Source organism: Chenopodium album, chromosome 14 (genome assembly GCF_948465745.1).
Source record: "Chenopodium album chromosome 14, dcCheAlbu1.1, whole genome shotgun sequence".
NCBI classification, from domain to species: Eukaryota; Viridiplantae; Streptophyta; class Magnoliopsida; order Caryophyllales; family Amaranthaceae; genus Chenopodium; species Chenopodium album.
In genome coordinates, this window is record NC_137847.1 from 7,163,476 (window position 1) to 7,307,346 (window position 143,871).

The 143,871-nt window shown below is 34.3% G+C and overlaps 9 protein-coding genes, 1 long non-coding RNA gene, 1 other non-coding gene and 5 pseudogenes across 15 annotated transcripts in view; 8 read left to right on the plus strand and 8 right to left on the minus strand.

Moving 5' to 3' along the window:
* Nucleotides 1–241: 241 nt before the first annotated feature.
* On the plus strand, nt 242–6,489 carry LOC145579978 (AUGMIN subunit 8-like). The gene is made up of 7 exons (XM_081637292.1): nt 242–745; nt 871–2,326; nt 2,804–2,923; nt 3,338–3,454; nt 3,569–3,658; nt 4,727–4,834; nt 6,236–6,489. The coding sequence occupies exons 2-7, from the start codon at nt 1,010–1,012 to the stop codon at nt 6,320–6,322; spliced, it is 1,839 nt and encodes a 612-aa protein (XP_081493418.1). The 5' UTR covers nt 242–745; nt 871–1,009; the 3' UTR covers nt 6,323–6,489.
* Nucleotides 6,490–8,497: 2,008 nt separating this feature from the next.
* LOC145579980 (pentatricopeptide repeat-containing protein At4g30700 pseudogene) lies at nt 8,498–16,865 on the plus strand (annotated as a pseudogene). Of its 2 annotated transcripts, none has more exons than XR_014099253.1 (3): nt 8,498–11,068; nt 12,481–12,557; nt 16,203–16,865. The product of XR_014099253.1 is annotated as a pentatricopeptide repeat-containing protein At4g30700 pseudogene, transcript variant X2 (transcript). The 2 variants fall into 2 exon arrangements; XR_014099252.1 differs by having other exon boundaries at nt 8,499–11,068; nt 12,476–12,557.
* Nucleotides 12,500–18,297, minus strand: LOC145579979 (cellulose synthase A catalytic subunit 7 [UDP-forming]-like). The gene is made up of 13 exons (XM_081637293.1): nt 18,169–18,297; nt 17,572–17,767; nt 17,214–17,413; nt 17,038–17,128; nt 16,587–16,695; nt 16,213–16,479; nt 15,720–16,065; nt 15,361–15,624; nt 14,865–15,077; nt 14,556–14,769; nt 14,268–14,464; nt 13,695–14,048; nt 12,500–13,499 (listed from the first exon to the last, which is right to left on the minus strand). Exons 1-13 carry the CDS (start codon nt 18,241–18,243, stop codon nt 12,915–12,917), a joined length of 3,111 nt encoding a protein of 1,036 aa, XP_081493419.1. The 5' UTR covers nt 18,244–18,297; the 3' UTR covers nt 12,500–12,914.
* Nucleotides 18,298–19,199: 902 nt separating this feature from the next.
* On the minus strand, nt 19,200–24,148 carry LOC145579981 (translation initiation factor IF3-4, chloroplastic-like). Its single transcript, XM_081637294.1, has 9 exons — nt 23,744–24,148; nt 23,618–23,657; nt 23,474–23,533; nt 21,041–21,093; nt 20,704–20,759; nt 20,581–20,614; nt 20,387–20,459; nt 20,196–20,288; nt 19,200–19,888 (listed from the first exon to the last, which is right to left on the minus strand). Exons 1-9 carry the CDS (start codon nt 24,001–24,003, stop codon nt 19,658–19,660), a joined length of 900 nt encoding a protein of 299 aa, XP_081493420.1. The 5' UTR covers nt 24,004–24,148; the 3' UTR covers nt 19,200–19,657.
* Nucleotides 24,149–30,043: 5,895 nt separating this feature from the next.
* On the plus strand, nt 30,044–32,169 carry LOC145577687 (glutamate--tRNA ligase, cytoplasmic pseudogene; annotated as a pseudogene).
* LOC145578774 (heat shock 70 kDa protein-like) lies at nt 32,169–35,862 on the minus strand. The gene is made up of 3 exons (XM_081636078.1): nt 35,389–35,862; nt 33,477–34,142; nt 32,169–33,354 (listed from the first exon to the last, which is right to left on the minus strand). Exons 1-3 carry the CDS (start codon nt 35,851–35,853, stop codon nt 32,542–32,544), a joined length of 1,944 nt encoding a protein of 647 aa, XP_081492204.1. The 5' UTR covers nt 35,854–35,862; the 3' UTR covers nt 32,169–32,541.
* Nucleotides 35,863–36,905: 1,043 nt separating this feature from the next.
* LOC145578776 (uncharacterized) lies at nt 36,906–42,641 on the minus strand. The gene is made up of 2 exons (XR_014098917.1): nt 42,360–42,641; nt 36,906–37,258 (listed from the first exon to the last, which is right to left on the minus strand). It is a non-coding gene; the product is annotated as an uncharacterized LOC145578776 (long non-coding RNA).
* Nucleotides 42,642–48,727: 6,086 nt separating this feature from the next.
* Nucleotides 48,728–54,582, plus strand: LOC145579982 (eukaryotic translation initiation factor-like). Its single transcript, XM_081637295.1, has 9 exons — nt 48,728–49,169; nt 49,908–49,979; nt 50,430–50,525; nt 50,703–50,906; nt 51,610–51,704; nt 52,153–52,240; nt 52,316–52,666; nt 52,755–52,997; nt 53,096–54,582. The coding sequence occupies exons 1-9, from the start codon at nt 48,999–49,001 to the stop codon at nt 54,122–54,124; spliced, it is 2,349 nt and encodes a 782-aa protein (XP_081493421.1). The 5' UTR covers nt 48,728–48,998; the 3' UTR covers nt 54,125–54,582.
* Nucleotides 49,493–49,599, plus strand: LOC145580531 (small nucleolar RNA snoR103). The gene has a single exon (XR_014099553.1). It is a non-coding gene; the product is annotated as a small nucleolar RNA snoR103 (small nucleolar RNA).
* A 1,137-nt stretch (nt 54,583–55,719) lies between the features above and the next one.
* Nucleotides 55,720–58,430, minus strand: LOC145577688 (uncharacterized). Its single transcript, XM_081635161.1, has 7 exons — nt 58,220–58,430; nt 57,873–58,116; nt 57,047–57,244; nt 56,268–56,937; nt 56,064–56,167; nt 55,902–55,961; nt 55,720–55,813 (listed from the first exon to the last, which is right to left on the minus strand). The coding sequence occupies exons 1-7, from the start codon at nt 58,424–58,426 to the stop codon at nt 55,776–55,778; spliced, it is 1,521 nt and encodes a 506-aa protein (XP_081491287.1). The 5' UTR covers nt 58,427–58,430; the 3' UTR covers nt 55,720–55,775.
* A 1,042-nt stretch (nt 58,431–59,472) lies between these two features.
* Nucleotides 59,473–63,222, plus strand: LOC145578777 (protein MULTIPOLAR SPINDLE 1-like). Its single transcript, XM_081636079.1, has 10 exons — nt 59,473–59,628; nt 59,702–59,759; nt 59,860–60,006; nt 60,113–60,175; nt 60,400–60,479; nt 60,586–60,631; nt 61,180–61,299; nt 61,913–62,105; nt 62,655–62,725; nt 62,989–63,222. Exons 1-10 carry the CDS (start codon nt 59,473–59,475, stop codon nt 63,171–63,173), a joined length of 1,119 nt encoding a protein of 372 aa, XP_081492205.1. The 3' UTR covers nt 63,174–63,222.
* A 4,563-nt stretch (nt 63,223–67,785) lies between these two features.
* On the minus strand, nt 67,786–71,477 carry LOC145578778 (molybdopterin synthase sulfur carrier subunit pseudogene; annotated as a pseudogene). Of its 2 annotated transcripts, none has more exons than XR_014098918.1 (2): nt 71,258–71,477; nt 67,786–68,359 (listed from the first exon to the last, which is right to left on the minus strand). The product of XR_014098918.1 is annotated as a molybdopterin synthase sulfur carrier subunit pseudogene, transcript variant X1 (transcript). The 2 variants fall into 2 exon arrangements; XR_014098919.1 differs by lacking the exon at nt 71,258–71,477 and adding an exon at nt 68,468–68,789.
* A 1,613-nt stretch (nt 71,478–73,090) lies between these two features.
* On the minus strand, nt 73,091–74,080 carry LOC145577689 (putative F-box/LRR-repeat protein 19 pseudogene; annotated as a pseudogene).
* A 6,496-nt stretch (nt 74,081–80,576) lies between these two features.
* On the plus strand, nt 80,577–85,330 carry LOC145577690 (serine decarboxylase-like). Its single transcript, XM_081635162.1, has 5 exons — nt 80,577–80,850; nt 82,655–82,886; nt 83,412–83,605; nt 83,891–84,027; nt 84,764–85,330. The coding sequence occupies exons 1-5, from the start codon at nt 80,577–80,579 to the stop codon at nt 85,328–85,330; spliced, it is 1,404 nt and encodes a 467-aa protein (XP_081491288.1).
* A 1,236-nt stretch (nt 85,331–86,566) lies between these two features.
* Nucleotides 86,567–88,334, minus strand: LOC145577691 (F-box protein SKIP1 pseudogene; annotated as a pseudogene).
* Nucleotides 88,335–139,126: 50,792 nt separating this feature from the next.
* LOC145579984 (uncharacterized) overlaps nt 139,127–143,871 on the plus strand; it is a 5,276-nt gene continuing 531 nt past the window's right edge. Inside the window, exons 1-3 of the mRNA XM_081637296.1 lie at nt 139,127–139,422; nt 139,530–140,005; nt 143,171–143,871. The exon at nt 143,171–143,871 is cut by the window's right edge and continues 531 nt beyond it. Of these exons, the coding sequence (XP_081493422.1) occupies nt 139,305–139,422; nt 139,530–140,005; nt 143,171–143,871 (1,295 nt within the window). The 5' untranslated portion in view covers nt 139,127–139,304. The remainder of the gene's footprint in view (nt 139,423–139,529; nt 140,006–143,170) is intronic.

A 143,871-nucleotide genomic window follows, 5' to 3' on the forward strand; every position in this document is an offset into this window, starting at 1 on the left:
ACTTGTATCTGATCTTAACACTTTGACATGGGTTTTTGACAATGACGCTCCATTGGGTTTTTTTTTTTTTTTACTCAAATCTGTCACTTGGACACATACTCATGTCGGACAAATGTATCAGGGGTCTGAGTAACATAGATCCCCACCCGGATTATAATATTAATACCCACAAAGAAGTCCTTGATAACAAACAAGCTGTAATTGCTGCATTTGGAAGTTTAATCTCATTATCAATGAATTCCCTTTCATAAAATTTGGAGGGAAGGGAGACAGGAGCAGGACAGGGTAGATTTGTAAGTTGCAAGAAGAAGGAGGAGAGAGAAAGAATCCTAAATAGGCCAGCCTACCCGACCATGGCACTCCCGTGAGAGTGACAAAAGCCATTGCCCCCTCTAGTGTGGTCACTCCATCAGCAAGAAAAAGGGTAAATCAACACTTGTCTTATCCTACGCACCTCACCCGTGTTAACCTACACCACACCACTCTTTCTAGCTTCACTCCATCACCCTTCTTCCTCTCTTCTTTACGGTCCCCCCCTCACCCTTTCTCTCTCCTAGCTATCCCTCTAATTGTAGGGATACCCTTAAAGCAGATGACCGTTAATGCCCAAAAATTCTTCAATATCAATAATCTGCCCTGTAATTTAAAGACACCCCTTTAATTTACAGGGTCCTTTGATCATCCTCACATGGTCTGATCTGTACAATTCATAATCAAATAGATCTGGGTTTCTACCAATAAAGATGTAATCTTTTTGATAAATTTCTTATTATTCTTATTTTGTTATTCATCATCCTATCTGTTTAGAATCTTGCTTTAATCTTATTTTTTTTCTGGGTTTTTTTTTTTGTTCTTCTGAATTTATGGCAGATTTTGACACCCCAGAAAGGATCTTCTTCTTATGGTTGGAGCGTGAATGTGGGATTATATATATGAAAGCCTGCAATATATTATTATTATGTACATTTGATGAAAAGTTCACCAATGTCGTCTAATTTGGGTTGTTTGGATGGATGTATTTGACGCCGTGCGAGAATTTCGTAAAGATTTAGCTGTGGATACCGCAAGAAGACCACTGGTTCCGGCTGAAAAGTACAATGGAATTGCCACCGGTACCGCGACACGCCGGTCCCGGACCAGAGAAGTTAGCTCAAGATACAAATCACCAACGAATTCGAGGCGATGTCCATCACCAAACCTTGCTAGGAATGCCAATGCATCATTGCAATCACCCCAGTTGGGGGGTGGTTCTAAGAGAGCTGTGTCTGCTGAGAGGAAAAGGTCATCCACCCCTACATCAGTGTCTCGGCCTTCGACTCCGGTTTCGGATACATCAGCAGAATCACAGATATCTGCTAAAAAGATGATAAGCAGTAGGTTGCCAGAGGTGTTATGGCCTTCCACAATGCGTAGTCTTAGTGTTTCGTTTCAATCTGATATCATTTCAATACCTGTTAGTAAGAAGGAGAAAGAGAAACCTGTTACACATGCCCTTTCAGATCGTACTTTGAAATCATCTTCCAATGTAGTACAGAGGCAGGCTGAGGCAGCTGCTTCGCCGAGGAAAGGGACACCAGAGAGGAAGAGGAGTCCATTGAAAGGGAAGAATTCATCTCATCAATCTGAGAATTCGAGACCTGTTGATGGTTCACAATCGCGGTTGATTGATCAACATAGGTGGCCTAGTAGAACAGGTGGGAAAATGTCTTCTAGTTCTAATATAATTACAAGAAGTGTGGATCTCACTGATAGAATTGCTAAACTTCCGACTTCTTCGATTCCTGGTATTGGTACACCTTCATTAAGGAGACTGTCAGCTGATGGTATTCCTAGGCCGTTACATAAATCTTCAAGTGATGCTTCAGAGCAGTCAGAATTTGATGATCATATTGGGTCACTGGGGTTACGGATGAAGTCAGTGGATGATAGTTTACTGAGGATGTCTGCACGACAAAAAGCCAATGGTTTGAATTCGTCAGAAAAGGCGATATCAGCTGCTTCTTCAGTCAGATCTGGGTCACGTCTCCCATCACCTAGTAGGACCTCCATTTCCAAAGTCACTCCGAGTCCATCCAAAACGAGACCGTCAACTCCTACACAGTCTAGAGGAGCAAGTCCGTCGAGGATTAGACCATCTAGCCCCACCAGACAACCCAGTAGTACAACTTCAGTGCTCACTTTTGTTGCTGATATTAAGAAAGGCAAGAAAACTAACCAATTAGAAGAGGCTCATCAGCTGCGCTTGTTTTATAATAGACATTTGCAGTGGAGATTTGCTAATGCTCGAGCTGAGGCTGCTCTGTATATACAGAAAATTACTGCAGAGGTAGAATTTAAATATTTATTATTTACCCAAAACTATGTTAAACTTGTTCTCCTATTTAAAACATTAGTTAGTAGTTTTTTGAAAATGGAATGATTAGTTTATCACTCGTTTAATAGATCTTCATTAGGCAATTTAAATGATTTTTTTTTTTTTTTGAAACACATAGTTGGGCTATAGGATGAATGGTTAGTTCGATAACAAGTAGGATATTAGTGATTGGCTGCTCTGTAAGATGTGTGATTAGTGACCGTTGCAAAATACAGGAGATTGAGATTAATGGTTCGTAATATCTAGTTAATCGGGGAAGAATTTAATGGTGATTGTTTTGATGCAACAGAGTCCTAAATATAGTATCTGCATTCTTTCTCTAAATTGTAAAATTTTCGGAGTACCTTCTCTGAAAATGATGCAACCCTGTACAATGTTTGTTATGCTTGCATTTCGCTTTCATTGTACTAAATAATTTTGGTACTGCAGCAAACACTCTATAATGTCTGGGAAACAAATTTGGAACTGTGGGATTCCGTCATAAAGAAGCGTATTGATCTTCAACAGCTGAATCTGGAGCTGAAGCTGAATTCGGTGCTGAGCGAGCAAGTGAGACTTAAATTTAATTTAGCAAATTCATTCCTCCTTTCTCTTTGCAACTTGATCAGATGGATTTTACTCCCTTCATGTTCTGTGGTCCATGAGTGATTTATTGATGCATTGAATCACTTGGCTTACTCTACTTAAAATTTTAAGCTACACCTATAAAATAATAAGTGAAATAAAAATTACATTTCGATAAGCTCAGGAAATTTTCCAAGGGAACTATGTTCTTTTAAACGAAATCTGTATGTAGAACAACTCTGATTTTTGACCTACCCTTGTACTTTCACAGCTTAATTTTAACCATTAGTTCTCAATAGATAATAGAGCGGATATATTTTGTTTGTAAATTTCTGTTTCTATCTGGCTCACGATGATGCTTACTTCTCCTTTCAAATCGTTGCAACAAATAAATTTCAGATGGCGTATCTAGAAGATTGGGCTTTAGTTGAGAGAGACCATTCTACTTCTTTAAATGGAGCAATCAAAGATCTCGAGTCTTGCACTCTTCGGCTTCCAGTTACTGGAGGGGCAAAAGTAAGGCAGCTTTAAGAGTTTTGGATAAACATTACAAATAAATGAAAAAAAAAAGACTCTTTGCTTTTGTTGTATCATGAGTTCGGGTGATAATTAAAATTTGTAATTCTGCAGGCTGATATTGATTCTTTGAAGTCTTCAATCAGCTCTGCTGTTGATGTGATGCAGGCAATGGGTTCCTCTGTCTGTTCTGTTCTGTCAAAGGTAAGACAAGGGGCCGATTCAAGTTTCTTGTCTTATGTAGTGCGCTCTTTAAATTTTATTTGAAATTGCATATTCTGGATGCTGATCATTTACTCCATCCAGTTTCTATTACAAATGCAGCAAAATGTGGGATGTAATCTTGCATAAATTATTTAATCTTGTTATGGCTAAGGAAAACTTTCTTTCATGGTATTTGTTTCTGGTTTAACTGTCTTTCTTTGTTAGTTCTTTGCTGTGTTATATGCTTCAGCTTACGCATGCTTGCCCTATAGGCCATCATAGCAGAAATATAATTTCCTTGAAGAAAAGTCTATATTTTTGGTTCACTAAGCTCCACCTACTTCCCAAGATCAACTCTTACATGAATACTGTTTTCCTCATAAATTTAATGGTTTAAAAATGTCCTGGTGATTCATACTGTCTCTTTGCATGCACTTCTGTGAAAGCTATATGATTAAATAGAAATTTTCAATTCAATTTTCACAAAATCATTCTTCTTTTTTTGAAGTAACAAAATCATTCTTCTAATGGATATTCACTTAAGGAAGTTGTACTTGTTGCATTCAACATGAAATAATTGAAATTTTAGCTGGTTGGTTTTTTCTGTAGTAGATATGTGTTTTGGTTGAGGACTTCAGGACTTTATTTCCTGTCATTCAAATTAATTTTCCCGAGGGAGTATTTTTTTTTTTGGCAATTCATCTGGAAAGCTTATGTGTGCATCCGTCTAGTTCTAATAACTACACAAGTAACCTACTTTTGCCCCTGCCTTGCATATCTCAGCTTACCTAATGAGTAATAGAACTATAAAAGTGTCGCTTTTTTGTATCTTCTTTCAACATGCTACAGATCTAATGTCTTCATGGTAAGTTTTGCAAATGGCTGGAATATATGTAAATGCCTGTATAATGTGTTTGCTACTTCACTGCCAAGAATTTTATGCGAACTGGAGGTTGTACTGTTTAAATTAGTCCTTTCTTCCTTTTGCGTAAATTTTTCCAGCCTACAACTTTGGATTGCCTCCCCACTAGAATGCTGATTAACTGCTTTGCTCTTCATATAATGTAGGTTGAAGGAATCAATAGCTTGGTTTCTGAGCTCTCTGACATTGCAGGACAGGGGAGGGCCATGCTTAATGAGTGTGAGGCTTTATCAGCTTCAACGTCCTCCATGCAGGTGAGGATGATGCATAGTAATGATATTCTGTTGTTAATGATTTGCAACATCTTAATAAAAATATTTATTGTACATGCACTTTCCAATGAAAAAGTGAAAACTATTGCTACATATCTTTTCTGCTCACATGCATGTAATTATGCTGAAATTTACTAGATTTATTATTAAATTCTTGGATGATTTCTTTTCATCTTGAAACAAGTACCTTAACTCTGCCAAGTCCAGGTCGATCCTTTGGCATATGTGTTATCTGTGGCCATTAAGGTTATTAAGTGTCTGTTGATTTGTTCTGGTGGGTCCTCTTGTTTTTATGAGGTGCTGTGGTTCAGTGGATGTTTCAGTTTCTCAGTAGTGCCTCTCACTAATCCAACAATTGCCTGGTATTTATGATGATACAATTTTGACAATGATTATGCAGTTGCATGGTTTATTAAGGGAATTAAGTTATGTAGAAACAATTAAACAGCTCTCAACATACCCGACCTTTAAATGACAAGGACTGAATACAATCTTGATTGCCTGGCATTCTTTTGCGTGTAGGAATTGTATCTTTTGTAGTGAGACTATGAAAGATTTACTTGATCTTATTATGTATAGCTGGTTGAGCTACTTAATGGATTTTTATTTTGAATTAACCAAGATTAACGACTTGTTTGATATGCAATTATTAATATTGGTGATGATAGTGAGCTTGTATATTATTTGCATCATGCGGCCATGCCAATGTCTATGGTTCCGATTTTATCTCCAAGTTATCTCAAAGTACATGTTTTCTTTATAAATTTTGATTACCACTCATGACTACGTATTTTAGAGGTGGTTTTGATTGGTATAATTGGAGAAGCATTACCATGAACGTTGACTTTTCTTGCAAGATTACATATAAACTTATAATCATGACTGCTTCTTAAACAGACTGTAACTGTCATGCTAAATAGCGCTAAAGTGATACACTAGAATTTTTTTGGCTGATGGGTGTTGGTCCACTCTCGCCAGTCATGTTAGTTGCAGTAACAACCTATAAACTTTCTATAGAATATCTTTATGTACTTTGTTCATTTTTATGTAAAGATCTATCTGTAAATCAAAGTGGCTGGCTGTCAAAATTAAGATTTTAGAAGATAGTCAAAGTGGAGGGACTGATCATCAAACCCACCGAAAGAACCCAAAAAAGGGGTCATACTTAACTATTATACAGTAGCTTTGATGATTAGATATGCTACACATTGGTCTGGTCTTTGTTGCAACTTTTACAATATGTTAATCATGCTTCTTGCATTAGCAGCCTCCATTAGTCGTCATCATCATCCCCATTGTCGTCGCTTTTTAACTTTCAAGATCTTTCTTTACTTTCTAATGATGGACCGGTACCTGATGTTTACATCTGCTGCTGTAAAACAGGTGAAAGAATACAGTCTGATGACGCAGCTAATACAGTCGCAACAAGAACTAAAGAAGACAAGGGAGCCATTATTATGGACATCCTGAACATATTTTTTGGTTACTGCTGTGGTGCTGAAGCTAACAGTTTTCCTACTTTGCCATATTCTCAGGTCTCAAAAGTATGTAAATTTTTTTTAGGTCCCTATATTAGGTTTTTTTTTTCCTTAATTTATTTTTTTCCTATTTATCTAGTGAGAATCATAATTTTTTTACTTAATTTTCCTTTTTTTTTTGGAAATGAGCTGTTGAGCTCGCTTTACGCCCTGCATGTAATTTTGTATCACTCGAAAAAAAGAAAAAAATAGAAGAAAAAAAAAAGGCAAAGAAAATTGCTGAGAGAAGAAAATTAACTTAAAAATGAAAGGAATATAGAAAAGTACATGCACAGCGTGTTTCCGAATGCATGAGATTTGGAGCATATAATTATTATTCAAAGCTGAAGTGTACATTTTACTCACTTTAAAAAACTATTTCATTCTTTATTGTTTCCGTATGTTTATACTCAAGGGTATAGAGTGAATTGAATCGACTCGACAAACTTTATGGCGGATTTGTTTTTGCTTTCAAACATTCTCTTTGGCTTTATTTTCTAAGGGCATATATAGTACATTCATATTCGGTATAGCCATGAAAGACTATTGCAATCGAGATTTGATCTAAGGCTTTGAGTATCGCCCACAAACTTACTAAGCTCGCATTTGTCATTAAGAATTTGATGTCTAAATAGAGCAAGGAAACTTCATGACAAATTGACAATATAGATTGAAAATTATATATGCTAAAATGACAAATTATGATGTGCATGTGCCCTTGGAATATGACATTTCACATCAGGGAGGTGGGTCGAACGCGGAAATATACTGTCCAATATATATTTGTACGTGGATCATGTACAAATTTGGAGGTACATGATTAACGGAATAAGTAGGTCCATAAGTCATGTGATACATCACTTCAGTGATACTCCATATTAGAGATTCAGAGGTGTCAAATTCAAATTAGATGTACGGATAGGGTTTGAGTTTGGCGAGGTCAGATCGAGATTAATTTTAAATTAAAGTCATGTTAAATTATTGTGTCAATGTGAGTAGGCAAAATATTTCTTAAAGTTTTTTTAGGAATTTTTTTTTTCTTGAGAAAATCTTGTAATGAGCAGTCAAATCAAGTGTGCAGATCAAGTTTAACCAGGGTTGTTTTTTTAAAAATCATGCTAGATTTGGCTACTCATATGTAGGTTTGCGTATCTTTGGTTCACATTTAATTAGAGGTGATCATGGACCAAGCGGGGTTGTCCAAATTTTGGATTAAACTGGGTCAAACTTTTGATTTAGATCTAACAAATACATCATAATTGAATCAAATAAAAATATTCCGTAAGCAAAGCTACGATCGTTGTTGCAAATTGTACATTCTACATACCCCATTTTATATCGTTGTGATTTACAACCTTTTTCGGCGAGGAAGTCTGTAGCCGTGCAGAAAATTTCCGTCTCATTCGTTAGATTGTAATCGAAATATTAACCTCTTTTTCAATCCTGCACAAAATTTTATCCATGAAACAACTCTATAGCAATCCATGAAATTAAAAAGAAAATCCTCCCTCAAAAGAGAGAAGAAAAAACTCATTTTTTTTCGAAGGAGCTAAATCCTCCTAAAGAAGAAGAAAAACCCTATTTTTCGAGACAGAAATGTTCCTCCTAGAAAAGGAAGAGTTATTATAAACCTAAAACAAGAGAAAAAACACACAATTGAGGCTTTTCACCGGTAAAAACCGATGAAAGTCCCTCCAAAGTTCAACTATGGAGGCTAGGGTTTTAGAGAGAGGAGAGAGCGGCTAGGTTTTTTTTTTATTCTATTGTAACACTAGATTTTATTCACATTTAAACAATAACAAGCTATGTAAATATGTAATTCCTTTGCATTTTTATTTAAAAAAAAAAAACCACCCTTAAAATCCCATAACTAGTTTTCCAAAACTTTTACACAAAAATAATAATCAATGCATTAGCTAATAAAATAATCTATTTAAGCACCCATCAAATAAGCTATCAATTACGGGTAATGTGCAACAAATACCAAGCAGGGCAAAAATCATTTTTTTACTTCGTAGTTTATGATAAATCTATAATCTTGTGAAAACATGTAAAATTGGACATGAAAGATCGGATTTGGGTCACAAATTTTCAATCATACCATCCAAGCCATAGGTGATTTCCAAACCATTATAATTTACAAGTTTGGGGTAATTGTTTATGAATGGAGTTAGTTTTTAACTGCTCTATATTGCGAAATTTCCCGCCATGTAATTGCTTACTTCGTACTATATGAGCAAAATCCTTAAAATAAGATCCCTTCAAATCTCCAAATGTTGAACAGAGCCGTAGTCTCTGCAACACCAATACCAGAGAGAAACTTCTTCCTCAACCTCATCTCCAAATCAACAACTTTCGCAAAACTCAAACAAATCCACGCTCAAATCATTCTCAACGCTTTCAATTCCGACGTCATTACAATCACTAAGCTCACTCAAAAACTCTGCGACATTGGATCCATTCACCATGCTAATCTTCTTGTTTCTTCATCTCCAACCCCAGATCTTTTCCTCTTCAATGTCCTCATTCGTGGGTTTTCTCTCAATCATTTGCCATCTTCTTCTGTTTCTGTTTATACCCAGTTGCGTCGAAACTCGATTCTTAGGCCTGATAATTTTACCTACGCTTTCGCTGTTTCGGCTTCTGGATCACTTGGGGATCAAAGGGTTGGTATGTTGCTTCATGCTCACTCGATTATTGATGGGTTTGGTGCTGATTTGTTTGTTGGGTCGGCTGTTTTGGGAATGTATCTTAATTTTTCCAAGATTGGGTATGCATATAAGGTGTTTGATAAAATGTCTAAGAGAGATACGGTTTTGTGGAATACTATGATTTCTGGGTTGGTTAAGAATTGTTGTTATGTTGATTCACTTCGGGTTTTTCGTGATATGGTTGGTAGTGATGCTCGATTTGATTCCTCTACTTTGTCTGTCATTCTTCCTGCTGTTGCGGAGTTGCATGATTTGAATGCAGGGAAGGGAATTCAGTGTTTAGCTTTCAAAGCAGGTTTGAATTCTCATGGTTATGTTATAACTGGGCTTGTTTCTATGTATTCAAAATGCGGGGATGTGTGTACTGCCAGATTGCTGTTTAATGAGATGAGGAAACCAGATTTGGTGTGCTATAATGCATTGATTTCCGGGTACACATGTAATGGCGAAACAGATTCTGCAGTAAGTCTTTTTAAAGAACTGCTGATTTCTGGAGTAAAGGTGAACACTAGCACAATTGTAGGACTTATACCAGTTGGGTATCCTTTTGGCCATCTAAGTTTGACTACGTCCATTCATTGTTTCTGTGTCAAAACCGGGATGACAGGAAATTCGTCTGTGTCAACTGCAATAACTACAGTATATAGTAGGCTAAATGAAATTGATAGGGCTAGACAATTGTTTGATGAGTCCTTTGAGAAAAGTTTGGCAGCTTGGAACGCCATGATATCAGGTTATACCCAGAATGGCTTGACTGAAATGGCAATTTCATTATTTCAGCAAATGCAAAAGTGCAATGTTCGTCCAAATCCTGTTACAGTCACTAGTATCCTATCAGCATGTGCGCAGTTGGGAGCAGTAAGTTTAGGAAAGTGGGTTCATGAACTGATTAATGAGGAAAAGTTAGAATCAAATGTATACATATCAACTGCTTTGATTGATATGTATGCTAAGTGTGGAAGCTTAACCACAGCTCGGGAATTATTTGATGCCATGCCTGAGAAAAATGTGGTGTCCTGGAATGCAATGATTTCTGGCTATGGCCTTCATGGACTTGGACATGAAGCAGTGAGTCTCTTTTATGAAATGTTGGAGTCAGAAATTCCTCCCAGTGGAGTAACTTTCCTTTGTGTTTTGTATGCTTGTAGTCATGCTGGACTAATTAGTGAAGGAAATACAATTTTTCATTCTATGGTTCATGATCATCATTGTAAACCAGTAGCTGAGCATTATGCCTGCATGGTTGATCTTTTTGGCCGAGCTGGACAACTAGATAAGGCTTTAAACTTTATCGAGAGTATGCCTATTAAAACCAGTTCTGTTGAGTGGGGAGCATTACTTGGTGCGTGCATGACTCACAAGAATACATACATGGCACGCATTGCTTCTGACAACTTGCTCAAGTTAGACCCTGAAAATGTGGGGTACTATGTATTACTTTCCAACATATATTCAGCTGATCGCAACTATTGTCACGCTGCTTCTGTTCGACAAGTAGCCAAGAAGAGAAGGCTGGCAAAGACACCTGGGTGCACCTTAATAGAGCTAGGTGACACTCCTCATGTCTTCACATGTGGTGATCGCTCCCACCCACAGACAACTGCAATATATGCGAAGTTGGAAGAGTTAATGGCAAGAATGAAGGAGGCTGGGTATCAGCATGAGACTCTAACAGCGTTGCATGATGTTGAGGAGGAAGAGAAGGAGCTCATGGTTAATGTTCATAGTGAGAAGCTAGCTATAGCTTTTGGGCTTATCTCAACTAAGTCAGGAACTGAAATCAGGATCTTCAAGAACCTCAGGGTCTGTTTAGACTGTCATACTGCAACTAAGTTCATCTCCAAGCTCACTGATAGAGTAATTATAGTTAGAGATGCTAACAGGTTCCACCATTTTAAAGATGGCGTCTGTTCTTGTGGAGACTATTGGTAAATTTGATGCGGCTGTTTGTATTGTGGCAATTGAGCTGTGTGGCTTACTCTAAATAGGTGAGATACTTCTAGCCTCATGCCAGGGAAAAAAAAGTAGTTTTTATACCATACCATGAAGTCATTTTTATTTCAATAGTAGCTAGATTAATTATTAGGCATGATATTGCATTTATTTTTCCTTAACCTAGCTGTGTATGATTGGATATGTAATGGATTTTGGTATTCTTCTTAGAATTTAGTTGGCAATCAATTGTGGCTTGTCTAATTAGTAGCTAATATTAGTTTTTGTTTGGGTTGTTTGAGTCATCTGGCAACATACTACCTCCGTTTCTTATTATGTGCAACAAATGGGTAATATTTGTGAGACATAAATATTCTCTTGAAGCACATAGTAAGAAACAGAGGTAGTGTAACTTTAATATAAAAAGGTTTGGTAAAATCAGGGTTTGGTAAAATCAGTCATTGGTTGTTAATTGATAATTAATTGTTGGCTGTTAGTATACAAATTGACTAGATGTGGGCTATATAGTCAATTACTTTTGGAAATGCGGACAAGCAATCAAAAGCTACTCCAATCAACATCTTCAATTTTAATTGGAAAGCCTTATGGTACATATTTTTTGATTGTTTGATCGCATTAACAAGTCAAAAGCCAACCATAAATCTGGCTAAAACAAGCCTAGAAATACTTTTTTCTGCTTGGCCAATATGGCTATCACTAGAGTTTATGACAGCTTCAATGCTTATGAAAACTAATTTTGTCCTTAGACATTGCCCTGACCTACTCTTATTTCAAAAGGGTTGTTGTGATAATTCAGGTCAACATTATCTATTTATTATATTTGTGTTAATATATTTGGTTGCATTTCATTACTTGTTTAGAAATTATGAATAGTATCAACTTTTTTTCAGTGTAAAATCTTGAACACTATAAAGACCTTTTTTTATTTTGCATACTGATTCTTTCTTATTAATGCTTAGATAAATATCTTAATTTGATCCACAAGGCTGTAATTACTGAATGTTAGGACTTCTAAATGTGATACTGTGATGTTGCAATTCTAAACATTGAGTAAGTGGAAAGGAATCTACTACTTTTCACTTCACTTTTAAGGACTCCATTGCTCTTCTTCTCAAACTAGAAGCTCTTTGAACTTTGGACATACAGTATTTATTTTTATTTATACTATTATTGAAGACATTGTAAGGTTTTCACGCTCTCAAGAAAAGATTTGCAACATCAATGAATGTAGCACAAACTTTGTCTTGTTTCCACTTTGCTTTAGTTTAAGATAGATTTTTTTTTTTTTCAATTTATCTATATGCACTGTGGCTCACATACATATGACTGTAATTCTGTTTGCACCATTACTTTCTTATATTATCTTCCTTTCTGAGAATTTGAGGCTCCTCCCCCCCGGGGCGGTTTTTTTAAGTAATTTAACTTACTGCCCTCCTTGACAGCTCAGGTAGAATAAATCCAGAATTGCGGTCATCATCATTTTGCATGTTAGAGGAACTCCTAGACTTCTACCAGTACATCCTGGTAAGTTTATATTATATCTGCTAATATTATGGAATGAAATAAACAATTCTGCTTCTTAACTTGGTCTGCTAGGGTTTCTACTTTTTTTGGCCCCAGTTTGCTATTTCTGTTTCTTAGTTTGAGTAATGTAGATCATGGAATGAGTAGATATGCTATAAAATTTCATGATGTGCAAATCAGTAAGCTGATCAATTATCAATCATGTTGGATGAACCTGTGAATCTGTGACACAGTTTTTACATCATTGCAAAACTTACAATCCTTTTTTCTGACAAAAATCTTTAGTGCTACATAAGCCAATTGATACACTATCACCATTGTTTTTTTGGGGCAATGGCTGTTTCAGAAACTACAACCTTAGCAATTCAGTCCACATGCCTTGGTATCAGGACCCTTTGTTTTTATCACAAATGGGTCAATCCTCACCCAGAGTAAGGAGAAGATAGACGCCAATAGAACTGACCAAATAATAACAATGGTTGGTGTCCTGTTCTGCCGTCCCATGAGACCCTTCAGGAACGGGTAAAGATGGACAATTACCCAAAAGGAAAAGAAAAGCTTTCCAAAGAGAGGCCCCCATGATTCGTAGCCATTATTTATGGCATCAGAGACTCCAGCAACCACACCTACTAAGTTGATGACTAAGATTGTGGTTGGAGGAATAAGAAGGGTCGTCCACTTAAAGGCATATAGCTCAGAAAACTCATCCTCGTCATCAACTGTCTTAGATGTGACAGTAAAGTTTGTATCAATGCCTGCCAAAATCTTGAGAAGCCCCTGTATCACCGCGAAGAGATGTGCTGACACTCCACCAATGACCCAAAACTGCTCATTTCTCCACCATTCTTCGATGCTAACTCCACTCCACTTGAGCTCAAGGATACCAGTGGCAAAGATTGATAGAAAGAGCCCAAGGTAGAAAAGACTTGCAAAAGTGCTTATCTGCATCAACACAATTTCTTATTTGGATTAGTACTGTGTGGTCACTTGTGGAGTGTCAAAGCATTTATTCTGGACTACATGACAAGTTTCTTGTATCTTTTTACATGCAATCTGAAAGATAATGGAAATTTATTTTGAATGTGGCATTCTAGTATTATATTGAACTCTTCTAGTATAGGGAGAAGTTGTCCTTACCGTTGGCATAATGAATTTTCCAGTGAGTAGACAGACAGCTGGGAGTATACAATAGGCGAGCAGTGGTAAGGAGGTGAATGGGTAAATAGTAGTGTTGATGTATGCGAAACGCTCCAGAAACTTCAATTTGCCTCCTTTGTGCCCATACCATAAAGGGCTGTGCCGACTGAAGAAGATTTCAACAGAACCAAGGGCCCAACGAAGCACCTGGTTCAGTCGATCAGAGAGATTGATAGGAGCAGACCCTTTAAATGCGGGTCTCTTGGGCATGCAATATATAGACCTCCAACCACGACAGTGCATCTTGAATCCTGTTAGGATATCCTCGGTAATTGATCCGTAGATCCAACCCAACTGTACATTCAAATAGGAAGAAATTAAAAATTTTGAAGCTTTTACTGATTGCTATTGTTTGCAGTATAATTATGTGGTGGATTGTGTATTTCGATGTCACGTCAATAGTCCTATAATAATGTGGTGGCTATATAGCAGAATTAGAAGCTCAAGACTGAGATTTATTGGTCCATGCAAAGAGCTACTAGTCATAGATTTTTGATGAATCAGTTAGATTACCTCAATACCCCATTCTGTTTTATCTTCATAGCCACAGCTGATGACATGAATGGCTTCCTTCAGCAGTGCTGCAGGACTTGATGAAGGAGGAACACCGCCATCAACCATCAATGTCGAAGTCACAAAAATTGCTGACTGTCCAAATTTCTTTTCAAAATTCATTTGGGACATCAAGAGCTCTTGATCATCCTCATAACCTACAGTGGTAAACATTTGTTAGATCTGTTGAAAGTCAAATGAGGGATTAAGATTTAATAAGCTAGTGGCTATGGAGAATATGTACTAAACCTTGAAGGTCTACATTAGCATCTCCTTTGGCACCATGTTTAGACTTTTGATGCTTCTTGCGGCGACCAAAACATGGGCAGCAGTCACAGCTTACCATCTTTGGCCGTTTAGGACGCTTAGGTGGTTCATACCCATACAAGGCTTGCCTTTTGAAGACACATCCAGTGCCCACATATACAGGACCTTGAATTCCATCTAGCCCTTTCATGTTAATCTGAAAAGTAAGGGCAAACAGCCTTAAGAATATAAATATATAATGTTGGTGAATTCTTTAGTGTTGAAAATTTCAGTCTTTGATCAGGAGCTTACATCAAAAAATACTGTGTTTCTGTTGGCATATCGATCGTGCTGGTCTATTCCATCAAACCTTTGAGGAAATTGGACAAAGCAAACTTTCTTTCCAATTTGTGGATCCATCAGGAAACACATTGCTTCTCTAACTGCCTTACTGTTGTTTAGATAGTGGTCACAATCCAAATTTAACATGAAAGGTGCGTTTGTTAGAACTGCAGAGACGCGCACCTGGGAGTTTGAAGGTACGTTAATGTTCCATTAAGTTGCCAAATTTATAGTGCCAGTCCTACTTTTTTTCAGGTGTGTGTGTGTGTTTGAATTTGTTAATTTTTGTATGCCAACTTCATCATGATTGATATTTATAATCAAAGAATAAAACGACCTGCATCCTGGTCTTAATTTTCAAAGGCATCCAAACTTAAAATGACCAGATCTTCATCCTGTTTCTTTCTTTTCATTTTCACCACTTTCTCAGAGAAAGTTACTTTCACCAATTGCTTTTGAAACTTACCAGGGCATTCATTGCACCAGCTTTCTTGTGATGCTGGAATCCAGGCCTCTTCTCACGAGAGACATAAACCAAACGAGGAAGTTCGTTTCCTTCGGTGTCGTGTCCTCCACTGTGGCCGAGAAATACTTGAATCATACCTGGGTGATCCTTTGTATTATTTCCTGGCCATGGTGTTCCATCTTGCATGATCCAACCTTCTGGAGGAACTTTTGAAGCTTTTGCCACCATTGCATTTATCCGAACCTTAAATTCTTCATAGGCTCTCTGAGAATTATGATTACCAAAACATACAGCTTAGTAATCCTACGGCTACATAGTCCATAGAGAATACATGCTTGTATAAAGTTTTGTAATAATACCTTCATAGAACGCCTCTCCTTCACAAATGTTGGTTGGACCTTGTCCTTGAGATAATCGATTTTCTGGGAAAAATAAAATTCTGGAGCTCTAGGTTCTATGGAAAATTTCTTGCAGAAAGGAACCCATTGTCTAGCAAATTCTGCAGTTTCTGAGAGTGATTCAAAGGAAAGCATTGAAGCTCCGTCATCAGAAATGTAGCATGAAATCTTCTCAACTGGATAATCCATTGCTAGTATAGACAGCACAGTGTTGGCTGTAACAAGAGGAGGCTCTTTCATCGGATCCACTGTACTGACAAAGACATCAATGGGTGCCAGCATATTTGGTTCTCCTTCTTTCTCATATCTGCACAAAATGTTTGAGAGTCAAGACATTCAATTGGCCTTATTTGTGTTTATGTTCCATAGTATATTTGATGTTGCTTTTTTGAATTTCTAAATATGCCTGTGAAATCTAACAATTTTAGCTGATGCTGTTGGCAGAGTGCTTTACCTGAGAGAGAGGCGATCCAAGTATGTTTCTCGATCAATGGGGAACCATTTGGGGAACTGATCAAGGATCCATGAGACGGCAAACCATATCTCACAAATCACAGATGTCAGCCAGAGCCCAATGGCATCATGGACAGGATTAAGGATACGATAGCGGAGGAACACAGCCAAAATAAAAAGCCTTAAAACGATGAGCATGCGGTAGGGATTGATCTTGCTGGATGCAATGGGTACTTTTCGGGAGAGTGGCTGCCTTGCTTCGTCAATCCTGCATAAGCTCTCACATCAGTCAGCTTTTAGCTCAAGCTAACATTTTATTTTACAGTTATTCTGAAAAGGAAGGGAAAAGGAAGAAAAAACGGAAACAGTATTTACATGGCATTTTCTAGGTCATTATAATCTTCATGATCAGGCCCCAGATTCCCCTGCTGCAGTTTCCATTCATTCCATCCTCCATCTTTTCTATCCTCCCATCTTGCGCTTCCTGTATCCAGTTACAGTTACAAAAATATAGTTAGATATCTTCAAACACCAGTTTATCTACTTGTACTAATAATGTTTTGCCTGTTATATTTCTCAAATATGGTAAAAGCTTTTCTAGGAAGTATAAGTTTCTTGTCTCTGTTGGTATTTGAATTTATTGTCGTTATTCATTTGGATATTCATATTCTTGTTCCTGAATATAGGTTTTAACTCTTGCTACTTTGATCATTGATTCATGTAACTAGAAGAACTGTATGTTTACTGTGTTTTGATCAGTCCGTAGACTTCTATCAGTTATTTAAACTTTTGACAAGTGAGCTCTGACATTAATTTTAAAACCAACCTGGTTCAGACGAAGGATATGGATGCACACGCTTATGCAGCGAAGGCATCTGCTCTGCACCATGGCTAGAGATTGGAAACTCTCCACTCACCTACATATATGCATCGGTATGAGATTAGACAATCGCCTATTGTACCAAAGAAGCTGTACATAAAAGGTTTTAATGTTAAACTCACATGTCGAGAACGAAGACCGGATATAACAGGTGGAAAATGAGCATTTTCTTCATCATCATGGCCTCGTCCGTAGCTCATTTTCCCTTGAAGCAATGCCTCAGCAACCTGGTTGTTTTTGTTATGCTCATCATCTATGTTGAACTCATGCTCTATGTCATCAATGTCTTCTTCATCGTCGTCTCCCTCCACCCTGGGGCTCCCTGTTTACACAAGCATTACCCGTCTTAAACATTTTCTGCAGCAATTTTTTTTTGGTTTTTAAGAGATTTATCTGCAGTTTTACCTATCTACTATATTTGAACATGATACTATGAATAAAAATCTGAATTTTAGTAACTAGTCATATTTAATGCTGTACCTTTGAGCCTCTTGTATCTGGTCTTGCACTGAGGACAGTTTTGGCTGCCCTCTCTTCTTTCGTACTCATAGCAAGGGCGACACACCGGAAAACCACACTCGTTGCAAGCAACAAACAAGTCTCCATCAACGGTAAGTCCGATCTCATCTCCACATATCTCACATACCTGTCCACTCAGATCCTTCAACGGTTTATGCTGCATATACACAAAGCACCAATAAGAGATCAAGATCACGCCATAACTTACATAAACTTAAACTGGTTCCAATGTATATGTTCCGTTGTTTTCACCTTGACTATTCTAATTGATCAAACTCTCATATGATGATGAACGTTAAAAATTACCAATAATTATACACTGTAGTGTTATTAATATTTGCATGAACATTTCTAACTTAAGCATGTTGGAGGATCATGTGTAACGTTTCTAAATTATTAATCCCAAAAGTAATAACCCAACATGATTAAAAAGTGTAAGCTACTAAGGAATTTTTTTTAACAAGTTTTGGGGTATCTTGAGATGAATTCCCCTATAATGAATATGCTTAGAAGTAGTGTATGTAATGTAATTTGTATGTGTAAAAGTGTAAACGTTACCTCTTCATGGCCTTGAATGACAACAAGCTCATTCCGGTTATGGGAACCGGCAACAAGACCGGCGCTTGCTTCCATCACGAGGAGGACGACGAGCAGAGAGACGGGTGAAGAAGTAAGAGTGAGGTGAGGGAGGTGAGGGGAGGCTTTCTAATTTATGAAGAAAGAAAGGTAGGACATAAAGCTTAGTCTCTCACCTAATGGTGGTGTGGTGTGGTGTATTATTTGGTATATAGTTTGTTGTGGAGTCCCCTTTGCTCATTGCCTTGAAGTAAAGTTACCTATTAGCTAGTTATATTCTGAACTGTCCAACTCAACTAACTTTGCATTTCTATACTCTTATTTATTTTGTACCAACGACTTATTTGAGTATGAATACTTTTCCTTCTTTTACTCTTCTTAAAATGTATTTTAGGGATTTTTGCATGAGATTCAAGAAATGATCTATATGGTGTCAATTGACAAATTAGTAGAAGGTTGGGAGTGTTTATTTTAATATTTTATGGTGTAAAGTGAGCTACAATTCTGCAAATGACAGTGATGTAGATGAGATTTGATCTCAAGTCTTGGATACCACTCTTAAGACTTTAATCAACTAAACTAGTTGACATCCATTAGGTGAGAGTGTTTACACCAATGCAACACAAAGCCTAGAATTATTTACATAAATACCCATACATTTGTTCTCAAGTGCAACCGGCTTCGACCAATTTGCAGAAGAATACGTGCAAAAAGTCATCACTAAGGTGTAAGGTCTCATACAAACCCAAAACGCCCAAAATGGCTTTTTTTTTTTTTTTTTTTTTTTTTCACTCTTCCTAAATCATTGTGAAAAATCTACATTGACAACTTAATAGTGTGGGTATTAAGAATCTCCATGGTTTTATAAACATTAAAAATTAAATTTCTAATTAACATAATTAACAACAGATGGGCTTAATGCAATATTGCATTTCATAGGTGAAACAAATGAGATAATGGAGCGTCTCTCACTCTCAAAGTTGACACACATAGAGTCAATAGAGGTGTGCAAATGAACCAAGCAAAGCTCAATAAATCATACAACAATTCACTCAATAAATGTACTACACTGCCCTTCAACATGTAATTGAGTTGATAGGAAAGTTTTACTTTTACATGTACGAGATATAGTAGATTGCTTAAATTCTAATCTATCAAAATTCTTCTCGTATAATTGAGGTAGAATTTACAACAAAAATCTCACCATGCTCTAAGCAATTGATGTTGATGTAATTGGTGGCCTATCGTTATTAAGAAAAATGTTTTTCATATTACTTCAAGAACGATATAATACTGATTCTAGCACAGCAACTCGAAAGATATTTATACAATCTTGAGCAAACTGTGTAAGCCGTACAAACTCTATTCCATTAATGCTATACAGAAGCTGTAATTTGCTATCAACCCTTGTACATCATGAAGACTATCAGCCACCTATTTTCTCAGTAGAGCTTGAACCACTTTTGTAGCACTAAACACCAGCTGAGACTTCATTAGAAGCAACAGAGACTTCACTAGGAGCAGCTGAGACTTCATTAGAGGCAACTGAGACTTCATTAGGAGCTGAATCACGCTTCTTCTTTGGCCCTTCTGGGGCCTTTTGCACGACATTTTTATTTGGTACAAGAATCAAAAATATAAATCTCTCGGTGAAATCTTCTTTCTTCCGACGAGCAAAATTGTTGTGCTCCTCAGTTGCAAGCTGCAAATCGTATCAATCAACAATCAAACAATAAATTGCTGAAAATGCAACACTCTCTGGAGCTCAATGGAATCAGAATGCATGTAACTCAACAAAGAAAATTAGGAATGAAGTTTCAAGAAATACAAGTTCAACTAAATTCAATTAAGTCCAAATCAAGGTTACAGTTTACTATAGAAATAAGGCTAGATAAGTTTTAATAAGTTTAGATAAATAAATTTGAAATGAAAAGAAAGAAGCCTAAAACTATGAGCTTAAAAACCAGATAATGTCATATCATCCAGTTGGCATGAATTAGAGTGATTACCTCACCAAGGTCACTTTGGAACTTTCTGATGAGCTGAATCGCCTTATCTAGAAAGGCTTTTTCACGTCCTTTCATAGTTACCATAACCTTTACCTGTAAACAAGAACCAACATGCTCAATGTTGTGAGTGAAAATCACAAAGCTGAATAACGGAGCACACATGGTAGTCCATAGGAGGAATGCAAATTAACCTTGTCACCATCTTTTAAGAACTTTTGTGCAGCTCTAAGGCGCACAGAATAATCATGGACATCGATGTTGTACCTACAAGAAGTACAGAATAAAACCAGTTAGGTAAGGAAGCTTTTTCACGACTCACAACATTTCCAGCTCTTTTGAGAAAAGAACATCGGAAGAGAAATTGCGGAAGATAGGTTGTTCTTACCCCATCTTGAGTTCTTTTAAGTCCATACGACTAGCTAAAATTCAAAGAAAATCGGGTTAGTTTCTTTTACTTCACTAAATGCATGAGTAAGACTACTGGAAATGCTAGATAGAAGTAATTCACCAGCACTTTTCTTCTGTTGTTCCCTCTTCTTCTTCTGCTGTTCATATCTATATTTACTGAAAAAAAGGAAATGACAAGTAATAAGAAAAAAAAAGTGACAGAAGGTAGTATCTAATATACACAGAAGATAGCACAACAAAATAAAATATAAATCCTTGCTAATAGCCTAATCTATGAAATTGCAAACCACAGAGCGAGTCTCCACAACCCCTTAAACTATATCTGTAAAATCATTTAAGAAGGAATGATATGATTCCAGTAAATCTACAAGGAACAATGAAATTACTGAAATCTCATAGGAGGTTTCAACGGAACCAGGAAGGAAAAGGAAACGTACTCATAGTTCATTATTCTGACAACTGGAGGATCTGCATCGGGTGAGAGGACCACCTTTACAAAAAATAAAAATCATTAATAACCACGTAATCAATGTATCACTAAATTTCAAAAACTAACAAGGCCATTGGGCTGAACATGCAGAATTAACACAGGTCAAATGAAAAAAGATAAAAGTCACTATGAAGTCCCAAAAAGTCTGAGAGGCTGAACACAAGCGAGTCTAAAAATAAGATTATGTAGTAGAACTTTAACACCACACCATTTTGAACACGGAAAAATTCAATTAAATTACATGTATGATCCAGTTGGAAAAACATAGACCAGACTACCAGAGTAATAATTCACATATTCAATTTGATATGATTGTAGATAGAATACTTCAAATCTTTAGTCTAATAGATTGTTATACTAAGCACTTGTGCTCTTCATCTTTCCAACATCTCAAACCAAGAGTACATGAATTTAAGATCCAGTCATCATAATTCATATACCCATAAGCAAATGGGTAAGAAACTAAAAGGAGGGTTGCATCCCAAACGCAAAGAAGTGGCAGCATCTCACTCGTTCCCCCCCCCCCCCCCCCTCCCTATTTCTTTTTCTGGTAGACATCAATCCTACAGTCTCAACTTGTTGATTAATCATAAAACGTCCTTCACCATAAGCATAAACTCTAAAGAAATAGACCTGAGTATCCCTATTCTCTTCCTAGCACATTCAGCCACCAATTTAACAATATCAATCAACTTAATAAAGGACATGTGGTCAACAATCTAAAACTTCAAAATGTACAGATAAATCAATATCTAGTGATCCTACTGATCCATCAGTGTATCTATATTTGATGTTACAAAAATATCATTTGGGTCACAGAATAGTTGTATAATTCAAAGGTGAATGCCCCAGCTTAGCTTTATAAATCATTTATCTCTAAGGTTGACTAAATTATGCTCGTGTACAACTACATATTCATTAAGCTTTATCTCATTGAAGGACATCAATTGCCACAGATCCTGCACACAAGGGGAAACATGACAATTCTTCACTAACAGAACTATGATGCAATGATACCCGTGTACTGTATTGATTATGAAACGTTATGATACTTCCAAGCAAAGTCCCATTAACTTAAAAAGCCTAGTTCCGAGAAATGGACCAGAACTATTGGGAAATTTCAAATTTGTCCCAACAGTAATAGGCCACATAGATTTTACAGAGCACTTTTTCTTAAAATCTGTCATTATGGCTTCCCCACTTTTCCTGTGAGGTCCAAAATTTGACCTGTAATAGCTACTGGGATAAAGTTTCAAAGTTCAAACCATTAACAGGATGCCTCTTTGATACTCTAAATCATTCGAATGGCCTTGCCCACCCATGTTAAACACATGCTTGACACCTTTGATGAATAATGGAAACTTAAGAAGGACAATAAAAGATAATAGGAAAATATAAATAGTAAGATGTGTTTATATCATTCCCTTCAGAGCAAGCCCTAGTCTCAGAAGACTAGGGCTTGCTTTGGTACACTACTATAGGACCTGTGTAACAAAGCTTACAGCACCTAGTATTAGGCATTAGACACAAACGCCTATACTTAAAGACTCCATACATTCATTAATTGCCTTGCCAGGAGTGTGTGTATATTTTATTATCCTGAAAGAGTTCATATATAGCTTATAAATCTATATAGCAGTGTATTAGGAGGGTCATGAACAATCATAAACTCATTTGAACTGTTGGCTTATACAACAATAAAGAAAGAAGTTGGATTGAAATTCTGGAAGAGGGAACAGGGGAGTTGTTGACAAAATTGATAAATTTATAATCAACCAATCATATTATGTAGTTTTCTCTATACCATAAACTATGGTTAAATCCTACTCCACACTCACTAGCTACACGCCTACATTTCTTAAATCAACATTGAGAGCCACTTTTGGAAAAAGGGTATACGAATTCAAGCAAGTGTAGTACAAAGGTATTAGGAAGTCTAGTATATATAGGAAACATAAGGTGTCTGTTAAGTTTTCCTTAGCATTGTAAACTACTTAGTTTAGGTGTGTAATCATTGTTACCTAGGCGACTATGGCTTAGTTTAGCTGCCTTCCTCATGTAATATGTATTTCTTTCAATGTACACATTCAATACAACTCGACTATATTACTCTCTAATGCTCTAACAGTAACATATAATTCGTACTTTGTATGTAGCAGCAAGGGAAGATCACCCCATAGTCAACTTTCATGCATTTTTTCTTGCATTTCACCCACACATACTCCTAAACCAAGAATCTTCTTTTAAAGTAACATGCATAATTTGAGCCCAACATTGTAATAAAATAGCTGAATCAACATATACAACACTATTTATCTCAAAATCAACAATTAAACAGTGGAAATTGGCAATTCACCAATTAAAAAAAAAAAAAACATACCAAATCAAGCTGTGAATCCTCAGCTCTTCGAATTGCTTCGCCTTTTGATACAACTCCAATCTAATTCAATTCAATTTAACAAATAAATCACCAAAAATAATAAATAAAACAAACAATTATCACAATTAAATCCGAAATACTAACCATATTTTGCTGCTCATCAATTAACCTAACTTTATCCGACCTATTACAAAAAAACTCAAACAATTCAGCTAAAATCATACCAAAAAAAGCTCAACCAAATCAAAAATTCAATAATTAGAGCAAAACCTAACGGTAGATATATCAAGAGCTTGATCATCATCGTTGTTCTTTCCAGAATATCGAGCAGAAACAGAAAGACGGTGAGAATAGGAGAGAGAAAGAGGAAAGGATTGAAAATGAAAGGTAGAAATACAAAGACGAAGGCCAAAGAGATTGGATTGAAAAGAGGAGAGAGAAAGAAGTGGAGTAGACGGAGGTTTGAGCTTGAGGCGGGTTAACAATGGCGGAGCTAAGATATTGCCTGCAGTAGTAGCTAAACCTGCCATTGTTGTCGTTCCTCTGTTTTTTTTTTTTTTTTTTTTTCCTTTGCCTCTTATCCACACAAACACTCTTCTCTTCCTCTTACTGGAGGTTCAGTGTTTCGAGACTCTCGACTTTCGACTTTGGGTTATTTTGGAACTAGGGCGATTCATCGGTCTAAAATCGGATTACATTAGAGCACTGTCGGTTATATATATACTTCCTCTCTTTTTTTTTTTTTTTTTTTTATTTGATTCATTATGACTTTTATGCTATTTATCACATCTGTTGGCGTCTTTTGTAAATTATAAATAGAGAGAAAAAAAAAATATTATATATATATATATATATATATATATATATATATATATATATATATATATATATATATATATATATATATATATTCATATAAAATCTTGTTAGAACCGTCTCAATAAGTATTATTCCGTATTATATAATACGGAGTAATTAAAGTAATTGATGATTAAACTTTTAAGTTTAAAAAAAACAGAGAATGTATGAGTTATGGTTCTTTGGAATTAAGTTGTTGAGTAATGGTTTTGATAGGATTTTTTTTAATATAGTTTTAGATTTATGTAATTTAGGGATATCAATGGGGCAGGTCAAGTAGGAGACTCATCACATCCCCGCCCTATAGGGTAGGTCAAGTGGGGCGGGGATGAGTCTCAGTTTGACAGGTGGTAGGGCGAGATGGAGATAAAAACCATACCCGCCATGGGTGATGGGGCGGGGGTGGATTTGACGTTGTACCTGCCCCATCCCCACCTCATACCCATATCTATATATCTTAAAAGAAAGCGTTTTGTGTGAGACTGGGCTCTTAATCAAAAGGGCGCGGGCCTGAGATACCCGACCAAAGCCCGCGCGCCATTTTTATAAAATGTGTGAATTTTTTTATCATTTATCATTTTCCTCAAATTTCGAGCGCCGTCATTTTCTATCAAAATTGCGAACGCATTAATTTCGCGAAACTAAGAACTCCTTCATTTACTCAAATTTCAGAGCATTCAAATCTTCAAATTTCAGAAAATTCAAATCACAAAAATGGAGAAATCAAACAATATAATGATAATTGAATCTGATTCACCTATAGAATCAATTTCGAGCTTAATTACTGCTGAAAAAGGTACAATTTATTTCAATTTAATTTCATAATTTCAGATCATATTTAATTTCAAATTGTATTTAATTTCAGATTATACTTAATTTCAGATCATATTTAGTTCATAATCAATTTCGAGTTTATAAATTTTCGCAAAGAATTAATTCAATTTTGAATGCAATTTAAATTTGCATACAATCAATTTCGACTTATAATTTGCATGCAATGTTAATTTAATTTTAGATCGTATTTAATTTCGAGTTAATTTCGACTTATAATTTGCAACCAAGGCTAATTTCTTTTCAGATCGTTGTTAATTTCGACTTATAATGAATGAATGCAGCAGATAATGTAATTATAGAAGAGAACACCAATCAATAAAGAGGTGATGAAGAAAGAGATGAAGATGCTGCAAATATAATAGGTATGTTTGTTTGAAAATTATAAATATTAGAAGATTTATGAAGTGTTAAAATAATCTAAGTCCTGAGTAAAGCATACCAATTGATGAGCAATATTATCTTAAACCTGATTAAAAATAATTACATTCCTGAGTAAAATATTGTAATACCTAACATAAATTATCTAATTCCTCATTAAAACATGCAAATTCCTAAAACTTTGACTTTCAAAAAACAGTTTAATTCCTGAGAAAAATATTTTAATGCTTACAAAAATAGAATAATACCTGACATATATAATGTAATTCCTGACTAAAAGATAAATGAAGAACACTGTGTTTAGGGTAAGAATAAATGACTCTCAAACAATTATATTAAATATTTTACCTACTCAACCAACTGATAATTAAATGCTCTGTAATTATAATGATGTTATTGCTGAAAATAAATTCCTGACAGTATAACTATAATTCCTGATATGTAAAATCTAATTTCTGACTGTATATCTTTAATTCCTTACAAACTATCTGAATTGATATATTTCTTGAGTTGAATATTCTAATTCCTGACTGAAATTTTATAATTTCTTACACCAAAAATATTTTAATTCCTGACTTTTGTATAATTTATATTTACTTTTGCTGCAGATTATTACAAATATGACAAGGATGAAAATATAAGTAGATGTTTAGTAGGTTATACAGTATCAGACTATAATGATGGATATTTTTTATACAAAGCTCATTCAAGATCTGTTGGTTTCAGCGTCAGAAAATCAACAAAGAGAAGAGATAATAATGATTTACTGTATGAGTTTTATTTTAGATGTTCTAAGGAAGGACAGACGAAGGGTAAAATGAAGATTGCAGGTGAACAAAATTCAGTAGAAATACCCATATTGGGTAAAACTGATGAAAGAAAGAGAAAAGAAAGGGAAGTAAATGAGACAAGAACTGGATGCAAAGCTCATATTCGTTTCAAGAAAAATGCAGAAGGTAGATTTGTTGTTCTTACACATGAGTTGGAACATAATCATGAATTGGTAATAACAGTTCAACGACATCATCTAAGATCAGAAAGGCAAATATCAGATCCAATGGGTGAGCTAATTGAGAGCATGATTGAGAGTGGTATTCAACCAATGGATGCGTATAATTATATAAACAATGAAGCTGGAGGAGAAGAATGTGTAGGTCATACTAAGAGAGATCACCTTAACTATGTATCAAGGGTGAAAATGAGTATGGTTGAAGGTGGAGACATGCCGAATGTATTAGACACCCTTCAAGAAAGAGCAGATCAAGATCCTTCATTCTTTTATAGACTGAAATTTGGAGAAGAAAATAATGTTGTGAGCTATTTTTGGCGTGACTCTCAAATGCTTGAAGATTTCAAAGCTTATGGTGATGTTTTAATCTTGAATCTTGAAAGTTGAACCCTAGAAAATAATAATGAAGAACGTAATACCAAAGCTCTAAAATAATGTATGTAAAAGTGATAAATAAAAGACTATCTAAAACCTATTTATATGCTAGGAAAATAGTAGTAGTCTTTACTTAGGATTAGGACTCCTAAAACACCAAAAATAGAGCTAATTTCGTTGGTAAATAAGTGGCCGCAACGGAGTAGGCTGCCAGCCTTATGTTTCTTGCTCCCTTGTGAAGTGCGTCGCAGGCAAGCTACGGTAAGTCATGGTAAACCGCCATCAAGTTGTGGACTAGGCTGGCATGATGCTTCTTGGATGCTAGAAACACTCCATATGAAAAATATCTCGCGTCCAAAGCAAATTCTAAACAAATTGAGCCCTATTCCTACAAAAACAAAAAAAACCGAGAAGAGCAATATCGAAATAGGAAGAATATTAACTTTAAAAGAATAGGAGAATGAAGAAAACACAATAAAATATGACCAAATATCACATATAAATCGTGTATAATATCGTGTTATCACGCGGGGATGGGGATGGGGATGGGGATGAAAATGTTAAGTGGGGATGGGAATGCCAACATCCGCCCCGCCCCATCCCGTTGACATCCCTATTGTAATTTAACTTATATTGCCAAACCTCCCTTCGTTGTCTGAGTCGGAGGTATCGACTCATGTTTCTTCCCTTATTATTCCGCGTTCTGGCGCGTGGGACACATCTATGGTTTATAGGCTCTTTGACGGTATATCTGCTCAGCGCATTCTAGCGCTTGAAAGACCACATCGAGCCATGGATGATTTTGTTTACTGGAAATTTTCTCGGGATGGTCATTTCACCACCAAATCGACCTATTCCCTTTTGGTTCGGCAATCCACCATCTCAATAGTTAGAGCCCCAGCTCTTGATCGATGGTGGAAGTGCCTTTGGGTCTTCCCCTTCTCCCTCGGTTTAACCTGTTTTGCTTGAAGCTGCTTCATGATGCCCTACCTTTACTGGCTACTTTGCTGGCTAAAGGGATTCTAGTCAATCCGGTCTGTATCTTTTGCTGGACTAATCCTAAGACGACCTCTCATCTTTTTCGAGATTGTTCCGTTATTCGTTCTCTTTGGGGCCCGAATTTGTTATCTCTATATGATACATTGCCTGAGTCTACGTCTTTTCCTGATTGGCTCGTAGCTGTAGTTTCTTTCTTTTGGAAGTCCAAGGATTTTGATGGTCTGACAGCTTTCATTTCTTTTCTCTAGGCCATTTGGATTGTTCGGAACAATTGTGTTTTTCGACAGGCGGTTTGGTCTCCATCTTTATTCCATCATCTGTCCCAGGACTGGACCATTCAAGCTGCACAGGCGCGGGAATTCGAGAGTCGGCTTACTCCTGTTGGAAGCAGTCATCTTCACCCGTGCCAAGAGTTGGTGCCTTTGTTTCTGCAGGGGAGCCTTACGGAAGTCTTGGTCATTGTCTGGTTTTTTATGGCGTCTAGCTTCGTCAGGATAATAGTGCAGGTGCAGGTTGGATTGTTCGAGAGGTCTCATCGGATATGGTCCTTGGGGGTGGCGTGCGGGCTTGTCGTGTCAATAATGCTCTTCAAGCGGAATTACAGGCCTTTTCGTGGACCCTTCGACTTGCAATTCGTAAGGGTTTTCCTCGCCTTCTCATTTACACGGACTGTGCCCCTTTAGTTTCCTTGTTTCGGCCGGGTGGTTCTACTGACATTTCTAGTGTGTGGTTGATCCGTGAGATAAAGGATCTTCTTCTCCGTTTCTTAGCCTGTCAGCTATGTAAGGTGCCTCGACATTGGGTTTCTCCTGCGCACTGGTTGGCTGTCGGAGCTCGAGACCGTTGTTTTCTTTGTTGGTCTTTTTAGGTTATGATTGTTGTTTGTTTGTTTTGGTTGTGAACTTTGTCAAAAAAAAAAAAAAAAAAAAAAAAAAAAAAAAAAAACCCTTATATTGAATTAATTATTGATTTTTTTTTTTTTTTTTTTTTGGGGAAAATTTATAAAAAAAACCTACTATAAGCATAATTTTGTCGACAAAAATCTTCTTAGAAAAATAAACTCAATTTTCACTGGTTCAATTTAAATAATTTCAACTTTGCATTATCTTTAAACCTAATATTCTATGCAGTACTCGTATTCAGTTATTCACTTTGCTCTTCCCGCGCAAACCCACTTTTCTATTCTCTGCTTAAACTCAAAAACTTATAAATTCTGACGGCATCTGCAATTCTTCGGTGAGAAAGATCGAGGAATCCTCTTTTCTTTACCAGTCGTGATTAATTTTGTAGAGGTGACACTTCAATATCCTTCAATTTTTGGTGTTTAATTATAGTTAATTGTGTTGTTTTTATTAGTTTTGTGGGGAATTTTTGGGTAGAATTATACTCAATGGTGAGTTTTCTTGGTTATTGATCAGATTTCTGTAAAATTATCCGTTTTTGGGTTAATTCTACAGTCATATAAATTCTAACGTTGGCCGCAACTCGATTCCATCTTTACTCTGTTAGTTATTTTATTGGGTTTTAAATATTCAATTTCTATCTTATAGGGTTTAATTTTTTACAAATTTGTCTCTAGTTTAATTATTTCTTTGAATCTTGGGTGTTAAATCTCAATTCATTGCACAATATTTAATATTTATGGTCATTTTGTGATTTTAAAAGTAGAATTTTAATTCAACTGTGGGTTTACAATTTGTGATTTTGTAGAATTGTACAATTTCATTACTCATAATTTTATAGAATTGTATAAGTTGAATATTATAGATTGTTGTGATATTGTGACTTTGTGAGCCTATCAAGTAAAATGAAATCTGTAAATTACTTTAAGGCTTTGAGAATGTGAGATAACTGTGGGTTTTATCAAGTAATGACTTTGAGAATGTGAGATAACTGTTCTTTTGATTGAAATGATTATTTAAGTCTGGTTGTTGATTGCTTCAAAAACAAAGGTTGGTTGTTTATTGTTAAACTAAGTGTGTATGTTTAGACTAAGTATGTTTATTTTAGAAATTTGTTTATATCATCTAATTATATTAGATTATTTTGTTGTCCATTAATTTGTAGTTGACAGTGCCCGTGTGTTACAAGAATCTTGAGCGTTTGTGTTACACATTATGGGAATGTTTGATGGCAGTATTGAGAAGAAGAAAGTACATGGTTCTACTTTGCCTGAAATTGAACTTCCTAATGCTGAAGTGGGAAAGGTTTGTCTGAGGTTTGCCCCTGAGCCTAATGGATATCTCCACATAGGGCATTCGAAAGCAGCCTTGCTGAACAAATATTTTGTTGATAAGTATAATGGGCGTCTGATTGTGCGCTTGGATGACACTAATCCAGCTAAAGAAAGCACTGAATTTGTGGAGAGTCTTCTTCAAGACATTGGTAGTCTCGGCATTGTTTATGATGCTATAACTTATACATCTGATTACTTCCCTCAGTTGATGGATATGGCTGAGAAATTGATTCGTGAGGGTAAAGCATATGTCGATGATACACCAGTAGATCAAATGAGGACTGAAAGGGATAAAGGGGTTGAATCAAAGTGCAGGAACAATAGTGTAAGTATGAATTTGGAGTTGTGGAAGGAGATGATTTTGGGGTCTGACAGAGGCCTGATGTGTTGTCTTAGGGGCAAATTAAGACTTCCAGAACCCGAACAAGTGTCTGAGAGACTCTGTTAACTATAGATGTAATTTAGCTCACCATCATCGGGTTGGTTTCAAACATAAGTTGTACCCAACCTATGACTTTGCTAGTTCATTTGTAGATGCTTTGGAAGGCATAACACGTCCTCCGGTCAAATGAATATCGTGATCGTGATGATCAGTGTCACATGATCCAGGAGGATATGGGAGTTAGAAAAGTTTTTTAGCAGATTGAGTATGGTCTATACACTTTTAAGCAAGCGTAAGCTTCAGTGGTTTGTGCAAAATGGAAGAGTTGACGGATGGGATGATCCTCGTTTGCGAACTATTCAAGGGATGGTGCGTAGAGGTCTTAAGATAGAGGCACTAACCCAATTCATACGTGAACAGGTATGATTCGTAGTTACATTTTGTTTTGCTCCAACCGTACAACCTGTGCTTCGTTGATTCTGTTTTATGTTATGTAGTGAGAAAATTTAAATTGAAAGTGCCTTTTTGCTGACATACAAATTACAAAGTATATATTATGTATGTGAGAACTTTTAACTTATCCTATAATGCTGTTCTGCAGGGGGCTTCCACTAACCAAAATCTGATGCAATGGGATAAACTGTGGACCATTAACAAAAAGATCATTGATCCTGTTTGTCCAAGACATACTGCTGTGCTCGAGGAACACCGAGTTCTGATAACCCTTGCAAATGGCCCTGCAGAGCCCTTTGTGCGCGTCATGCCTCGCCATAAAAAATTTAAAGAAGCAGGAGATAAGTGCACTCTCTATACCAAAAATATATGGATCGATTATGCTGATGCTTTGAGCATTTCTGCTAATGATGAGGTGACTTTAATGGATTGGGGAAATTGTATCATCAATGAAATCAAGAGGGATGAGATGGGCACTGTTGTGCAGTTGTTAGGTGTGTTGCATCTCGAAGGATCTGTTAAAGCAACTAAGTTGAAACTGACTTGGCTTCCTGAGACAGATGAGCTAATTAGGCTTCAGCTTGTGGACTTGATTATCTGATTACTAAGGAGAAGCTGGTACTACCTAGACAACCATTCGATCTGTTAAACAATTGTTATTGATTCCCAGTCATTTGTTTGTTGATTGAATTCATTTCTATTTCAGGTCAAAATCAAGAAAAAGAAAGGAGAGAAGACACAGGAGGAAAAGATCCAGGAGGAGAGAGAATTTCTGAAGGCACTTAACCCCATCACCAGAAAAGACACCTTCGCACTTGGGGACTCAAACATGCGAAATCTGAAATCTGGAGAGATCATACAGTTAGAGAGAAAAGGTTACTTCAGATGCGATGTTCCATTTGTGAAACAATCGAAACCAATTGTTCTTTTTGCAATTCCTGACGGGAGGCAGCGTAATATTGTGCAGTGACTCCTTGAGAGTCAGGTATGCTGAAAGTCTTCAGTTTATCTAATAACTTACTTGGTTGTGCTTACCAGGAATAAGGAGCAAGCTGCAGAATTTTCGAGGGTGTCTTAACACTAGGATCATTTGTGTTATTTACTAACTATCATTATAGAACTGCTAAATACAAACTATTTTCTTTAAAGCCAGTAGCCTTTTGACTGTCATTAGCTCTGTCATGTATACTCATTGGTTATGCAATATGTTATCTGTGTGGATTTTCACTACACCTTAATTAAGAATATCATATTCTGATGATGCCTGATCGCTTTGGTTTTGTGCTTTGGATTGAGTAATTTAGGAGTATGAGTAGCTCACAATCTAATTCCTTTTTATTCATTAATTACTGACTATTCTATTCACACAGTCATGGATTCAGAGTCATAACTCATACATAAAAAATAAAGCAACATTAAGTGAAAAAAAAAAAAAAAAAACTGACCAAACAACATTACAACACCATATACACAAAACAGAGGAAACTAAAACAGAGGAGCTACCCTGAAATCCATAGCATGCTTCAGGTGATGACCACACCACCTTAATCCACCTCTTCAATCTTAGGCCCACCGCCCCCGGCACGTGCATCACTAGAACCACCACCCATGTCCTCATCACCGGCCTCTCCATTGACACCACCAGCTTCTTGATACATCCTTGAAATGATTGGATTACACACCCCCTCTAACTCCTTTTGCTTATGCTCAAACTCATCAACTTCAGCCAACTGATTAGCCTCCACCCACTCCACGACTTCTCCTACCGCCTTTTCGATTTTTCCACGTTCTTCCTCCCCCAATTTGCTTCTGATCTTGTCATCCCTTATCGTATTCCTCATATTATACGCGTAGTTCTCCAATGTGTTCTTTGCCTCCACCCTCTTCTTCACATCCTCATCTTCCGCCTTGTACCTCTCCGCTTCCTTCACCATCCTGTCAATATCATCCTTACTCAATCTCCCTTTATCATTTGTTATAGTGATCTTGTTCTTCACCCCTGCAGTCTTATCCTCTGCAGCCACATTCAATATCCCATTAGCATCAATATCGAACGTTACATTTATCTGAGGTACCCCTCTAGGCGCCGGAGGAATCCCACCTAGCTCAAACTTTCCAAGCAAGTTATTATCCTTTGTCCTTGCTCGTTCTCCTTCGAATACTTGTACTAAAACTCCTGGTTGATTATCAGAGTAAGTAGAAAATATTTGCTCCTTCTTAGTAGGGATGGTGGTGTTCCTAGGGATTAAAGTCGTCATCACCCCACCAGCAGTCTCGAGCCCTAAACTCAATGGTGTAACGTCTAGTAACAACAAGTCTTGCACCTTCTCATGTCCCTCCCCACATAAAATCGCCGCCTACACCCAAGCACAACAAATGAAAAATATTAAGTATATATCAACATCGATCATATCATACTTATAATTTACGGAGTACAAAATAAAACGTTACGTGAACACAAAGAAGATTATAATGTTACCTGCACGGCCGCACCATATGCCACAGCCTCGTCGGGATTAATGCTCTTACAAAGCTCCTTCCCATTAAAGACATCTAGTAACAATTGTTGAACCTTAGGAATTCTCGTAGACCCTCCTACAAGAACAACCTCATCGATTTGACTCTTATCAATCTTTGCATCTCGAATACACTTCTCAACCGGCTCCATACACTTCCTAAACAAGTCCATGTTCAACTCTTCAAACCTCGCCCGAGTAATGGTGGCATAAAAATCCACCCCTTCATACAACGAATCGATCTCAATAGTAGTTTGCGCGGTAGTGGAAAGAGCTCGTTTTGCCCGTTCACAAGCAGTACGAAGACGACGTAGAGATCTTGCATTACCACTTATGTCCTTTTTAGTCTTCCTACGAAACTCCGTGACAAAATGGTTTACGAGACGATTGTCGAAATCTTCTCCTCCTAGATGGGTGTCTCCGGCCGTGGCCTTGACCTCAAAGATTCCTTCCTCGATTGTAAGAATCGAGACGTCGAAGGTTCCACCACCGAGGTCGAAGATTAGGATGTTTTTCTCGCCAGTTTGAGCTGCCTTCTTGTCTAAGCCGTATGCTATGGCTGCTGCTGTTGGCTCGTTGATTATACGCATCACGTTTAAGCCTGATATAGCTCCTGCATCTTTAGTTGCCTGCATAATATATTATATTAATTAAACGTTACTATTAGTGGACTAACTCAACCAAAAGCTCAAGCTGATGGTTGAGGTCCTGGAATATGTTATATACTCTATCAATTACTTTGGTTATAAAAATCATTTTCAAGCATTATATATAGGGAATTGAATAATAATGACTATAATTAATCATCCATTATTAGATTCATATTATAGAGATCTTAGATGTGTCCAAAAAATGAAGGAAAAAAAAAAAAAAAAGAAAAAAGCAACCTCATTATGTGAGCACTAATTAAATCGAATATTCGAATGATAGTTGACATTCTTGACAAAATCGATTCAAATTCTACTTTATACTTTGTACTCCTATGTAGAACTGTAGTAATATTGTAATCATGAAATTGTAAAAATCTAAAATAATAAATTATGATTAATGTAAACAAGTTGACACAATCCATCTATGAGTATAAATGTACTATAACATCATGTTACATGTACTTCAAGAGTTCAAGTTAAACTTACGTCTCTAGCCACCATAGTGTCTCTATGTATCGCATTACGATTTCTCTTCATAACGAGGCTCTCACCTTGAGGAACAAAATAAGTACTTTTTAACTAAGCTAATTTTAAGAATTACGGATTACAGCATAAATTACACTTTTCCAATTCTTACCAGAAAATGATATTATATATATATAACTATTAAATATTAAAATAAAATATTTATTATTTATTGTTGTATATACTTCCTTCATCCTTAAAAAATTTACGGTTCAATTAAAGTCTCAATTCTTATTTGAGTAGGTCCATCTAAGCACAATATATTTTTAATACTCCATACTTTGTATTCAGTCTTTTACTCTTACAATTAACAAATCTATTCCAATCCTAAGCCACTATTTCCCCTAAAAATAATAAACTATTTTCACTTCCTTCAGTTCTTTGTTAACAAAACCCATAAAAAGCATGTACACACGATGATATGCATAGAATTTATTTTATTTATTTATTTATTTTGACATTGAATTTATTATATAAATTCGATGCATCGTACACCCGATGTAAATGAGTTTTTTCGTGATTTGTTAGATGATTTAATTGTTGTTTTCCCATATAAAGATATTAATTTAAAAATCTTCCTTTATTTCCGAAAGATGTACCCATAACCTGTAGTACCGTATCAATTAAACAATAAAGATTACCACAACAACAAGAGTAACAAAAATTGAAGAGTACATAATAATAAGTTATAAGTCATAACCTGGCGTTGAGAGTCATTGAAGTAAGCAGGAACAGTAACAACAGCATCCTTAATAGTCAACCCAAGAAACTGCTCAGCAACCTCTTTCATCTTAACCAACACCATAGACGATATCTCTTCGGGAGCAAACTCCTTCTCTTCCCCCTTATACCTCACCACTATCATCGGCTTTTCGGCCACGCCTCGTATAACTTTAAACGGCCATAACTTCATATCCGACTGCACCGAGGGGTCCGAAAACCGCCTCCCTATGAGCCTTTTAGCGTCGAACACCGTGTTCTCGGGGTTCATCGCCACTTGGTTCTTGGCGGCGTCCCCGATGAGGCGTTCGGTGTCGGTGAAGGCGACGTAGGACGGGGTGGTGCGGTTGCCTTGATCATTAGGTATGATCTCTACTCTATCATTTTGCCATACTCCTACACAAGAGTATGTTGTTCCTAAATCAATACCTATTGCTTTTGACATAGTTTTGCATGAAATAAAAATAATAATATGATCACTTTCTTGTTATGTAAAAATGTTACATATAGAAGATATATATAAAGACTTAATTAGAGTATAGAATAAGGATATACATGAATTAAAGTTAAAGATTAAAGGAGATGTACGTGGAAGTAGGAAATTAACCGGTGATATTTGGTGCTTTGTTGATATGATTATTTATAACGTTATTTTTGTTTTTTGTTGGATGAATTGAAGTTGGAGAGTTCTACTTGGAAGCTCTATGTTCCATAACCAACCTCTAATTTACACATAATGTAGACAAGTGTTTATATAAGGGCTTGCAACTTTGCAAGTAGATGAAAAGTGTTTTTTTTTTTTTTTTTTTTTTTTTGTATTTATTTTTTTTAATTTGGTTAACATGGAATGAGGTATTGACTTGTAGAAACATTATTTAATTTGTGTAATAAATTAATAATGCCTTACTTTTATAAGAACACTTTTGTGATTTATTAACTCTGTTTTCATCCATCTTATAATATAGATCACCTTATATTTGAAAGATTTTATTAGTTCATCTCAATACTGCCTAGTTTTATTATATTAGCTTTTTAAAATCGATTTTTGTTAATACATAGCTAAAGATATTGATAGTCATCAAAAGTATGTATTGAGGACCATGTAAAAATAAAATAGAAAATATATTCACTGCTACATTTTTGACCTATTGCAACCCCTAAATCTGTTGCATTAGGCGTCAAAATCCGTGGCATTAGGCCTAATGCAACGGCCATGTACCGTGGCATCTGTTGGCGTTGCAGTAGGTCTAATGCAACGGCATATGAGACCTAATGCCACGGCATCAATGATCCGTTGCGTTAGATCAATACTTGATGCAACGACAACATTATTGCCGTGGCATTAGTTATAATACCTAATGCCACGGTTTCCTATACCTAATTCCACAATGTATATACCCTAATGCCACGGTTCCCTAAACCTAATGCCACACAGTGCATATACCTAATGCCAATAATAATAATAGTACTCCTACTAATAATAATACAAATAAAATCAAAATTTTCAAAAAAAAAAAAAAGAATTTTATTAATATAAATTAAAAGTTTGCACATCGTTATCTATAAGAACAATTACAAATTAAAATTAAAATTAAATTATCATTAGTTAAACTAAGAAATAAAATATTTAAAAGTATTATATAAATCATTTTGTCCCTCCAAAAATATTATCAGTAATTCTTTAGACCACATTAACATTTTTTTTTCTCTTGCTTCTCCAATTCCATTTATTTCTCCTGCTTCTCCAATTTCTCAAGTAAAGCAATTCGGGAACAATTCAAGAAGCATCTTCTCCAGCTTCAGTATCCACCTCTAGCACTATTTACACATATCCAATTCATCTGATTCCCCTGATAAACAAAAACCCCAAAAAAATCAAAATGGGATTATAGAAGAATCGAGCAATTAAAAAAAAAAAAAAAAAAGAACTTGATGTTTGTTTTTTTCCCCCTCTGAAATGTAATAGTTTGAATATTAACATGAATGGTAAAAAGGTCATAGTTCACATAAAGTAAAACAAAGACATATATAACCAACCAATTAAATCAAACAAGAACAGAGCAAATTGGTATCATAAACCTGCTCCCACTCTTTTTTAGTATACTCTTTTTTTTTCACAGACATAAATAATCCTCAATAACACTACTCGAGAAACCTCAAATCTAAGTGATATACCAGATAAACAAATTAATCCAATTATATATAAGAATCTATAATAAGTCGCCAAACTTCAAATCATTAGAAGGAGAAGAGACACACATAAAATCATTAAAGGAGAAGGCAAACCTGCTAGCATATAATTCATGGCAGCCTGGTGGTATTATATAAAGTACTACTGAAAAGAATGTCCAGATTTTCAGAGTGAAAAAAAACAAACAAAGCGATTGCTATGATGATAACCACATATTGATCCCAACTTATATAGTACTACATAACAAAAATAATATTCTAAAATATTCACCAAGACAATATTTGTAGATACAAGGGAAAGGGGTTAATATGTTGATCACCAAGCATTATGAACTTGAGACTGATAAAACAAATTGCAATAGGTACATACTCTAACACGTATGCGACTGGACTACTTAAGGATCACTGCAACCCCCATTTTAGCTCTCTTACTTAATAAGCTAGACAGGAAAGCAAATTACTCCAAACTTGTTCATCAGAGCACAACCAAATTAAATCCCAATAAACAGGACACTTTCTCTTCGAGATGTGTACATTTATTTATTGTTTTTCTAGTCTTATTAAATAATAGCATCGACTATTATCACACTCAAGAACTATCAGAGTTAATCAAAACATGATCGGAGAAACTTCTAGAAATCAAAACATACTTCAATATCCTGAACATAAATAGCATAAATAGTCTCAGGTCAATGTCAAAAGCAATGCTAAGTGTCAGAGGTAAAATCTTAGTGAGTGTCCTTTTTTTTTGCTAAACAACAAGAATTTACTAACCTAATGCTGCAAATTATAGTTACGCTTCTTAAAATAAGATATGGTAGAAAGTTCACCTAGTTTTCACAATGAATATTCAGAGATTATTTTAAAATTGAACCAATAACAATGACTCTAGAGCTGCAATCTAGTCATCAATCAGGTGTACACACAAGCATTACCCAGATTTCTCTAGTCCGGTCTATATTAGAAAGCAAACACATAATCACACCAAATAAAATCTCGTTGCACAAACATACAGATGTAGATGGATTGATGAAAAACAAAAAACAATGGATAAGAGTCCATAAATCGAACAGAAAAGTGAGTTGGATACCTGAAGGTCAGGAGTAGGGATGTCAGTGGGGCAGGTCAAGTAGGAGACCCGCCCCATCTTCGCCCCAATGGGGCGGAGATAGGTCTCAGTTTGGCGGGTGGTGGGGCGGGGAGTGGGATAAAAACCATACCCGTCATGGGTGATGGGGCGGGGTGGATTTTCCCACTACGTACCCGCCCCATCTCCACCTCATACCCACATCTATATGTCTTTAAAAGCAAATTATATACTTTTATACTATTTTATAAAATAATTACGTGAAATAAAATATTAATTATAATACTTTGTACTACACTTATATTATAAACAAAAATATGCGTAGTATTAAGAATTTTTTTTAATTATTATAATCCGTATTAATTATGTAGGATTGTGTATTTGAGTGACGGAGATTAGGTGGGTTTTGGGTGGGGATTAGGCGGGTCTTGGTGGGGATGGATATCCAAGTGGGGGGTGGGGCGGGGATGGTTTTGGAGTTGTTCCAGCTGGGACGGGGATGGAGATGAATATTGGACCCGCCGCGGGGATGGGGAGAAAATGTTAGGTGGGGATGGGGATGGGGATGGGACATCCCTAGTGAGGAGCAAAATAAAAATGTCTACGCCAGCTGATAATAAGCAAGACAACAAATAGCTAGCACAACTAGCAGAGCTGCAGAGCAATCAAGACCTCTTGGAAGTCAGAAAAGGTTCACAAATTATTGTATTAGACACTCGGTAAATTAGTTACTATGAATGTTAAATAAAAATGTTATGGCATGTGGTTGATTCAAGAAAAGGACAAACTAGATAGAATTTTGCATTCTGTTAGGTTCTAAAATTAATGAAAAGGCAAATTAATGGTATATTCAAAAAGTTTATTATGGGGATTACTCTCGAAAAATTTGTATCACCCCCATGCTAAATCAAAGCTCAAGTAGAAAAAAAGATGCAAATTAGAGATTGAGTGAAAAATATATTCATATTACAAACTATTTTAACGACTAAATAACAGAATGAATGGATTGGAGCGCACCTACTCAGTAATCTAATAAATAATGTAAGGGATGTGTTGAATCTTGGGCCATTCCTTCCCATTGGGTTTTTTGCAACTTTTTCCTAGGACTGTATAGCAACAGTTCAATAATAGAAGCAACTGTTCAATAACAGCTACAATAGAATTAAGGCAGCATTATACAAAAAAGCTAGACAGTGCAAGTTTCTTAAACTCTACAAAAGTAAAATAATAACGAGTGTCTAAGTTAATTAAAGAATGCATATTCTTATTCTAAGTTAATTAAATAATAACAAGCATTTTACATATATATTAATCATAGATACCAAGATGCATGCAAGGCTTTTGACAAACAAACTTTCTCTATTCTAATGATGGCAATTTAGAGATGCAGAAGATTATTAAATAATAAAAAGCATGAACATCAACAACAGATGATACAACAATTAAAAGCAGCAGCAAACAATAAAAGCATCAACTATATACAAAAATAAAGGAAAAATTAGAAAAAATAATCTCAACTTTCATCGATTTATGTAGAATAATCCCAACTTTCGATTATTCTGGAATAATCCAAACTTTGGGGGGTCTTCTTTTTCATCAATCCCAAATACCAGTGACCAGTTGGAGGGGTTAAATTTTTTTTTTGTTAAAGTGACATGTGTCACAATTTAATTGGTTAAAAATAAATAAGAAACAAATTAAAAAACCACCAGCCAAAGCCCCAACCACCCATCTAATCCGGCAACCCACCCACCTCAGCCACCTCCCTCGCCGGACCACCGAACCTCCCCCATCACTTGAGTCGCCACTCCGAGCCAAACCACCATCCCCGTCCCTAAAACTCCCACGCCACCAGCCAAACCCCAAAAACCACCAGCCTCCACTCTCGAAAACCCCAAAACCACCACCCCACTTTCGAAAACCCCAAAAACCACCATCTTACTGTCGAAAATTTCTCAAAGCCACCGGCCCCACCGAAAACCCCCCAAAACCACCTTACCTACTAGCGAAATTTGGTTGCGATTTCGTGGCTGCGGCTTTGTAGCTGCGATTTCGTGGCTGCGGTTTCGTGGCTGTGGTTTCGTGGCTGCGTTTTGGGGGTTAGGGTGGTTGGTGATTTCGGTGGTTGCGTGGGGTTTTGGGGAGTGGGGAAAATGGCGACTCAAGGGATGGGGGGGAGATGCGGCGGGATGGGCTGTAGTGGTGGAGGTTAGGGTGTATGGTGGGGTGGTGTGCTGGGATGTGGTGGTGGAGGTTAGGGGTAGCTGGGTAGTTCTATGTATTTTTTTATTTTTATTTTTTTTGGACCAATCAGGACTTGACACGTGTCAAGTGACTTGATATAATAGGTCAATGACTTTTGTTGACCGGTTTGGGATTGATGAAAAAGAAGACCCCCCAAAGTTCGGATTATTCCACAATAATCGAAAGTTGGGATTATTCTACATAAATTGATGAAAGTTGGGATTATTTTTTCTAATTTTTCCAAAAATAAAAGCAACAGTGGGCATTAGAAAAATTCACCAACATCAACATTTCAACAGTAGCTACGGTAGAGTCAGGTTAGCAGCATACATCAAAAGCTACACAGAAGCAATAGAAAATAATTTATGATATTTGATTGATTGTGGCACCAGATTTAGACATATTCGTCTACTCCCCGTTCATATTCATCATTTCATTTGGCAAACATCCACCACTTTTTAGTTCCACTATCCATTCCTTAGGGTAAGAATTAAGAAAGTTACTTTATTAAAAAAAAAAAATTAAATTCACGAGAACTCAAATGCATAATAAAAGCTAAATATGAAGTATGACAAACGTATTATATGCAAAAGAATGTCAAATTGCAAGATTAATGACATAACACAATATCACAAAACTACAGCACTATGTCTTTACAACTTTATTGACATAAAATCATTAAGCAAACTTAGCATTTAAGACACCAAAAAACAGATTAACAATAAATAGAAGTCAGCAGGCTGCTAGCAAAAGACGATCAGAGTAACACAAGATGAGTAAAATATGTTAGGGTAGCAGCGTATATAAAGTTTTCTGGTCATTTAATGCACTCATATGGAAGTCAGATTTTAAAAAAATCAAAAATAAAAAATTATCTTACCCTTAGACTGTCCATTTGATCTTTATCTCGAATGTCAGTTAAAACAATGTATACCACTAACTCAAGAATAATTTTTGTCCAACAAGCTGTCATAAATTTACAAAGGATTAGTACTCCGGCACATCCGTTTAAGGATCTCTAACAAAGACTCTGAATGCCAAGAGTCTTGAAATCTAGATGAACACTTAAATACATATTACATTAAAATTTATAGATTGATCTATAAACATATACCAAATCATCTTTTCTGGTTAGATGCCAAACTAACAAATAAACTTATCTATCTTTCCGTTTTCTGATGTTTTCAGTTCAAATTCTCTCTGTTTTTCCAGAAATTAACCAGATTATCCAGATCGTTTCTCACCCAACTCGTGAAATCTCTCTAAAATATCAAATTTGAACTAAGTAATTTCATCTTCCTATTATCGTAATATATGGCCTCAAATACAAATTTGCAAGCACAACAACGAAAACTTCAAATTAATCACCACGACATGCAACAACAATAATTTCAATTAAGCAATCTCAAAAACAAAACTTTTCCGTATACCTTAAACAACAATTCGAGCAATCAACCACAAGGCAGGAACATGAAAGATGAAAATGGGAGTTTAAGTAGCCTAAAACTCGCAGCCACCGCCTGAAATTCAAGCAATTAGCCACCGCCTAAGTGCCGCCTTCGTCTACTTGCTCAGATTTCTTTGCTTAATTTTCCTCTCATGAATTTTTGAGTAATTTTCCTACCGTAATTTAGGGCTTCAAAAATGCAGAATTGGGGGAAAATGGGTATAGTGCAAGAATGTGAGAAAAATCAGAAAATGGGTTTAGTTCAAAGAAGATTTCTTACTTTTCCAATTTTCTTTTCTTTTTTCTTTTTATTTTTGGTCTTAGAAAAGCAACACGTGTAAGGGGTTTAAAATATTTGGGGTAATAGTAAAGAAAAGTCATGAAAATTTCCGCGCCTGGCCTCTAAATTTTCATTACAAACCATTGCATCAGCTTTCTTGGTTGTTGAAATAGCTAGGCTAACACAACGGTTCTTTAGTGCCGTTGTATTAGCTCTCCCTATTAGAATATTAAAGGTAAATCTGTTGTATTAGCCTATGCTATTACAACGGTAGTAAAACTACCGTTGCATTAGCCTTTAATTAGCCGTTGCATCAGGTCAAAAATGTAGTAGTGATTATAGGATAGGGAGAGTATATACTATATAGTACTTCATTAGTTAAAATCCTCTTAAAAGTTCGTTCAAAAAAATAATAATAAAATAAAATCCTCTTAAAAGTACAAGTCTTTTCTAAAAAAAAAAAAGGTTAAAATCCTCTTTTTGTAACAACTATGGAGTATTTGTTATGGAGTAATTTTTTTTTTTTTTTTTTTTTTGGTGTACTATTTAGAGAGGCACAAGGGTGGACGATCAGAACTGATCTTAAGATCACTTGGAATCGGAAAGGGAAATCTAACCACTTGACCTATCTCTCGCTCTCTGTTATTTTGTTATTAACTTATTTAAGGAATATTCTTATATATTAATATCTTTTAATTTTGATCTAATTTATATCGTATTTGCTAGTTTGATTTATATTGTAGATGTCATTTCACTCTTCTATTAATGAATTAAAGTTGATGTGGACATATTAAGGCTTCCCTTTTCTTTTTAGACTAAAAATATATTTCAAGCTAGTTTTTTTTATACAGATTTCTTCATGTTAATAACTTTGTTTTCCTAAGTTTTATATACTTTCGTTTTCATCTCTCTTATAATTTTTAATTAGTTCTATCCACTTTTATTTTGTTCCTTTTATAAAAAACATTTTTTATCATCTAGATCTATTACTTCACTTCGTAAGGACACAATTGTATTTTATAAAACGATTACTCCATATATCTATCCACTTTAAAGTAAAATTACCCACATGCATGGTCCATTGCATAATTGAGGGAATAGTATAGGTCCAACCTATTTGGTAATTAGCTAGTAGCTAATCGAGATAGTTGGTTGTATTAACCAGTTTAATGCTTGTATTAGCTAGTATAAATAGTTAGTAGTGTAAACAATAATGGTAAATAACTATTACTCACTTGTTAGCTGTTTTAATGTAGGTAATATATCCCAAAAAAAAAAATAATGCTCAATAAACTAATTTTAAAAAGGTCCTACTATGAGCTTTTTTTTTTTCTTTTTTTTCCCCTTACAGAGTATTTAATTAAGCCCAAAAACTCTTTTATTAACTTTTTAAGAATGGTCAAACTTTGTTAATTCTCAAGGTCACAAAAAGCTCTTTATCAAACAAAAGCCTTTCTACCTCTCTTGAAATCGCCTTGGATAGATGACAGCAACCATTTTTACAAAAATAAGAAGTAAGACCTTGTTCTTTTGAGCTTCGGGCAGAGCAGGGGTCAGCAGAGCAGAGCAGATTTTAGGATAGCATAGGCGAGCCGAGCAGAGTAGATTTCAACACAATTATTTATTATTATTATTATTATTATTATTAATGTTATTATTATTATTATTATGGGTTTTTCTAAGCTATACCCCTAAGGTAGTTGAGTTTCTAAGGTGTACTCATGCTTTTTCAAGTTTCTAAGCCGTGCCCTTCAACTTCTTATCAATACTAAAATGTACCCTTATTAGTTATTTAAAAGTTAATTGAGAGTGTGATTTCGTGGCTTTAGTTTTCGTTATTAGGGTTGTTGTGGTTAAGATTTCTTTCTCGTATCATTTCCTTACCTTTTATCATCATTTTATTAAATTTATAGTTAAGTTTAGGTGACGTGGAAGTCCCAAGGAGGGTACCATTCATTAATGGTAGTGAGTTGAGGGGCACAACTTAGAAATTTGAAAAGTCATGGGTACACCTTAGAAACTCGACTACCTTAGGGGCATAGCTTAGAAAAACCCACCCTATTATTATTATTATTATTATTATTATTATTATTATTAAGTGCATATACCATTGAATTAGGTGAGTGAAAACATAAATAAATGTGTACCATATTTAACATATGTTAATAGTAGAAAGATAAAAGACAATGGTTTACTTACATTTATTTCACAAAAATTTTAAAATATAATGATTTAATGAGTAACACTACTAAAAATTAAGATTTTTGCGACCGCCACAAACGGTCGTAAAAATAGCAAAAACGGTCGTAAAGCGGTGGTCGTTATTCCCTTAGTCGCAAAAAAACAATATTACAATTGGTTGACGGTCGCAATTTTATTGCGACCGTTTCCTTTATTTTCAACGACCGGTACCAAAACGGTCGCAAATAAAATCAATTGCGACAGGTATTTAAGCGGTCGCAAAAATTGCCATTTGCGACGGCTTTAGGCGGTCGCTAAAAGTTTTCAGGAAAATAAAAATTAAAAAAAAAACAGAAACCCAGCAGCACCCACCCTAAACAACCCTGACCCACCATCGTCGCCCACCCAAACAACCCTTAACCCAAAAAATAGATACAAAAATTAACCAACAAATTTATCAAAATCAAACTAAAATTAACAAAAACCAAATCAAAATTAACAAAATTCAAAGTTAACAAAAAAATATCAACAAAATATGAACAAATTTTATGAAAATTCGAAAAAAATAAGACAAATTTCACGAAAATTCGAGCAACACCACGCCGGCCACCGTGGTTGGCTAGCCGAAGCTAGCCACGGTGGCTGGCTGCCAACAGCAGCCACTGCCGCAAGGGCAGCAGCGTGGCGGCAGTAGTGGCAGCCGTGCAACGCTTGCACGCTGCTGCCCACAGCCACCACGGACCTCCGCCCTCTCTTCCCCTCCCTCTTGGACTGCCACCAGGCCCGTGGCTGTGCCACCCAGCCGCGGCTGCCGGCCTTAAAACTATTTCCTTTTTTTTGGGTTTTTTATTTAATTAAAATAACATTTATCAAAATTAAATCAAATCAGTCCAAAAATTAAAATTAAATCAACATTCAACTTTAAAATTAGGGTTTATCATAAATTAATCCCAATTTAATTCTTACTCTTAAAATTAAATCAATGATCATACACAGAACATTTTTATGCATAAATCAATTCGATTAAAATTATGAAGCATAAAACAATTCGAATTAAATCAAAAATCAAGCACAAAAATCATATTTTAGGGCTAGGATTTTCGAAAATTTGAAAATTAGGGTTCCAAGGTTCGAAAATTTCGAATGATCTAGGGCTTAATTCGGTCCTCTTCATGGCTATTTTGAGCATAATTAAATCTCATTTAATCAATTCCAAAAGTTTAATCACATTAAATATAACAATTGAACCATAATTAAATTAATTTCTCCCTCTTAATTGATTATAAAATTAACATGGACTTCAAATTAATCGTATTAATATGATCAAGCGCGTTCATGCAAGAGGCTAACTGATACCACTGTAGGAGTTTATAGGTACTACGCAGCGGAAAAACATGAATCATATTCATAAAAGTACCTAATCCCAATAACACATGCATAACACACAAGACACATAATCATACCTTTGAAGCGTGAATTCCACGTAGCAATTTGATTGACAAATCAGGGAGAGAATAGAGCCCCAAGCGTTGCTCCTCTACTTAGTCCACGAGCTTCGAACGAGCTGTCCACCAATACTAGATTGGTCGAGTGATTGAGGAAAACCGTGATCACCACCTTTAATGGACTAACCGACCACCACGATCTACCACCACCACGAACCACCACACTGGCGCCAAGGGAGGAGGAGAGAGCCGTGAGATAGAGAGGAGTATGACAGGGGTTGGTCTCGTGTTTGCTAATTAGGGTTTGATCACACTGATCAGATAATTGCATACATCTAGCAAACCCTAGGCACCTAGTCTATTTATAATCCCATTATAATTAGACTAGGGTTAGGAAGCCCAAAACCCTTCAATCCACTCCATGTGGCCGGCCATACTAGAGGATAAGGCCCATCATGGGCCTTGTCCTCTCGTGCCCGATCTAGACCCTTTGTGTGACCTTATAGGATCCGTCCAATTGGGCTTTGGACTATTTTACTAGCCTAAAGATCGTTAGTACCTCTAGCTATGATAAAACGACGACCCAAATGTCCGAACTTAATTATTTCCATAATTTGATCCATTTATATATCTAGTAATTGCACACAACGAAGACATAAATCCTTCATTTTTATGGTCAACTTTGACCATGAAAACCACAATTTGTTTATTGTTGACGAAAATCCACACACCACAATTTGTTTGATGATGAAAATCTTAAGAAAAAGCAAGAATGGAGAAGAATATGAGAGCGAAAATGGAGAAAATCAAAAGAAAGAGAAAGCAAAGAGAAGAAGAAGAAGGAGAAAGGAAAGAGAAGGAGATGGAGAGGCGTGAGAAAGGACAGAGAAGAAAGAGAAAGAGAAGAGAGAGAAAAAGAAAGAGGAAATGCGGCGTGTGAGTTTTAGGGTTAGGGTCCGTTTATTTTATACCCAATTTTTTTTAAAAAAAAATTACTATACTACGACGGCTAAAGGCGGTGGCAAATCTGCGACCGGTCTATAATCGAACGTAATTAATTTATTTTAATTTCAAATTATTTTTTCCAAGTATTTTATTAAAAAAAATGTTAAAATATCCTTGCGACGGTTCTATAGCTTAAAAACGGTCGCAAATCTGCGACCGCATAAAAATCGGTCGCAAAATTTATATTTTGCGACCGTTTTCATGACGGTCGTAGAAAAACGATCGCAATTTCACCGAATTATAGTAATGATTTTACTTATAAATTTGTCTTAATCATATATTTTTAACCCTCAAAATAATAATGATATATAAAGTACTACTTGAAAACAACCTCTCTCTCTTTTTTTTTTTTTTTTTTTTTTTAATTCTTAAATTGTATGGAAAGATTTGAAAAATAATTTAACTCAATGAGCTAACAATCAATACCCACATAAAATGTTTCTACACATTGTGATTCTAATATCAAATGTTTATAAAAGAAATTGTTATTAATTGTTATTATTATTATTATTTATTTTTTTGAAAGTATTGTTATAATTATTAGAAATTATTAATTAATAATATTATTAAATATTAATTCTTAATAGTTTGAATTATTAAATATTATTATTAATTATTATTATGATCAATAAATATTAATTATTATTAATATTAATAATTATTAAAATTATTTTTAATATTAATAATTATTATAATTATTCAAAATAATAAATTATTTTCATCAATACAATATTAATTATTATTATTGTTATTATTAATTATTATTTGAAAATAGAGCAGAGCACATCAGATTTCTTTAGAGTAGAGCAGATTTCTTTTGAGCAGAGCAACTCTAAAGAACGGGGCCTAAGTCTTAATCTTAAAAACAAAAAGTGACTTGCGAAATCAAACTTAGAATCTCGTACATGTGGACATGTGGTAGTTTTCTAAAGTGCTTATTAGTGGGCTTCATGTGGGTAAGGTTGTACTGGGCTTTAATTTCATGAACATAAAAACTTTGTTTACAGGGATCGAAACTTAAGTTTCGATTGGTCATAAAAGAAAATTATTAGCATACATTTTACTCCATTAACACACGTCTATATTACCTGTTCATTAATTTAACCTAAAAAACCTATGTAAATTGTTACCCAATTGTTAAATCAATCCTCAATCAAAACCACACCAAATCAAATCCTAAACATTCACTATTTCCTACTCCACCAAATAAAAAAATTTCCAAAATAGTAGAATCCAAATCAAACTAAAACACATACATTCAATCAAAAAAAACTTTCCTAATTTAATTTTCTACACACTACTATAAAATCATACCAAGACAAAATTAATACAGTAAAAATTTGATAAAAAAATAAAATAAAATAAAAAGTCATCATCAAGTGAAAAAAAAGAAAGGGTTTTTTTGTAGTCCCTAAAATCGGCCTCACAGCCTCTCTTCTCTTCCTTTTTCCCCTGTCTCTCTCTCCTCCCCGTAGAGAGAGAAAATTCCCCCAAAACCAAAACCCTTTTTCTTCAAATTTCTTCAATTTTCTCTCTCCTCTTATCTATCTATCTATCAATTCAATCTATTCTATTTATCCCCTTTTTCTGTTATCTTCATCAGATTCGTCGAATCTTCAATCCGCCGGAAAATCCCTTTTTCCGACGTTTTTCAATTCTTTCAAACCCTAATTTTCTTCGCCGTTTCGCGTTTCGTGAAGCTAGCTGAGTTATGCCGGCTGACCAGACCGTTATTAGCTTAAGACCTGGTGGTGGTGGAGGCAATCGAGGCCCTCGATTTCTCGGACCCCGATTTGATTCTTCTTCTTCATCGTCTTCATCTGCTGCTGCTGCTTCTTCTGATAATCAGCTTCTTCGTCCTCATGGCGGCGCTTCGCTTAAGGTCTTTTTTCTATTTAATTTTGATTTTTACTGTCTTAGATCTGTTGAATTTGTTTGATTTTGCTGTTTTTTCGATCTGGGTTTTGTTTGTTTTGTGATTTTGTTAAGTGGGTTGTGATTTTTTGGATCTGGGTATTGTTGTTTTTGATCTGGTTGTGTTTTTTGTTGGTAAAGTTTGGAACTTTTGAATGGAGGAGTTGTTTTGATTGATGTTAATGTCATGATTTATTTGTTGTGTTTCTAGTGGTTTTGTGTTTAAGTAGTGGATTGAGCTAGGTTTTTCGGGTGATAGGTCGAACCGAGCGTCCTGATTCTTAGCAGTGGACTAAAGATGTGTTCTCTGCTGTAAATATGGACGGAAAGTTATATGTAGGCTTTAGGTGAGCTAAGAATTAGTGGTATCTCGCTCATAAAGAAACCTACAGATATTTGTCGAATTCGCTTTGGTAACTCGTAACTGAACTAACAAGACATTTATATAAATTTGTATGTTGAATTGGCGAAAAGTGAATGTTACTCTGGTGTGTTATGCTCAGACTTGTTTTGCTGTTTCACGTGTGTCTTGCTTACCATGTGTGTTATGATGTGCCCTAATTTCTCCAGGGATTCTATACCTTGCATTGGCAAGTCTTTTTATTTATAATTCAGTGCTTATGAAATTATATGATCATAGGTTGTGAAAAGAAGTGTTTTTTATTAAAACTTTATAATTAATCTATGTATTCCCCCGTTAATGTAGTTTGGAGATGCTCGATTTGAGGGTCGTGAACGAGTCCGCTACACTCGAGATCAGCTCTTGCAACTCAGAGAGGTATTATTCTGATTCCAATTTATGTGTCTGTTTGTATCCAAGTCAGGAATAGTAATATGATTGATCTGATTAAATTTTGAACTGTCTTGGCTGCATATCTTTTCATTAATTTATGTGAGATATTCCCGGCTGATGGTTTACTGCAGAGAGTTCTGTACATTCTTGTTAAATTAAGATGTGTAAATCTAGACTGGAGGCTAACCTTGTCATGATTTACATCGTTCTTGTTGTGTACTTATTCCTGTATTTAAATCAGTGAACCTGCACTAATATCTATGTTATAGTATTCATATGCCTTTATGGTCCATCTGCTTACTTTTCAGGGTTGTATCTTTTTTTTTTTTGGGTGCTGGAATTGGGATTTTAGGGGTAGTCCTTTATCTAGTGTTATTGGCAAATGTGATTTTCGTATCCTGTAATCTTATGTGTATGTATGGTCTATTTACATAGGTGGCGGTGGTTCCTGAGGAAATCCTAATTGTGAAAAGAGAAGTTGATTCTGAGCTGCTTGGTGAAGAGCAGAGTTGGAATCGTGCTGAAGTCATTGTAAGTGTCATCTGTGCAATTTTTTGACTAATTTGAATAATTGTTTTTTTTTTTATATTTTTAATTCTTGTTAATTTTGCGTTCAATAACTTTGGTCTGAGCATGTTTGGTTAAATATGCGACTCCCCCATTTATGATACAGAATTTGGTTTTAACTAATTTGTTGCAATTTATCAGCTTCCAAGCCAACCAACACCCCGTTATTCTGAGCCTGATAACCGGGATTGGCGCACTCGCTCTACCCAGATACCTGCCCCCGCAGAGGAGAGGTCATGGGAGACGATCAAAGACAGAGAATTTGTCAACAGGGGCCCAGATTCTAATCGCCAGGATCAATTTAACTCACAGTTTGCAAGGGCAAATATTTCCTCTGGCCAAGGGGTAATCTCTTTAATTGTATTGTTTTCTGAGTCTGGTCTGACTATCAGCAGTGATATTTTTGTTTTTTTTTTAAACCAATTTTATCGTGCTCCTAGATTTTACAAATTTCATCTTTTTAAGTTTGCATCTTCCAATCTTTTTATGCAATTTATTAAACATTATTATGGTTTGGGCTCTGTTAGGGTATGTACCTTATCCCGTGCAGAACTTTAGTTTTTAAGTGGCTGTTACTTTCTGTATCTTATGATCTTATCCCATGCAGAACTATAGTATTAAAGTAGTTGTGACTTTCTGTAACTTACCCAATGCAGAACTTTACATTAAAAGTAGCTGTTACGTTCTGTATCATACCCCATTCAGAACTTGGAAATTTTATGTGCATGTCTTTTTTTCATGTTAGACCATGTGAATCTATGCATTTGGAGCATTGCTAGTTTTTTCTGTAATGCCTGCAATTGCTAACTTACTTTACCAGTCTGAGATGATGATTATGTAGGTAAATTTTGTGGTTAGTGACTTCAAGTCTGCTTAACTATATGTAGCTATTTTTTTTACTCAATTTTTAGTAGTTGATTGTGAAAGTACGTAATTAGCATTTTTGTTTTTTGAATTTCAAGTAGTGTTTTACCCATCTCCAGTTCTTTGCCTCTGTTCTAGTTTATTGTTTTTTAGGCTTACTTAAGGTTTTGTTTTACATGAATAGGGTCCAACTCCAGCTCTGATTAAGGCCGAGGTGCCATGGTCTGTTAGAAGAGGCACCCTCTCTGATAATGACCGTGTTTTGAAGACTGTGAAAGGGTAATGTGTCTCTTCCTCTCTTTAGGCCTTAATTGCAGCCTTCATGGAAATTTTATTCTATGCGTTCACTACCAGGTTACATAATTTTTGGTCTCTTGGTCTTTAGTCATGGTGACTGCATACTGCAAGTCTTTAGCAATAACTGGTTATGGATTTTTGAGCTTGAATTGCTGCAGTTGTGATGCCTGTAAACTAAAGTAATTTTTTTTTTTTTTTTTTGTTTTTTTAACTGTAGTTTGTAAATATCTGCTGCATATGCTATCCTATGAATGTTTAGGTTAGTGTAAATGATATGATCACATAAGACCTATAATAAGGTCTTAGTGCTGATGTGTTCTGCTGCCATCAGGCCATATAAGTGTTAGAAATGCAGACATGTAGCCATGTAGGATTGTTTCTGGCATTTGTTCAAGATTCCTGTGTAATGATATTATTGTTTACAATGCAGTATTCTCAACAAGCTTACACCTGAGAAGTATGATCTCCTCAAGGATCAACTAATTGACTCTGGTATCACATCAGCTGAGATCCTAAAGGTTATTGTCTTTCTCTATGTTTCCTGAATTTGGTTATTAATCTTACTTTGCGACTGATTTTTGTTCGTCTTTCAGGGTGTTATTTCTTTGATATTTGACAAAGCTGTTCTGGAGCCTACATTCTGCCAAATGTATGCTAAGTTATGTTCTGATCTGAACGAAAAGCTTCCTCCATTCCCAGCAGAGGAAGCTGGTGGAAAAGAAGTCACTTTCAAGCGTATTCTCTTGAACAATTGCCAAGAGGCATTTGAAGGTGCTGACAATTTAAGAGCTGAACTAAGGCTGATGACAAGCCCTGAACAAGAAGCTGAACGTCGAGATAAGGAAAAAATGGTTAAACTCCGTACTCTCGGAAACATACGTCTTATTGGTGAACTTCTGAAGCAGAAAATGGTACCTGAAAAGATTGTGCATCATATTGTACAGGTATTTGATATTTGCTGCTTGTCCATTCTGTTGTAAGACAAGTTACTCTTGCGAGCTTTGCTCTGATGTTGCTTTGTACACAATGTAGGAGCTTTTAGGTCCTGACAATAAAAGTTGTCCAGAAGAGGAGAATATTGAGGCCATATGCCACTTTTTCACTACCATCGGTAAGCAGCTAGATGAAAACCCCAAGTCAAGGCGTATTAATGATGTTTATATGACTCGGTTGAAGGAGCTGAGCACAAACAGCCAACTTGTCCCTCGTTTGCGTTTCATGGCCCGTGATGTTCTAGATATGCGATCTAACAATTGGGTTCCTAGGCGTGAAGAGGTTTGATTGCTGTCTTTAACTTTACTTCAAGCAATTTCATCATTGGCTCTCAATATAATATTGGTCATAATCTTCTTTTCTTGATCGTGGTTCTTTAGGTCAAAGCCAAAACCATTACTGAAATCCATACCGAGGCAGAGAAAAACCTTGGCTTGCGCCCTGGTGCTACTGCAGGCATGCGGAATGCGCGCGGTATACTACCTTCTCAAGGAAACATTGGTCCAGGAGGATTCCCTGTTAATCGCCCTGGCACTGGGGGTATGATGCCTGGGATGCCCGGCATGCGGAAGATGCCAGGAATGCCAGGAATGGACAATGACAATTGGGAAGTTCAAAGGAATAGGTCAATGCCAAGGGGATTTGATGCGTCTGCCTCCTCTTCTTCAGGAGGGCGCTTCCCATCATCATTGGTTGGCAAAGCAACACCAATGAACCCAAACCTCTTACCTCAGGGAAGTGGTGGTGTCATTAGTGGTAAAACTAGTGCCCTACTGCAAGGAAGTGGTCCACCTGCCCGTCAACCAAGCTTTGGCTCTGGTATGGAGCCCACTAGCCAAATTTCCAAGGCAAAGCCTATCCCAACTGAACCAGCAGTTCCAGTTGAGAAACCTGCTGCTGCTGCTACTAATGTCAAGCCTGAGGAACTTAAAAGAAAGACTCTCTCTCTCCTGGAGGAATACTTTAGTGTCCGGCTGTTGGATGAGGCGCTACAATGCGTCCAGGAGCTAAAATCACCATCTTATCACAGCGAAATTGTGAGGGAGGCAATTAATTTGGGATTGGATAAGAACCCCCCTTGTGTTGAGCAGGTTGCAAAGCTCTTAGAATTCCTGTTTTCCGAGGGAGTTTTCACTGCTAGTGATATAAGCACTGGTTGCTTGCTCTACGGTGGAATGATCGATGATGTAGCTATTGACCTTCCCAAGGCTCCCAATAATTTTGGCGAGATCATGGGTAAACTAATTTTGGCTGGGGGATTGAACTTCAGTGTAGTGAAAGAAGTCCTGCAGAAAGTAGAAGATGAAATATTCCGAAAACCTATATTCGATGCCACCAAGAGGGTGGTCGGACAAGGAGTTTTGGAAGCACAAGCTGCTGATGTTGAAGCTTGCAGAGCCCTTCTCTGAATGCCGGTTGGTTGTTCTTTTTCCCCCCTTTACAGTAGTACTTGAAATTCAATGTAGTCCACCGCAATTATCCAACGTTTTCCCTATGATTACATTTTTGTTTTATGCTTTTCACAATTCCTCCCATGTTTGAGGTCAGTACCCATGTATTACTATATACTGAGTTGGAGCAGTGAGGATCTGGGTTTTTCTTTTTATTGACTGTATATTTTGCTCCAAAGGACTAAGGTCATACTTGTAGGTTTTTTTCCATTTTTTTTTAAATGTTTATTTTTTGGGATAATTTTTTGGTCTAGAATCTTAAACATAATGCCATGGATTTTGCTGTCAGGCATGGCTTGATTATGTGTAATTTTCACATTTGGATGGTTTGTCCTTGTCAAGGACTGAGTTTGTTCTGTATTCGGTTACTTTCTGAATTTTATGATATCCTAAATTGGACAAGTTTTTGTTCTTAACGGCTTGAGCAGGCCTCTGATTTCTTTGGTGCCTTTAAATGCGTCAAAATCTAATTATTTCCTTTATGCACAAATGCATTTCAGTCCTTGAACAATTTTACTATGTGTAATCTTGGCACAGCTAACCCATATATGATTATACGAATTACCAGAGTTGATGGGGAACTTCATTTGCTTGGGAGTAGGGAAATTCCCTTACGTCCCCCTCTACTCTCAAGTGGTTGACTTGCGGAACTGGATTGGATTAACCCGTGAGAAGTGTTGGTTCAATATGGATCTTAATCTTACCTTAAAAAGGAAAAATAAAAATATATATACTAGTACGACCAACATTTGAACTGTAACCCTTAAAGTTCAGATTTTGCCCAAAATATAAAGTATATGATGCAAACCAATCCGTTCGCTGCCACTTTCTATGACCCCGTCCATAATTGCGGATGTTCATTATTAAGAATGAATTAACAAAATCAGGAAAGACAGCATAATCAGTACGATCACAAACAGTTAGCATAATATGCAAATCCAAGTCAAAGTAAAATTGGTGACTAAAGAACAGTTGGAGGCATAAATAAACTCTCCTAGCTCTCAAACATCATGATATTTGAATGCTGATCAACTACTTCAAATGGCAAAATTGGAGTTCTGGTCAGTTAAATTGTTATTAATATTTGCTTTATGTTTTAGTAATTCCATCCATGGTAGCATGTTCGCACACTGCAGTTCTAAGGAAGTACACCAAAATGCATAAACTAGAAATGGCGGCTAGACCCTTATGTAAACAAGAAATTACATCGAGCATTTCTCATTCTTTTCTTCTGATGGTAAGCATCACATTCTTGTAAAGAAGTAATATAAGTCACATTACAGTCACCATCCAAGAGATTCAATGAATTATGGGTAAATTCACTATTGCAGAGGAAGATAATTGTAAATAGAGATAGGCATTGCATCACTGCATTAAGATTGAATAACAAATATTGATCCTAACTTCCTAACTTTACAGTGAAGTTCTCTGTTTAGACAATCGCGCAAGAAGTGACTGCAAAGTTGTCTAGTTCTAAACCTAAAATCATCAACTCTCCGAGAGATGAAAATCGCAGGAAAGTGTGATGTATTGTTATGTCATCAACACTGTCAGCTGAAGTCAGCCTGAAAGTTAAACTGGTTAGCTTCTTGCGCTTAAGGTTTCTTGATCATATTTCATGGCTTGAACTATTCCTTGAACATTTTGCTGAAATCATAAATCAAAGTTTATGTTAGTGAGTAGTACTATTTTTGGTACCATTGACAAGAGAATGCAATAAGAGAAGCATACTTACTAGGACTAACTATTCTTATGCACTTTCTCATGGACTTGACTGAAGTAATGGAATCTGAACCTGTGATCAAACAATAAAAAATAATGGCAAAATGTCAGCCCCAAATCATATGGACTGAATGAAGAATCAATTGAAGAGGGGTTATATTTTTAAAATTTTTACCATTTCCTGCCATGTCTCCTGTAAAAACTTCTTGAACAGCTGATGAATGCTCTACAAAATCTTGGCTATTCCCCAATTCTTCATTGTTTTTGTCATGAAGCAAACTGCATTCCATCCGACTTTAAGCATATACAGAATATGATGATAACAATATGAAACCAAATACAAGAAATACAATGCAGTAATATGGCAAAACCCACTTACCCTGTAACTGCAGCAGTTGAAGCACCTGCAGTTGATGGGCAGGAATAGTCCATACCTCCACAATCAATCCCAAAATCTGTCAGGAGCTCTGTCAGACAGAAGTCCGGCCCAAAGGCATCCAAACCCAAGTCAAAAATGTCTCCTTCCCTTTCAGATTCTGAACTGGCACTACTTCCATCCCCACTGGTAGTTTCCACATTTGTTGGCATATCAGTACTGTCAAAATCCAGTCTCCCTTTGACATGTTCTCTATTGCCCTGCCGCTTGTTTGACTTTACAGGCGATGAAAAAGTACACTGATTCCTTTCAATGGAAATGTGCTTAACAGGACTAACAATAATCGTCTTAGAGGAGTAAATAGTACAGTTAGTGGGTGTAGTCTCAGGAGGGGTGCTATCATGTTGAGACTTTGCAGTTGAAGATACATCTTCAAGAGGAGAAGTGGATTTATCGCTCTGGGAAGAGAGTGCTCGTGGGGGTGTTTTAGGACCCGAAGAATTTGAATTTGGAGATCCTGATGGCTTATCAAATAAATTCTTTGCTACATTTGACCCTTGAATCGGCGATCCTCCTTGAACAAAATTAGGGGATAGTGATTGTAGAGGAGGAGACTGATGATTAGTAACATGACCTTTAGCTGCATTACTTGGCTGTGCAGCCGAATTACTACCTGCAGAGTTAATTTTTGCAAGCAAAATTCAGTAACGAGAATTTAAGTTTGCAAATTTTATGGACTTGCATTGATGCATAATTGCATACTATGTTTAACCAAAACCAACCTTTGTCATAGAATGAGTTAGTTAAGGGAGTGCAATATTTTTTTGGTGCTTGAGGTACATCATGGGCATCCTTGTAAGTTTTTCTCTTCCTTGGAGGACGCGAACTCATGATAGGTGTTGAGTAATTGGTATGATCCACCTTCACACTTTGTGTCATCGACATCGTTGTCATGACTGGAGTTCTGTAAGCAGGATAACCTGTAAACCAGAGAAAAACAAGCACTGGAGTTGATTTCAAAAGGGTAGTTTCACCATATGAATTGCAACAAGTTTGCAAGTACAGTTTTTTTGCATTGCTCTCATAATAATCTACAAACTCGAGCGCCAGGACAGGTAACTAAGATATGTTTAGACAACCTTCACCAACATTTCTCTTAATCTGAAAGAGCCTAATTAAATTTGAACATGTTTACTTACATGACACAATCTTATTCGAAGATGAAAAATGTTGAAGACTAAAACATTACATGCTTTTCATAGACAATTTTTCACAATCAATGTCTACATACATCTAGATAAATGAAATTAAATAGCTAGACTCTCTAACATGAAGGAAGATCATGCTCGAGTTTTCGACAAATCCCTAATTTCCACTTCTCAATTCACACAATGTCCTCTTATAGAAACTATCACATTTACACAAATCTAGAAACAAACCCAGCAAATTAACCAATTAAAATGCATAAACATACAAACAAACACCAATTCAATCAAACAACCAACACCCTTTTCCCCAACAAATCCAAACAATAAACATTCTATTAAACCAAACAAATAAACCACCAAAAACCCCATTTCAAATCAACCAATGAACAAAAGCACAAACCTGAGTTAGGTGCAACAGAAGCGGGTGGCGGCGGAGGCGGAGGCGGGGGAGGAGGAGTAAGACAATTAACAGTAGCAGAAGAATTATAAACATTCATCAAATCTTGCATTCCTTGTAAAAGGGTTTGAATCCTGCACTTTTCTTGAACTAACCCATTTTTCTCTTGCTCAATAATCACTTTCTGCTCTTTCAACCAAATATACTCATCTAATAATTCCCCTAAACTCAACAAACTTTTGGGTGTCTGTAAAAATAAAAAAAAAAAAAAAAAAAAAAAACCCAAATCAAAATCAATCAAAAACTCAACAAATAATCCCAAAAATAAACCAATTTGATTGAATAAGTACCTCTTGAAGAAATGACTTGGAAATAAGAGGAGATACTTCGGAGCGAAAAGCGGAGCGGGTTTTGGAGTAGTTATTATCGGCGAGGTAACGATCGACGATAAAGGCGACTTGAACTGGAGTTACTTTCCCTTTACCTACATTGTTGTTGTTGTTGTTGTTGGTGGTGGTGGTGGTATCGGGTTTTCTTCCTTTTCCTTGCTTCGCCATTTTTACTGGCTTATTGTCTTTGGAGGAGAGAGAAAATTCTGGAGTTGAATCTGAAGAAATTTGGGGGGAAATGAGAAAGAGAGGGAAGAAGGGGAGGAAGAAAGAGGGAAGATAAAAATGGAGAAGGTTGCGCGGGAGAATTTTCAAAATTATTAAATGGAGTTGCGGGTTAATTTTAGCGGGTTATGTTGTTGTTTCACTGTTTCAGCGCCATTTTCTTGTGTTTTTTTTTATTTTTTATTTTTTTTTTATTTTAAATTAAATGAGCAATACATTATGTACTACTCAATTTTTATTTTTTTTTGTTGGGCTCAAGCCAAGGTGACATGTTGGCCAATAATTTGGTGTTTTTTTATTTATTATTTTTTAATAAAAAAGGATTGTAGGTAAGTTGACTAGTTGATTATCTTTTCTAAAAAAAAAAAAATTAGTATTTTAGCGAAACTTAATTTGAAATAAAATTTTTGCTAATGTTTTTCCTAAAAAAAGAAGAAAGTTTAAACATCACAATTTAGTTTAATTATTTATTTTATTAACAAAAAAGCAGGTGTTAATTTTGTTTCTTACCTATTGAAACTAATACAAGTAATTGATTTAGAGTTAATCTCCTATCAAACAACTTGATTAATTTTTTTTTTAGTTAAATTAGATGTATGAACATATATTTTTGTATGAGTATTTCGTACTTATTTTTATTTCAACTCATATATACAGTTATAATTAGGTTTATAAAGTATATTGTGCATCATTATAAGTTTAACTTTTTTATTCACATTGTTGACCAACAAAGCACGACACGGGTACGGCCACGGCCAGGACATAATAGGCAATTGAGTAATTGTACACCCCGGCCTCCAACTTCAATTTTACTAGAAATCATTCTCTTTTTTTTTTTTCTTACTCCCAACCAAAAAAGGCGGCTAATCCCAAATAACCCAATCTCCCGCGCTCACCCCAAATCAAATCACTCAACCGACAGTATTCACAACTTCACTACCGGAAACTTACAACACACCAGAGAAAAAATGGCTGCAACAACACCATCAATGGCGGAACCTACGGCGGCGGCGGCGATGGCGATTAACTCGAACGAGTCGATGAAGATTGCAATTGCCATGACTCTTCTCCGATCAAAGCTTCTCTCTCAACCTCATTCTTCTCTCTCCTCTTCTGCTTCTCGTACCTTCCATTGGAAGCAAAAGGTAAGCGCGCGCACTTCTTTCTCTCTCCTCCACTCTGAATTTCTGATTGACGAAGTTTTTTGCTGGAATTCAGGCGAAAAATCGTAAGCAGGAAATTCAACGACTCTCCGATGAGCTCAAACGTCTCGAAGGTTCGAAATTTCAATTATCGCTTAAATTCGTATTATAGTGATTAAAATTATTGTAAAATTTGAATTTTATGCTTATTTATTATTGAATTTTTGTAATTAGATGATTTAGGTCGTGATTTGTATCCGGAAAGTGCGTCCTGCAAGTGTTACTTCTTCAATAGTTTGCAAAGTGTAAGCCCTAAGAAGTTATCGGATGGTTCTGATCATCGGTTGAATGATGTCCTTCGTCGCAGATTTCTCAGATTAGGTCATAACTTATCCTTTGTTAATCAGTTATTACAAGTAATAGAATTAGGAAATCTTTGTGTGAGATTTGTTTTGTTTATTTGGATGAATTGATTACGATTTTGCAGTACGTTTGCATAAGAGAATTAAAAGAAAGACAAGCAATTCGATTGATCAGCGAGCTTTCTCAGGTGTTAGTGCATCTTTAAACATTCATTTATACTAAGTTTCGGTCTTGTTCCTGTTTAATGTATGTAAACATGAACAATGCTATGAAATTGAGTTAAGATCAGATTATAGAATGTTTCTGCCTGATTGTATTTGTAACAGAATATTACAAGGAAGAGGAGATAGAAAAGCTGAAGAAGTTAAGATCAGATTATAGAATGTTTCTGCCTGATTGTATTTGTAACAGAATATTACAAGGAAGAGGAGATAGAAAAGCTGAAGATATCGGCTGAGTTTCTTGTAGATTTTTGTGAGACGACTAGCATGGTTAGATTTGCATTTCATAGACATTTGTTAACCTATTATCAATATTCCTGTCTGAAAATGTAGTGTTATGGTCATGATTTCAAGCATGTTCGATGAATTTCTGCAGGTGAAGAGTCCTAATTTTGCAAACTTAGCACATCAAGCTGTGGATTCATTCTAGGTTAGGCATTGTTGTCATACTTGGTCTTGTATAATGCTAGTTTTCGTATGAAAGTTTGATATTATTTTATATTATCTGCAGTGTCTTTAAATTTATGCAATTATTGGTTTGCGGTCCATCTGGTTACTTTTGTGTGAACTTGTGGTAGTTAATGTGTGCTTGATATTCACATGTATACTAAATTGGTTTACTAATTGTGGAAACTAGTCTTGTTTTTATTTCTTTTGTAGTTTTATCCTATTAAGTTTGCGGTGGTTGTTACACACTTACACTGCTTGAACTTTGTTTGAGTCTTGAACTTGGCTGGAAATGACAAGGAATGCAAAGGGTTTGTTTGGCTGCTGTTGGCACTAATTATAACTTGGTTGATAGATAGTCAGATGTTTTAAATGTTGAATCTTTGCTGTATATAGGGATTCCAATCCCAAGTTCCCAACTGTATTGTCTATGTATGTCAAAATGTGTGACTGTATATCATAACGTCACTGACTTTATATTGATGTTATGACTTCATCATCTAAGAGAGATGTGTTTTTGCTGTTTTTGAAGGTTATGTGAGTCAAGTTTTGTCAACGGGGAAGGATATGGCTGTTACTGATGGAATTATCAGTAACTTGATTGTTTGTCTGATCAAAAGGATGTGCACACCTCTAGAAAATGGTAATTCATATTTATTTTCAATTATTTGATATTTTATTGCTAGTTGGGCCTTTTACTCATCCCGGAGCAACGCGTTTACACGCTTGTATTTTTCCGGGCACCAACCTTGGACAAATTTCATCTTGGTTTGCCTTGGTGCTTCAAGTTATAATGGACCAAACTTGATGCTGAAGTGTTTATATTTAATTTTGGGCCATATTTGATTCTTTCAAGAAACTACTTGGTTCTCTCACTGATTTTATAGTTTTTGAGTTTTTCCAAAACTGTCATGTCTGATTGATCATTGGCACTGGAAAACTTTGAGTCTGTTTCAATGTGGTTGAAACTTCATAAAAGTTGATAATAAGAGCATGTAGTTGAGGTAGATGCTCTTTTATACAGATATGACTGGAAAGTGAATGCTCTTGTTCTTTTATTTAGTAATTGTGGAAGTCAATCAAATCACTGTGCCTAGAATCAAAGACCCCAATTTCTTTCTGGGGCAATAAAATGTTCTCTGACTGCATATCAAATATGAAGTAGTAGTCTTCAGCTATGGTTGCAATTCTCTATGTTTTATCGCGTTCTCTTCTGTTTTAAATGGTTGCTGATCTTGTTGCAAAATTGTTTGCAGAGCTATGTGACCCTGAAACTCATGCGCAAATTCATATTCAGCACATTATTCGTATGCTTGGAAATGTGTCCTATGTAGGACAGAGGGTCTTGCTTTCTGTCTGCCACAGGATATCTGAACTAGCAGAGCGGTTGCTCTTGCTGGATCCATTTGATGAGTCTTTTCCCCAAATCCACGATTCAATGTTTGTGATGTAAGCTTCCCACACTTTTTTCCCCCTAAAACAAATGTCCTGACTTTCTTCTAAGCTTGATTGTTGCATCAATTGAAGTAATGGATTATTTACTTATTAATTTATCTATTTTTAAATTGAACCACTATGGAATTCAGCATATATGCTTAATCAATCGCCTTATCTTTCCTCCTTTGGCATGAGGTCTTTTGTCTATGATTGGCATGCTTCATTTTAATAAATTCTGATCTTCACTCATCTAAACTGTCTTAATTATCTATGTACTAATATCCTCACCAATTGGATTCCATATTAGCATTCATGGTTTGTTGGTATACCACAAAATGTATGTGGACCTACAGTGTCATGTAGGCTAGAAAATTTATAACATATAATTATGCTATCTGCATATGCTACTGTTTAGTCTTTGACTAGTTGGTGGTCTTGCTATCCGAGAAATCAAATATTCTTGTAATATTAGAAGGGCTGCATTTGTTGTAACTGAGTTGGCTATCTTTTAGTGGGAGTAATTCCTTTTCTTATTCATCTAATAAATTGTTTGACTTGCAGGATTCAGCTTATTGAGTTTCTAGTGTCAGACTACTTAGTCACTTGGTCAAAAGATGAAGGTTTTGAGATTAGTATGTGTTTAACCTTGTTGTTTGGACTCCATAAAATATTTTTTTGCAGTAAGATTTCAATATTAACAGAAAGTATAATATTAGTGCAAAAAATGGCGTTACCTTTGAAATTGGCTCTCTTATTACAGGGAACATAGTTGGTTAATTAGGCCTTGAACCAGTATAATTAAGTGCACTGCTGTGTCAATAATCATAACAAAATGTCTCTTGCATGTTTCAGTAAAACTGTCGCAGACTGATGTGAAAGTTTAATGTCATTGTAGGGTTGTTCGAAGAATGGCTGATTTCATTTCTTCATGCTCGTAAAACATTGCAATCAATGGAGAAGAGGTCAGGGCTTTATTCGCTTTATTTGGACCGAGTAACTGGAGAGTTGGCTAGACAGGTTGGCCAAGTATTGTCTCTCCAGAAACTCAACCAAGATATACTTGATGAATTGTTTAGCTAATTTAGGCCTCTGTATTATAACCATTTACATAGTCTTGGAAAATCCATCAAATTTCGTTATTCTGTTAGTATTTTTGTAGATCCATTGACAAAGCTTATGCCATTCATTTTTAGGTAGGAAAACCAAATTGCTGTAAAGTGTAAACAATTAAGGCACCCTATAATTTCTTTCTTTATTTTTAAAAAGTGTTTAAACACTAGGCTATACTATACCAGATTACATGTTATCCTTTCAAAATGAATCATAGATAAATAAATTATAAGAATAAAATATCATAACACGTCATTCATCCATAAAATTAAATAATTTATTCATGTAATAACCCGAGATATCATCTGGGTTCAATAATCAGTTAATTATAAGAACACTATCTCAACATTATATATGAAATAACCTCACATTTATGTTATTGTTGCCATTACTTTACTTATGTAAGGGAATATTAGAAAATTCAATCAAAAGTCATATTTATAATTTTTAAGAAAAAAAAAAATCACACCTTTTATGGATGTTTCAAAAGTATAGACAAGTATTTTTAAAAAGGAAAACAACTTTGAACACATGCTTTTAAGTATTCATTTGGCATCTCCCACTTATTTATATCTCTATAAAATTAAATTAAATTAGGATGCAAATTCCTGGGAAACTACTAATTTCTGCCGGCTAGATTGAAACCGAGTGAAGCAGGAAACAGAAATTACAAGACAAAATCTCAAGTTGTTTAGTCAAAGGAAAATATGCTTAAATAAAAAGACTCAGCCAAAATTGATAATTTCAACATACTTAATAATATACCAATAATTAAAATAATTATAATCTGCCAAGCTAAGCTTCTCAACTAATTGCCACCCTTTAAATATAACTACACAAACCATATTATTTCCTCACCTAATAAATAATTTCCACCCCAAAAACTTCAGCTCATCTCTTCATCATCAGCCTGGTTCGATTTAATTGAATTATTTGAGCTTGAAAGTTGCATAAACAATCAAGATGACACAGTTGAGACGTCGATTTCAAGCAGTGTTGTTAGTATGTTTCATGTTATTCATGTCACAACTTACTCTGAGTTCATCAGCACAACATGATGAAAATGCCTTGAGTTATGCTGTTACTAGCAGCATCAGTAGTAGTTTGGCAACAAATGAAGTTGATGATGATAGTAGTAGTCGAGCTTATTCATCGAATACTCGAAAACTTGCTGTGATGTTCCGAGGATCACCAAGATTCATTCCAGCTGTTGTTGCTAGTCGTAGAACATCAGATGCTTCAAATTTACACTCGTCTTTGCTCCTACTTCCCTTGTTAGCTTATTTCTTTCTTTAATAATCTTCATTTTTTACATTTAGTTTTCTATTACTATTTTTATTTTTTTTCGTAATTGGAATGAAACAGTATAAATGTGTAATTATATATTTTTGAAAATGTATATTGAGATTAATTTAGAGATATACAACATATAACTATGTTATTCCTTATGTATAAAAAGAAAACGTACATAAAACGTACCAAGTATGTTCTATGAACATCTTTTTAATCATGCATATAAGATATTGTAACTCCACTGTTCCAGCTTGGGAAATTAATGTTAGGCAAATCCAATTATCTTGTTATAGGCAAAAAGTTTATAATGTGGAAATTGGAACAATGATTAGCTTTTAGTTTAAATTTGGTTAATAATTATTATTAACGTTTAATTAATCATATTAGGCTTTGCTAGTGGTTGATACCTAACATGATTAGATTTATACCTAATTTTTAATTAGGTTTACTTTTAAATCCCTTGGAAGGAAAGGGGTATGTAAGAAATTGAGAGCCATTGTCAATAAGGAGGTTTTATTTATCTATGTTTTTAAGGAGTTTAAATTTTAGAATAAAAGGGGTAAATATTGATGGATATGAGTCATTTGCCGGGGATGTAGCATATGATAATGCAACCGTTGTATCTCTTACATGATCCGATCCTCTGTTAGTAGAGTTGTCAATTCGGGTAAATGGGTCGGGTTTGAGTCGGGTTTGTGTGGGTCGGATCATCTCGGGTCGGGTCAATACGGGTTAATGTCAGGACTTATGTGGGTCGGGTTGGGTCATGCTTGAGTCGGGTCACGTCGGGTCATACATCTTTTCGGGTTCAGGTCAGGTTTAGGTCAGGTCAATAAAAGGTCAGGTTACATTCGGGTCGGGTGAAAACAAGTCGGGTTAAATTCGGGTTTTTACGGGTTGAAATGAGTTAGGGTCGTGTTCGGGTTTGAGTCGGGTTCGATTCAAGTCAATTATTTTCGGGTTATAATCAGGTCGGGTCATTATCGGGTTTGAGTCGGGTTCGGTTCAAGTCAATAATTTGCGGGTCATAATCAAGTCGGGTCATTTCCAAGTCGGGTCATTATCGGGTTTGAGTCGGGTTCTATTCAAGTCAATAATTTGCAGGTTATAATTAAGTCGGGTCATTCGCGGGTTTGGGTCGGGTTCGATTCAAGTCAATAATTTGCGGGTTATAATCGAGTCATTTCCAAGTCGGGTCATTCTTGGGTTCAAGTCGGGTTTAGTTAATAATTTGCGGGTTACAAACAAGTTGGGTCATTTAATTAAACTTGTCTGGTCATTCTCGAGTTCAAATTGACAAGTCAATAATTTGCGGGTTATAATCATGTCGGGTCATTTCCAAGTCGGTCTCGGGTGTGGTTCAAGTCAAAAAATTTCGAGTTATAATTAGATCGGTACTTTTCAAGTCTTTTTATTCTCGGGTTATAATAATAAAGTCGGGTCATGTTCGAATTCGGGTATCAAATATTGGATTAATATGGGTTTAAGTTTGATATCAAGTCGGGTCATATTGGGTCCAATTACATTTTTTTTTTTTAATTTTTTTAATTTATTTAAAACTCCAAATTAAATTACGTAATTTAAAACATTTTCTAACAAAAAATATTAAATAGACAAGTGAATAATAAAATTTGAATTCCCTTAAAAAAAATAATAAAAAAAAAAAGATAAGTCAAGTAAGATGAGAAAGACCTGCTATTGTCTAGGTCCCGTGTTTTTTTTTTTTTTTAAATTTTTTTTTTTTTGACTGCTGCCCAGTTCAGTTTTTCTTTGACGAGGATTATGTAAGAGATAAGTCAAGTAAGATGAGAAAGGCCACTTTTGTTTTATAATTGGAATCCATGTCAATAAATTGAAAAAAAGCTTGAAACTCAATAGTCAATACGGAGTACTCTTTTTATCCTAAAAATTCCTAAATCCTAAAATTCGGGTTAGTAATAGGTCAAGTTTAAATTCGGGTCGGGTCAATAACAAGTCGGGTTGAATTTGGGTCGGGTTAATAACAAGTCGGGTTGATTTCGGGTCGGGTTTGTAACAGGTTGGGTTTAATTCGAGTCGGGTTAGGAACGGGTCGGGTTGAACTCGGGTCGGGTTAGTAACAGGTCAGGTTGAATTTGGGTTTTGACGGGTTAAATCGGGTTTGGGTCATTCTCGGGTTCGAGTCGGGTTCGGTTCAGGTCAATAATTTACGGGTCACATTCGGGTCGGGTCCTCTCTAGGTCGGTTCATGGTCGGGTTCGGGTCTCAAATACTCGGGTCAACTCGGGTCTAGGGTTGGTTTCAGGTCGGGTTAGGTCGGGTTCGGGTCACCATTTTTTTCGGGTTCAGACGGGTTAGGGTTAGGGTCGGTATTTCGAGTCGGGTCAACTTTTGACAGCTCTATCTGTTAGCAAAGAAATATGTCTAAATTCCAAAAAAATCGAGTACTAGCTAATTACCTTAGCATTCTTTATGATTATAGTTATAATGTCACTAATATAGATGGCTATAATTATGACATGATTTAGATGGCCAGCCTAAACCAATTAACTGTCTTCCTATTTGTATGCCCCTTCTCTCATTCCTTCACAACATCCAAATTCTAACCATACGCGCTCATCTCCCTTCTCACTAACCAAGGGGATGACAATGTGGTTGAGGCGTCGATCCTTTGCACTCTTTTTATGCTCAGCCTTATTCATATTGCAATCTGATCTTGTCACCCCATCTGTAACTCGTCAGGGTGTGAAGAACTATCCTGTAATTAGCAGCAGCATGGAAACAAATGGTGTTGACAGTAACAGTAGTTGTTGTTCATTGCATTTTCGAAAGCTCGGTTTCATGGTAAGAAGACCAAGATTTTTACCATTGGGTATGATTCACCGTAGAAAATCAGATGCTGTAAAACCACAAACATCTTGGTTCCATGGTTTCCTCTTGTTGGTCATTTATCTCTGTTACAGGCTGTGATGTATTCGCCTTCTACTCTTATTATGTTCAGTGTTGAAGCTTCATTGCTTCAATGTTTTCGGCCAATATACATTATATACTACTACCTTGTATAGTTATATAATGTAAAGAAGAAAATTTTCTAGTAGACTAGCTAGTTTGACGGGGTGAAATGTCCAAGGTACCCTTGATGAGCGAACTGCAGCTATGCTTATCGATTAAGGTCACAATCTATCTATCATTTCTAAATGTTGCATAAATATTAGGCAATTAGCCGGACTCTTAACCAATATCTTTCCAGAATTATCTTGAATACCGAAAAGTTAATGAACTTACAAACTTATTAGCAACCCTGGCAGAGTAATTTCCAAAATTCCCTCAAAGGCTTGATTCAGAGAGCATGTTCGGTATACAGTCTGTTTACACAGGAAGCATAAATGAAAATATGCAACAAAGTTTATAGCTTGCATATTACATTGGTCAAGGGATTTTTTTTTCATTTTATTTTATACAAGGGAGTTACAAGAATATCAAAAGGCCCAAAAGTATAAAAAGTGAAATGTATACAAGGAACGATCAGCCTCCACTAATAGGTGGTATAATGGCTAATTCATCCCTATGTTTAACAATAGCAGATTCAGATGCATACTCCTCATTCAAAGCCAGCACCATGCACCCTCGTAACTCTTCGAGACCTGGAAACTGGGTGACAATCTTATCTAAACAATCACGAGCTGTGCTACCAGATTTTACCTCCAGTGGCATATCAGCTAACCCAGTCAGATCCCGGGCTCTGGCAAAAAACAGAACCTTTAGCTCAATTGATGATTTTTCATCCCTTTCATGAGTGTCCTCTTGAGTTTCAGTTTGGTTCTTCAGCTCCATCTTGTTGTATCAAATGAAGCCAAAATGTTGAGCATACGTTTTACAATAAACTGCCGATAGATCACACAATAGTCAATATCACCGGAGGAATGAGACTGATTAGTCAATACAACAAGCTAAAAAAAATTATCAGGCACCATTGAGATAAAGTCACATACACACAGGTGTTTCTGATTGGAACAAGCTAGGCCAAAGAATCCAAGAACAGGACTCTAAAAGAAAGGATGAAGCAACAATTTATACCCCCATCTCTAAGAATTTTAATGAATAAAGTAAAACACAAACTACTGAGTCACAAGTTTCAGAGAAGCACAAGACATCTAAACTTGGAGTCTAGAATCTCTCTAGCCAAAGAAGGTGAAATCAAATCATGGTGCAAGGCTCGATCTTGTTGTTTCATGGCAAAGACACGATGCCTATATTTAATAACAGAAACTATTGAAGATAAAAGAAGCTATAAGTCCCACTAAGTTCTAGTGATTTAGAACAACTGAACAGGGCATTTTTATGTATAGTGCGCTACTAAAATAAGGGGAGAAAAAGGAATAACTTTACTATTGGTTGAGCCGCCACCTTTAGCTTCAACCAATATCATAATTAGAATTATTCCCAACCAGAGAGACCACAACAAAAGGCAAAACTTTAAAATGATTCCAACTAGCAAATTAAGCACCATATTTCAACCATTCTAGATATAGTGGTGAAAAAGAATCAATGGCTAGAGTTCAACTATGAAATCTGAATAAGTATATAGCATGTGGTACAGTGATTATGATATGCACAACCAAAATTTTACTACATAAATCCATTAGTCAACACAAAACCCATCAAAACTTTCATCAGCAGCTCACTTTTTTAAGACCTACAGCAAAGTACAAACTTGTGGTGGCCATAATTTATACAAACAATCCTAATTCTTTACATAGGTTTAATTCTAAAAAAAATAACAAAAAAGGTGTACGAATGATGTAATCAACTAAGTTTCAGATCTGAAAAAAATCCCTTACCCTGTATACAGCTAAGTGGGTTTAAAGACGGTTGAAGGAGATGTTTTCATTAATGAAATTTTCATTTATTTTTTTTTGGTAAATCTCCATGACCTCTATTATTATGCAGTCTTGTCGCTTATTCCTCTAGGAGATGAGAAATAAGAAAAGTAAGAGAGGAAGAATGAAAACTGAAAAAAAAATAGGAAAGGAAGATCTAAAATGGAGGGAGGCTGAAGAGATGAAAGGAGGTAAAAAAGGTGACGAGAAAAGGGGATGGCTAAAATATGGTTTAGGTTATTTGATATAAGAGTCATTTAGACAACAATTTTTAAAAATACTAAATACCATCTATTGACTGGACAAGTGAACACAAGTCAGACCAGTATCCAAGTCCAACCCGCCTCTATAAGGATTTGGACTCTTTCTTAGGCTCCTAGCAAATCCAAATCGGGTTGGCTTCAGTTCAGATTTGAACATAGTTGTCAACCCCATTTCCTCCATATAATCCACAGGTGGACCATGATGTCTGAACTTATAGATTCAAATTGAAGATTTGGAATAACACATATGGACAATTGGACATATGGTCATTGCTTGGCTCATTTTAGTGATAGGCTGCAAGCCTGCAAGCTTTTTTTAGATGCAGGAGTTGCATGACCACATATTGCCATTACCATCTCAAATGGAATCCTTAGTCTCAGCTTATTGATAATGGCTACTTAGTTCCATTCATAAAACATGACATTAAAGTTTGATTATACAATAGGAAAAAATTAGAACTTGAAGCAACCACCTGTTCTCAATTCATCTTTACGATCAACACAACTAAGAAAGGAAATTCCTTGTAATTCTTATAGCTGATATCATCAATTCATCATAACTACCCTAGGTAGAGTTAAATATCTACATTTATCCAAACTTGCACAAAATGGGAAGACACAAAGAGAAGGAAATAGTGAAAAAAAAATAATAATATGATAGCCTTTTCTGAAATGGACAATGTCTTCTAGCGTTTGGTGCTAAGGTGAGGCTCAGGAATCGTGCCTAAGCGGTAGGCCACCATTGCAAAGTGGAGACCGAGAAGCAACTCTCAGAAAATGAATTAGGTTCATAATTTGCATTCCACCATTTTGGTTCGAGCCTAGGAGATTAAGAGATATAGTTAGACTTATATACCAAGTGGTGGTCCACAAAAATCCAGCTTGTTTCAACACCCAACTAATCCACTAAGCATCCAGCATCTCCCCACCCTTCGCAATTCGCATGGCCCTATCTTATATCCTTCATCTAGGTCGAGTTCCATCACATTCAAGTAAAATAGCAAAACATGTATATTACATAAACAAGATATCGAGCAAAAAAATTCTGATAAACTACAATTCCCATCTATTAACAGCAAGAGTGCATTATAACATAAACTAACTAATAAGTATACATACACCTATTTTCTGCTAATAGCTTCAATTAAAAGCTCCAGACTATGAGAAAATGGGAAAGCAAATAAGCCTTAGGTTGTACGATACACCCGGCGCACAATGGAAATGGTAATTAGTGTAGAAACAATCACTTGTTAAGCTGTTTGTACCATATGAAGCTAAATTAGTGCAGGGTATTCAATCTAATAGGGTTAAATTACAAGGCTCTTACAAAATTCATCAATCCGAACAAAATCAATATACAACTATTAAAATAAACTAATCATACACCACTAAATCACTCATTTTAATCCCCAAATTTAATCAACTAAATGCAAGATGATAACTGCTTATAAAACCTAATATTCCAAATATCATAAAATTGAGTTCAACTAAGCATTATATATCAAAGAATATATTCAAAACAGGGTAAAGAAATCCCAAATTAATCAATTGGGTATTACAATCTAAGTTTAACATCAATAAGATGACAGAAAATCAAGCTTAAAAATTGTAGCAATTGATGAGGAGAAATCAAATTTACCTGAGTGTAAGCTGCAGAATATATGAGATGGATTTCCGGCAATCGGAGAGCGCGGCGGCCGGCGACAACAATCACCAATAAGGCGGCGGGACTACTGAGTCATCACCGAGTTCCGGCGAAAAGGAAAGTCTGAAACTTTTGGGATTTGGAGTTATCGTTGAGGCTCCTAGTGAAGTTTTGTTCTTGGAAGTTGCAACCACATCATCAAGATATAACTACTTGATTTTGTTGGGCATTCCTTTCTTATTTGGGGCCTCACCCAATAATCCAAAGTTTATTAAATACAAGTAATTCGAATTCTAGTCAAGTTAAGTCCGAATCTTAATCGGGAGAAAAGCTATCTTTAAAAATATTGTTATTTATGGAGTTAGCTTTGAAAAAAAAAAAAAAAAAACAGATTAAGTTAGAACAACTCTCTTATCAGCTGATCCAAACACTTGTTGGTTGTATTACTTTTTGTCTTAATGATTTAAAATCAATAATCAATTATTTGTAGTAATTCAAATTTCACCTTTTTTTTTTTTTTTTTGGATAGAATTAATTTAATTGGACGTTACACTGGATTACAATTGTGCATATTTTGCAAAGGAAGCATCATAAGATGTTGGGAAGCATTAGGGACAATGGTAAAAGTGGGAAGATGCAAATCAAATGTATTATAAGGTCACTAATTTTCAAGGTTATGGGATGCTTAATGCTTTATTATTTGCACAAGGTGTTAGTTGTGCCAGAAATGGGTATAAGGTTCACTCTACATCAACAAATTGGCTTAAGGAAGTTTTGACAAAAGTTCTTGTGCATCAGGACACTTTGATGTTTCACAAGGTTGATGAAGCCAAGTTTTTGCTTGTGTACCACCTCAAAACAGTATACTCCGTACTGTATATAAAACCAATAGCAATCGTTGGCCAGGGCTGTATCCGGTGTCTACTTAATAACCGTCCATACATGTTGACAAATCTAGCTTATAATTTGAGCTACAAAAAGAATAATCTTGCAGATATTTCAGAATCAAATTATATCAGAACACAGAATATTTGACCGTTTATTCATTTAATGAACAACATCAGTATTTACAACAGCTAAACCAGAAATGAGCTTTACATGGTAGTCACAAACAAATATTGTGACAACAAATAACAATACAAGTATACAACTCAGGTGAGTGCTGGTATTATCACAACAGAAATCATTCAGACAAGAGCGGAGATGAGCTTCAACATCTTTTCATAAACACAGCGGTAGAAGTAAATTCTAGCCTCTGTATCGTTCCAATTTTATCAGCTGTAAGAAGCAACTCCGGAAGTAAATTCTAGCCTACAGTCAAACTGGTGCATTTAAGCATTTAAGGGTAGAAAGTAGGAAGGTCGGTTTGGAAACCTTAAGCCAATTCTTATCTTTTGCTATCTATTTTTGCCTAGTTAATTCCTGTCACTAATCTAACTCATAGCAACCCCCTCCCCCAATTCATATATTAGTTCATAAAACCCCATTCCAATGAGCCAAACACCTAGTCAATGAATTTTTTTTTTTTTTTAAAAAAAAAAAAGAGTCTGATATTCATCGTGTCTAGTACTCACAGCCTACTTGGTAAAAACAAATTTGTATATAAATTTGTAAGAAAAATCAATTTTCATTACCATGGTAATGCTATTACCATGGTAATGCTAGTTCACTACAAGTTCTCTCTTTTTCTTCACAAAATTTTATTACCATCCATTACCATTTGGGGGTGGTTATACGTTTAGGGATGAAATTGCATTACCAATTTACCATTGACATTAGGATATTGTTTGGATTATCATATTACACGTATATTCATTTCCATTAGCACTATTTATAACCAGCTACCAAATTCGCCATCAAGTTCAAAACTTCAAAAGAGGCTTTCTTCAGCATACAAAGCCTAAAGTGCATGCACTACACTAAGATATTGTAGATGTCCAAGGTCCAACAACAAGCCTCAACCATGAATGTATAACAAAACCCTACATATATCATCATTAAACTCCCAGATTAATGACTCCAAATCCTTTTAAATATTCATATAGTAGGCAACTCCTTCAAAACCCTCTTTACAAAGTGCTACAAACTACTTTCCTGTTAAACAAACTATGCCTGATTTCAAAACCATACTAGTTATCACATCATTTATCAATTAGTCTAATTAATCCCATATTACATAAATTCAAAATCCAAATAAATTATAAAAAAAAAAAAAAAATACCCACTTCCATTTTCCACACCATCCAGCAATTCTTTATAATTCCATATATAATAAAGATGAACACCAAAATCACATGTTCATGTTAGTAGGCTGGTAATTAATCGGATCGAATCCCATCAACATCACAACTTCCGAGATTCAATACTTCAGTAAATTGCTATATTTAATACGAAAGTATTCAAATGAATGATCAAGCTAAGACCCCCAAAAAATAGAGTACAAAAACTGGAAAAAAGAAACAACCTTTGAGCAGCAAAAATGAGGGCATGATCAGAACAATGTCTAACACGGATTTGTTTCAACAACCCATCACTCGAATCGACTATAAATTTGAGAATCGCATCGATCTTCCTCTGAAACTCGGGAGACCACCAACGAGTTGACTCAGTAGATGACTCAAAGTAAGGTTCAAGATCAAGGGAGTTGTTGAGTGAAGAGTCTTTGCAAGCTTCCAACCATGGCTTGCAGACGAGCATAGGTCCCTTCCATCTGTCCTCTAATGGCAGACGTGAGAGGATGTTGATTAAGCACTCGTGAGTTAACTCGGCCCAATCCGAGTTGTGGCTTAACTCGGTTGGGTTATCTTCTGTGTTCATTTTTGGACAGATTGAAGATTTGCTTGCGCAAATGGTTTTTACGTTTTTTGATACGAGTAGTACTCATCAAATTAATTCAAGGGGGCAAAGTGGGTATTTCACAAAGTGGGTGTTCCATGCTATTTGTTAGGGCTGTTCACGGATCGGATCTACTCGGATATCAAAAATTGATATCCAAATCCGATTTGAAAAATTCGGATATCCGATATTCGAATATCCAAAATTTTCGGATCGGATGCTTCGGATATCCATTATCCAATATTAAGTAAAATTGTTATGATTACTTTCTAAATTTCACTAATTTTACCGTTTTTTATCGCTAAGTTGTACAAAATATTTTAACAAAAATAGTAGTCCTTTTGCAATTAATATTATCATCAAATATATTAAGAATATTACAATAAGTTAATAATACAGGGTTAGTTTTATATGAACAATTTAAAAATTTTATATATATTTCACTATTTTAGGCTTTATATTTCGGATATCGGATATCCGAAATTATGAAAATTAATATCCAAATCCGCATCCGATATCCGCTTTTTCGGATCGGATATCCGATCCGAAATGAAAACTCGGATCGGATATCCAAAAATTCGGATCGGTTGCGGATCGGATTATCGGATTTTCGGATTCTCGGATAGTTTTGTACAGGCCTACTATTTGTGCTCTAATAAAATATTTTTATTAGGAAAATTTGTCAATTACTACGGCAAGTTAATACTACTTTGTAAATTATTACCGCAAATTTAAAAAGTTGTGAATTACTACCGCAAAAAATTTTAAGATGTTGCGATTACTACCAAACCCCCATTAAACCCAACTATGACGTCATTATATCACTTTTTTCTCCATAAACTATTTGATTATGAGTTCTTAATTTTTTAAAATTTCAAACAATAAATAATATAAATATTTAAATGTAGTACTTGTCATAATTACCTATTAGGCTATTGCAATCGTAATTTCGGGTAAAGTTCATGCAAAACTACAACAACAATGATTCAAATACGTAATGGAGTAATTATTATTGAAGTGATATTATCTTATAAAGATTTTTTTTTTTTAATAAAAAAAGAACTACAATTACAATTATTCAAATAAGTAATAAATGGAGTAATGTTAAAATCTTAATGTTGAATCGAACCCAATCCCTTCCCTTAGACCACAAACACATGCAACTCACATTGACCGCTGCGCCAACTCCATTGGACATTACAAAATGTACAAAATATTTTTAAACGATTTTTGTTTGGGAAGTGGGGGGATAACTATCCCCCCTTGTCCCACGCTTCCGCCAGTGATGTGCGAGCGCTGTTTATTACCTTTTCCGCTAAAATAATCTTATCTTTTCGGGTTGTGATCATCAGGTTGCATAACCACGTGACATTCACTCCAGATACTCTTATAATCGGAAAATAAGAGATAATTGAAAAATTATAGTGTCACAAACTTTTAAACTTGATGAATATTGTTACATTTACATCACAAAACACACCAATAAATCAAAACCAAACCAAGATCTATGAAAGTTGAAACAAAGTTTAAATTAAATTAGAGGAAATTTTATAAGGTAACATCTTTTAAAACTGATTTGTTGTGAAGAAACACCTTATAATCTTATTTTATTTTATTATTTTTTTTATCAACACCTAATACCAGATAATTTTTGCAAAATCACACCTTAGGGCGGTTTCAGTTGACTTGGTTTTACGGCGTTGTCTATCACATGTGAGGCACGTGCGCCGGTTTACCCCCCTCCCTTCTAATTTTTACCATTTCTTTCCCTCCAACTCAGTTTATTTCTCTCTCCTCTCAATTACTCCTCTCTGTCTTGCTCACCTGACCATTAAAGCTCTACGAAGAAAGTCTGCCATGGCAGGTACGAATTGAATGCTTCAATTTGTGGGTTAATTTTGGCCAAGTGAAAGGGTAAGTGAAAAAAATTCTCTCTCCTCTCATTTGTCATTTAATTTTCAAGCCTTGAACCTCCTCCCTGGATTCTCATGTGTCCATGAGGTCCTAACAGCAATTGGAAGACCACAAAGCACTTCTGACCCCTCGACATTACTTCTACCTCCATCCTACAAAACATTGCTAGGATTAATTAAACCCCTTTATCAAAAAAACCCTAATTCGAATTTAAAACCCTAAGTCCCTAACTAACGATAATTTGCAAAATCAACAAAATTAATGGAATAAGTCTTTAATTAAAGCTACTTACCTGCCTCGTAATTATGCCAATCATATAACTAATATATAAAGCTAAATTTTTAGCCAGGTCACGAGGCAGCGACACTTGACGTTTTAACTTTTCGCCAAGTGTCGTGCCACGTTGGATAGATTTAAATAGATTTCATAAGATAAAAAAAAAAAGTTAGTTTAAAATTTATTTGGATAGAATTTTAGGATTAAATTGTTTGTTAAGAGTTTTATTTTCGATAAAATACAAATATTTCATATGTACAAATTGAATTATAATTTTATTCAAAAAATTATTAGAATATAATCCTAAAAAAATTATCATTTAAATTTATTTTTTATATCATAATATTTTTTTGGAGCGAAGGAATTAGTTCAAAACGTAAAACATCCATTTATAATATATACTAATCGGTTAAAATAATATACTTCACAATCTAATGGAATTTTATTACTATGTACACCTGTCAATTAGGGTCGGGTCATGGGTCATCTCGGATTGGGTCAATTCAAGTTACGATTCCAGAAATGTTCAACCATTGCCCAAAGTTTTGAGATCGAGTCAACCCAACGGGCTTTGAGCCGTTTTGGACCCGAATCCGTTGGACCCATCGAATCTGGATCCTAGATACAAAAACGGATCCTCATTCCATCATATTAGTAAACCAATCATATAGAATTTCAATCATCCACAACTTATTCAATCATACATTAGATTGTACAGTTTCTTCAAAATCTTCTTACAAAGTGCTATAAACTAATGTGTACTGTCCTATACTCCTATTAAGCCAATCATATACACTTAGTTCTTGTTAAGATTTTCTCTAAAATTATCTATTTGAACATTCTACAATATTATGGGCACAAGTGTGATGATCTGAGATCTTCCGGTCATTTCTTTTCACTTCCACCTTCAACTATAAATATATAGGTTATAAGCATTTAATCAAGATATAGACACAAAAGTCACACCAATTTACAAGCCTTCTTATTTTTTTTACTCTCTTTGTATTATAATTCTATTACCCAGTGCTCATCCCAAATAAATTATATCGTTTATGTATTTTTTTTTTTTTTTTTTTTTTTTGAATTTATCTTCTTCCATTACTACTACTCAATGTCTACCTCTTTAATTTTTTTCTACTATAATGTACTCACAAACGTTACATGTGCAACAATTGATACTTTCTCAACTAAAGTTAAAGCAATTCATAAAAAAATGCAGAAGATCATAAATTATTATGAGTAATTTACTTCAAAATTAAGAATTGTTTAAAAATTTTGAGTGATTAAACAATAATAATTTTACATAAAAAGAAGCAAGATTGTCAAAAAGAAATTTTTATCAAATAAACCCAAAAAATTTACAAATAACAAATAAATCCCAAATTATTACAAACAAATCAGAAAATAAAGTAAACAAACTTAATTTAATATTATGGATATCAAGGTTTCAAATACCTGATAAAATCTTGACCCACTTCTTAAAAATCTTATATTCATCTTTTCTCAATTTTATTAATTGTTTCAAACATAGAGTTAATTATCAGATAATGTGATGATCTGGTTTCTATTTATCTAAAGATCATTTTTTTTTTGCTAATTGAAAGTATTGAATTTGTAATAAATGTAAGAGAAATGATGTGTTTCAATTGTAGATTATTAAAAAAACATCTAAAAATGAATCATTATGTATATATATGCATACTTATTTAAACTTATCTAAATACCCTTAATTTAATATTACAAAAATATTAAATTACCCAACATTATAATTATGTTATGAAATATTTGTGGATATCCATTATCATTCCGGAACAATCTAGATTTAGGGTTTATATTCTTATCCAATAATCAAACCCTAATATATTGTATGTATTATATTCTTATCATTAACCATTTTTTATTTGGGAAATTGTTCCGTATACTTTGAGGTTTTACAAAAATACGCCTTGTACCCTAAAAAAAATACGCCTTGTACCCTAAAAACTTTCAAATGCTCGTGTACCCATAAGATTTGTAATTGAATACACCAAATACCTCTAGACTTAGAACAAATGGTAATTTTCTAAGATTGAGACTCCTTAAACATCAAAATTTTATTAAATTACTATAGTGTTATGCTAATGTAATGCTAAACAATTTAATTATCAAGTAAATTTAGTTAATAAATCAAATTCTATCACCAAAAAGTTTAGGATTTAGAATGATCGATGGAGTTAAAATTTAGATGTAAATTTTGCTTTTACGCGATTTTACTGTATAAATAAAAAGTACTATAAGGGAGTAAATGTGCGGGTGTTGGTAAAATTCAATAGATTTAATGTAGAAATATAACGAGTCAGTAAAATAATTTCAGCTCAGTAAAATAATTTCTATTCAGCAAAAATAAGGTGAAGTAAAACGTGACCTAATTCTTTATCAATATAGATTTTTTTTTTCAACATATGTTTCTTTTTCTTTTCTTTTTTTTTTTTTTTTTTTTTTTTTTTTTTTGAAAACCAACATATGTTTCTTCTTGAATTGGGTCTTCACTAACCCCCTTTTTTTCAATATTACTTCGTTTATGTAGCTGTATCAAATCTTCTGCAAATATTTGTCTCAATTAAGATTGAATGATGTCACACTAAGATTTGATTTAAAAAAAAAACTCAATCACATGATTCACACCTCAGTCTCTTGGGAGACATCTTATAATCTTATTATATACTAGGTATAAAACATGATTCACACCTCAACCGATCATTGAAGGCTTTAACTTTGTTGTACCTTCAACATTGTCGTTACAGTAATAGTTAGCGTTTATACGTACCTTTCCATATTCGTCAAGTTGTAACTATAATTAATTTTTTTCGGTGTTCTACCTGGTTTACCCTATAACTATAATTAATACGAGTAATATAATACGCTGAACTACTTGGCCCTGTTCTTTTGAGCTTCTGGGCAGAGCAGAGCAGATTTCAGCAGAGCAAAACAAAGCAGAGCAGAGCAGATTTCAGCAGAGCAGAGCAGATTTCAGCCGAGCCGAGCAGAGCAGAGCAGATTTTATTATTATTATTATTATTATTATTTTATTATTATTATCTTATTATTATTATTATTATTATTATTATCATTATTATTATTATTATTATTATTATTATTATTATTATTATTACTACTACTACTACTACTACTACTATTATTATTACTACTACTACTACTGTTATTATTATTATTATTATTAAACATTAATTATTATTATTAAATATTAATTATTATTATTATTATTATTATTATTATTATTATTATTATTATTACTACTACTACTAATATTATCGCATTATTATTATAATCATTAAATTTTTAAAGTTAAATATTAATTATTATTATATTAATTATAATTATTATTAAATATTATTTAATTATTATTATTAAAAATTAATAATTAGTATTATCTTTAAATATTAGTCATTATCTTAATATTAATTGCTATTATAAAAATCAATTATTGTTATTATAATTAATATTATTAGTTACAAATATTATTATTACTGTTAGTATAATTACTATTATTATTACTATTATTATTATTAGTAAATATTAATTATTATTATTATTTTTTATTAATAATTATTAATAATTTATTATTATTATTAAATATTAATAATATTTATTATTATTATTAAATATTAATAATATTTATTATTATTATTATTTTTATATTAAATATCAATAATTAATTATTGTTATTATTATTATTAAGTATTAAGTATTATTATAATTAAATATTAATTATTTATTATTATTAAATATTATTTATTTATTATTATTATTATTATTATAAAATATTAATTATTATTATTATTAAATATTAAATATTTATTATTATTAAATATTAATTATTATTATAATAATTTAATATTAAGTATTAATTTTAAGTAGAGCAGGGTAGAGCAGAGCAGATTGCAGCAGAGCAGAGCAGAGGAGAGCAGATTTCAGCAAAGCAGAGCAGAGCAAAGCAGATTTCAGCAGAGTAGAGCAGAGCAAAGCAGCTCTAAAGAACGGGGCCTTACTAGTAGGAAGTGAGCTAGCTATAAATATCATACATTATTATGAGTTGTAATGTACTAATAATTTGCTCCCAATTTTCATCATAAATAACCGACCAACTAGGTATGTATATTTATAGGAGCTTTATTATTTTTCGTTTTATACGATTAAATTTTCGCATTATTAAGTAACTTGTTGTATATAATAACTGATTACTAAGTTGAATGTAGGTGTTACATTATTCATAGAAAGAGAGCAAAAAATGGTTTCGTCTACGGTGGTTTGTGGCTCAACAAATTTGGTTTTTGAATTGGATCATACTGTTTCTTACTCCCTAGCCACTGATGACATTAATGTTGTCTTGGCAGCGAAAAAGGAGCAAAGTGACAGTGGCCGGAATAAGTACACCCCTTGCAGCCTTGACATCAAGGAACCCGAGGCTAACGATGAGCTGACCGGAGCAACGGAAGCTTATATGGCGGTTGTTTTGGCAAGATACACGGATCAATGGCTTGAGAGGACCAACAACAACCTAGGTGACGATTATATTTAGATTTCTCTAATTCATTTCAAATTGTTGATTATTACTAGTAATTTTAAATTAATACTACCTGCGTTTTTCTTTAGTTGACACATTTTGACTTTATCATTATTCATACACTTTCCTTTGACTTTATATATATATGTGAGGTCGTCTTATTAGATTCATCACGATATATATTTTGAGAATATTAACTTTTGTAATGTTTGTTTTTCGATAATTAAAGGTATCAATAATTGAATATGTATATTGTTAAACGCGACTAAAAAAACGCGTAAACTAAAAAAAAAATTAAAAAGAGAAAGTACAAACCCTTTTTTTAACAATAATATAATTAGGGGTAATGTTATATGTAGCCCTAAGGGCTATATATATATAAGCATTAAATATACTCTTGGAAATTGTATAAAACTAGAAATTTATGACAAAAACACGCGTAAATCAGTGTTATTAGTGTTTATATTTTGATGATTTTTTAACTTTTTACAATTTTCAAGTGTAAATTTAATGCTTATATGTAGTCCTAAGGCCTATGTATAACATTTTCCAATAATTAGACATGTTTATCAAGCTTCACCCGGCCCCATGCATGATCATTGCACGTACCGTGTTAGTATAGGCTAGGAGGGTTTGGATGCATGTATAAATGAATAATATAATGTTCACAAGAAAGTGGATTGGTCCTGTATAAAAAAAAATATTAAAAAAAAAAAAGAAAAATAATTGGTAAGTGTAAAAGTCAACGATAAGTTACGTTGTATTCACCAATATATAAGTTATACAAAAAAATACGAGTAAGATTTAAAACCTTACATGTACATCATCGATCTAATGATCAACTTTTTATTTATTTTTTTTTGACAAGAGGATTTTTTTTTTTTTTTTTTTTTTTTTTTTTTTTTTTTTTTGAGTAGGATCTAATGATCAACTAAAATACCTACAACATATCATAATTAAAAATATATACTTCGTATTTAAGATGATGTTCACGAGAATACGAGAAGATAATAATAATAATAATAATAATAATAATAATAATAATAATAATAATCTCCTAAGGATTTTTAAAATTATTATTATTATAATAATTATTATTATTCAAAATAATACGTAAGTGGACAAGATTCCTCTTATATTATAGTTTTTTTTTTTTTTTTTGAAACCATATTATACTAATACATTCAACAAATTATAGTGTCTAATATTCCCTCGTCCCCTTTTATTTGTCACTTTTACCATTTTGGGTGCCCTTAATTGTTCGTCACATTTCATATTTTCATATATAATTATTAAGATACATAAAAAAAAGGACTTTTATACCCTCTTTTTTTTTGTCCTTATTAAGTCATCTTCTTATTTTACGGTAACATTTGTCATAAAAAATGTGCCAACTTTTGACTAATTATTTTTTTTTTCTGTGTAAAATTAAAAAAAAAATGTACTTTTATACTCTTTAAACTGAAAATGTGTTTTTTCCATGTATTTTTTTTTAACTTTATTGGTTGGGAATTTCACTTTCCCATATACTTTCATTAATTCACATTCTCCACCTTAATTCCCTTGATTTTCCTTTAAAAGTGACAAACAAAAGGGGACGGAGGGAGTATTATTTATTCTGAATCTATTTTCTAAATTATATGAATTCTTTTTTCTAAACTTGTTTAATATATATATTAATTTGAAATTATCATATATTTTTTTTTCTGTAATAACATAAAATAAAAAAAATTTAAATTAAAATGAAACAAATTGACCTTAAATGTAAAACTCATGGAGCTACAACTAACGTTTAAATACAGGATATCCGGTGAATTTAGACTTTAACTATGATGCTCTTGGTCCATTGCAACGATTTTCAATTAACAACGCCGGTGATCCATTTATTGAGGGCAACTATGGTGTGCACTCAAGGGACTTCGAAGTCGGTGTTTTAGATTGGTTTGCTCGCATTTGGGAGATCAAGAAGGATGAATATTGGGGATATGTTACGAGTGGTGGAACAGAAGGAAACCTCCATGGCATACTAGTAGGGTAAGTGAACAAGATATCAAATTTTGTCTCAAAAAATTTAGTAAATAATATACTAACTCCGGTTACTCGCAACAAAGGAATATTTTATGTCTCACAAATAATACCCTTTGTTGCGAGTAATAAGAACCGGAGGTAGTATATATACAATGTATGTTTAAAAAAAACCCTCCTAAATTTATGAAAATCAATTTATTCTACTCTGTATAAAAGTTTGTTTTACTCCGTATCATAAAAGGCATGTTCACATTTACTGAAGTGAACTAATTGGAGCTGAACTGCACTGAACTGAAGTGAACTAAATAGAGCTGAAATGAATATTATATGAGAGAAAGAAATTAGGAGTTGAAATGAATGAAACTGAACTAAACTTCAAACTAAAATTAAGTTGAAGTGAACATGCCCAAAAAACTAGTTGATTAACGCAGTGCACTATATATACTCCGTATTTGATTATAACTAAAACTAAGTGATCAATGCGAAGTTGTAAAGACGTACATTAATTAATCATGTTATGTTTTTTCGTAGGAGAGAAATGTTTCCTGATGGAATATTGTATACTTCGAAAGAGGCACACTACTCGGTCTTTAAAGCTGCACGTATGTACCGAATGAATTGTGTTAAGGTGGAAACATTAACTTCTGGGGTGATTGATTGCGGAGATTTGAAGGAAAGTCTTCTTAAGAACAAAGATAAACCTGCCATCATGAATTTAACCATAGGTAATAATCTTTTACATACTTCGATCATTTACCTTATATGATAACAAGCTTAGGTGGTCGTGTACATTATGATGCTCGATTTTTCAGTGTTAGATAAGAATATATACTACCTCCGTTAATTGTTGGGTATTATTTGAGAGATATAAAATATTCTAAAGTTGCAGATAACAATTAACGGAGGTTGTATATTTTGTTCACCAAATGTTATGTTGTACATATAAAATTAGACTTGTATTAACCCATATAAACGCGATGGTATGACCCATTTGCGGTCTCTTATTGCAGGGACTACGGTAAAAGGTGCTATTGATGATATCGATCTTGTGGTACAAACGCTTGAAGAGTGTGGTTTCCCACGCAATCGGTTCTATATCCATTGTGATGCAGCCTTGTTTGGTCTTATGCTGCCATTCCTAAATCGAGTTAGTAACTATCTTAATTATAAGGCGTTTTTCTTGCATTTTTAGAACTTTTAAGATCCATGTATGTATCTCATATCTAGCTTAGCTTGCCAATTTCATCTCTTTTTAATTTTTATATATTGAATACATTTTTGGATTACATGTTTAATACGAAGTATATAGTAAAAGACACTATATTACTCAAATAATACTCACATGGTTAATTGTGACGAAGTTGTTAATCAAAAGACGAATTCTTGCACCAAATGGAGACGTAAAACAATGTCATTTTACAATATGCGACTTAATATATAGAATAAACGTTACTCTTATTACAAATTTACGTACACCACCCTATCTAACTTGTAGTCATCAATGCAAATTAAAATAGTGTAATTTGCTTAACTTGGTCATGCATAATTGGTGGTATGGTAGTATGGACACTTTTGGTGGAAAACGCGCCTAATTAAACAATGAAACTTATTATATTTAGGAGAAAATACAAGTTTATATGGGTCCTACAAATGTTTATTTTAAAAAAATGTCATGCTAATTAGGATATTTTGTTGCTTTATTTACAAAAAGTGTCATTAGATAAATGAATTTTGTTTATCATAAAGATAAATTGGGACGCTCTCTCATGTTTTGGGAAAATGGGAAACCTAATAGATTTTTGATACCATCATCATCACTTCCTTCAATTCACACTAATGTATTTACATTTTCTTGTCCAAATGTACCATATCATTGTAACTAGGCGCCTCATATAACATTCAAGAAGCCAATTGATAGTGTTTGTGTTTCCGGTCACAAATTCCTGGGAAGTCCGATGCCTTGCGGTGTTCAAATGGTTAGGATAGAACACATAAATGTTCTATCTAGGAATGTAGAGTACATAGCTACAAGGGATACAACAATCATGGGGAGTAGGAACGGCCTAGCCCCCGTCTTGTTATGGTATGCCTTGAGCCGCAAAGGATACAATGGACTCAAGAAAGAGGTTCAAAGGTGCTTGATCATAGCCCGTTACCTTAAACAACGGCTTAGAGGGGCCGGAGTTAGTGTGATGCTCAATGAGCTTAGCAACACTGTGGTATTCGAGCGTCCTCAAGATGAGGAGTTTATACGATGCTGGCAGCTCTCTTGTCAAGGGAACATAGCTCATGTAATTGTCATGCCTAATGTTACAATGAAGTCGTTGGATACTTTCCTCGAAGAGCTAGTTGAAAGGCGTTCGATTTGGTTCAAAGATGGGAAAAATCAACCTCCTTGTGTTGCTTCTGATATTGGCAAAGAGAATTGTGTTTGCCCTTTGCATATGTGAACATTTACTTTTCTTATTTATGTTTTGAGCATGTGTGTATCATGTTATTTAATTAATCAACACAATAAGAGTAATTTGTACGGAGTAGTTAAAAAGACATGAAATATACAAGTGTACTTGTGATAGTGTGTATGAATTCTTTATTCGAATAGTTAAAGTTTTGTGTTTTAAGTAATAAGTACATATTATAAAGCAATTTTCTAAATATTAATTTTTTGAGGTTGAAGGTAATTCTTAATTTTGTTGATATATAATATGTTCTTCAATAGTTCATGTTTGCTCACCTTGTTCAACCTTGTGCTACCTTTGCCATAAAGTTATATGAAAGCTTCATGTTTGGTCTTTGAACTTCAGAAATGGACAAAACACGTTCTGTATTGTCTAAAGCACGTACACTCATTAATTGGATCAATCCTCAACATAAATAGAAGTTATAAAACAAAGGTACAATCTAATTTCAACTTGTACATACTACATACCACACTCTTAAGTAAAAGATTTCCATATGTCAGAGGTAGAGCTGGTTATTGGGCGGGTCGGTTGCGGGTCAGGGTCAAAGAGGGTCACATTTTATAGGGTCAATATAGGGTCGGGCTAATGCGGGTCGCGGGTCGATAATGGGCGGGCCTACAAAATATCAATTAAAATATATATTGGACAAAGCCATTATTAAATACATATTAATACAAATTAATCTATATAATTATTTTTACATTATGTATTTTATTTATCAACTAAATTGGAAAAACATGTTGGCCCTATATTGACCCTACCCAATAAGGGCCATGTCCATTAAAAGCCATGTCCATTAAAAGCCCTATGAGCTTGGCCCTGACCCTATTATCATTGGGCTACCCTGTCCAATAACCACCTCTAGTCAGAGGTGTATGTTCAATCAACCTTGTGAACAAATAGCCTTAAAAGAAAATAACATGTGCAACCGTTGTGTACTTTCTAAGCTAAATTTATCTTATTTTTTTCAGGCTATGATCAGATTGTATAACCACGTGACTTTCACTTTTAAAAGTTCAAATACTTTAATAGCTCTGAAAAATAAGAGAGAATTGAAAATTGTATTTAGTGTCACAAACTTTTTAATTTGATGAATATTATACATTTGCAAAGTAGTTTAAGTAGATCACAAAACTCAACAAGAAATCAAGTTTAAGTTAAATTGCATCAACAATATGACAATTTAAAACAAAATGTAGAAGATCATAAATTAGTACAAGTAATTTACATTACCAAAGGCAACACAGATATAAGATCTTGAGTACTCAGGTTATCACACCCACGCAGATCCAAAGTTTCCAGGTTCAAACAGCCTTCAGAAATCAAAGCGAGGCCTTTACCTGACAACCCGGAATTCATAAGATCGATACTCAGCAAATTAGGCATGGATCCAGCAATGGCAGCAGCTTCAGAATCAAAATCTTGGGGACAAGCATCGATGTATTCATTTGGTACAATTCCCCTATACTGCGAAGAATCCTGCAGGTTCATAAAATTGCGTTTCAGTAACTTCAGACGAGGACAGTTCCTCCCGATTGATGGAAAAGATTTATAAGTGATCTTATGGCAGAAGCTGATATCGAGTTCTTTCAGCATAGGGCATCTCTTAGACACCTCTACGATAGTCGCATCAGAGACACTTTGGCTGCTTTTGATGGAAAGAACCTCAAGTTTTGGGCATCTGTAAACAGGGCAATCAAAGTCGAACATCATCAGTAAAGTTCAAGTATCTATTAGCATCTATAGAAATTAAGTTCTTTATTAATGTCCACTTTATATCATTTATTACTCACATAATAGAGAGAAAAGTGGATATTAATAAAGAGACGGAGGGAATAGTAAAGATTGGAGGGAGTAGTAAAGAATGTTGGAAAGAACTTAATTTCTATAGATGCTAATAGATACTTTTTTTTTTTTTTCCCGTCAAAAAAAAAGTATCTATTAACATCTATAGAAATTAAGTTCTTTCCAACATTCTTTACTACTCCCTCCGTCTCTTTATTAATATCCACTTTCTCTCTATTATGTGAGTAATAAATGATATAAAGTGGACATTAATAAAGAGACAGAGGAAGTACTAATGTACTATACACTAGCTACTAGGTACAATCTTTATCAAAAAGTATACACCCGATTCAATTATAGCAAGTAACTAAGTAGGAATTTCGATATGGATTTATAGTTGTAGCTAATTCAGGACTACAAGGAATTCATCTATCCACACCTCATTGCATCACATAGTAAACTAATGTGTATTGTCCTATTAAACCAATCATATAGAATTTCAATCATCTATCTATAACTTATTGAATCATACATTACACAATTTCTTCAAAATCTTCTTACGAAGTGCTATAAACTAATGTGTACTGTCCTATACTCCTATTAAACCAATCAATGCCTAATTTCAAAACCATACTTTAGTAGTATGTAATCAAATCATTTATCAAAAATCATATGTTCAAGTTTATCCTCAATGTCAACTAGCTTGTTTTTATTTAAGAGGAAAAAAAATATCAAAAGTGACCCAAAAAAAATACAAAAATTGCTATATTTACCAAATGGATAAAGGATATCAAAAGTGACCCAAAAAATACAAAAATTGGAAAAGGAAAAGAATAGAAAAAAAAAAAGTCAACCTTTGAGCAGCAAAGATCAGGGCATGATCAGAGCAATGTCTGACACGGATTTGTTTCAACAACCCATCACTCGAATCGACTATGAATTTGAGAATCGAATCGATCTTCCTCTGAAACTCGGGAGACCACCAGCGAGTTGACTCAGTAGATGACTCAAAGTAAGGTTCAAGATCAAGGGAGTTGTTGAGTGAAGAGTCTTTGCAAGCTTCCAACCATGGCTTGCAGACGAGCATAGGTCCCTTCCATCTGTCCTCTAATGGCAGACGTGAGAGGATGTTGATTAAGCACTCGTGAGTTAACTCGGCCCAATCCGAGTTGTGGCTTAACTCGGTTGGGTTATCTTCTGTGTTCATTTTTGGACAGATTGAAGATTTGCTTGCGCAAATGGTTTTTACGTTTTTTGATACGAGTAGTACTCATCAAATTAATTCAAGGGGGCAAAGTGGGTATTTCACAAAGTGGGTGTTCCATGCTATTTGTGCTCTAATAAAATATTTTTATTATGTTAGTAAAACATTATGGCCAAAGCTAATATTACATGAATAGTGAAAAAGTCCAACGTCCTAGTTTTTCTAAAACTGAAACCCAATGAGTAGTAGGATACATTGTCCAAAGACTCCAAACTCCAAAAGATTAGAGCATAATACATTCCAACTAGGACAAACTTCAACTAGGTATATTGAATCCTAGGTTTCAATCAAGCAAGGCTTGGTTTAGTAGGGAAGGTTACTCTCTTAACCATGAGCTTGTAAGATTATTCCCATTAGAGGCATTTTGGGGTAGAATCCCTTACTCTTTCTCTCTACTCCCAAAATGTCTAAGTGTCTAACCCACTAATCCGGATCGTTTCCAAGGGATCTAAGGATCGATTCTCATCAACCCCGTCCTGTGGCTCAAAAAAAAAAAAAAAAAAAAAAAAAAAAAAAAAAAAACACCACATTCTAACCAAGAAATCAAAACCAAACCAAGTTTTTTGATTTTTTTTTTTCTTTGGAATAACAAAACCAGATCAAGTTTTAAAACAAAAAAAATTACATTGAATTTAAAACAAAAAGTAGAATAATACATCAATCAAAAGAGAAAATGTGGAAGATCATAAATAAGTAAGAGTTTTTTACATCACCAAAGGCTAAAGATGGCTCTGGGCCGTGCCAAGCCCACGTGCTTTGGTGTTAGTTAGGCCTGACCCATGGTTCGGCCCACGAGTTTCATGTCGTGCTGGGCCTAAGTTTTCAAAAGGTTGACCTATGCACGGCCTAGGCCCACGTGCCTCCGTGCCAGGCTTACGTGTCTTAGCAAAATTGCATTGATTTAGCATGTTTTGTAATGCTGGGCCCAATCGTGTCGTGCCTTGTTGTGCTTCTCACAAATAAAGGCATCCCAGGCCCCGGCCCACATACATAGTACCGTGTCGTGCCGTGCTTTTTTCGTGCTGGGCCGTGCCGGGCTTCGGGTCGACCCGACCCAGTGCCATCTTTACCAAGGGCAACACAATTATAATATCTTAAGTAGTCAAGTTATCACACCCACGCAGATGTAGGGGTGTTCATAATTCGGATTAAATTTGAAATTCAATCTAATCCAAACCGAATTATCAATTCAGATCAAATTAGATTGAGATTTTTTTTTTTTTTTGAAAATTTGAATTTTCGGATTAATCCAAATAGCTAAACCGAAAACTGAATTGTAAAATTAAACATGTATGAATATGGACCCAAATTTGGATTACCTACTGAAAGGTTGCGGCTAACTTGTTGTTAATATTTGGTACATGATGTTATTGTTGTAATTGATATATTTTAATTTTGATTTTCGAATTAGATTCAAATAACCGAATTTTTCGGATTGGATTGAGATCCTCGCAAGGGAGACTTGATGTTAATCATGTTATCCTGTAATGGCAGACGCGAGAGAATGTTGATAAAGAAGGCGAATTAGGCATTACTTACCAAGCCAAAATGGTGAATTAACCTCAATGGCCTAATTTGTGTTGAAATTACCAACGTGCCCTGGGATTATTAAGAAGCCCAATTAGCCATTACTTACCAAACCAAAATATTGTAGGATTGGATTTGATGATATATTTTTTTTCAAAATTTCCTCTTTTTTTTCCGTATATTCCTATTTCCTTTTTTTTCTTGAAACCAATATTACTATTTCCTAATCCTAGGCAAGTTTGGTTTTTGAAATCTCTATTAAAATCTCTCTCTTCAGTCCTCATCTTACCCTACCTCCTCTCCTTAGTTATCTCTCCTCAACAAACACCACAACCAATCAATCCGCCGCCACCGCCACAACCATGGAAGGCTCTACTAATCAAAATTTCAATGTAAGGTCTTTTTATTTATTTATTATAGATTAATTTATTAATTATACTTTATATTGTTTTAGTCTTTTATACAATTTATTATATCAAGTAGATTGATTTTATCGTAATTTTAGTTTCATCGTAGTAGTAATTTATTTTAATGTTGATTTTATATTTTTGCTTGCTAATTTAATTTGATGGTATGATATACCAAGTATTAGTATCTAATTATAATCGATTCTCAAATAAAAACTGTTGGTAAAATACCTTTCGATTCCAATAACAAAATAGAGAAGGTAAAAAGGAAAAAATACTTGATTGAAGATCTCAACTCACAGTCGCGCCGTGGAACAATAATCCACTGCCTTAGAAGCAAAATACGCCACCACCGGTACAGGTTCTCTGATGACGCACGCCCCCCAAGTTTAACGCAACTCTCCCCGTAATTCGTGCACCCGAACCCGGAGAGTGGAATTGCTCAAGAACTGTTCTGATCTCAAAGGATAGGTTTTTTTTTTTTGTTTATGTGTTTAGGGTTCAATAATATTAAAAAATTATGAATACAAGAAAGGCAATGCTCATATTTATATGTGTCCCGAAATTAGGAAACAAATAAACAAACCGACCTAAGGAAAAAAGGCGGGCCCGATCGGGCAAACATTCGCCCGATCGGGCGCGAGAGTTCTCCTATTTTCCTTAGCCACCTCCGCCCGGTCGGGCGAACCACCGCCCGATCGGGCGCGAGAATCCGTTTGCATTACCTCTTTCCAACAAAAACGAAACAATTAAATTTTTTTTAGTTTAATTTTGAATTACTAGATGTGATTTTGATATGTGCCCAAATTGTCAATTTATACTTCCTACTTAATTAAATGCTTTAATTTTGGAGTTCTGAATGGCTAAAATATCTGATTTGATCTTTCAAAGTTTATGCTGATATAATTTGATGGTTTTCAAGTTGTAAATTTGATTGTTTATAAAATAGATGAACAAATTGCTCTTTTGATTAGAGCCCTAGAATAACTAAATATTAGTTTCGAGTTTTATCGATTTTTATTAGTTAGATTGTTTATCAATCAATACGAAACAAAACTAACATATGAAATTAAATATTTGTTGATCATGGCAGTTGTTGGATGATGCTTCTATCGCTGCTGCTGTTGAAACTTTAGGAGTTGCAAAGACAAGGAAGATGTTCGAGGAAGCAATCAATAAACCGAGTTTATCTCATCCTAGAGCAATAGAGTTGTGCTTGAAATACGTCGAGTTTGAGAAGAGCTAACAAGATTTGGATCGTGCTCGTCAATCAGCATCTTTGTTTTCAAATCCTCAAATAGACCTTGATTTCTGGGATAAATGGAGCGATTTTGAACACCATTTTGGTTATGAAGATACTATTTCAATTCGGAGATGCTCATATGTAAGTGATCTGCAGCTCGTTCTTATCAACATGACTAGATTAGCACCCGTGCAATGTGATAGCATGGTTGTAAAATAAAATTATTTTTGTAAGTAGTTGTGGATCAAAGATGAATATTCAAGTTACATTTAATATGTGTGGTCGCATTTAATGATACCGATGAGTATGTTGAACCCGTTTATTACATAAAATCTATTCTACAGGATAGTGGAATTAAGTTTGTTAGTGGCCATTTAGGAGGTACAACAAATAATTGTTCAATATGTTTAGAGGAGTTTGGGATGTCAAACAATAATGTGGCGATACTTCCTTGCTCTCATATCTATCACGAAAAATGCATGATTCGTTGGGGTTTTCAAGGAAAACAAAGATTGAAGATTAAATTGTAGTGTTAACTTATTTAGGGGAACTTTGGGATCACTTTGTGATTTGGTAAAAATACTAGGCGGGTATTAGGCGTGGGAAAGCCACTCCCCTAATATCCTCCTCTACAATGCTAGCAAGATCAGATGGAATAAAACTAAGAATTTCTAAGTCAGTGTCAAGAGTGACTCCGCGGTTGGCCAACCAATCCGCCGCTCGATTACGGAGTAGTTAGTCATGTGTGTTAGGTCTTCTTCTTGATTATTATAAGTTAGGGTATTTAATTTAGACCTCTAATTATGAGCTGAGTGCTACCAATTGCGCAATTTTCGTTATGAGAGCTTCCTGAAACTATCAGGATTAATGAATTGATCAACAATTTTTTTATTTTTTTATTTTACTAATATATGCTTATTCTTAAATTGCTACAATTTGACAAATTTGGATTATGTTATACTTCCTCTATTCTTTTTTACTTGACCTGTTTCTTTTATCACGCTTGCCAATACAAATCTTTAACTATCAATAACATTAATTCTACATAAATAAAAAATATAAAAGTTATATATTATGATAGTAGCTATTGAGACGAATTCAAAAAGATCCAACATGAATATGTTTTTCCTTACATATTATTCACAATTCACGGTCAAAGTATGGTGGTGAACAGTGTAAAAGTCAAAGCGGGTCAAGTAAAAAAGAACGGAGGAAGTACTACATAGTAAAGTATATCTTGTAGCTACTTTTGGCACTTTCAAATTCAATATATGCAGGCCCGTTTCTGAGATTTCGGTGGCCTAGGGCGAATGTATAATTTGGGGCCCTTATATATCAGTGATGTACTAGCTCCCTCCGTCCCTAAATTTATATTCCTAATTCTCTCTATTACGTGAGAAATAAATGCTAGAAGTAGGAATATAATGTAGGGACAGAAGGAGTACTAGAAAGATAATTTAAATGTATATAAAAGGGCAGAAAAGATAGATACCTCCTAAAAACATAGTAACTCCTAATCCACGTAGCAAATCTAAAATAAAAAAAAATGGACGAATATTAATATGGATGTTTGTAAAAATCATCAAAATAAAAATCCAGATATCCTTTAATCAATTGTTTGCTGTGAAACATTAAAGCTATTGCTCTATCTTCAAAATTGGTATTTATTAATAAAGAAAAAGCTATTGCACCATTTTCGTTCATATCTTGATCATGCATCTTTGTAATGTCACCCAAATGTACTTGTTTACTTCTGGTTTGAAATTGTTAAAAGACTCAATAACCTTTTCAAACAAGCTCATCTACATTCTTAGGAAAAGACTGATATTACAAAGATTGAATTGATCTGAATAGACCTAAGTCCAATACATTCAAATCTGGTGATTGTGCTGGTTGGAACACAAACTATATGTTGAATCCATGCGCTTGTGTTGCTGCAATGAACTCTTCATCTCTTGGTATTTGATGTGGTCTTGCATTATCCCACTGTATGACCACATTTTTTGGCAAACTTTCTTGCCATTTTGACACTATTGCTGGTATGACTTTGTTAAGTAACATGTGTCTTATTGCCTCTCTGTTCACATTTTAAAGTGGTTTTGTGACCATTGTGCTAGCTGGTTTGTTTTTACTTGACTTCTTTTCCCTTTCTTGCTGTGTGAATGGGAATATCCCATACTTCTCATCATGTAGGAGTTCCCCATTTCTCCCATAAAGAGGCTTCCCTATAATGGCCATGAACATAGCTTTTAATTTAAACCTTCTTGATTGTTGAGCCATATAGGGATCTTCCTCACTTGGTAGTAGATAGAATCTCCTCTTATCTGAGTTGAGATAAAACCATTTCTCATCAATGTGGATGGCATAGTGCATGTCAACAAATGTGGGTTCTCATTACCTTGGATTGGGTTTATGTGAGACAAAACCCACTTCATTCTTGCAACCTTGTGATCTGATGTCAGTGCTGGCTTACAGCTTGCTCTGTGTGTTCTGAGTCTCCCCTTTTTCTTCAAATAATGAAGAGTTACAATCTTGAGTGTTGCAGCATATGATCTTTCTGTCTGTCTTAAGTGTAGTGGGACTGACTATAGCTTGGAATTTATCAGAGAATTCCCTTGGCTTTGGACTTGTCCTCCCTATCTTTTTGGACCTGACATCAATCAAATTCCCTTGTGCCATTTACCTTTTTATATCAGTGAAAATTCTTGTGATTGTTGATTTGTGAACCTTGAATTTGACTGATAATTCCACCTTATAGCCTCTTGGTAAGTTACCATCTTGCATTTTCACCAGCATTGCATCAACTATCTCTCTCTTTTGATGCATGTTGAGCGGTTTTCTGTTTGGTTGGAGAGTCCCTTCTGCAAACAATGATGCTTGAGTTTCATCTTGCTGAGTTTGATTGTTGTTGTGAATGCTTGAGTCTTCTTCTTCTTTCTCTTCTTGCATATTCTCATTGTCTGAGTTGTATGCCTCAAAGTCTGTATCTTGCATCTGTTCTTCATGCTCAAAGTACAAATATGTCGTTTCTTCCTCTGTAATTAAGTGATCAATGTCAAAAAAGGATCTTCATCTATGTCTGCCATGTCTTTAGTTTGCTGTTTGAACTTACAGATTGCTGTAGATGGTGTAGGGGTGGGATGATGAAGGTTTTTGAGGAGATGAAGCTGCCCTTCAGATTAAGTAATGATGATATGAAGACTAATTATGTGTAGCACTAATTTTAGATTAGGTGTAATTTTTTGGGTTTAATGTCGGCTAAACGTGTGTAATTAGTGCTAACTTTTGGATGATTTGAACAATCTTTTGAAAAAACATGGTTGTGTAATTAATGAGAAGCATTGAATGCTTCATGAATAGTGGAGGCTGGTATTCATAAGCCTCTTAAATGCTGAAATAAAGATCAGAAATTTGGAAAGTTTGCTACCTTTTTTTTAAAAAAAAAAAAAGTTAGAGGGAATTTTAAAATTCCCAAATTCAAATTTTTGGTGAAAAATTGGGGTGGGGGGGAAACAAACCCCTCCATCTTTTGCATTGGTATCCGTTATGTGCTCCAAAGTTGCACATAACTATTAACGGAGGAAGTATTATTCTCTTCAATAATATGCTGACACGTAAGCAATGTGGACCCTACTAACGAATTTCATCTGTAAACAAGTTAAGTGGTGGTAAAAGCCATTGTTTTTAGAAATTCTGTGGTGTTAAAATTAAAGTTTTTTTTTTTTTTTTTTTTTTTTTTTTTTTTGTAGTGTTAAATCCATTTTATGACTTTTTTGTGGTGTTAAAATCTAAAAAGTCCTAAAAAGTATAACCCATAGTCATAAACGACTGGAAGGGTGTAAAACGTACAGGAATCGGTATAGATTTCACAATATTAAGTTGATCCAGCGACGACTTCAGTTGTACCTGTAAAATAATGAAAATAAATAGGAAAAATTGCCCGGAATAATCCCACCTTTGGGCCGTCCGCTACAAATAATCCCACCTTTGGATTATTTTTAAATAATCCGACCTTTATACTCTATCCGCTAAAAATGGTCCCAACCGGTCATTTAACTTGTTATACCAAGTTATCTGACACGTGGCGGGTTGTGGTTGGTCAAAATAAAAAAAATTAAAAGTGAAAAAAAACCTTTTAAAAAATAAAAATAAATAAAAAATAAAAAAAGACCCAGCCGCAGCCCCTGCCGCCACCACTGGGAGGTTGTTGCGCCGGCAACCACTCGTCTTCCGCCATCCCATTTCCGACGGTCCGGCGTCCTCCCCTTCCTCACCATGTTTTCCGGCGTCCTCCCCTTCCCATGTCCCTTTCCCATGGTGACTCTAAATCTATCCTCCTCATCTTCGTCTTCATCATCCTTAACATCATCATGCTCATCATCATCATCCTGAACATCATCAGCAACAACAGCAGCACTAACCCTTGCTTCTGCTTCCTCTTTGCCATTCCTCCTCCTCTCCTCCTCTTCCTCATCATCAACCTGATTTCGACCCAATCCCCTTTCCCGTCGATTTCAATTCAACCCAATCCCCTTTCCCGTCGATTTCAATTTCGACCCAATCCCCTTTCTCGTCGATTTTAATTCAACCCAATCCCCTTTCCTCATCATCAACCCGATTTCCACCCCTCCCCTTCCTTCGTCCCATTCCGAACCCCCTTCCCTTCCAAATTAAAGCATCAATTTTGCCCATCAACATCAAATTCGGCCTTCACCATCAATTTCGGCATCACCATTGTTACGGGAATTGTATCGGCTTCACCATCAGTTTAAAGACGACGGACAGGGGTAGGTGGAGGAGCGACGACCGGCTTGGATTTGGGAGCGGCAAAGGGTTTGTTCCGGGCTGATGTTGGCGGTGTAGAGGTGGCTGGAAATGGTGGTGGTTGTTTGAAGTTTTAATCATTTATTAAAAGATTTAATTAATGTTAATTACTCCAATAATCATGTTTAAAAAAATTAAAATTAAAACTTATTGTTTCAAAAAAAAATATTAAAACTTATATTTTGACCAATCACGTATTGACACGTGTAAGTTAAATTTAATTAAGAAAAAAAAAACTTACTTAACCGGTTGTAGGTCACTTGGGACCAATTTGAGCGGATTGAGAATAAAGGTGGGATTATTTAAAAATAATCCAAAGGTGAGATTATTTTTAGCGGACGACCCAAAGGTGGGATTATTCCGGGAAATTTTTCCAAATAAATAAGCATGTGTATCATTATCAATTGAAATATAGAGATGAATAGATAGGAAGCTAAAGACCTAATAAAAAGATAATCCTACATCTAATTTATCTTGTAATTCATTGAATTGTTCCCGACCCCCTCCCATTCTTTTCCTTTCAGAAAAAACCTCCCCTCCACACTCTTCACATACAAACTTGTCTCCATCTTTAGAGATAAGTGAGACAGCATCGCAGGCACTAGTATTGATCCTGCCATCACAGTCTAATTTTTCATAGAAAGCTCTACCCAATAAAAATATTTAATTTGAGAATGGGTAATATATCAATTTTCACGTAATTTGTTAATTTATAAATAAATTCACGTCATAAATTTTTCATATCTTATTCTTTCAATTATAATACTAATACATTACACAAATTAAATTTGTATACACATTATATAAAAATATTAGAAATACTATGTAATACCCCATATTTAAATGTATTTTATATATATTATTTATTTAATAATAAAATATATTTTGGGTCAAACTATTTTAATTATTGGAATATATAAATAAAACAAGTTTTGGGTCAATAACTAATTAATCTAAATATAGCCCATTTTCACTATAAGGCTAATCATTTTATTTACTTGTTTATTTGGGCCAATTTTCTTCCCATCATACCATTTCTTATGAGGCCCAAATAATTATAATTTACCCTATTCTATAAATATCCCTTTGATGCCCAAATTTTCCACACAAAAGTCAAAGGGGTAAGCTTTTCTTTTTCTTTTCCTTCTTCCTTATTTTCTTTCTCTTATTCTTACTTCTTTTCCCCTACTTCACGTGAACTTCTCACTATGCAAGGAGAAGTTGGAAGCTTTGCTCCTCCACGTCACCCGCCACCTCACACCTGCCACGTCACATGCCACCTCCGGCCGCCCAGCAGCCGCCGGCGACCAGCCGACCACGGGTCACCTTCTTCTTCCCTTTTCTCTCCTCTTTTCATTCTAGCTATTTTGATGATTTTATTTATGGATTTTGGTTTTAATTGTTCAAAGTATGTTTAATTAGTATCATAATTATGTTTTGATGATTAAAGATTATAAATTTTAAATAATAAAGTGTTTTATTTTCAGATTTCATAAAATTATAAGTTAGGGTTTTAAAATTATTAAAGACTTGATTTTTAGGGTTTTTATGAACAATTGATTTAGGGCTTTTATAGTTATGATATTTTGAAATTTTGGTGATTATAACTACTAATTAGTTTAACTTAATTCCAGATTATTTTGAACACGTAAATTCGTGTTTTAATTTTTAGATTTCCGTTCGTTAATATTAATCCCGTTTTAATCCGACCAGGTTCTAAACTCATCCAATTTTGATAAAAAAAAAAGTAGTATTTTCCATGTGGAAACAACGTTTTAAGAAAGAATCACTACCTTTGGTAGTGGCACCACCCTCTCGTGGCCAAATTCAGCCTCTAAATATGATTTTCGGGCAGTTTTTGGTTTTTAACAAAGTTTTTTTTTTTTTGTTGCTTTAAATTTTATCCTTGAGTTTAAAGGGTAAGAGATAATTTAATTTTTCTATGGATAATTTAAGTATAAAGATGTATTTTGATGAAGTTTTAAAGGGGTTTTTGATTAGTTTAAAATGCTGGAATTTTATTTAAAGTAGTATAATTGTGATTTTAATAAAAGGGTGTGATAACCTATTAAAAAGGAGTTTAATTAGGGGTTTTTAAATAATTTTCAGATTATTTTAAATGGTTTAAAGTGAGTTTAAGTTGCTGGAAATTGTGTATACAAGGGTAATTAATTTAGTATTATTGTCCCTTTATGTAGGAGACTTGATTTGGGAATTGTTGTAATGTTTTCGGCCACTTTAAGGGCGTTATTGAGGTACGTTCGCGTACTTAGCATGATTATGTTGATGTAGTAGCATGCTAAATGAGTTTGATTGATTATAAGTAATATCATGCTAGGTTTGGAATGAAAATTGTGATTTGGATGTTATTAGTGATTGAATTGTGAAGCATGATTTATTTGTGATGGATTATTGAATGGAAACTAATAGTTTGGAATATTATTTATGAACCACATGTTTATTTATGGCATGATAGAGAGCATGTTTAATTAAACTAATTGTTTAATTATGTTTGGAATATTGAAAAGGAATTTTATTATGGTTCATATAATTTTTATTGATGCTTTAAGCATGAGGAAGGAGCTATATAAGTGTCTAAGTACACGAGGAATAAATAGTATGTTGGTGTCTTTGTGCACTTAAGGTGTTTTTAACACCGAGGATAGGATTTTTGGCGCTTTATGCGTTTAAGGTGTCTTTGACACTGAGGTAGAATTAAAAAGGGTTCAACATTAAATATTATGTGGTCACTAAATATTCAAGAATTAAATTGGTATGTTTGATTGATCGAATTATTATTGTTGATTGATTTATTATGCTTTGAGAGTCATCACCAAGTCCAATAACATGTAAATAACGTAAAGTGAAAGAGATTACGCACCAAAACTCTTGGAACGTATATACCTTGAGTATGAACAATGGGGGGAGTTATGGGGTTTTATATTTAACCATAACTTCTAATGGAGTATAGGACGCTGTACATTCCTTTTTATTTATTATTATGCGCAGGTCCGCCACCTTTGAGTGGTTTTGTCGCTGGCACGATTAGCTCCCGTGTCAGTTAAGCTCAATTTATTTGGGGGAGGTATAGTTGGAAACCCGTTCGATGCGTAATCAACGCTAAATGAATTATTTAGTGTCTAGTTAAAGTGTCTTGTTGATTGTTGTGTGTGCTTGTAAATAGGTACATTGCATGAGGTAAGTGTGTGTTGATAGGTGAAAGCATGTTAGTGTGTTTAATTACGCTTATGTACTCAGCTTTGCTGATTGTGTGTGTGTGTGTGTTTGTGTGTTTGGCCATGTCTTTATCTTGGCCTTATGATGACCCATTTTTAATGGAGAGTAGTGGGGACAAGTGGAGATAATCTTTTCAGGTGTTGAAGCATATTCATGACGGGGCATGAGTGAAGAGCGAATCATGCTAGTTTCTATTAGTTGATATGTGGTTTATTGCTTTCAAATATTATATTATGTTATGCTTATGAGACTTACGCAAAGGTTTTCGTATTTTAATTGGTTTTGAGAAGGGCCTTTAGTGGTTCCAAGTTGTAATTTGATTTTATTTGACTTTGTTTGTTTTGGTTTTAAACTTTACTTACGTTTGGTTGTCTTTAAGTTGACTTGTTTTGAACGGATTTTGATTTTGTCTTCCGCTGTGTATCTTTGATAATTGCCTTAGCCGTTTCACGATGGCGGTAATGTCTTAGATATTCCTAAATCGTATTTTAAAAGAGTAATCTGGGTATTTAAAGGAAAGGAATTTCTAGGGTGTTACATACTATATTAATTATATGAGCATTAGAACATATAGAAGTTTATAATGATTTACAAAACAAAAGTATTTAACAAATCAGATGATGTATTTTAATTAAAAAAAAAAATGGCGAGTGAGAGCAAAGAGGAAAAAAGCCTCTCGAGTGAGGAGAATGATCTCTTTTAACGTTTGAATAAAAAATTCAAACGGAATTTCTATAATTTTATATATATTTAAAAAATAATTGACCATATAAAAAAATATATATATGTACTATATAATTAATCTTTCCTTTGCACCAACCTTCCCTATCAATGTGGTATACTATATATTTTTTTTAATATTTGCATTAATTGACTATACACATTTATTCTGTATAAACTATTATAATTATTTATATCTTTAGTTATGCTTTCAAAAAATAATTATATTATGAAATTATATATAAGATTAACTCAACAAAAAATTAAAATATTAAAATTTATGGTCAATTGATTAAAGGTTAAGAAAAGGGCATGGTAAGTTGTAAATCACTTTTCGTTTTTTCAATTGATTATACTTTCATACCCCGTATACCAAGCTACTGTGATAAACTATGCTATCATCAATTCTCGATTAACAAATTTTTCAAACCTCTCTTAATTTACAGGTTATAACAAGATAGAAAATAACATGTGCAACCGTTGCATACTTTCTCAACTAAAATTATCTTATTTTTCTATTATGTTGCATAACCACGTGACATAATAGATGTAGCTTCGCTATCCTCTTAAAGGAAATTACAAGCAATTTTGTTCATTCCCTTTAGATACTCTTATAATAACACGAAAAAAATAAGAGAGAATTATAAATTATATTTAGAGTTGTCCAAATTGTACACGAATTTTTAAATTTGATGAGTATCAATACATATATGGAGTAGATCACAAACTCACCAAGAAATCAAAATCAAACCAATTAGGATTCATAAAAGTTGAAACTAATTTTTAGGCTCTGTTTGGTAGGGCGTAAAACATTTTTCCTGAAAAGTATTTTTCTATTTTACATTGTTTGATTTGGTGTAAAACGTTAAAATAATGTAAAATTTGGGGTGGAGAATCATTTTCCACCTCATTGAAAACATTTTCCCCCCAATTTAGAAGGAAAACATTTTCCATCACAAGTGGATAGAAAACATTTTCCCTCACAATTGAAGTAATTGATTTTTAGTTCAACTAAACAATAAAAAATGCTTAAAATGGAAAATCATTTTACATGCAACCAAACAACAAAAAACCTTCATAAAAATGAATTTTCCAATGTAAAAGGTTTTCAATGAAAAATTATTTTCATCTGAAAACGTTTTACACCCTACCAAACAGGGCCTAAATTAAATTATATTACATTAATAATATATACTTCGTATAACAATTATTCAAAACAAAATATAGAATAACACAACAAACCAAAACAAAATGTAGAAGAACATTGATTGGAGTACGTTATATTCTATCACTAGTTAATGGATTTTTCATCTAATATATGGTTAAATTTTCTTTATGCATAATTTAAAAAATTATTTTTCTTTGATGATTTTTTTTAAAAATGTATACACACCTTTCATCTATTATTCGGTCAAAATTGAATATGGGAACTTAAATAATAAGATAAGAAAAACTTCAAGTTTTTTTAAATAAAATAAAATTACCAAAAAAAAAAAAAAAAAACTCCTAAGTTTTTGGGCGGGAAAATATTTTATGAGGAGTTGACATGTGTAATCTTGGGATATTTTTGGTGATTACTCCCTCCGTTTTTAAATACTTGCTCCATTTTTTTTGGGCACGAATGTTGATGCTAATCTTTGATCAATAATATCTTTAATTATCATAAGCATAAATTCTAAAAATTGAAAATCTATTCGCTGAGACGATTTCAACAAGTACCTACAAGACTATATTTTTTCTTGTGTATAAATCACAAACATTATTCAAAGTAGGATGAATGAATAGTGTAAAAAATAGATATGGAGCAAGTATTTAAAAACGGAGGGAGTATTACTTTAGTATAGAATATATATATTCTATCATATTATTTTTTTAAAAGGAATAATGCCTATATTAATTTTCATTAGGTTTTTTGTATGGCTGGCCACACCGTATGGCAGGGGCGGATGTTAGTTGAGGCTTGCTGAAAGATTTTTGGGAAAAAATTGTACACTAGTAGTCTAGTAGAGTACTAGGTAAAGGTCCAATAATAAACTTTGTTTTTTATTTTCTTAGGAAGGCTAAATACAGATTTTATTATGAGTACTAATCTACAACGAGGAATTGTAGGACTCTAACTGCACATGATGGTATTTCACATGATACCAATAACAAATCGATACTAACAAAATAATTTTAATACGTTCGTTGGTATCACTGAAGAAAGAGGTTGGTATCATGTTGATGCTATCTAAAGTATAATGAAATACCAACATGTGTTATGATATTACTGTTGGTATCATGTGAAATAGTATCATGTGCTGTTAATGACTCTAACAGTTAGAGTCCAAGAATTCCTCAATATACTACTCCCTTCGTTTTTAAATACTTGCTCCACTTTCCTTTTTCGACCGTTTTTAAATACTTGCTTCATTTCCTTATTTAGAAATCTTTTACAATATTTAATTACTTTCTCTCACCTAATGGACCCACCATTAATCATATTTTATTAATTTCATGTTTTCTCTCCTCATCTAATTCTCTCCATTGCTTTTGCTTTTTACACTTTTTTATTCTTCCACTTACTCCACTACCTTCATATTTTATTACTTTCTCCAATTTCTCCTAAAACTCCGTGCATGAACAAATAGAACAAGTATTTAAAAACGGAAGGAGTAGTACTATAACTACCCTAACCCCAATAAATCACTGACAATCCCTTATCCCTAAACACTTCCCCTCTTTTACTATGCTCATTTCTTTTCTTGATAAAGTATACGTGAAGTTTTGTTTTAATTCGTTTTGCATTAAATCATTGATGTTATTGTTATGAACTACTCTGTATTGTTTCATTTTTTTTATTTTCAATTTTTTACAATTTTTCGGTTTTAATTCTTTTTTTTCAATTACATTTCTTTGATATTTTACATTTTTGCCTTTGGTATCTCATTCTTTATTTCTTCACTAATATCTATCAATTGACAACTTGGTTTTAATTTTTTTTCAATGCTTAAATTGTTGAATTTTGATGTATTGATAATAAATAAATTAAGTCACTATTGAACATATAATTATGCTAAAAATAATTGCCCCCAAAAGAAAATGTTTCAAGATGCGCCACTGCCGTATGGCCGGCTGATACGCACCAAAATACTAACCGGATAATTCCTAACCGATCGAGTAACCCTGACCGATCAAGTAACTCATCATGACAAATCGAGAAATCTTGACCAAGTAATCCCTTGCCGAGTAAACGATAATCAATTGAGCAACCCTTTGCCGACCAAGTAATAATCGTTGAATAAGTAGTCCGATGACTCCGATCCTTAGTCCTGACAATACCGTGTAGCGAGCCACTTATGAAACTTTGTGTCATTTTTATATATAAATTAAAAAATAAATAATTGAAGTGATTTTATGAGCTGTAAAAAAGCCAAGAGATTATGTAAAGCAAAAAGGTTACCGTGTATATTACGCTACTTCTAAAATGAATCCTAATCCTAATCATATATATATATATATATATATATATATATATATTAAAGAGGAGTTTTTTCCCGAATTTTTAGAGAGCCACGTAGGATCTAATTTTCTCGGCTTGCCATGTAGGATTATAAATCTTAGTAGTAGCGAATTAAATAAGAGATTATTAATTTCTTTTAGAATTAAATCATTCAAATGCCACGTAAGCAAAATTGGTGAATGAGATTTTTAAGTTTAAATTAATTAAATATTAAATATTATCTTTTAATATTATGAATTTTATCTAAATATATAACAAATTTTAGCTCATAAATACAAAAAAAAAAAAAAAAAAAAAAAAAAAAAAAAAATCAAATAAACCGTGCATTGCACGGGCTTCATCTAGTTAATTCCTATAACAGATTTTCTCTTAAAAAAAAAAAAAAAAAAACCACTGACGAATGATAAAGTTTACTTTTGCTAGAATATAAATATATACTTCCTCCGTTTTCTTTTACTTGCAACACTTCCCTAAAAAGGAAATGTCACAATACTTGCAACACACTATAAAAGGAAAGTTACTTTAGGGAAAAACTATACTATTTTCCTTATTTAAAGCACATGGTCCACTAAATTACACTCCTAACAACCACTCATCGCATTTTAAAGTGTATTATATCATGTGAACCCCATATTTCTTAAATACCGTGAAAAAGTGTGTGTTGCATCTAAAAGAAAACGGAGGAAGTAATAGTTAGGATTCTTAGAATAGTTCCTAATTTTATCGTAACAATAATGGAATTCCTATATTATTTATATCATGAATTCATGATTATTGTATAAAATAATGAGGAGGGATAGTTTGAAAATTTGTTCTTAATATTCTTTCAAAAAGAAAAGAAAAAATTGTTCTTAATAAATTGGAGAGTACGTAGTTAAAGAATTTGATCGATTGTACAGAAGTTTCAATTTATATACAACGATGATCGATCATAGAGGCTTCCCGTTCTCTAATAAGCCATGTTTAAGTTCAGCAATAAAAAGAGGCATCAAAGTTACATCATGGCCAATTGAAGAAAATTTAAACCCTAGCGATAATAACCAGAAGAAGCCAGTCGATGATTTCTTTACCGTCCACCTAAAGTACTACGGACTTATCGACAACACTAATACTACCGGGACATTAAAATTGAAGAGAGAAAGCTCTATTTGGCAATTTGATGTCATGAGCTGGCTCGCCGAGCTTAATGTTGATGTCGATGCTTGGGATTGTACCATCGATGTTGTGGTCGAAAGTTGTGAGAGTTTGTTAAGTGAGTCTGGTTGTCGTAGCTCTTTGATTTTCAAAGTTGTGGTTTCTGTAGAGGAAGAGGATTAGGAGCTTATGTATTCTGATGATGTTGATGGTACCCATGAGTATGTTGAACCCGTTTATTACGTAAAATCTATTCTACAGGATAGTGGAGTTAAGTTTGTTAGCTGCAATTTAGGAGGTACGAATAATTGCTCAATATGTTTAGAGGAGTTTGGGATGTTAAACATTAATGTGGCGATACTTCCTTGCTTTCATATCTATCACGAAAAATGTATGATTCGTTGGGGTTTTCAAGGAAAACGAACGTGTCCATTATGTAGATTGGAGATTAAATTGTAGTGTTACATTATTTAGGGGAGGTTTCATTGGGAGGACTTTGTGATTTGGTTTGTTAACTAGTTAGTCATATGTGTTAGGTCTTGCTTATAAGTTAGGGTACATATTTAAGACCTCTAATTATGAGTGCTACCAATTCTGTAATTTTCATCAAGATTATTGAAATTATCAACATTTTTTTTACTATTATTGAATTGCTTGTAACTTTGTAAGTTAGGGTATTCATGACCTCTAATTATTGAATTTTCATCTCATCATGTGCTTATTCTTGACTTGCTACAATTTGACAAATTTGGATTATGTACTAGTAAATTATACTAGTATCTTATAGCTACTATTGGCACTTTCGAATTCAATGTGGTATTTGCTTCCATCAAATTGTAAGAGTTGAAGTGAGGGTCTGACTTCACATTAGAATTAGCAGCAAGGGCAGCCGATAAGCTGCAGGATAAAAAAAAAAAATAAATAAATAAAATAAAAAAAATAAAAAAAAAAGGCGGCGTTAGGGCCTTTGAACTGAACTGATTGGAACTGAACTGAACTGATTGGAGCTGAACTGAACTAAACTAAAATGAGCTGAAATTAATATTTTATGAGAGAGGGAAATTAGGAGCTAAACTGAACTGAATTGATTGGAACTGAACTGAACTGAAATTAAGTAAATAATGTGAACAGACCCTTAATGGCTGGCCTAGGCTAATGCAAAGGATTTGGGCTGCGCTTTGCTGCTGGGCCTGCCTGCCTAAGGCAGTAAGGCCTAACTATTTAATGTATGTTTTTATGGAATAGTCCAGGTATATCTTAATACTAAAAAATTATTGTATCATACAAAATTTGTTAACTTTACTAATTAACAATTAAAGATTATAAGTCAATGTATGTTATATATCATTCAACATTATATGTGTAATACATATTTGCATATAAAAATGATCCCAAAAACGGGTCAGAATAATTGCTAGACAAGCAACATTAAGGTGATTAAGCTATCTAATCAACAACATTGTAAATTTTAAGTGTGTATCTATTATGCTCAGCACATCATCAGGCAGTCAGCAGTCTTTTTTTCTCAGTTTAATTTGACACATTTTGTCCATTTCAGGCTGTCATGCCGTAGAGAGTTCGTTAAAGAAGAACGCATTGATATCCTCTTGTAATCGGAAGACTACCATCGAGTCGAATGATCAGTAGATCGAGTTCAATCACGGTGCTGATCAAGAAAGGGTTCCTGGCTTCCTGCAATGACAGAGTTGAGAAAAAAATCAGAGGATGTTTAGCAAAAAAAATAAACTAAGTTTAGCAAAAAATAAAAAATAAGGCGAGGAGAACAGAGCCTTACAATTATTATAACAAGACTTCTGCGAACTCTTCGTACCATGATTTACGGTCTTCTTCTATGTAAAGGTCGATAACAGCAATAAGACTTCCAGGGATGTACCCTAACATTGTCAACACCAGACATAGCCAAAATCCAGGCTGCAGTTTTTTTATTTTTTTCCAAAAATAAATATAAATTTTGACTATATATAAATTCTTTGATCAAGATTACTTAACAAAGAAGAGAGAAGATGATTAAACTTACAATTAAGAAACCATGACGGTTGAAGACGCTGACAGGAGGAAGTAAGACAGCAATAACAAAATCGGATATCGATGGCATTATTGCTATTGTTTTCAGACAGAGTTGAAGCAACTGTTATGTATGATCAGATTGAAAATTCTGAATTTTTATATATAGCTTGTTAATTTTACAAATAAATTAGTGAGAAGGTATCGTGCTTTGCACGATTTAAGTCAACTAACTAATTAAAGACATATGTTTATAGTTAGGATCATAACATATTATATACAAGGCATGTAAAATGATCACCAAAGAGCATATATATAATGTACTTGTATGTTCAATGATAAACAAACAAATAAAACAGGTCAGAATGATCATTAGACATGAGGCAGGAATTATATAATAAAGATGTCTAACATTGTAAAATAATTGCTCCAACAGTCTTTCTACATCTATTTAATGGACGCGTTTCTGTATTTTCACATTCGATTATAATTTTATTTAAGTCTGTCCGGCCTACTCGGATCAGGAGACTGGCCTCCCTTGAAACGAATGGTGTACGTCTTGATGCTTGAATTTTTGTTCAATTCAACTGGATGTAGTGTAAGTATGAATGTGTGATGCCACGAAAAGGTTTTAAGTTGGGTTTAGTGAGCATGGTGTGTTTGATGTTTGTTTTTGCTTGATGTGTTACAATGGAATTTATGTAATACAATAAGCAATTGTCTATGTGAATAACAATATGATTTGTAGGACAGCTACTTATATAATGGATGTTTTTGGTCGTTTGAAATATAACTATTGTAAAAATCACGTATAATAGACCCAAGCTCGCAATCTTATTTAGTAGTATTTTATAACAAGCATTAGGTGTCTCGTGTCTAGGGCTTGATAAATCTATTGAGTCTTAAGATCCAATCGGCTAATTCTTGAACCATATTCGGAAATGGAGCACCATGCTAGCTCTTGGGATGGAGTTAAATGATGGCAGCATTTATATAATAAAGCTATCTAAAATTATAAAATGATTGCTTCACAGTCTGTTTAATTATTTAGTAGATGCAGTATCTCCATTTCCACATGTAGTAAGTCCTTCATAGAGGTAGAAAAACAGAGACTCGAAGTCGATTGATAGATCATCGGTGACTTAGATAGTCAAAGTTTTGTTTTGAGGCCAAGCATAGAGGGAAGGTCCCTAGCAAAAGTACATACGAGATTTCGAAATTATATTATATTTATGTTTTCACAACCTTATTTTCTTACAAGTTCAAACAAAATACTCTGTAAAATAAAGGTCAATTAGTGTTGATTGATAAGTTCAAAAAGAAAAAGATAAGAAAAGATTAACACTTCAATGGTCTTAAAAAAAAAAAAATTATCACTTCAAATTTTCTGTTAAAAATCAATAAGGTTGGTTAAGGCTGGTTCGTGACATATAAGGTGCACGATCAGAATTGTATCACTCCGAACAATTGGCGAAAAATTGCAACATTGTAGCAGAATTATGCAAGCAAAGTAATCCATAAAGTAGCTTGTATGTGTTGGTGACTTTGTGTTAATTGGTGAATCAAATGCGCTCAAGGCGAAATTTATTTGGGCAAATCTATGAATCAAGTCCAGGCTATACAAGAATCTCGGCCTCTCAAAGTGAAAGAGAAACTCATAAGTCATAACATTGGATTCGAGATTGTGATCTCAAAGTCGTAAGCTCAATCCTTACCACTAGACTAAGCCGTCAGCAATGAGACAACAATCAACATCCATTCACAAAACCAATCAAAAATCCCAATACAAATAGACAACAAAAAAAACTCAAATTCGAAATCCATGAAATTAGACATAGTACTAATCCTTTACCTAATCCGAGGAATACTATGAGACAACAATCACATTGCATTGACAAAACCAATTAAATCCCATTACAAATAGACAAAAAATTCAAAGTCCAAAATCCATGAAATTAGATTCAAATTAAAAATACAGTACAATTACATCAAATTCCAACCATCCAATTCCAAAAAAAAAATAGTTCCAAAAGATAATATTGTACATTAATTTACGATCAAAGTCAAGCAACTCGAATATAGTAACCGCCTTCGTTATACCATCGATCACGATCAACAACAACGATCGCGTAAATTGCGTAGATCATTCCAGGAATATACCCTAATATCGTCAACAACACACAAATCCAGAATTCACACTGCAAAATTTCCAAATTCACAACAATTAATCTGATGAATTATAAAACCCTAATTCAATTTTGACTTTGATTTTGATTCAATTTACTGATTGAAGAAGTAGAGAGAGAAAAGAGGGAAGAACTTACACTGCAGCAGCCATGGCGGAAGAAGACGCCGAGAGGAGGAAGTAAGATTGCGATCAAGATTTCGCAGAACATCGCGCATCTTCCCATTGTTACAGGAGGAGAGAGAAAGAGATGAGAAATTTGTGGAAGAGAGAGAAAGAGAAGAGTTGAATATATTTGTTCTTAATGAGGAAGATACAGATGAATTAATAACGTATTAACGTGTATACGTTGATCTTTTAATGTAATTGTGACAGTTTGATTTGTTTATTGTTTTCATTTCTTGGGAGTCTTTTAAAATTAAGTGTCTGTTCACATTTATTTAATTTCAGTTTAGTTTAGTTCAGTTCAGCTTCAATCAGTTCAGTTCAGTTTCAATCAGTTCAGTTCATATCTTAATTTCCTTCTCTCATAAAAAAATTCATTTCAGCTTAGTTCAATTTAGTTCAGTTCAGTTCAGCTCCAATCAGTTCAGTTCAGCTCCAATCAGTTCAGTTCAGTTCAGTTCAGTTCAGTAAATGTGAACAGGCCCTAAGCCAACTAAGGTCTGTTCACATATACTTAATCTCAGTTCAGTTCAGCTCCAATCAGTTCAGCTCCAATTAGTTCTCTCATAAAATATTCATTTCAGCTCAATTCAGTTCAGTTCAGGTCTAATCAGTTCAGTTCAGTTCAGCTCCAATCAGTTCAGTTCAGTTCAGCTCAGTTTAGTAAATGTGAACAGGCCCTAAGTAGTACTCCATAGTTAATTACCTCGACATTTCACTACTATGATGACATGGATCAAAAGAAAATTTGATAATTACCACAACTTAAAAAAAAAAAAAAAAAAAAAAAAAAAAAAAAAAAAAAAACTAGTTACTCAACTTTGATAAATGTTGCAAACTGGGTATTCAAATTTGGGTCTTAGCACTTGGGTACTATGATCCGCTTGAGATTGCTTCTTTCGACGAATGACCCAAACTAGAGGTTGTTATATACGAGGAACTAGAAATGGAGGAAAGTTTGGTGATATGTCTATTTTATATAGTATTTTACCTCCGTCCTGTGGTCATTATTAGTAGTGTTTTTGGCTCTTTCAGGCCACTTTTATTACTAATATGTGTTTTCTAGTGTTTTCGTAGTTTTGGTTGAGTTTTGCAGGGAATTGCACCTTTGGAGCATTTTCCCGGGATTTTTATAAAGCAACTACGAGCATTGGAGGAACGCGACCACTTTTGGAGCCCAAGGCCGGCTAGAGTCATCGAGTCGGTGATTAAGGGCTCGGTTATTTGGATCAGGAGGCAATTGGACCATGTATTCGAGACCCGAGAGGAAATATGGATTGGGCCGAGAAATCTAGCCCAATCGAAGTCCAAGCCTCGAAGAAGAAGACCGGACCCGATCGGGCAAGCATATGCCCGATCGGGCGAGATGCATGCTGGTGCGTGGCCCAAGGCGCGCTCGATCGTGCAAGGCTTAGCACGATCGGGCGGGGCTATGAGAAGACCTGAGCGAGCAAAAAGGCGCGCCCGATCGGGCGGCCTCTAGCCCGATCGGGCGCGTGTTTCTGGAGAACCATTTTTTGACGAGCAATTAGTTTCTAATTAGGAGTTGTTTTAGTTTTATTTTAAATACGTTTTGTGCGGAATAATTAGGGGTCTCTTCTCTTAGACCCTCTTCTTCTTCTCTTAATCCTTTTCTCTTAGACTTTCTCTCTCTACTTAGTTTTCTCTCTCTTAATCTCTCTCAAAACTTTTGTTCTTAATTCTTTCATTAATTCCAGATTTATTTCAGTGACGATTTCTCTTCCCTTAATCTTAGTTATTTATTTTATTCCTCTGATCATGATTTATTTATTTGCTTTGTTTAGTTTATATTTAATTATGTGTGAGTAGTCTAATTTCTAGGGTTCATGGGGATCTAATAAATAATATGAAGGGGTAAATTATTGTTGTTGATTATCAATGCTAGATTAATTTCCTATTGATTGATTTAATGCTCTGTGACTAGATTAGGCCATTCTTTTATGCATGAGTTTGACAATATTGATTCAAGAATCGAGAGATGAGAATTAATGTTTAGGTCTAGTTTCAATAGGCAGGTTAATTTATAAATGGTTAAGTCAAGATTCGAGAGATGAGATTTAATACCGGTAAATTAATTGTGTGATTGTAATAAGTAGCGTGAGCCCTTTACAATCTGGTTAATTGATGCATTGATGACTGCCTATTATTGATTATTGGTATTGCATGATAATTTCTTATTGGATTGTTTTAATGTTTTACAATTGCGGCTTGTAAAAGTATAGCAATATTAAATTGATGAATCGAGCAGATGTTAATTTGATATTAAAGGCTATTTTCAATGAGGACTTAGATCTAGTAAATTGCGAGAGCCTGTTAGATCTATGTTGATTAATAAATTGCGAGAGCCTGTTAATCATGTTATTTATGCAATGTCAATGATTGATTACTATGTTTTACCCTGGAGTATTATTTATTGGTGAACCTATACCCTAGATCCCTTTATATATTGTTTTCTCCCTACTCTTATTCTTTGTAGTTTAGTCTCATACTTAATTATAAATATTGGTTACTTAAATAATTTAGATTATAATAATTAATTGGAAGTAAAAAGACTTGTTTCCCTGTGGAGATCGACCCTACTTCCCTATCTACCTTAGTTAGTGATTTAGGTATTTATTTTTGATTAGGGGATACGACTTTACCCTGTCATTCGGCATTTACAAATGCATAACAAGGGGTATTCATGTAATTATACACTAGATTAGTCTCGTGCGATGCACAATTGGAACAAATAAATGTTTTTAAAATTTGTTTATTTTTCATACCAAAATTAAAAACAAAAAAAATAATTCCCGAAATAAATAATGCATTAAATATTAAAAATAAAAGTTAGAGTTCATATAAAATTGAATAATAAAAGGGCTATGTGAGGAAGAAAAATTAAATTATTATTATTAGATGGATAAACTATTTTCGAAATTTGGCACTAAAAATAAAATAGCTTATCAGAATTTTAATTAAATCAAATTAAATATCATGATGACATCACTTATAGTTTGGAGGGAAAATATTTAATGACAACCTGACATGTGTCTAGTTTTAGGAAAGAATGATGTAAGCGATTGTTACTTTAGTATTAGTTATAGAAGATATGTACAAACGAATGTATATTCTGGTATCATTGGACGATCAAATGGTACCACTAAATATACAGTAATACTATATATGCACATAATGGTATTATATATGCATTCAGTTGTATAAAATTTATGCATAAATAGTATCACTGAGGATTCAATGATACCATATAAACTTTCAGTGGAACAATCAACATGTGGTCCCCCATCACGTGATACAATCCGACCAAAAAATAGGTGAGGTCTTCCTACAGACCTCTCTCTTCCTATCTCTATCCTATTTTCTCTCTCTATCATGTGTTTTAATAATAATTTAATCAATGTTATGCATTTATAAATGTCTAACTTTCCTCCCTTTAAAATCCTCTGTTATATACACCCGGGTTTATCATATACTCGTGAGTATTTGTTCTCATTTTGATAATTGTTTTACATTTTATCATCAAATAAAGAGCAAAAACTGACCTTTAAATAGTTTGGTGTACGATAAAGCCGGGTATATATAACAAATTCTAGACCTACACTACCCGGTTACCGAGTATTTTATTTTTGGGATTTTATCACTGATACCCTCAAAGATTTGACTTTTATCAATGGTGCGCCTCATTAAGTTTTTATTATCAGCGGTGCACCTAATAATTTCACCTAATTGCTACAGTGATCATATTTGATTAAAATGTTTAGTAAACGTTAAGTGTGGGTATTTTCTGTGGAATATATCAGCAAGTGAGTTTACAATAATGCCCCCCCAGTCATTAACTCTTTCTCCAAGCCCAACAAACATCATTTATCGCAAAAAAAAGGCAAAAAAATTTGATCGTCCAACTTCCACACTCTCTCCCCTGTTCTTAAGCTCGCAAGAAAGCCCTAATTGAAGCAAAATTTGTGGAGAATCGCTTTGACAAATTGCGGATTAAGGTTAGTACTCAACTTCCATCTTGATTTTGTGAATTATTTTGTATAAATTCTTGTGGTCATACTTTCTTTGGAATTTGTACAACATTGTCAAACAATCAAATAGGAAAGACTGGACCATAATTTTTTACCAGAAGAAGACATTGAAATGTATGAGATTATAAGAGGAATGAAGAGAAGAGAAGAGGGGAATGCTTGAGGCACTTATGGTCAGTTTTTGGGGTAGTGACATTTCACAAAAAGTTGTTCCTCTCAAAAAATGCTTGAGGTTAGGCTCAAGAATCACCCAATTCGGAGCTATATCAAAGGAGTTATAGCCTCTGAAAGTTCTGCCTATTATTTCCTACGCAAATCCAATTCTTTCGATCTCCTTTTCTTTTATTCAATTATTATTATTATTATTATTATTATTATTATTATTATTATTATTATGGGAGATTAATATGAAATTATTATGAGTAGTTTTAATTATATAAAATTAGATTTTAATAATGTTCATGTTGAATTAATTTAAGAGGTTCACGTACATATAGTTGGGAGGGTTTAATTTAATTATTTGTGATTATTTGTTAACCTTATATTGATTAAGGTTATATTTATTTGTAGGGTGTTTTTGATCAAACTACTTGAGAGTTCTTTTGAAGTGTTATTGGCTAAGTGAAGATCAAGGTACGTTAGGTGGCTAGATACCTTGAAAGTGATCGATTTGAATAACATGTTCACTGATTTTATGATGAATTGAATTAAATTGAATTGAATTATGGTTTATGAATTAAAAGTATGTTTAAAGGATTGGTTTTAAAAATTAAATTGGAGTTTTGATTTTTATAACATGTTTTGATTAATTAATTTATTATTCATGTTTAAAAAGGATTGATTTTGAAAGCAAGTTGGATTTATTGAAAAGGAGTTTGGATTGTTTTCATTAAAGGTTGAATTATTGTATTAAAAGAGGATTTATTGAATCATGGATTTATTATTATTTATGCTTTATAAGCATGTTGGTAATCCCACTATGCAGATTTGGTTTATTGATAAGGCCTTGGACTTTGCATGACCGGGTCTTTCCTCAAGAATAGCCTTGTAACATAAGGAGACTAGCTTGGGGGGTGTGCACACTTGGGAGAGGAATTGGTTTTAATATGAGGAATTGGTTTTTAAATAATTGGAATTGGTTTTTATTGATTATTGATATTAGAATTATTGAGAATTGGTTTTAAACCATGAGTTTGGAATTATTGGATTACTTAGTGGAAATTGGTTTTAAAGCATGTTTGCGAATAAATGGAGTTTAATTATCTTTCACTTACCGTACTTAGCGTATTTTGCTAACTCGTACTTCTTATTTATTTTGGTTCGCCCTGTTTACCGTAATGGTAAGCAGTGTTGCTTATTTTCAGGTGGGAGTCAATAAATGATGCATTGGAGTCCCGGGATTGGTTTTCACTAAATTAGGAATTTGGTCTTGTATCTATTTGGAGTACTCATAACATTGGTTACTATTATGGTTATTATTAATAAAGAAGAGTATTGAAGTTTCCGCTGCAAAGTATTGTTATTTTTAGTAAGTTGAGTAGCCTTGCGTAATCACGCGACGGTAATACACCTAAGTCTATTTCTACGGTATAATTATACATATTATACTGGTATTTCTGTAGAGGGAGATTTGGGGGTGTTACAGTAGCATCGAAGCAATTGGCTCATCTTCTTTCTAGAATAATAATATCATGATAAAGTTTGACCTCAGTTTCGATTCTCATTGGTGATTCCAAGATGGCTCTGAATTTTCTTGAAGTAGATCAGAATAGTAGATCTTTTGTACATACTTTTTGTCTGAAGCTATCCATAGCTCATATACAAGGGAATCCACAAGCCAACTGCTAAACATCACCTTCATTGATATTCATTCTGGGATAGTGTGATAATCAGAGTCCAAATCAACAATACCATCTTCTCTTAAGCGATTGATGACCCTGCCATTCTCAGACAACGTAATAATCAGACTCAACATTATCTAAAAATAAGAACATAAGCCCATGTCACATTCAGGCATTTCAGGAAGGTTTTTAAAAAGCATATACAATAGTTTCTGTAGGTATACTCATCACTGATTACTGACTACTGTGATTATCGAATAAGATGCTCAAGTATGATATAGTAACTATGCCTTTACACAGAACAATCAAATTAATATACTACATGTGGTCCTTTATACACTCATGCTTAACTGAACTTCAGAAATTTATCAGCATCGAAATTAAACACCTATAAGATATATAAGCTATTGAAGATTCCACACAGGAAACAACATTTTGCCATTATATGAGCTATTGTCTTATACAAATAAATATTCGATGTCACAAGGCCATCATTTACAGGGAAATTCAAACCAAAACATATACCAAGGATTCAATGTCTGGTAGTCTGAGCCTCTGAGGTTTATCTGTAACAATTGACAGCTTCTGACCAATCGTTTGATTTATAAGAGTGCTTTTCCCAACATTTGGCTTGTATCCTGTAAATGAAATTAAAATGTAATCTCAAGAAAAAGAATCATATTTTTCAAAACATCTAACCATAATCGTACCCCAACAAAAAAAGTTGGAGAATAGACTTGTATAGAAGTCCAAATAATTAGTATCTTTTAAAAGAGAAGAGAAACTTACTAATCTACCTTGTTCACATTGTCCATGCAATTAGTATCTTTTAAAAGAGAAGAGAAACTTTTAATTGATATAAGAGTTGTTATGTGATTAGTGTTTGTTTGCCCTAGTATCAATTACAAGTTCTCTCAGCTCTAAGACGCACAACGAATCTCTTATATTGTTGTTCTTAGACTCATGAAAAATAAGGCTCTATGGAGTAAAAGGCTCCGACGAAGATAATAGACAAGCATCGAGCCATAATACCTATGGAGTAGAAGATCAATCAATCATTCTAGTCACACATTGCAACTTGCAAGTAAAAACACATACGCCATACCATGCATCTAAGGATTATAATAGCCCCGACAAATACCTCTTTGAATGATAGTTATTAATCAAGTTTTGGTTAAGTAATTAATTAATTAAACCCATGCCTGCTTTTCCACAGAGCCCTCTGTCTGGCAGGTTGGTTGTTAATCACACAAACAAGACGTATAATGCGCACCAGCACACCATGCCTTGGCCACAGCCAAGTAATATTGATAAGCAATTAGGATTATTAATAAACAAACTTCAGTTGTAAAAGAATGGAGATTTAGAAATAATACAGCCATCAGTGTCATATCTCAACTGTAATTATCTAATTAACATCACACCATGTCAGCAACACCCAAGCTTAAAAGAGTGCTACAACAATTTAAAGATAGCTATATTCACAAACTTTTGTATCACATTTACAAACAGATGACCCACACAAGAGTTTGAAGTAACCAAAATTCAGGCCCCTTCATTCTTTAACAAAAATGACCTGCAAAAAATATAATCACACTCAGAGTTCCCAAGTTTCTAGAATTCTAGAACCCAGGATCAGAATACCTCATCCTGGCCTAGCAAAAGGGACTCAAACCATTTCTTTCGTTTTACAACAACGCATTTCAGCATTGCTCAAAAAGATGCCAATCATCAAAAGTACATTATTTTCATCAAACTGTACATTCGTCATAGCACAAAAATATGCATCCCGGAATGTGAAGAAGACTGTTGTGCACATTTCACATTGCACAATGCACAAACTTTATTGCCAAACTATTTCTTCCTATTTTGTATACTTCTAGGTATGGCCTAATTGAGCCCCAAACCCACTTTTTTCTCATCCTTCTCTTCTTCTCTTCTGCAATCTCTGGAAAAAAAACACACGAGAAAACTCAACACATCAGGACAATAGTTAATGATATTATCTAGAAGCAGCACATAACTATAAAAAACCTCACAAAAGCAAGTAAAACTTACAGGAATCGGTAAAGATTTCACAACATCAAGTTGATCTAACAAGGGTTTCAATTAAATTGTACCGGTAAAATAATGAAAATAATGTATATCATTATCTCCTAAAAGATAGAGATGAATAAATAGGAAGCTAAAAACCTAATAAAAAGATAATTTATCTTGTAATTCGTTGAAATATTCCCGACCCCCTCTCATTCTTTCCCTCTCAGAAATAATCTCTTCTCCACACTCTTTACATAGAAAATTGTCTCCATATTTAGAGATAAGTGCAGCAGCATTGAATGCACTATATTTTCTTTCACAGCTCGGGCAGGAATACTCTGCATTGTTCTGCTTCTTTTGTATTGATTTTCTCATCATTAATATCTTGAAATCTACTATGTCACATATTTGACCATAGTTCAAACAGATACCATTATGGCCACGTACAACTAGTTTTTCATCTTCAAGGTAAAAAAGTGCCCGATGAACTCTATTCTGTGAAATTTGTAGGCTTTCTGAAATTTCATCCTCTTTCAACCACCTTAGATTTCTTCTAAGAAGGTCAAGTAGTATTACTAGAATTCCATCACAATATATCTTCATAAAAGCATGGAGACTGAGTATTAATACAACTAACGGTGTCATATCTCAAGTGTAATTATCTTATCAACATCACACCATGTCAGCAACACCTAATCTTAAAAGAGTGCTACAACAATTTTAAAATAGCTATATTCACAAGCTTTTGTATCACATTTACAAATACGTCTACATAGACCCACACAAGAGTTTGAAGTAACCAAAATTCAGCCATAATTTTACCTCCAATTTTTGTTGTAATTTTCATTCATTTATATAATTTCACGTAATTTATTAATTTATGAATAATTTTATATAAATTGTTTAAGTTATTTGAACTCACTTGTAAAAATGCTAGATTCGTCATTGCATACACCACTAATTCCAATCCTCAAATATACCTAATTAAACACAAAATGATTGTAATACCAGAATATTTTATGATTTTATATAATAAATTTTATAAAAATATAGTTTATTTTTATTTATTAAATAACTTTTCTTATCTCATATTTTTATTTTAGTGTTTGAAAAATTATAAAACCCTATTTTATAAAACCCTATATACGTTTCACGGCAAATGAGTGCAGCCAACTAAAAGAAAGAAACTTGGTTTCTTATACAATCTAGAATTGCTTCTGCGCATGATTATCATCATCACTTATTAGCATTATGATATAAGTGATTTTGTTTAATCTAAAAACTAACATTTACGGATGACATAGAATTGTGCAGAGATGTGGTCTTCATTATTAATGTTGTCAGAGTGGCATTTTTGCAAGGTAATCACACTTTATCAATTTGGAGATGTTTGATAATTTGATTATATTATTTATTAAGTGTAATCACACTCGTTGCTATTTGTTATTTGTTATATGTAATCACACTATCAACCCTTATATCGTTTGTTTATAATTTGATTGTATTATTTATTTTATGTAATCACACGAATCTTAATCCTTGGAGTTGTTTATTTGATAATTGATTATTGTTTGTATTGATTATATTTTGTATTATTATATGTAAATTTTATGACTTATTTGTATGATCAAAATTTATATATATGTGTTTGGTTGTTGTATTGTATAATTTAATTGTCGTATTGATTGATTGTATTATTTCTAGGGTTTTAACGTTGTTGTTATAGGGAGTATTGTTTTATCAAGGTTTTAGGATTGTTAATGCAGAGTATTATTTTTGGGTGGAGATTTGATTAATTTTGAGTACTAGTATTAGTTCTATAAGAGTTGAGATATTTTATGAACCGAATAAGTCGTCATATATGAATTGGGAACCTGTGCCAATATTGAGATATTATTAATTATCATGTGAATGGTTATTTGATCAATGTATGAGATCAAATGGTTGATAATTATTGTTTTGTTCTTGGGTTGAGGCTCGGCGTTATATAACTTAGTCCTTGGCTTGTTGGTAAGAGGGTAATAATCACGAGTTAAGAATGAGGTACAATCTTTATTTATATTTATTTTTCTATGGTCCCCTACAGTGGGAATTGGCCCGTATGTGGTCTGGTTCAAGGTGTTTTTTGGTTATTGGGAGTATTCAAGTTTTTATACTTGTTGGTTTGTTATTTGAATTACCCATGTCCAAGGCTAGGTATAGAACAATGAGCATGGCACACTTATGGGATAGAGTTGAGTAAAGGTTTGTATTATTATTCGAGGTTTATTTGACAAAGGTTATTTTCAAAGTACAATGGGTAATGTAGTTTCGAACTACATGGTTTAATTGATATAGTAATGTTAATTATTATATTATACTCTATATTCTGATATGTGGTGATTACTCAGCCTTTTGCTGACGTGTGTGTTGTTTTATTGTGCTATTTGTATTTGCGGCCATGTCTTTTTCTTATGGTGGCCCTGCGACGATCTATTTTGGAATTTGTCCTTAATGGTGAGCAGTCAAGATTTCTAAGCAGGGTGATCAAGTGGTCGTAGCTAAAGGAGCTCAAGTGTTTCGATTAGTGTGATGTCATGAGTTTATAAAGTTGCACTACAAGAAAAAGGGTAATTAGCGACGGCCAAAGTAGTCGCAAATCCGTCGCAAAAATGGATTTGCGACGGATTTGCAACTACTTTGGTTCGTTGCCAAAGACCTCGTCGCAAATCCATTTTTGCGACTAATTTTTGGACAGTCGCAAATTTAGCGACGGATTTGCAACGCCTTTGCAACTACCATTTAGCGACTAACTTTCAAATTTTAGCAACTAAATTATTGTCCGTCGTAAAATATTTGCGACGGATTAGAAACTACTTACGAAACAAATTTTTGCGACTACAAAACTAATTATTTGTGACAGATTAGCGACTACTGAGACCAATGATTTTGCAACTAACCAATCAGTCTCTAAACCAAATTTGCAGTCGCTAAATATTTGCGACTGACGATCAATATTTGAGACCATAATTTAGCGACAACCAATATCAATCACAAAAAAAGGTACCCACGCATAAATTCAAATAACCAAAATGTTAATTTTATTCAAATATCCAAAACATCATCAAATTTGTATCAATGTATTAAAAACAATATTTAACTCATATGACTAATTGTTTCAAAAGTCACCTCCCATATAAAGAAAGCTACTTCAAATAAGAACCAATAATGACGATGTAAAAAAAAAACCAGTTGTTCACAAAATTACCACCAAGAAAATAAAAATCACTTAGTTGTATCACGAGAGCGGGTGATTGTAGGCGTAGGAGGCTTACAAGGACGATAACCTTGTTGACAAGTGATACCATTTCCTACAATGTTTTTTGCATAGCTAATTTTTCCTTCTTCCATGTAGCTTTTTTGATCTCATGATTTTCGACGAATTCCTTAGCATATTTTAAGCTCTCTGCCGCTATTTTTTGGCTTTTTTCTACCTTATAATGGTTTTCTTCTGCCATCTTCTTTAATTCTTCAACTTGAGAGCTTAATTGAGAAATCATGGAAGGAGTAGAAGATGATGCCGTAAGTTGAGAAGCAGGATCGCTCTTGTAATACATTTGTGAAGCACTCCTTAAACCGTAGACTTTTCCTTTCTTTTGCCCACCTACAACCTCCAAATAGACTTTGTCGGGGTTTATCTTAATTCCTTTGTTCTTAATTACCTCAAGTTTTTCCATATATTCTCCCTGCATTAAGATATGTATTAGTAACTATGATCTCAAATGTTAAAACTTAAAAAGACTAAAAACATAAAAAAAAAAAAAAAAAAAAAAAAAAACAAAAAAAAAACAAAAAAAAAAACAAAAAAAAAACAAAATAAAAAAAAAACAAAATAAAAAAGAAGTTAAAATAAAAAATGCAACACTTATAGCAAAATAATTTATGTAAGCAAATATTGGTTAAGTCCCGTGCCATGCACGGTAATTTTTAATACATATCATTAGTTTAAGACTGCTATTTAATTATAAAAAAACCTAATTGCAAAATAGGATGAAATTATGTGAGTAAACAAAAAATGACCGGCAGATATAAAGACGGTCAGAACAAGTAGAATGATAAGCTCACATGAGCAAAAGGATCATTGGTTTCAGCAGATGAAGGGGGAATCAAGCATGATAAGCTCGTGCTCGTTAACATCAAAACAATAATTTATGTGAGTAAACAAAAAATGACCAGCAGATATAAAGACGGTCAGAACAAGTAGAATGATAAGCTCACATGAGCAAAAGGATCACTGGTTTCATCAGATGAAGGGGGAATCAAGCATGAACGCCGCATTCTATACAAGAGGTCCCGTCGAAAAATTACAATTTCTTGAGAGTAATACTTTATTCTGTTTTCCAAACCAGGAAAACTAGTCAGGAATAGTCATAAAGTACATTATACTCTCATTCTACATGCTTAAAAAGCTCCATCAGATGGTTACTATAATAGCATAGCATTAAAAAGGAAGCTGAATTTCCAAAAATATAGAAAAATTGATAAAAGTAATTACTGTCTTATAAAAAAAAAAAAACACAATAGCTTTGGCAAAGCTGCCTCACATCATGAAGCAACTGCAAATACGATTAACTGTACCAATTTACCTGCAAGGATTGCTCATAAAAAGGGCATTTGGTATTTCTTTCTGAAATTCTTCTGTTAGATACTTTGGAAGAGCACACCTTGGAGAACAGACGAGGGGCCTGATAGTAATAACACTATAACATAAGAATGGACATTGGAGAATGATATATATGCAAGCAACATAAGTCAATAAATAGAAATCACCTGCATCATCAATGCTAGGAATAAATAAAAACCGGCTTTGCTCTAGTAGTCGAGGATATTCAGCAATCATTTTACCAAGATTCCCAAACTGCGATCTTTGTGCAAAATTTTGTCATTCAAAGTTGTATATGCATTAGTATCCTATAAATTATAAGTTAAAAGAGAGAAAGGAACAGGGATAAGCATTAACTCCTTACCTAAGCGAAGCAAAAGAATGAAATGATAGATTACATAGGGAAGAGCAGAAACTCCCCATGAATATGAACAAAGAAGGAACCACCTCCACAGCTTCATATCCCTCCAGAACTTCTTTCACCTTTACCATAGTCTAAGAACAGGGATAATCGAGCTTCATTAAACTGATAAAGAAAGAAAACAGGAAACTAGTAGAAGTGTTAATATCCCATTACCTCTTCATCATCTAGCCATATGTCAGAAAGTACCACAAACATGTCATTAACTGCTTTTCTTTCCATATCATCACTGAACCAATATTTGCATTGTTCGATCTTTACTTTGATGGCTGCTGCCCACCTCTTATCCATCACCCCACCTTCTTAACCTCCACCACACCAATTCCCCTGCTCCCTCTCGCACACAGCAGCCCACCAAAACCTTGCTGCAACTACCAACCACATCAGCCCACCAAAACCAATCAACATCCCCTGCTCCCTCTCCTTCACTCACGCATCAAGCCATCAACCACCACGCATTCCAGCCTTACCACCAACAACACCACACACACCAGCACCAACCACCCCCAAAACCGCCAGCATCTCCTAAAACTAATTAGCCACGCACTTCTCAGCCCACCAATTTCATCCATCATCCACCAGAGCAACCCCAACTGCTACAGCAACAACAGCCGCACCACCACAACCCAAACCAGCCACGCAATCACACCTCAATTCTAACACCATCACCTAATTGCAGCCGCACCACCACCTTCACGCGCAGCCGCAACAACAACCCAATTATCCCCTGCTCCAATTCACCTCGCAACAGCCCCTGCTCACCCTCACCAACATCAGCAGCCACCCAAACCAAACCAAAATCACCACAGAAGCCCCTCACCAACACTACCGTCAACAACCAGCAACAATTAAGCAATTCGGCCCCTCAATTAAGCAAAATTTACTCACAATTTGCATAATCATTAACCAAATTTCACGAAATAAGGTTAGTCCAATTGCGCAAAAAACCAGCCACACATGATTCAATTATTCGTTACCAAGAAAAACTAAAGTAGCTCGATTGAAATTTCAGAAAAGGATCCAAATAAGCCTTAATTAAGCACACATAATTGAACCCAATCTCGACAAAACGGAATTCTAGCACCACGATTTCACTAATCAAAAGCATGAGTAAAAACCTAATATATCAAAAGCAAAATTAAGCTTATGAATTAGAAAACAAACCTTAAATTGATGATCAGTGGAGAACGTAAACTACACTACAATAGAGATTCAGCGCACGAAAATAGCGATAAATTTGATATTTTTTTATGAAGAGCAGTAAAGAGAAGAGTATGTAAAGAGAAATAGCCGTAAACTGCACTACAATAAGGAGTTATAGTTCTTTTTTTTTTTGCGGCAACAACTTTATTATACTAAGGGTTTTCTTTAATTCTTTCTTAAAAAATAAAAAAGTAGCGACAACCGTGTTAGTTGCAATAGTAGTGCAATTTTTAGAAAAAAAATGATTTCAAAATTATTAACATTGGCAACTACAATTTAGTCGCAAATTATTATAAGAGTGTCGTAAATTAGCGACTGCATAGCAACTATTATAAAATCGGTTGCAATTTTTTGCGACTACTCGTCTATTTCAGTTGCAAAAATACTTTTAGCGACTGATTATTATGGTAGTCGCAAAAATCAGTCGCAAATTATTATAAGAGTGTAGTAAATTAGCGACTGCATAGCAACTATTATAAAATCGGTTGCAATTTTTTGCGCCTACTCGTCTATTTCAGTTGCAAAAATACTTTTAGCGACTGATTATTATGGTAGTCGCAAAAATCAGTCGCTAATTAGTGACCGCATATCAACTACTGCAAAATCGGTTGCAAAATTTGCAACTACTCGCCTTTTTCAGTCGCAAAAATATTTTTTGCGACTAATTATTATGGTAGTCGCAAAAATCAGTAGCTAATTTCCCTTTTTCTTGTAGTGCTGTATAAATAGCTCACCTAGTTTATTGGGTTGTAATTATTGGGATTTTGTAAGCCTTAACACTCGACAGGTTGTTGAGTGTGGCGGTAATACCTCCGATTTAAGTGTATGCTTCCGCAATTTTATTTAAAGGTTGTCTATTTTTCCTTTATTTCTTATTTATTATTAGTTAGTAAATCGGGGGTGTTACAATAATGATTACTTAAACTTAAGGAGAATTTGACAATTACCACCTTGATTGCGATTCTCAGTTTCATTCGTTCGAACATTTCCATCTCACCTCTGGAAGATTGCGCTGAATGGATAGAGTTGTATTTCTGCATATCGCTCGAGCAAAGGCGCTTTCTCGAGGCTGGAGTACTTCCCTGGTACCTCCGAACACTTATGTTTCGAAGGGACCCCCCAGACCCCACCCAAGCGCCTAATTTTAATCATAGAAACCGGAGCAGGAAAAGTTTGGTGCAGGGTCAAGGTACAGCTTTTCTGACTTGAAAAGATAGAGGCTAGCTGCTCATCTTTGAGCATGATGAATCACTTCGTGCCGACCTGTTGTCGGTTCGACCCCGTCCTTGGCCTCGGAGAGTAGCTGCCTAGCCGAGGAACTTGAGGCCGACATACAGGGTGCGGTCCCAGAGTTCCGACGAAAACTCTCGCGAAATTCCCACGGCGAAACCTCGAGATACTTTTCACTTGTCTTCTGCGAGTCTGAGGAGCAAAGTCGGACATAGAATTGATTTAGCAATTACCACCTTATATATTTTTTTTATTTTTTTATTTTTTTGAAAATTACCACCTTCTATTTTCAAAAACATCAAAAGTTACCACCTTCTTCACCACATGACGTCATGTGGGCCCTACCCTTTATCTTTCCCTCCTATTTCCCTCCCATTTCTTCGATTCTCATCTCTCCTCTCACTTTTTTCCCCCAAAAAATCAGAACACTTCAATTCACTCCTTTAAATCCAAATTGACGAACAATTATTGGTGGTTGCTGCGACATTACAATGATTCCCAAAAGAAAGATATGTTGTTCATCTTAATTTCTTAATTTAGGGGTTTTCAATGCGTTTTAGGGTTTATGATTGTAATTTTGCGAATCAAATTAACAACAAATTAGGGTTGAAATTAGGGTTTTGCGAATCAAATTAGGGGTGAGGGTGTTCAATTGGTGAACTAATTGACAACAAATTGTGAATTATTACCTGGTTGAAATTAGGATTTTGCTAATCAAATTAGGGGTGAAGGTGTTCAATTGGTGAACTAATTGAGATATCCTAGCTTGGTCCCCCCTTCAACAATGACGTTTCCAACCCAATTGTACTATGCTACTGCGCCTGGAACAAGGTACAATTTTGGGCAGTTTAGCAACTATTTTGACCAAGAATTATGAGGGAGAGAGGGGATGTGACAATAGGGAGTAAATTTTCAGAAAGTATTAGGTGGGTGAGGAAGAATTGATTGCCATTAATGGTGAAGGAGAGAGAAGAGAGGCAAGGGAGTTGATAATCGAAGCGAGGAAGGGGAAATAGGAGGGAAAGGTAAAGTGTAGGCCCCATATGACGTCATGTGGTGGAGAAGGTGGTAACTTTTGATTTTTTGAAAATTCAACGTGGTAATTTTCAAAATAAAAAAAAATTCAAGGTGGTAATTGCTAAAATGGACATAATAGAAGGTGGTAATTGTCAAAATTTCCTAAACTTAATAATATACTTCCTCCGTTTTCTTTTAGATGCAACACACCCTTTAACGCGGTAATTAAGAAAGGTGAGGTTTACATGATATAATAAACTTTAAAATAGGATGAGTGGTTGTTAGGAGTGTAATTTAGGGGGTTATATGCTTTAAATAAGGGAAATAGTATAGTTTTTCCCTAAAGTAACTTTCCTTTTATAGTGTGTTGCAAGTATTATGACATTTCCTTTTTAGGAAAGTGTTGCAAGTAAAAGAAAAAGGAGGAAATATATAACAAAGGCATACATAAATTTTGAGACCAGAATCAATTATACAAAATTCACAATAAAATATCAAGAAATTTTAATGTTGAAAATTCCCAAATAAAAATTAATAATGCGTTTTACGATATCTAAATTTCTACAAGACATTTCTACAATAATTTGGAGTAATACAAATTTGGATGTCGTAAATATATACAGGGTAAATGAGTAATCCTATAAATCACAAAAATTCAAACAAACCATTAATGTGAGAATTTTAGCAATTTTACCTAAATTTTATCGGGAGAATGTGAGTGTTCGCTGCTACCCGGAAAACCCAGAAGTGAAAAATAGGCTGAATGCTAAAGTAAAAATGAGTTGAAATAAAAATAACGAAGAGGAAAGATTTTTTTATCACCGATGATGGAAATCACATACTCCCTCCGTGTTTTTTTAAGTGATACATTTTCCATTTCCGGCCATGTTTTTTTAAGTGATACATTTCCTTTTTTGGCAAAACAATATATTAAAATATTATATCTCTCTCCTCTCATGGTCCCCACCCAAACTCACTATTACTTTTTTATTATATCTTTCCTCTCACATATACTACTTTTCAATAAACTATTAACTCCACTATCTTTCTTTAACAATTTTTTAATACACCACTACCCCACTTACCTCTTATTTTATTTAAGTCAATTAAATTGCCTAAAACTATGTGCCGGTCAATATGTATCACTTAAAAAAACACGGAGGGAGTAGTAATGAATACAAGTCTATAAGATATTCTAAATGTTCTAGTTTTAAGCACAAAAATGTAGTTTTTTTTTTTTTTTTTTTAAAAAAAAAAGAGATAAGAAAAATTAAAGTGGGATATTTCCTTGCGTAACTTTTTTGTTGTGTGGATGGTCACATCGTCACCGTGAGTTAGTTACTTATTTAAAAGTTATTTAGTTGGTCAAGAATTGTTTGTTTTGGGGTTACTCAGTCGCTTAATACGCTTTCGCAAATATTACTTATTCATGGCTACTTATTTAGAGGATACTTAGTCGATCAAGGGTTATTTACTCTGAAATTACTATGTCGGTTAGCGTTTTTCTGTATGAGAGTAACCCCTGACTCACCGAGTAACCTCTAACCGACTGAATAACCCCTAACCGACTGAGTAACCCTTGAATAAGGAACCTCTGAATGAATAACCCCTAACCGAACAAGTAACTAGTACTGAACAAGTAACCCCAGCAGCATGATATGGGCGTGTGGCCAGTTACATATAAAACTATGTTTTTTTTTTTTTTGGTAGTTGGATGTAATTGTGAGTTTGGTAGTTATGCTTGGGAAGTTTTGTAAAGGTGGCACTCGGTGGAAAGGGTTGCCCAATTTGTAAATTTATCAAGGGGTAAATTAATAAAATTTGCATTTAGTCTCTACCGGCTCCCTTCACCTTAAAAGATTCCGAATAACATTTACTAAAAATAGATTCAATTTAGCAAAAATCAATAATTTATTCTAAGAAGAAATATACTACAGAATCAGTAAAAATAATTTCAGTTCCAGTCCAGTAAAAATAATAAGGTGACGAGAACATGACCCTAAAAAAACAATATTCAATAAAAAATAATATTAAATAAAGATAAGTCTAGTTGAATAAAATTAATTGTAATTCTATAAAAATAAGTTCATTTCATTAAATTAAGTGTAGTTCCGTAAAAATGATAAATAGGTTAAATCAAGTTGGGTTTTGTTCGGGTTCCCTCTCAGTATCTCGAGTTTGAAATCGGATTCCCTCTCAGAAAGAGAAGAGTTGAATACATTTGTCCTTCGTGAGAAAGATATTGATGAATTAATAACGTGTATACGTGATTTATTAATGTAATTTTTTTTTATTTTTTTGTGAACACGAGGGGCAAGCCCCAAAAGAAAAAAGAAAGCTACAGAACTAGAAAAGAAAACGAAAAAACATAGAACAAAACACACAGAACAAAAAAACAAAACAAAAGCAAATAATAACTATTAAGCAGCTCTTTACAACCCCATCTTCAAGCAGTCTCTGATGGAACCATCCGAGGCCTCGTCACGCCACACAAATCCTCCAATAAAACGGTCTGAAGATCCTCCGTTATTAAATTTATGTTACGAGAATATAACGTGTTAAATTTATGTTACGAGAATATAACGTGTTAAATTTATGTTACGAGAATATAATGTGTTAACGTGTGACACATAACCAAAGTTTATTAGGGGTCTTACTTTCAAACTACCAAGCTCCGTTCACTACACTTTATATTAAACAGAATACTACACCAAATTTTAAAATATACTTTCGAGACCATCATTCTAAATCTAAAGCATTAAGGTGCTTATGTCTAGAATGACACCATCACCGTTATAAACTTATGTTACGAGAATGTAACATGTTAATGTGTGACACATAATCAAAGTTTATGGCGTCGATTTTAGAAGCTTTAAAGGTATTTGCAAACGGGCTTATATGCCCTAGCGTGGCCGTGGAACAAAGGGAATATTGGAAAGTTCTCTATCCAAACATAGTGTAAAGGGGCTTAACACTTAACACAAATCAAGAACCCATCCATAAAAATAAACCTCATGTTGGGTTAGTGTGGCCCAAATTCCATAAGCCAAATTTTTGGTCTCAAGGTATCTGAAATTTCTAAAAAATTCTACAATATTGAGAATTTGATGGAGAATGGTGGAAGAATCTAGAACTAGTAAATGCTCATGAAGGTTTTAAGTTTATGTGGACAATTTGTAGAGCTTGTGTATAGAAAATTCCACACACTTCCTCCACCTCCTAACATCACCTATAAATATAAGGTGTTGGGCATTATTTGGGAGTATGTATCCACCTACATCATCCTTAAATAATTCGATATCCTCATACACTCTATAAGTGTCCCTCCATGCTTATAGAGAATTTACCTACAAATATCGCTCTCTAAGATATCTATTATGATCGGAGTTTCTATATACACACAATCTCCCTAATATTGAAGGAGAGAGCTCCTCTATCTATCGTTCATAAAAAAAAAACTGAGACCGTGAGTATGTATGGGGTTTTGATGCAACTGTTAGTAGATAATGAGTTAAATGAAATACTTTAGGCTGTATATTTTGATTCATAATGTTAATCACTAATATAAAAAGAGATGATTTTGGATAATATACTATTATCTAATTTCCTGCATCATGTTATGTGGTGTTTTTCTCATCACTGAGTAGAATAATTGATCCTATGCTAATTGTCAAATACTTCTACCATATATTACACTATTTATCGCATTATTGAATTTTCAAACAATTTGTAAAGCATACAGTTTATATCTTCACAATGATGTATCCTTACACATAGCGAAAACTATTCCATTCTTTTTCAAGAAATCCAAACTTAAAAGAGACAAAGAATTTGGGTATAGAGCAGGACAAGAAAAGCCTCAAAATCAGGTATCAGATTATCAATAAGAATAAGAAAAATGCACCACAATCATTAGATAATCATTAAAACATAGAAGTATAAGATATGCAGTTCAGCAAAACAAAGAGAGGATAATAACAAACACAAAACGTACGGAAATCGGTAAAACTTTGACAATGTCAAATTATGTATGTCATTTGGTTTCCAAAAATTAAAGATAAATAGATAGGAAGATAATCTAAAGATCTAAACAAACATAATTTTACCTCCAATTTTTGTTGTAATTCATTGAAAAATCCTCCCATCTTTTTACTCTCACGAAAAACTTCCACTCCACATTTTTTTCCATCCTTAGATATGATGCTACATCTAAAATATTGTATTTTCTATCACATTTACTGTGCTTATTTTTATAAAGTTTTTTTATTTAAAATATATTGTAATTGATTGCATTGCACATTTCAGCAAAGTTCAAAAAATACCCACTACTACAAAAAAAGCTAAAGAAACCTATAATAATAGACCTGTTGGTTACTAGAACAGGTCTCTTTGATATAAGAGACCTAATAATAGTGATAACAGGTCTCTAAAATGCTAGAGGGCCCACCACTTTTTTACTTGAGATAGAGTAAGAGAATTAAGAGACCTGTTGTATATTTCAATAGGTCTCTTATGTGTGTAAAGGCCCACAGCCCACTACGACCCTTTCTTGTTTTTCTTTTTATTTTTTTTAATCAAAATTTTCCTTCTCATTATCATTCATACGCTTTTATGCGCCTCTCTCCTTCACCCTCATCACCTCTCCTTTCATCTCCATTTTCTTTTTATTAATCCTTGAGCAATTGATTGCGCCATTAAATCCTCCGAGCCTCATCTACAGCGTTATTGCATCCTCGTCCTACATCGGTGTTGTCTCCTTTTAACTCGAGTTAGAGGATTTAAATGTCAATTTTGATCAAGAAAACTCTAGATCTAGAGTCTTATGGTCAAATTCGCCCAAAAAATGCCACAATTTGCAAAGGTATGTTTCCATATTAGTTTTAATTTGAATATTTTGAAATGTTTTTGAGTTGGTGACAAGGTGTTTTAGTGGAGGTGGTTTTTGGTTAGATTGGGTACGTGGCCGGTTTTTTCGTGGGTTGATAGGTTTTACCTGGGTAGGGGTAGTTTTTGTTTTAATACAAGGGTTGTTGCGGGTTGGGGTTGTTAGGGTTTTACCTGGGTAAGGGTAGTTTATACGGGATCGGGATGGTTTTCATGGGGTGGGGGTGGGGGTGGTTTAGCACGGGGTTGGTGGTGGTTTCTACGAGGTTGGGATGGTATTGGGTTTTTGTACAGGGGTTAGGAGATTTTTACGGTGGTGTTAAGTGAGGTTTAGGCTTAATGTTGGTGTTGATGGGCCAATTGATTGATTTATGCCTAAGAGTTGATTTTTGTGAAGATATAATGTTGTTTAAAGTGATTTATCCCCTTGATTTGCTATTGATGATGAGACTTCCATAATGAAAAAATTTGATGTTGTTAGATTGTATGACAAAATTAATTAATCTAAATTCATTAAGCTATACAGGAAGAGGATGATATGTTGCTAATACAGTTGTTAAAGTTGTGTTTATGTTGTTAAAATCTAGTTTTTAATTTGAATTATAAGCTTTGGTGCATTTTTTATAATTGATTCCCTTAGTGGTTTACAGGAGGATGAGAAATTCGAGAAACTCGCTAATCTGATAATGGAGGGCTAAAGAAATTACCAAGGATGGGAATGTTGTTAGTTTTGGTAACTTAGAATTATTTCCATAAGTTCTTATATACTTGTAAATTATTCATAATGTCTTATATACTTGTAAAGTATTGTTCTTATATACCTGTAGATCTTACTCATTGTAATTAAGTTACTATATATTAATACATTCAATAATAATATAAGCTTATGTAAATTTATCAAATTAATTGTTTCTTTTTGTAATTTACAATTTCTTTCTAATTTTAGAAGAGTAATTACAAAATAATAAATATATATCAGCGATTTTTTTAAAAAAAAATGAATATATTTAAGAGACCTGTTATCTTAGATACAGGTCTCTTTATTGATATCAAAGAGACCTGTTGTCTTAAATAACAGGTCTCTTCCCCTTCTTAAATATATGGTGTAATTACATGCAAAGAGACCTGTTACCTTAGTTAACAGGTCTATTATTTATTTCAAATAGAACAGGTCTCTTTATCAAAGAGACTTGTGAGCTAGAGACCTCCTCTAAAGAGATCTCTTATGCCATTTACAACGGGTCTCTTTTGCCTTGGGTCTCTTTTGCCTTTTTTGTAGTAGTGACCCATCCTAACCACGTTGCACTATTTTTTCGTCTTCAATTAAGCAGAGTGTCCTATGAAGTTTAGTCCTTGAAAGTTTTAGTCTTTCTGATATTTCAATCTCTTTCGTCCAGCGTGGATTTCTTCCAAAGTGGTCGAAAAGTATCTTTGTTATTTGTTCTTTGTCAAATTGCATCTTGAACATTGATGTTTGGTTGAAATTAGGTTTTTTAGTTTTTGTTGGTTATTATATTATCACATGTGCATACTTCGTCTGTTTAAACATATTACATATCACATAGTCAATTATGTCATATAAGGTGATGAAAATATAATTAATCAATAAATAAGACACAACTTGCATTAAAATTCATAATTATAATTTATAAATAATTACGATCATTATAAAATATGCTTTTAATCCATGAAAGAAATATTAACATTTACAATTATTTCACAAACTTCCATCTATTTCCATGTATTCCAATATTAGGAATACTCATTAAATACATACTTCGTAGTTCTTATCATTCCACCAACAATCTTGGAATTCATTCCATTTTACTCCATAACTCACACAATTTGGGTTTTCTTTTATTCGGCTCCAAATAATCGCAAATGCATTACCAATTAGGCAATTACAAATAGATGAAGGAAATTTAAATCTCTTATCCATTGTACACAATTAATTATATAGCAATGGTTGTATCAACTCAAGGCAAGAATCAAACATATTTCACCTAAAATGAGACTTGCAACAACAACTCCCAAAATGTCGAAAATTCTGGCACTTTTTGGTACAACAGATCAAGATTCAAAGGTAAACAAAAATTACGATCCAAAGATGAAACATAAACAATACAACCAAATGAACAATATTATCTTCTACAACGTTGAGAAATCGATGAGTGTTCCGTGTTCATCTACTGAGGAAGTGCGTGGTATGGGCCTTCCGAAGAGATGGGCTGCGGCTGCACCGCGATCACATAGATGGCATAGATGATCCCGGGAATGTATCCGAGCAATGTCAACAACACACATATCAAGACCTCACACTGCAAAATTAAGTAACCAAAAATGTTATAGAGACCAAATTACTAGGGAGTAATAATGCAACATTTTTATGCATAAAAAACTACAAATATAACTCCGTATACTTTGTCTGTTCTTTAAGTTGCTACGCTTTTATTATCAAGGTCTTCTAGACAATTTTTTAAGTGGAGAGAAATACAGAGAAAAATAAGAGGAACCCATGTGGATGGGAGAGAGACATAGAGAAAGAAAGGTAAAAAATAAAAAGTGTTGCAACTATTTTACAATTTTCAAAATAGAAAAGTGGAGCAATAAAAAAGAAACGGAGGAAGTATTAAAATGTGAAGGTGATAGTTAGAGCCCACAATTAAATTTATACTCTATCACGCCCAATCATATTAAATTTGACCAGGGTATTTGAGATTTAAACCCGTGACTAACTCATAAACCATTACAAATGACCAATTCAATCATAGCTTAAACCAATGAACAGAGCTTGAGGCCGGATGGGCTCTATACTCTATCAATTAGACAACTAATTAAAATTACCCTTTATGTCAAATAATATACTTGTGTCAAGTGATTTCTCACAAAATATCCCATTCACAATAATCTCAAGTAATGTCTACAAATACTACGTAATCAAAATCAAACTAAAAGTCAAACTTAGATACCATATCATAGAATAAAAGTAGATCCTACTCATCCTAGACTCCTAGACAACAAATTAAACCAAAAAAAATAAAGGACAAAATCAGATCAGATTAAATTTCGTTTACATCATTTAAACTTAGTTAATTACTCTCGCAACACCACCGACAACAATAATACAAGAAAAACAACCAAAAAGAAAGATAGAGAGGAAAACAAACATACACTGCAACAGCCAGTTCTAAGGCAAACACCAAGAGGAGGCAAAAGGATAGCCAAAAGAATCTCAAACGCAATATGACACCGATTACTTTCTGCCATTTTTTTGATCCGATAAACTTATCTTTTTCAAGTGTAAAATAGTTTTGTGGTGATATTATGATTGATGAGAAAATATATATTAGTAGAAGAGTTTTATAATAGAAAGAAAAAGAAAGAGGCAGATATTTAAGCATATAATAAATGATGAGAAATTGAGATTCATAAAACACATGCCAAGTGGCAATAATATAGATGCACAATGTAATGAGTAGTCAAGATAAAAAAACAATAATTTGTTGTAAGAGTGACAGACCTACCACTACGGAGATAAGTGATTATCCACTAATTTAGTTTTGACTGTTAATTGCTTTCAGTTTTGCTGGCTATTATTAACTCTTGTTGTATATGCTACTTTTATACCTGGCCGACCTCTATTTAAGTATCCCACCCTAAATATGGATCGTACCCGAATTAAATGATAATGTCTCCATTTTTATTTATTTTACAACATATTTTTATAATGAAAATATTAAAATATACTCCGTACTAGTGTATGGAAAAGTTAATCGTGTAGCAGATTATGTTGCACATCAAATGACAAGTTGTATAAACATTGACCCTAATGTAGATGTTAAGTTCTCTTATTTTATTTCTTTAGGTAAGTTAGGGTACAATTTTGAGAGAAGACTTACCTAACTTTTGTAATTTTTTTTTTTTTTTTTAAAAAAAAAAACCATTTAATTAAAATATGATACGGAGTAGAATATATAAACCGGTCCTAAGTTTTAAGCATCAGATTAAGGTTTTGGTTAAATGGGTTCTTTAATATGGTATCAAGAGCCACATGTGAGGGGGCATCTATCTGAACCGATCTTGTACTTCAACTATCAACTTAAGTTATTGGTTGATTTGATCCTTTAACAAAATAATTTTAACCAGCAGGATAAGAAAAAAAAAATTTAATTGTAACTATTTAAGATATACAGCTTAATTAAAGATATTAATGAAAGTTTTGCATTGCTAAACGTGAAACATCAAATAATGCAAATAAAAAAAAAAAAAAAAAACGATACATCCACATAAACATCTTTTCTCATTTTTTATAATTGTTCAAGACTTAGAAGGAATAAGTGTAGGAAATTATAGGTACTACGCAGCGGAAAAACATGAATCATATATTCATATTCATACAGTACCTAATCCCAAGATCTAATGCATAACACATAAAGAACATATAATCGTACCTTTGAAGCGTGATTCCACGTGCGATCGAGCAAGAACAATGGGAGATAAAAAACCCCACGTGTGATTCCTCTACTTAGTCCACGAGCATGGATTAAACCTCCACTAATGCTAGTTAGTTGTGACTGAACACTTCAATCAACCTTCAACGGAGATTCAAGCTACGAACACACCACAACACCACCCACGCGCCACCCGGGGAGGAGGGCCGTACGGACAGGGAGGAGAGAGAGAGGGTCGAGTAGAGAGACAGAGAGTTAGGGTATTTGGGTAACTTGGTTGCTTGTGTGACAATTCACTGTATGTCAATTGTTGTGTCATGCAACCCTAGGCATGGTTTATATTTATAGATCATATCTAGAAATAAAACCATGTCAAGTCCAAAACCCATTAGACTCTTCTAACTATCTAAGCCCAATTATCAACATGGTATGTCATGAACTCATGAGGCCCAATAATGGGCCTCTAATTTGTTTAACCCAATACTCTTATGTGTGACCTTGTAGGATCCACTCTATAAGGCTTTGGCCATTAAGCTAGCCCAAAGATCAATTGTCATATCTAGCACCAAACATTGACGACCCTATAAAATGAATTAATTATCTCCATAATCGTGATCCTTGATATATCTAGTAATTGCACTTATCGAAGACATAACTCCTTCAATAAGTTCCTCTACGTACACTTTATAATTGATCAAGACTTAGAAGGCAAAGTGTGTGGTTCTTACTGGCATGATATACATTGCAATGTACAGACATTTCGCGGAAAGAACATGCTATTAAATTGTAATTAACATTTACCTAGAGTGAAAAAAAAAACATACTATTAAAATATAATGAATATATGTCTAGAGTGAGAAGAACATAATATTGAAATGTACTGAACATATACCCAAATTGAAAAGAACATATTTGCAACAAAAAAAAAAATGAAAAGAACATACATATGTCCATGTTCTTTGTTCTTTGAATGTCGGGATAATGTACTTTTATTTGTGATATAATGTTGATTGCTTATATTGAAATATTCTTTGAATTTTGTGTTAAAATTATGGTGGATATATACAAATAATATTCATTACATAAAATTAGATGTTCTTTATTAATATTAAAGGTGTTCTTTAGATTAAAAAAAAAGGATGTTCTTCACTAAACAAATGTATCTTTTCTACAAAACAACTACACGTTCTTTATGTGTTTTTTGTCCGTACCAATCTGTACCAAGCAAGATATAAGCTGTTATACCTTAGAGGGTGTTTGTTTAGGGGATAAAAAGGGAGAGATAAGGGTAAAAGATGAGGATAGGAAAAAAAAAAAAGAAAGTAGTGTTTGTTTAGAGGAATGGGGATTAAAAGGGGTTGTGGATAGGGATAAAAACACCCCATTATCCCTTCATTTCTATAACTAAGGGGGTGGTATAAGGGAAAGGGGTAAGAAATAGGCTAAAAATACCAAATTATCCTTAATGAAATTTAAAGGATAAGGGAAAGGGTAAGGGTAAGGGTTAGTAAGGGTATTTTTATAATTTTATTATTTATCCCTAATTTATTTTCGATACTTACCAAATATGGGATAAGAATTATTTATCCTTGTCCCACTTATTAATTCCTTATCATTATTAGGGGTGAACATGGTCCGGTTTGAGTCTAAACCAAACCAAACCGCAAAATACGGTTTGGTCAATTTTTCAAACCAAACCAAATCATATTAGTATTGAAACCAAACCAAACCAAACCGTAATAATGCGGTTTGGTGCGATTTGATTTGCGGTTTATGATGAGATGACATTTTTTCCTAAAAGTTGTCAAATATTAATAAATTTATAATAAAGTTCAAATAATTAGTCCAAAGGGATTAAATTCTACTACAAATTTTTAATAAAAATAACAACCAACTAATCAAGTGCTAAGTGCTAACATAATAACACATAACAAATTAACACTGGAAAAAAACATAATACATTTGTCCAAAAAAAAAATTCACACTACATCATACTACATTATAGTTATATGAGTTATTGAATATTAAGTATTGATATTTGAGATTGAGTATAGGGATGTCAATGGGGCGGGTCGGGGCGGATGTTAGCCTTCCCATCCCCATCCCCACCTAAAATTTTCATCCCTATCCCCGTCCCCATCCCCGCGGCGGGTCCAAAATTCATCCTCCATCCCCGCCCTGGCGGGTACAATTCCAAAACCATCCCCGCCCCACCCCCACTTGGATATCCATCCCCACTTAATCCCCACCTAAGACCCGCCTAATCCCCACCTAAGACCCACCTCCCCATACACAATCCAACATATTTAATACTACGTATAAATTACAACAAATAAAATTATTATTAATATTACACTCTTTTTTTAGTTATAAAATTAGTGTATTACAAATTATTATATCTACTATTTTATTTTACATATTTTTTTTTAATATATAAAATAGTATAAAGTATATAATTTTGTTTTATAAAATATATAGATGTGGGTGTGAGGTGGGGATAAGACGGGTACGAAGTGGGGCGGGTGGAGCGGGGCGGGGATGGGGCGGGTACAATGTAAAATCCACACCCGCCCCATCACCCATGGCGGGTATGATTTTATCCCCATCCCCGCCCCACCACCCACCAAACCAAGACCCATCTCTGCCCCACTGGGGCGGGTCTCCTACTTGACCTGCCCCACTGACATCCCTAATTGAGTATAGTATAGTAGTATACTGACCATATAGTCTTCTAATGATTTTTCATGTTTTTTTTTTTTAATTTTTTTTATAATATATAATAACTATTTTAATTTTTTAAAAAATTATTTAAATATTAAAATGCAGTTTACTGATTTACGGTTTGGTTTGGCTTATAATTTTTGAAAAACCAAACCAAACCGCAAACCGTATTTCCCAAAAAATCGAAACCAAACCGTATTTTTTCAAACCGCAAACTAAACCAAACCGCAAAAATGCAGTTTGGTCTGGTTTGGTTGCGGTTCAGACCAAACTGTGTACAGCCCTAATCATTATCCTCCCTCCAGCCCTCCTCATTCCTCTTATTTCTATCCCTCCCATCAAACGCCCCTAAAATTTTCATAGAAGGCATAAGCTATTGGTTAATACTTTACCTTAATGAATGTGAGGTTGTGGATTATTCAACTATTCAAATATTGACACATACATTTTTGTTAGAAACAATTTTGCTATAGTGTAATGTAGTCGTTGTAGATGTAAATCGAGCATATTTTGTACATACTTCCTCCGTCATATTTTTAAGAGTATGTGTTCTCATATTTTACGATTTTAATGCAAATGAAGGAAGTATAAAAGGCACATGTGAAATACTTTAGAAATAATTATAAAAAGTACGATAACTTGGTTTTTAGTGGAGTATTGTATATAGGGAAGTTTAGTATGGAGTATGTTAAAAGTATAAATACATGATACACAAATGGAAACAAACACTTAAGACATCCAATTAGAAAAATATACCAAGTTTTGCTTGACAGAATTGAAAGGAAATTTACTTTGTGACTTTGAAGTTACAAATTTGAGCCGCACTAGGCTGGGAGTAGAGGGATTCCCTTACATCCTCCCTCTACTTTCAAGCGTTAATCTGAAGTATAAAATAGACACATAACATGAGACGGAAAAAAGTACGTAGTATTTTATTATGAGTCGAGTCGATTTCAAATATAAACCAACTTCAAAAACAGGTTAGATTATTTGAATTGGGTCATGTCATTATGTTAGTCTGGGTCATCTCACAAGTGCAAAGCAAGGACATCTAGTCGTCTACACTGCTAGTCTGCTACACACACGAGGAACAAATTATGATGACGTACAAAACAAATTAAGCCCAAATATTCAATTCAACAACTGTTTCTTTCTCTTTGTTTAGCCAAAAACGTAAAACAAATATTATTGCCGTCAAACTTCAGATTAATTATTCTTCATACTTTAAACCGTTTTTTAATTTTATTTATTTTTTCTTTATTTATTTGCTGATTTTACACCTTCATTTTCTCTCTCCTCTTCACTCTACTCCACTCCACTCCACTCCACTCTCACTTTCCACCATGGTAAACAACAGTTCATAAACCCTGCTACCCAAAAAAATCGAAATTCCATAAACCCTAGAATCAAAATCCCCATTTTTTTTGGTTTTTATTCAACCCTAAATCATGGATTTTAAATTTCGTTCAATGGAAGAAAGATCTTCAAGTTACTACTCTTCTTCCCCAAATTTTTCCACCCAGAATGTCAGCAATATTTCTTACTTTACTCGTCAAGCAATTCGAGGTAAATTCCCAATTTTAATTTTATCTGTTTTTTGATTGAATGTTGTTATTTGTCATAAAGTTTGATTCTTGATTATATTTTCGTTGATTTTTGGATTTTTTTTGTAGCGGGGTTTACTAGTCCAGACCCAATTCGCCGGGAATATAGTCGAAACCCTAACCCTAACCCTAATGAAATGCGGGAATCGATTCAGAGGGAGTTGGAGAAGGAGAGAATTAGAGCAGAAATTATTGCGGAGGAGGTTTATAGGAGGAGGATTTTGGAGGATGAAGTGAGGAGAGAGTTGATGTATGAGAGAGAATTGGCGTTGAGGCGAGGTGAGGGGGAATTTGGGTTTAGATCATCATCAATGCGGTTTGAAACTAGGGTTCCTTTGTTGACGAATTTTGAGCATCGAATCGGGGTTTCGCCTCACCGGGAAGTCGGGTTTCAAGGGTCTAATACGCTGCCGTTTCAGAGGGATCCTGTTATTGCTGGGAATGTGGATGGAAATGGGATTTCTGTGGGTGTGAGATTGAAGGAGATTAAGGAAATCAAGGGTTCTGCTTCAGAGATCAATAATAAGGATAAAATTATCTTCTTGGTCAGTAATTCCAATTTCTTTGTTGTTTTGAATTATTTGGTTGTTTTGTTAATTGAATTATTATTATTTTTGTATTGAATTTGTATGTTACTTTTATGTTAATGGTTGAATGCATTTGTAGTTAAATGAATGTAATGCTCGTTACATTGATCTTGTTATGTGTTATACTCATAAGTTGTGAGCAATTCCCCTGTTCATTATGTTTATATAAGCTGTATGCTGCAGCTTTTTAAAGTAGGATTTTTATAGTTTTTGCAGAAATTTGAAGTCCATTATTGGTACCTTACCTTGCTGTACATATGTGTTTTATGACGGGGTTCTGTTGTTTTGCACTCCGTATGATATAATGATCGACTGTTATGTTGGACTGTAGAGATCCCATTCTACTCCTGTAAGCTGTAACTTTGTTTTTTGTATTGGTGCTTGGTCTTTTGATGAGTGCATGAGTTCTCTGTTGTCAAAAGAAATGGAAGAATTAATAACATTAGTTTATTAGCACCTCATTGTTTACAGATTTATCTTTATCTGATCATGCTATTAGCCTATTAGCTAATAGCTATTACTGAGCACACTAGTTTGGAATGCTTTGATCATTTATCAAAAGTGACGATTAAGAACCCCAATTTAAAGTGTGTTGTTTAGTTATAGTAAGTTAGGAGAGTTGTTCAAATGAAAGGGGAAGCTAACAAACCACACCAACATTGGAGGAACTCTTTGAAAGATGTCAAGAAATGTTCTTGTCTTGTTCTCTTGATTAGCCTTCAAATATTGTGATCTGTATGGAACTTGCTTTGCAAAAAATCATTTACCTTTTGGGGCTCAGGGAAAAAATTTCTTTCAATTGGAGTAAGACAAATCAGCTCTCTCCTCTGTTGGGCACATGGCTGTCTGGCAGATGTGGGGCGGGGGCAGAGGTTGACAATGAGAAGTAGCCTTAAGCCCTAAATACAATCTTCAAGGTTTGCCATTCAAAATTTTCTGCTGTCTGCTCTAACTTCTTATCCAATTTCCAAAAATTATTATGAATGTCTCATATGTAAATAAGTTATTTAGGCTTTCTAATTAATTCACCTATTCTCTTTCTTTTTGGTGACAGTTCCTCATATTGTTTGGTTGCTTCCTTCCTCTATGACTTCGAATTATTTTCATTGGCCATTTTGCCCAGTTGATTGTAGAACTTTTTACTCAGACACATTAAGGATGAGGATGTTGAATATTGTTCTTAATCCAGCTCTTTTTTTAGCATCACATCTCTAAACCAAATTGATGCTTCACATTCTTGAGTTCTTTAACAATAATATTTGTTTTACTTGTTGGCTGCAATGCTGCATTGCATTGAATATCTATGGATCGCAATATTTCTTGTTACTCTTGAGAACAGATACTGAATTTCTTTTGACTGTTTCTAGATACTGATTCAATGTGGTTTTCTTTCTCTTTTTCTTGATCAACTTTGTTAACTTTCTATTGCTTAACAATACATTTAATGGGTGATTGTAACGTGGATGTGACAGATAGACTTGTGCACGCTGCAGGACTCTGTTCCTATTTGGCTGATTTGAAAACCTGGGGTAGCAATCATTGTCAAAATGATGGGCATGATGACCGTTAGAAACCTCTCTTAAGGTGGTCAATTAGTTCTGTAATAAAAATTTCTTATCATCTTAGAGTCTTAAATCCATGTTTCCATGTAAATTGTTTAGTTTGGATGGTCCTTCTTACAAATTTTTTTGAGTCTGCAGTACTCTTTAGGAGCTATATAATTAGCAGTGGATGTTAACAGTAACTAGCATGCTCCAGAACTTTTATCTGTTCATACGTATTCGGGAAACTTTCATTTTTATAGTGTGAGGCTTGATGACTGTCTTAGTTGATACCTTCAAAATCCTGACATTCTTCTCACTGGGATTTAAGGGTTTTCTTGTTGTTGCTGTTGTTGTTGTTGTTGTTTTTTTTTTTTTTTTTATAATTTTGTTTTTTGTTATTTTTTAAAATTTTAGATATTGAATTTAGCCATATTTTTGTGTTTGATGGGTGGTGACACTTTTGAAAGTTGCACTCTACATCTGTTCTTATTATCCTATAAGTTTATGTTTACATCTATTCTTATTATATAGTAAGTTTATGCTACTTCTTCAAATTACCCTAGGGCATGTCTTTAAACTTGACATGTTTTTGAACTTTGAGCTAGTATGGAGACTCGTAGAATGAATTGGGACCTACCAGCCTATGGGCAAGTGCGAAGGAAGACACTGTATACGGACCCAACCCTGGTTTATATATTCCTATCCACACCAATGTTAGGTACCATAACTATAAAATATCTATCTGCTACCAGATATACAGCATAAAATGAAACCAACTCCTACGCTTGGCAGTTACCTGTTATCCCCCATACCAGCTCGGATGTATCTGCAGCCATCATCTTGAAGCCAAATATCCTGATAATTACCCATTATGAACTGCTACCAGATGCATAAACATAAACAAATTCCTACTCTTGCTAGTTACTTTTATCCTTCATACTAGTTAGCCATCATGTTGATTGTTGAACGTTGAAGTCATCTTTACCCTACTTTATACAGCTACCCTGGTGATAAGTTTACATAGTTCTAATCACTCTCCTATAATAGTGTTGAAGTCATCATGTTGAAGTCATCTTTACCCTACTTTATAAACAGCTGTCTATAAGTTGGTTATACAGGTACCCTGGTGATAAGTCTACGTAATTCTAATCACTCTCCTATAATAGTGTTGGCATACACTGTTATATGTTTTTTTCTTGCCCTTTGTCAGTTTCTCTTATAGTGGGAACTGGGAAGGGATCAAAGAATCCACCATGTGGATATGGGTGTGTGTGTGGTTTACCTGTTGCTATCCATTTACTTCTGTGTTGGTGTTATTTCTTTGTAGGGTGAACAAATAACATGTTTTTTAATGTTGTACGGTTGTACCTTGGTGATTTTTTTTTTCCCCAATGAGTTACTATGAGCATTGCAACAGCTGCTTGTATCTATCTTATTGTTACTTGGAAACCTTCTTTTCATTGGTCTTATTTATGCTTTTAGAAACAAACTGGAATTTCAATGTGCCATTGCCATGGCAGTGCTGTTGGGCTTTCACCATTTACTTTTCTGTATGTATTTTCTCTGAGCATAATTGCAGGCTAAGCCCAATACAACTGAGTTGAAGCGTAAAGCGACAACACCACCAATTGGAGCTACTGTGGACACATGTGACATGTCAAAGAAGCCGAAAAGCAAAGATGAGTGGAGTTGTGCTCTATGTCGTGTTACTGCTACAAGCAAGCGGGCATTAGATGATCATCTGCAAGGGAAAAAACACAAGTCTCGAGAGAGTGGATTATGCTCTCAGAGAACAGGCTTTGGTACTAGCCCATTACCAAAAATGGGTAGTGCTAGTGCAGGCAAGCCTGTCAAAGTACCTGGCGCAACTGAAAGCCCAAGCTTTCAGTTGGAAAAAGTTGAAAATGAACCAGCACTATCAGAAACTGACAATAAGATTACCCTCTTGCAGGGAAAGGAGACTTGTATAGAGAAAAAGAAAAATAAGAAAGCAGCTACACCTCAAAAATCACCTGCATGTGCTGAATCGAATAAAAAGTTCAAATTTTTTTGCGAACCATGTCAGGTTGGAGCTTACTCTATGAAAGTGATGAATGCCCATAAGAAGGGCAAACGTCATTTGTCAAAAGTTGCGAATATCAATAAAGCTGAGGATGCTGCTTCAGTTAAAAAGCCTGCACCAAAAGGTGCAGCTGAGGAAAATAAAGATAATAGTAAGGAAGTAGATGTGGCTGGTTCTGTGGAGAATGTTATGGTTGAAGTTAAGGAGGAGTTAGATAT

What these genes read in the sequence shown, in the direction of transcription:
- LOC145579978 (XM_081637292.1), top strand. Translation starts at nt 1,010, where the DNA reads ATGGATGTATTTGACGCCGTGCGAGAATTTCGTAAAGATTTAGCTGTG. An exon ending in ATTCGGTGCTGAGCGAGCAA is followed by an intron (nt 2,924 to 3,337) that starts GTGAGACTTAAA and finishes AATAAATTTCAG; the next exon opens with ATGGCGTATCTAGAAGATTG. An exon ending in CAGTTACTGGAGGGGCAAAA is followed by an intron (nt 3,455 to 3,568) that starts GTAAGGCAGCTT and finishes GTAATTCTGCAG; the next exon opens with GCTGATATTGATTCTTTGAA.
- LOC145579979 (XM_081637293.1), bottom strand. Translation starts at nt 18,243, where the DNA reads ATGGAAGCAAGCGCCGGTCTTGTTGCCGGTTCCCATAACCGGAATGAG. An exon ending in CAGATACAAGAGGCTCAAAG is followed by an intron (nt 17,414 to 17,571) that starts GTACAGCATTAA and finishes TTGTGTAAACAG; the next exon opens with GGAGCCCCAGGGTGGAGGGA. An exon ending in TGCTAATGTAGACCTTCAAG is followed by an intron (nt 14,465 to 14,555) that starts GTTTAGTACATA and finishes TTACCACTGTAG; the next exon opens with GTTATGAGGATGATCAAGAG.
- LOC145579981 (XM_081637294.1), bottom strand. Translation starts at nt 24,003, where the DNA reads ATGGCAGGTTTAGCTACTACTGCAGGCAATATCTTAGCTCCGCCATTG. An exon ending in CTTGATATATCTACCGTTAG is followed by an intron (nt 23,658 to 23,743) that starts GTTTTGCTCTAA and finishes TTTTTGTAATAG; the next exon opens with GTCGGATAAAGTTAGGTTAA. An exon ending in TCCAAAGTGACCTTGGTGAG is followed by an intron (nt 19,889 to 20,195) that starts GTAATCACTCTA and finishes TACGATTTGCAG; the next exon opens with CTTGCAACTGAGGAGCACAA.
- LOC145578774 (XM_081636078.1), bottom strand. Translation starts at nt 35,853, where the DNA reads ATGTCAAAAGCAATAGGTATTGATTTAGGAACAACATACTCTTGTGTA. An exon ending in TCAATGACTCTCAACGCCAG is followed by an intron (nt 34,143 to 35,388) that starts GTTATGACTTAT and finishes TATATTATGCAG; the next exon opens with GCAACTAAAGATGCAGGAGC. An exon ending in CATATGGTGCGGCCGTGCAG is followed by an intron (nt 33,355 to 33,476) that starts GTAACATTATAA and finishes GCTTGGGTGTAG; the next exon opens with GCGGCGATTTTATGTGGGGA.
- LOC145579982 (XM_081637295.1), top strand. Translation starts at nt 48,999, where the DNA reads ATGCCGGCTGACCAGACCGTTATTAGCTTAAGACCTGGTGGTGGTGGA. An exon ending in ATATTTCCTCTGGCCAAGGG is followed by an intron (nt 50,907 to 51,609) that starts GTAATCTCTTTA and finishes TTACATGAATAG; the next exon opens with GGTCCAACTCCAGCTCTGAT. An exon ending in GGGTTCCTAGGCGTGAAGAG is followed by an intron (nt 52,998 to 53,095) that starts GTTTGATTGCTG and finishes GTGGTTCTTTAG; the next exon opens with GTCAAAGCCAAAACCATTAC.
- LOC145577688 (XM_081635161.1), bottom strand. Translation starts at nt 58,426, where the DNA reads ATGGCGAAGCAAGGAAAAGGAAGAAAACCCGATACCACCACCACCACC. An exon ending in CCAAGTCATTTCTTCAAGAG is followed by an intron (nt 58,117 to 58,219) that starts GTACTTATTCAA and finishes TTATTTTTACAG; the next exon opens with ACACCCAAAAGTTTGTTGAG. An exon ending in TCAACTGCTGCAGTTACAGG is followed by an intron (nt 56,168 to 56,267) that starts GTAAGTGGGTTT and finishes GATGGAATGCAG; the next exon opens with TTTGCTTCATGACAAAAACA.
- LOC145578777 (XM_081636079.1), top strand. Translation starts at nt 59,473, where the DNA reads ATGGCGGAACCTACGGCGGCGGCGGCGATGGCGATTAACTCGAACGAG. An exon ending in CCTTCCATTGGAAGCAAAAG is followed by an intron (nt 59,629 to 59,701) that starts GTAAGCGCGCGC and finishes GCTGGAATTCAG; the next exon opens with GCGAAAAATCGTAAGCAGGA. An exon ending in TGATCAGCGAGCTTTCTCAG is followed by an intron (nt 60,176 to 60,399) that starts GTGTTAGTGCAT and finishes TATTTGTAACAG; the next exon opens with AATATTACAAGGAAGAGGAG.
- LOC145577690 (XM_081635162.1), top strand. Translation starts at nt 80,577, where the DNA reads ATGGTTTCGTCTACGGTGGTTTGTGGCTCAACAAATTTGGTTTTTGAA. An exon ending in GAGGACCAACAACAACCTAG is followed by an intron (nt 80,851 to 82,654) that starts GTGACGATTATA and finishes GTTTAAATACAG; the next exon opens with GATATCCGGTGAATTTAGAC. An exon ending in CTCCATGGCATACTAGTAGG is followed by an intron (nt 82,887 to 83,411) that starts GTAAGTGAACAA and finishes GTTTTTTCGTAG; the next exon opens with GAGAGAAATGTTTCCTGATG.